The 124,138-nt window shown below is 43.6% G+C and overlaps 1 protein-coding gene and 1 long non-coding RNA gene across 2 annotated transcripts; one reads left to right on the top strand and one right to left on the bottom strand.

The window, feature by feature from the left end:
- Positions 1-12,695: 12,695 nt before the first annotated feature.
- Positions 12,696-19,022, bottom strand: LOC310757508. The gene is made up of 3 exons (XR_014545279.1): positions 18,791-19,022; positions 14,577-14,727; positions 12,696-12,834 (listed from the first exon to the last, which is right to left on the bottom strand). It is a non-coding gene; the product is annotated as an uncharacterized lncRNA (long non-coding RNA).
- A 15,218-nt stretch (positions 19,023-34,240) lies between these two features.
- Positions 34,241-84,103, top strand: RYBP (RING1 and YY1 binding protein). Its single transcript, XM_083602491.1, has 5 exons — positions 34,241-34,950; positions 36,319-36,444; positions 75,383-75,559; positions 76,008-76,106; positions 79,854-84,103. Exons 1-5 carry the CDS (start codon positions 34,919-34,921, stop codon positions 80,104-80,106), a joined length of 687 nt encoding a protein of 228 aa, XP_083458617.1. The 5' UTR covers positions 34,241-34,918; the 3' UTR covers positions 80,107-84,103.
- The last annotated feature ends 40,035 nt before the right edge of the window (positions 84,104-124,138 follow it).

Raw genomic sequence — 124,138 nt, 5'->3', positions numbered from 1 at the left:
AAAACCCCTAGGTGGTTGTCACCAATAGAAGCTAAGGAAGTGAAAAAACTTAATATGGAATCCAAATGGCCAAAGTACTGGGAAATCGTAGAACAGGAGGAGGGAAAAGTGAAACTGCAGAGCTATGAGAAATTGAAGTCAAAAGTAAGAGATTGGCTTCATTATTATCAGATAAATGAAGTTTTGAAACAGGACAGGAAAATTGGCTTCCAGGTGGAGAAGTCAAAACTAGAAACAGAGTTATTGGAACCCAATACTAAGAATTTGTCAAGAATGTATAGCTTGCTGTTGAAATGGAATACACAGGACGAGACGGTTAAATCAGCTATGATTAAATGGGCACAAGACATTGGTCACAACATTATGTTTGCTGACTGGGAACAGTTATGGACCACCGGCATAAAGTTCACGGCATGTAATGCCTTGAGAGAGAACATTATGAAAATGATCTATAGGTGGTACATGACCCCAGTCAAGCTTGCAAAAATTTATCATATGCCCAGTAATAAATGCTGGAAATGTAAGGAAACTGAAGGTACTTTCTACCACCTTTGGTGGACGTGCCCAAGGATTAAGGTATTCTGGGAAATGATTTATAATGAAATGAAAAAGGTGCTTAAATGCACATTCGTGAAGAAACCAGAAGCCTTTCTCCTGGGCATGGCAGGCCAATTGGTGTCAAGGAAAGATAGGACGTTTTTTATGTACGCTACAACAGCAGCAAGAGTACTGTTAGCAAAGTATTGGAAGACACAAGAACTACCCACACTGGAAGAATGGCAGACCAAGGTAATAGACTACATGGGACTGGCGGAGATGACCGGCAGAATCCGAGACCAAGGGAAAGAGACGGTGGAAGAAGATTGGAAGAAATTTAAAATCTATCTTAAGAACTGTTGTAAAATTAATGAATGCTAAAATGTTTTGGGTAATGTAAAATAGAATTGCAGCGATTAACAATTGGATATGAGAAATAAGATCTAAAGAAAGTGTTATATTGAAATTAGGGGATGCTGAAAAGATTGATAACAGGGATGCAGAAAGGGGAGGTATGGGGAAGTCGCTGAAAGAAGGTTCAAGAAAAGAAAGGTTAAGAAAGTATACGTGTTTATATGTTTGTATGTCTATGTATTGTGTTGTATTGTTTTGTATTATGTGTGGAAAAACCAATAAAAATTTATTAAAAAAAAAAAATAAACTGTCTTGACCCAGTATACCTGAAGGAGTGTCTCCACCCCCATCATTCAGCACTGAGGTCCAGCGCCGAGGGCCTTCTGGCAGTTCCCTCACTGCGAGAAGTTAGGTTACAGGGAACCAGACAGAAGGCCTTCTCAGTGGTCACGCCTGCCCTGTGGAACACCCTCCCATCAAATGTCAAGGAGATAAACAACCATATAACTTTTAGAAGACATTTAAAGCCAAGCCCTGTATCAGGAAGTTTTTAATGTTTGATGTTTTGGTGTGCATTTTTATATTTTGCTGGAAGCTACACAGAGTGGCTCGGGCAATCCAGTCAGATGTGTGGCATAACAACAACAACCTGCAGGACCCAGGCTTGCTGGTATCTAGAGGAGGTTAGTACAGGCGGCAGGGGACCCAAACGGCACTCACTCAACCTCCATCTTGCCAACTAAAAATGGCTGTCCGAGTTGTGACCTTTAGATCCCCGAAGAGCACAAAAACATGCCTAACATAACCAATGGCTGATACACACAATCTTTTGGCAGGTGTTCTGCCCCACAAGGGCCAGTTGTTTAGTGATAGCAAACCTGTGTATTGCAAGATGCCCACGGTCGAGGCAGCATGCCTCTAAATTCTAGCTGGTGGGAATCACAAGTGCAAGAGTGCTGTTGTGCTCAGGTCCTTTTTGCGGGCTTCCCATGAGCATCTGGGGTTGGCCAGCCTGAAAGCAGGATGCTGAACGAGATGGGCCTTTGGCCTCATCCTGCAGGGCTTAGCATACCCTTATGTTCTACTCTTCTTCAATAGTGGCTGCTGGGCTACAGTCATATCCATTGGCATGCAATGTGTTGGTTAGCCCTGAGGACATTGGCCTGGTGCTCTAAGACTGCCATAGACATTTGGGGTTAATTGTTGTGATTCTGCATCCTGCCAGGAGAAACAGAACAGATATTAATTGCTTTTCATATAACATACTCTGCACATATCTTTACTATTTTATTCTTCGACAAGATACAGCAGTGCTTCTTCTTTCCCACTTTCTCTGAATGTTTGCAATAAATCCACTGGCTTTGGTAAGGTTTCTATGGACACAAGGCTTTTTAGAAGAATTTGTTACACTCAAATAATTATGTTTTATATCACATTATCCATTAGCTGTAACCTGGCAGTTGCATCCATCATAATATGCTGTTCCAGAGAAACGGATGAATGACTTATCCCCCTTTGAGAGGCCTGGCACAATTTCTTGCTACTGAGCTGGGGTTTTTTTTTAAAAAAAAATTATTATGTAGGACAAGTACAAAATAGTACTTGAGGTCACATTTATGATACAGACGAGTAGAATGTCTCCAGTATGTTTTAATCTGGTTTTTAGCTTATTGTTGATTTTAATTATTTTTGAATGTTTTAAATAAATTGAATTGTTTTTAACAGGGTTTTTTAAAAAAAAATACTGATAATTTTATTTTTTGTAAACCACTTTGAGGTGTTATTACAATCAAGCGGCATATAAAGGTTGCTAAACAAACAAACAAAACTGGTCCCCAAACCAGTTTCTCTGACCTAGCTGCCTCCACAGAACCCTGGAATTGTTGCTGCTGTTGTTTTCAAGGGCGCTGAGGATGCTTTGCTTCAGATGCTTTTCAGAAAACCATAATTCCAAGTCCCTAAGCAGGAACATGTGAAATGCAAACCAGTTTGCGTCCGGTTTAATTTTATGGAGTTGGGGAAACAGCAAGCGCAGATGAGTGAGCAGGCTTGTAGTTACATCCCATTCTTGGGTTTGGCCCTGGGAAGAAATCCCCATGGACACAAGTGAGATTCCCACCCCCTTCCCACTGCAAATAGCCACTTTGAAAGAAAGATTTTCATCTGGACCACAGGCGGGGAGGAAAAGGTTAAACTCTTCCTCTTTGGCTGCGGTGCAATTATCAGCACCCTCCAGCAGCTGCTACTTGCATTTTAGTAAATGTGCATGCTGAATGCACATTGCCCTCAACCCCTTAGCCTTTATGCTACACCCCCAGCCTGCTTTCTCCACTTTCCTGCAGCCTACTGTTTGGTGCGCTTGCCAGAGTCTCCTTGGAGCTCATTTCTTGGTGTGCTTATTCCCCGCTCTGTGATTGTGGCTTTAGTTTAGCGGCAGAGCACGCAGTTTGCATGCAAACGGTTCCAGGTTCAATGCCTGGGAAAGACTCCTGTCTGAAGCCCTAGAGAGGTCCTGCCCGTCCGTGGGTAGGCAATTTTGAACTAAATGGACCACTGTTGTGAGGCAGCTCTTTGTGTACCTGTTGTATGGATTGGTCTCCAGGAGGTGGCTGGCTGGGCAGATTAACCTGCTTTGCAGCAGAGTTCTGGCCTTGGTGGCCTTATGCTTCTTTCCCTTTCTGTTGTTTTATTTATCTATCTGAAGCATGTTTACCGTGCTCTTCAGCCTAAGTGGTGCACAAATGTCATGGAAAGACAGGCCCAGCCCTCAGGCCTTCAGTTTAAAAGTCATGACACAAAAGGAAAACGGAGGGAGGGAGGGCAGGGCAAACTATTTCTCATTTCCAGAGTTATTGTAATAAGCAGCCAGCATGGAAAGATTTCAAGAAGAGGATAAGTTAAAAGTTGCTGGTCTTTCAGCAGAACAGATGGAGAGACCTTTGGTGGTTTGGCTCCTTGGAGGAGAGGGAGGATATAAATCTAATAAGTAAGTGAAATTAAATTTGCAAGTTGGCCATGCAGACCACACAGTCTATATATGCACTGTAGTGTAGATTTCTGGGGATATATGTGAAGAACCAGCATTTCCACACAACTGTGCAGAAAAGTTTAGAAGTACATTAACAGCATTGCTGAACCTTCTCAGAATCTATGTGCGGGTTTGCCTTTAGCGATACAACAAGGCAGCAATTTTACTTATTTATTGCATTCGCATAGGTGGCTGCACTTAATTATTCCCTTTCTGTTAATGAAAAGAACACGCAAGGTGGCATTATTTATCAGCTATTTCTGTGACACTTTTACTGTGCAGAGTACTTTACAGCCCTTATTCGCAGAGCATCATGCTGCAACGAGATGAATTAAAAAAGATTTATAAGCATAATGCTGCCTGTGCTGCAATAATGATAATCTAGGAAGCCAGGGAGATGGAACAGTGAAAGGAGGATGCCATTTGAGCAAAGAAACAGCACAAAATGGGGGGGGGGGACAAAAGGAATGCGGAATCCATCCTCATCTATGTAAACGCAGGGATCTGGAATAACCTGAGTGCGCTCACGAGACTCCCGTAGAGAGCAGAGGTGACAGGATTCGTCCTGCAGGGATATATCGGGGAAAATAGTTTACAGATAGCAGCTGTGATTTCATTTAATGAGCAGCTCCTCCTCCTCCAATGAACTAATGAATAGATGGGATCTATGTGTAATCTTTTCTTACTGTGTCAACCCTGATTATCCCTGGTGAGACACCGCAGCTCAGCCCCAATTGTCAATCAACCCCCACCCCACCCCCATATTACTGTTGCCAACTCTATTATGCGGGGCGCAGAGTGAGGCACTGCTAGAAACAGGCACCTGCTATATAGCTTCTTGGGCGAGCTCGGGAAAGCAAATCAGTAAGGATCTGTTCCATATGCGGCGGCTGAGAGTGACAGCACATCCACCGCTTCTCCTCCCCAGCTGAGCCACCTCACAATTACCTCACGCGACCCTGTCAGTTTCCTGCTCTGCTGAGATGCAACAAGGTTATTAAGCAAATATGATTAATGAAGGGGGATAAAAATAAAATAAAAAACTCCGGCGTGCTAGAAATTAGGTTTCAAGGCCAGCAGGGAACTAGAGAAATTCTCTACGTGTACCTTTGGAAGTTGTGGCAGGCGTTTGTGGTGAACAGGATTTGTATATGCCACCCGAGGGGTCAAAATAATTCCAGGCGCTCTTGCTCAGAAGAAAAAAAAACACCCCACACACAGTAGGATGGATCTGGCCCATTAAAATATGATCGCGTTATTAATACAGCCTTTGAAAAATGGAAATAAGTGAACGCAACTGCTGCTGAATGTATTGCTGCGGTAATTTCAGAGTAACCTGGTTCACAATCTCCCCCCCCACCTTATCCACATGCAGCGTTCCAGTGACTTACTTTGATTTGCTCTGTTTTAATAGCATTACGTATGCAAACGGGGGCTATTCCAGTAGAAGCGAAAATGATCTGGCTACCTCATACTTCATTTTGCTGTTTTTATCTAGGTTTATGTGTCTTTATTTTCAGGTCCGTTCAGGTTTATTAATAGTCTACAGACCTGCATGTTCCAAAACAATTCTTTTTATTCCATACAGTGGAAACATAAAAATTCAGGAAGGCTCACTGTAACAATGTGTTTTTCACTGATTTAAAAATGCTGATAAAAAACCCCAGCACCTGTTAACAATTCTGTGAAAGTTGCTTACAGATGTTACAGAGGTGAGAACACCAAGTTTGCAAGTCAGTGACCAGGAAGGCTATCACATACTATTCTGGAGAACTTCCTAGAAAGGACAGTGCTTCTGCGGGTGCCCCACTTGCTCACGGAAGCAGTGCTGGAATCAGCGCTGATTTCCGCCAAGATCTTGCAGCAGAGCCAATGCGGCAGAGTGGAGTGACACTTCCAGTTTCATGCTGCCCCTTGCAAGGGTGTTGCCTTTGCTGAATCTCCCCCTTCCCAACTCGCAGCAAGGCTTCTGGCAAAAATGGGTGGAATTTGCAGGCACTGGGCCCCCTGCAGAGTGGGTTAAGCCTGCCAGATTGGAGACAAATAGGTCCAGAGGCTCTTATGGGGAAAGTAAGAAGGATTCACTCTCATCCCTAATCCATATTAGGCCAATACCTTTATTAGGCCAACTCAAACTCCAAAAAGTCCATATTCGTATCTTATTTCAAGAAGGAGAAGAGAGTGGGAATATGTCTCTTTCTTACCTTAAAACAATTTAGAGGTGGACAACTAGTGTGTATTCTTTTTTGTATTTTTTTAAAATACACCAGCCAGTTTAGCTTCTCAGCACTTGTTTGCGTTGGGAGGGCATGTCCTTCAACAGGCATTACAAGGCATTCCTGTCCTGGATGTTGCCTGCAGAGTGCTGAAGAGCTCAGGTGGGGTGGAGTTTGAAGCACAGCAGTAGATACTTTAAAAAAATCAAAAATCAAAGGAAGCTTTTTTTGGAGTGTGTGTGTGTGTATGGAATCCTGCACTGTTCTGCTTTAAGAATAACAAAACCACCCTAACTCTTGTGTGTTCCTCAGTCATCATTTAAAAAGCCTCACTTCTTGTTTTTGATTTTTTGTTTTTTAAAAAACACATGAACCCAGATACATGCGGAAAAACATAGGGTTCCAGTGGACAGAAATGAAGACCCGGCAGGAAAACCGCAAGACGTTGTGAGAGTCCTGATCTGATTTGAGGTGCTTAGCTGCCTTCACATTTCGACTCAAAGAGGGATAAAATCACCATCCTTTCTGATAGGCAGTAAAAGTTTGGAACAGGAGCAGATGGAGTAAGGGGCTCCAGGAGCTGGCACAAGGATTGAGCTCAGTATGCAGAAGAGAGAAAGGAGTTAGATAAGGGGAAGAACAAAGAGTCCCAGAAGGAGAGAGAGAGAGAGAGAGAGAGAGAGAGAGAGATTGTTGACAGTGGCAGCATCTCAGGCGGCAGACGCAATATGGACAATGAGAATCAAGTAGGAGTCTTGGCAAAAGTAACCAGAAGCTTTGCTGAGAGCACTTTTAGTAAAAGGGAACCAGCAATTGCTAGTTTGTGGTGAACAGGGAAAGACAAAGACAAAAAGAAAGAGCAAGGGGCATAGAATACAGGTAAGAAGGCAAGAAATGAGAAGAAGGGCAACCTAAGCCATTTAAAAGCACAAATTAAGTACTGATCACTCTGGTGCAACCCATACATAGGATTCTACTGGTTTTCAAAAGGTCTCGGGCAACCGGGCACTTCTGAAAGTGAGTCCTTGAACACAAAGGCACACACTGACCAAATCGAAGAAACGTTCTTGGCCACAGCAACTCAACAGTTCAGCTGAAATGGCACTGATTTCAGGGGCTTAACCCTACTGCCCCTGTATGGGGTTGTGGCCAGTATCTGCAGGACAATGATACAAACACTAGGCTGCTATTCTGCATGTCAGTAAAGGGCAATTGCTGACAATTTCTGCAAAATGCAGAAGTTTAAAAGGTAGGTGTGTTTGTGGGAGAGAGAGAGAGAGAGAGAGAGAGAGAGAGAGAGAGAGAGAGAGAGAGAGATTTTCTAGCTGGCAGGGACCAAGTAGCTACATTCAGAGGGTGCCTTTCCTCAGCCCAGAGGCTCCAGCTACATCCTTGCCTTCTCCTAATGTAGTTGTGAATCTGCTCCAGCTGGGAGGAGGGGAAAAAGTGTCTGTAAAGCAGATCTGAGAACACATTGCACCCATTTGGGAGAGGGTGGGGTGCTTAGGAGTCAGCCTGTCTGACTCCTCTAGCCCTGAGAACGAACATAAAGGATTTTCATGGTTTGGGAAGAGACGACCACGACGCACTTCCTCACAAGAAAGGGCTTGGTGGGGGGACACATGGCCGATAAATTTGTCACATGGATCATTATTCATAGTTCGTTTTTAGAGAATCTTTAAGGAAATAGCTTTTTATCATTTTCATTTCAATAGCGCTCTCACAAGAGCTCAGGAAAGATTGATTTGGACATGCCTGCCTGTTTAAGGGCAATAAATTTCATCCCTGCAGATTGAGCAGACTTCCTTAGCATTTATTTTTACAGGAATAAGGAGCGTGGGCTGTGGGGAGAATATTGCGCAGCTCATTGCCTTGTAGTGTGGCTTGGGGTGCAAAGCACCAGACACTCTACTGCTGACACAGAAAGCCTCTGTGATGTTTTTTCCCCCCAAGGGGGCAGAGTTTCTCACACAAGACCTATTTAAATGAAGGAGGGCTGCGCGGCATTAGCACTTGGTGGGTTGCCGGTGGTAATCTTAACAGAGTGGCACTTGCGTCCCAACTGAAATTACACACAGGCAGATGAGCAGACGCGTGGCTTCAACCAGCCCAGCAGAGGTTGTTCATGGTCTCACACAGGAGCCTTTCTCAGGCTTTTGAAGTGAAGGGTGCTGGGGACCGGACCCGGAACCTGAATGCAAGCTAAGGACTCTCTCCTTTCTGCGTCCCATAATCAGTGGTGTAGCGTGGGTTGCCAGCACCCAGAGCCACGCAGAAGGGGTGGGTGGGAGGGAGGGAAAGAGAGTACGCATGCACACTAAATTGTCTAACAGTGTCTGCATCACCCAGGAGATAGCAGCTGCAGAGAAAAGAAAAGAAGAGTCATCCCATTGTCTGGAGACAAGGTCATTTCCTGGTTTGCATGGAGAAGCTGTTTTCAACAGAGCCCAGTGACGGAAGTGCGCATCTGTATTGAGACAGAACCTGGTGTTGAAATTTTGCGCTCCTCACAAATTTGTGCCTGGGGCAACCACCCTTGTGCTCCCCCTACGCTACACCACTGCCCATAATCTCAAGGGCCAAACTAGGCTAGCCATCATTGGCTCTCTTGACATGTCTCCTTTCCCCCCTTGAAAACACCCATAAGCTGGCGCTTCACACACATGCACCTCTGGATCAGGGCTATGGAAGAAGGGCTTAATTCTTTCTCTTGACTCCAAGTCCCACCCCATAAAGCTGCTCTTCAAACCACACCATCACAGGAACAAGGGTTTGCAGCCACTGACTGGTGGTGCCTGCAAATCCTACTCCCTTTGCCAGGGTGGTTTGAAATCAAACTACATAGGCAAAGGCACAGGGGTTTTTTAAGGACCCTTGACTGTCCTACAAACTTCTGGCACGGAGCTGTGTCTTCACCTGCAGGTGGGTGTGGCTTAAGGAAATATGCCACGGTGGCCAAATTAGGACAGTCCTAAATTAGGCCTGCAGGCTGGTGGTTCCTCAACACTGCATTACACTGAGGCATTGTGGGAAATGTAAAACACTGGGTGGCTTGTAACCACCGGCTACAAATCACAGCATGGTGCCATTCTCTGCCATTGTGAGTATTAGGAAGATTGCTGTCCCCACTCCATCCAGCAGACATTCAGCGGGGACTCACAAGATGGTATGGGCCCCCTCCAACCTAACTGGACCATGTTCTCCTTTCTTGCTCTGTCTACTCTGCATAAGCTAGCCTTGTTGCACTCCCTTGTTTTTTATACCTTTTGCACACTTAGGGCACTTTTGGGCAGCCACAATTAAAAAGGACCACATTATCTAAAATAATAAACAAACTTGCTCATAAAAAAACCAGTGTCAAAAGCTTTATATAAATCAAGCAGGGAGTTGGACTTGATGACCTTTGGGATCTCTTCCAGCTCTACAACTCTATGATTCTATGAAGAACCAGTAAGATGCAGAGAGGCCATGCTGGAGGGGAGGGATGGAAATTCCAGTCCAAGACCAAGTTGAGGAAGTCAGTAGTACTCTGATGGCAGAGGTGAGTGGAGAGACCACTCTGAGGTGGGAGTTCTTTGCCTGGAGTATATAAAAAAAGAACCCTTGAGGAAGAGGACATAAGTGAAAAGTTACAGAAGGGCCTGGGACTTCAGGTGCGTTAAAACAGAAGTAGCATCTTTCCCATCACCTTCGAGCCACCACCTGCTTTTGTCTAACAACAATCTCCGTTAATTGGGTAGTTAATCTAATTATCTAATTAGGCAGAATTGCTATTAGCAATTAAGGCTCAGCACTGTGCCTGAGCGCGGATGGCACCTTCCCTTCTGGGCCTTCAGAGGAGAAACAAGGCAGCGATACAACCCCATTCTTCTTCATTACTTTTTTGGATTTGTAAATGGAAACACCTGTAAACTGCACATGCATCCATGCAGTCTGCTTGAATGAAGTGGAAGCAGCCAATAGCGAACAGGGAAGAGTTTTCATTCAGAAGATCAACTGGAAATCTGCTTTCTATTAGCATCCTATGAATGGAAGCTTTCGTCCATCCTAGCTGCTTTCCAACACAGCCAGGGGAAGTGGGCTCTTAGCGGTGCACTGCAGCCTTTGCACAATGCGCCTAGTGCTGTATCAAAACCTGACTGAAAAGCACAAACCAATTGAAAACAGTGATGACCTGAGAGTTTTGCTGGACCTTGGCTGAGAGCCAGGGTGACTGGCTGCAGTCCTGGGTGCATGGATTGTGTACTGTAAAAAAAAAAAAAAAAAAGAGGAAAAAAGCCACACAAACCCCTCTGGTCGTGAGGAAAGGACCTCAGAAGACACACTATTACCCTAGACAAATTTCAAAGGCAACTGGAGGTATGACAGGCTTTTCTTGGAAGGAAGATCCAAAGCCCAGGCAGAGCCCATGGAGAGACCTTCTCCCTGATCCCAACTAAGGTTGTTTCTAGGGGAGGTTAGGACACACAGGAGGCCTCTGAAGATGGTCACAATAGATGGGTAGGCTTAACGAGAAATGGCAGTCCTTCCCAGGCCAGAGGTTCCCTGCTACTCAATTACAAGAGCAGCTTTTCTCTCCTAAAATGGGTTCTCCAAGTTCTAACAGAATGTATCTTTACTGTTCCCACATGTGCTTAGATTAAGGTTTGGGGTTAAAATAAGGATGGGATTCAAATGTAAATGCCCAAGCCCATAGAACAGTGAGAGAACTACGCTGAATGTCACCTTCCATGTCAGAGTTTATGACATGTAAATGCTCCTGCAAGGCACTCTCGTTGTCTGACATATCTTATTGGGAAGCTTATTAGGTGCAATTAAGCCTAAGTCAGACATATGCACTGTCAGGCCAGAGCCACTTTGGGAGCCCGGCAGCATCAATGTTTTAGAGAGCAGAGCTGCTGAAACTCTTAATTAACCAGCCCATAAGACGAATCTAACCTTTCTCTAATTCCTGAATTTATAGCTAGGACTGACTGGGCCTAAATGGTAATTAAAAATGAGTTTATGAAGCTAACTTCGGTGGCTCCAGGTAGATCCTGAAACTTTGCAAACAAAGCAAATTTGGGGCATCTGGCAAGTGTGTGACGAAGGCAGAGGGGCCGGAGCCTGACCCTGGAGAAGGGGCCAGTGATTTATGGGGTTTGGGGCCATCTGCAAGGCAGGAGTCAGGGAAGGGGAAGAGGAAGGGTCTAAGTAGTGATCTGTGGGAGCACAGAATGTGTCGGAGACAGAGGAAGAAGCTGCTCAGTCAATTGGTTGAATTCCCGCCGTCCCCTGCCCTGCTGCGTCCTAGAACCAGGAAGGACTTGAAGAGGGAAGCAAAGTGACAACTTCCATACAGAAGAAGTCTAAGGTTGTGTATGCACATAACACCAGGTGAGGGTACATAAGCCTGGAGGCAGGGGGGGGTGCTGGGTGGCAGCTGGTCCCACTGTTGCTTCAATTGCTCCACCAGGCACAAACCTGGAAAAGTTAATGCCGTCTCCATAGAAGCTAGAAGCATGTGTATCCGGTGCATCTCAGGGGCTGCTGTAAATGTGTGCTTTTGTCAATAAAAAATTAACTATCAGCTGTTTGCCTTACTTGGCTAGGTGTGGACAGGGCAGCAGACATGGCGATGTCCAGGCACAAAGCGATGCACAGTGTGGTGATGCAAAGGGTAGGTGGGAGGGCTGAAGGTGAAGATGCAATGGCTGAAAAAGATTATAGAATTGTAGAGTTGGATGGGACCCAAAGGGTCATCCAGCCCAACCACCACAGCGAAAGAATCCTGACAGATGGTCATCCAGCTTCTGTTTTTAAAACAACAGTTTTGAAGCAGAAAAACCTGAGCTCGCCATTCATTCTCTTCACACTGTACTACAGAAGCTCTTGGGTCGTAGTGCTAACCACCGGAAGCATAACACTTCATCTTTTAAAAACATGTGTCTGGAATAGGTGGCTGATAAGAGAACACGCCAGAGGAAATTTCTGACTGGCCGACGATCTTTGTAGCTTGTGGACTTTTGAGGAAATCATGCTTTGCTCCTTGGAGCAGTGAACACGGCCCTTAGCTTGTAACTGTGCCAAAGGTTTTCGTTTGCTTACACTTGCCCGCTGTTCCTTGTTATCCACGCACAGCATGCCTTGTGAGCTTTAAAGTCTGTAACTTTGCTTACAGTATATACATATTTCCCTCTGTCCTGATTACCGTGCCATTTCTTCAGATGGGAAGGTGACTGGGCTTAATCAACTCCAGAATCCAGAACTGCAGTATAATGCTATTGTCCTAGGGAGAAAAAGAAGAAGACATACGAATGGGCTTGGAAGTTAAGGGGGGGGGTGCTGGAGAAATTGGCACCTTGGCCATAACTTGAGCAGGCCCTTAGCCTACAGTGGGCCCCGGAGCGATGTAAAAGCCTTTCTTTTTCTTCTCCTGGCTTGCTTGACAACACTTCATATATATATATATATGCATGCAGTATTATGCTGCAAAAATATTTTTGCAGTATTATATTTGGGCTTTGTCTATGTTCTCATCTTAAATCTCATATTAAGGTGTTTATTACCCTGTTGTGAATATTCCTGTCTGGCTGAAACTTGGCAAGCGCCTGCAGGCTTGGCACGGCACTTGTTAATACGAAAATTCAGTTAGACAAGCTGGAAAGGGATCTAGGAAGTGTGTGCCAAATCTTCAACTTCTGCAGCTTCTTCGGTCAACTACGGAAAATAGGAGAAGAGGGATATTTCCCTGTGAGGAATGGGAAATAGCAGCAGGAGACATAAAAGAGGAGGGGTTGGAAATTAATAAAGCCAAACCATGTTTCAGTTAAGCTGTGTGTATATGTGCTTTAAAGCATATCTCGAGCAAGGACATTCTAACCAAGTACTATTGGTATCAGTCTTGACCTGTAATAACACCCACCCTGCCCACCCCAGCACAAGTTTTGCCAGACTTTTTAACACCTTGCATTTAGTCATTGTTGAATTTCCTTTGAAACGGGTAGCGATCTTCCTTTGCAAGGGGTGAACAGGAACCTACAACCTCCCACAGCATACCTATTCCAGTCACTCGTGATGTACAGACAGAAGGCTGCTTTGCTGGAACTGAATCAGTGCTAGCTGGTACATTAAAGGGGGAGGTGCAGATGGAGTGATCTTTGGCTGTGGGAGATGCCTTTCGGAAGGCTAGCTGTGATCCAATGAGTCTTGCTGATTTCCATGGGTTAAACTAATCATTACAGTGTCAGTCATGCATCTGGCTGGCCAGTTATAAACAGAATGGCCAGTCACGCATTGCCAAAAAAGAGAATTTGCATCACCAAAAAGAGAGAGGATGAGTTGACACCAATTTGCATACAATATGTGCAAATTTAGAAACCATTGCTGCAGTTTAAATAGAAATACAAGATATAGCTCGCCGTAATAGAAAAGACACCAAATGAGTCGTCTGCTTGCTCAGTCTGGCGGTGGAGTGTTGCTAACAGCTGGTGGGCACTTCAAGGCTCCTGCTTTTTTTTTTAGTGTTCCTGATTTTCAAACAGGACTTGATTATTATCAATCCTCAATCAATCAATCAATCAATCAATCCTTAAGCAGAAGAAGCCTTCAAAATGGAAGGCTGTCCTCTAAAGTGGGACACACAGCCACCCTAATTATAAAAGCAGTGAGTAGATCTGACTTCAATATCTAAAGGCAGCACATTTAGAGGAGCGGAAATATAGCCGGCCACTATTTTGTTTTGCTGGAGGACAATTTAGCAACTGCTGTCTGAGGCATGGCCCACACCAGGGGTCAGCAACCTAAGGCCCATGGGCTGGAAGTGGCCCGCAGAGGTCTTTTGACCAGCCCACGAGTCACCCCTGAAATGAGCTGCCCGCTCACGCGCTGCGCGGTGCAGGGACTCGCTTCTGCAGTCCCGAAAATTGCATCTGCGCAGACACAGAAAATCTTGTCTGCGCATGTGCAGATGCCGAAAGTTGCAGGTGTGAGCGCTCATGTGCACTCACAATCCAGCCCACAGAGGGATCTCCATGGAACCGATCTGCCCCAGGCAAGAGAAACCTTGCTGACCCCTGGCCCACACCAATAAGATGAAGCAGAATACCAGGGGGTTCATCCTGCAAGGAGCTGCTGAAAGCATTTGCTGAAATTTAGAACTGCAAGTTTGGGCACAGCTACTGACATTTCAAAACCGTTTTAGGAGAGTGCTTCGGCAAGGAGCACTTTACATTGTGAGTAACATCAAAGTTTCATTGAGAGAGCTGAGCGAAGAGCCTCTGCGATTGTGTTCCTGTCTGGTTTTCAGCCGGCTGAACTGTGTGGTGGAGTCCCACAAGGCTCTACCTCGCTCTCCTTTAGTACTGTACTTTATCCAACATTTATTCTGTTTTAGCATTTTTGCTCCCAGGTATCATTGCTATGGAGATATTTCTCAGACCCATTTATCATTTCCCACTTACCCAGTTGCAGTAATCTATACGCTGTCTTGGTGTCGATCTACACTGAGAGGTTGACTGTCCTACAAATTGTTCAGAGCTCAAAGGCCAAGGTAGTTTTTCTTGGTTGCCGGCATCTGCTGGGAGAGGGAGGAGTCAGAGCTCTTTGTTGTTTCTGTGGATAATAATCAATAAGACCCATTAGTGAGACAACTACATACATCACTAAACTTTGACCTATGATCCCCAGAGCAGTCCCAAGGTACCTATTCATATACTGGCGACATCCAGCCTGCACTATTGCAAATCCAGTAAAAAAGAGATCACAAATTTGCATTACTGTGCCTTTAGCATCCACAGAACAGCACAGTCCAAAGTGTATGTGCTTGTATGCTTCTGAGTGCAAAAGATTCATATTTTAACTTATGGAAGTATAACTTAGGCCAAGCCTAAAAACAAGCCATAAAACGTAAGAATTGCCTTGTTGGGTCAGATCAAGGGTCACCTCGTCGGATATTCTATTTCCAGCAATGGCTAGTCAGACGCCTCTGAAGCCCCCAGGCCAAATTATGATGGCAATGGCTTGCTTCTTACTCATCTTCAACACCTGGCATGGAGGTATACTGCCTCCGAACATGGAGTTCTTCTGTCAAATAGCCATCGAAAGACCACTTTCCCATAAACTTGTCTATATCATTCCTTGCAACATAACCCTGTCCTCGGATTACTCCCTGCTGTTCAACACCTGCCTTAAGATGCCAAATGATGTCATCCAGACTCTTGGGATGAGATGTCATAAGTAAGCTGATAGTCTCCAGTATGCTAATGAATAGACACAATGAGAGGTTCCTTTGGGTGTGGCAAGGTGAGAGCAGTAAAGCAAATCTTCCAGTCAAAAGATTAGATGTGCACAGAGGCTGCTGAACAACCTGGAAAAAATCAGCTCACTGCAGCTCTGTTTAATCAGCTGGCTTTATCAATTGTCAAAAACACTTTGCAACGACCCTGTTAATTATAGTTTGTTCACTGCTTCTGCATTTAAATGGGGGCTATGGCACACTGTGATTCTGTAAGAGTTCCTTTGGAGCATGACTCCCTCAAAGGGCACTGCCACCAAGCACACTTACAATTCTGTGAATGGAGAACTTCACCACATGCCTATATTACCGATAAAAAACATTTGGGGTGGAGGTGAGTGCTGGTTGGCTTCGGTCCTGTGACACATACTAAGAATGCACTGCTGGGTGGAGTGAAATTGCCTCTAAACAATGAATTGGGCATTCAGAAGAAGCAATTAAAACTACTGGTCAAGAAGGTAGTGCATCCTGAAGAATACCAAGCTTAGCAGCATACACAGGCTTAACTTCAAATTCAAGTTGAAGTGGTTTTATTTAAAATGTGTTCCATAGTTGCTTATACTTCTATTATTAATACTATTAACAGTGATTGCTATTAATAATGGCAAAACTTCCCACTTGAATCATGAACCATTCTTTGCTGGCAAAAAACAAATAAATCATCACTATAATGTCAGGTTTTGCATTTTAAGGCCTACAGCTGTCAGGAAACGGGCCATTACTCATCAAAATACAAAAATAAATATAGGTTATTTAAAGTTGCTTAGAAATTTTAAGTTGGCCTCGGATAACAGGATAGTGGACATTTTTTGCATCGTTCATCTTTCATTATTAATCATAGCTACCATTTTAAACAAGGGACGCGGGTGGCGCTGTGGGTTAAACCACAGAGCCTAGGACTGCCAATCAGAAGGTCGGCGGTTCGAATCCCCACAACGGGGTGAGCTCCTGTTGCTCGGTCCCTGCTCCTGCCAACCTAGCAGTTCAAAAGCATGTCAAAGTGCAAGTAGATAAATAGGTACCGCTCCGGCGGGAAGGTAAACGGCGTTTCTGTGTGCTGCTGGTTTGCCAGAAGCGGCTTAGTCATGCTGGCCACATGACCCGGAAACTGTACGCCGGCTCCCTCGGCCAATAAAGCGAGATGAGCGCCACAACCCCAGAGTCGGTCACGGCTGGACCTAATGGTCAGGGGTCCCTTTACCTTTACTTTACCATTTTAAACGATGGAGTCGAACCCTAAGGCCCCCACCCCCTGACTAAATGTCATGCTTATCATGTTTTCTAATCATTAAAAAAGTTTTCCTTAAACCCATGACTGTTGGATATCTGCCTAGGCTACATGTAGCTGTGTGTGGCAAACCTTGGCTGCCAGGTTTCTACTAGAATGGTATGAAGGCATGAGCTAGTGATGCCTAATTTTACCTGTCTGATGTTTTCCCTGAACGTCTGACAATAACTCCGAGCCATCTTTCCTTAGCTTTGCCTCAGAATTGTGTGCTATGGTTTCTGGGAAACCTTTAATATATCTTGCTTTGGAGATAGCGATTTGTATCAAGGAACAGTCTGTCACATTATTCTCTCCCCACCCCCCAACAAATGAAAATTATTTGAAGCAATCCAGCATATCTGGGGGGGGGGGTGTTCTGACTCTGAGGGGGCCACAGGATTTGACAGAAGCTATGCCAGCAGAGTGAGACACACAGATGACACAACAGAAAACCCCATGGGGTGTAATTGTGGACAACAGAATGTGGTACGAGGAGGAGAGTGCAGATTGTACACTAGGCCACTCCGGACCACAGTCACACTCCTGTTGAAAACACAATTTTATACCAGCCCTGGACTGAGCTGAAGAAATTCCCTTCCATTGACTTCAATTGGGAGGGGGCGGAACTTAAAAACAGTTGATAACTGTCCTGTCCATGCTGCCATGACAGAGCATAAACATAGCTGTCAACTTTTCCCTTTTCTTGTGAGGAATCCTATTCGGAATAAGGGAATTTCCCTTAAAAAAAGGGAAACGTTGACAGCTATGGCATAAAATATGGTGCAATGCAGCACCAAATCATTCACAGGACACCATTACCATTATAAAAAGCCCACACAGAGAGACTGTGACTCAGATAACAGGGCGTGTGACACACACTCTCTGTCCCCGCTCTCTCACTTTTGAAATCCCAAGGGAAAACGGAATTAAGGAGAAAGGCTATTTTTTGCAAAGTGCTCCACCTCCAAGAACGCACAGGAAAAGCTTGCTAACACTTCTCTGCCTAGAACCCTATGAGGTACTTTGCCTTGGGATTCCAGGCAAAAACCCACAACAACCCCCACTCCCTTCTTACAACGGGGGCTGCCAGGACAGACCACCCCATGCAGATAAACAAGGTAAGGGGGGACGGGGACGACACGTGCTGTAATGGATAACTGCTGAAACTGTCTTTGCTATATGTTAATATTCTTCCTTATCGGAATTGTATTGCAAGTAGGGCCTAGATGTTGCTCAGGCCTTACGCAAACAATAGGGCTTCCTCTGAGCAGCTAGCCTGACTGGCTGGAAAGGCGCTGGGATCATGGGCTCCTCCGGCGCTGGGACTCCTGAGGAAGAAGGGATGTCAAGGCTGGCTCTGAGGGCAAATCCTTCTCCCAGTCCAATATGTCATCTGAATCCGCAGCCTTTTCCCCTGAGGATGGGGAGTCAGAGCCCAGGGTCATGGCAAGTAGTGTGCCTTCACTGGTGGAGGCTGGTTCATTAGGCTGGGTGGGGCACTGCCCCGCCAACTTCAGTCTGCCCTGAACTGGCTCCCAGCAGCCTGCCTGCTTACGCACAACCAGTCCAGGGGCTGGGATCACTGTTTGTCAGCTTCCGCCTCCTTAGGTCTGATGTTCCCCTTAGAAAACTCAACAGGGAGGAGGATGGGGACAAAACTAGGATTAATTGACTCTGCCTGTCATTGGTTCTGGCTTCACCTACTGTTCGTCTCCCTGCCTTCTGCCCTGCCAGTCTCAGTGAGCCTCAGGGCCCTTCTTTAGCAAAAAGACCTTTTCCTTTCTAGGTGGGCCTTGAACCTTTATCCCCGGAAAGCTTTCTCTGTGTGTATGTGTGTATGTGCATGCATGCACACACACACTTTGCAGAGCTCCTGCTCAGAGAATGACGTGAGTCCTATGTCATGTGGGATGCTCTTCCTTCCCTTTGTCCGTTGTGTTCCAAAACAATGGCTGTGTGAGCAACATAAGGCAGGCCCGGCTCAAGGCATTTTGGCACCTGAGGTGAACCACCAAATGGAGTCCTCAACACCACACACCATCACCACCCCCTGGTTAGGGAAGAAGGGGTGAGTGAAGATCTACATCAGCAAGAAGAGAGGAATAAAGATCTACATTTAGATCTGATGCCCCTGTGGACCTTGGTGCCTGAGGCAATTGCATCACCAGGCCTCATGGGTAGGCCGGCCCTGACATAAGGGGATTTCAAACCCCTGCCCCCATATGCTTGGGGACCAACTGTAGAAGCGTTGTTGCTGGCAGTGCCACTAGAGCTAATGGGGTGCCGTCATGTGATCTTGTGTGGTGGTGATGTTGGAAGGTTGCCCCTCCTAGCGGTGAATTCGTTAGCTGCCTCTGTGGGTGGGTGGCATTTGAACCTTCTTGCCAGTGCAGTTCCAACAATTGTAGCAATGTTTCCAGGGGCACTGGGGGAATGTCTACCCCCCCCCCCCCGTTTTTGTATTTTATGTTTATCCTCTTCCTATTCCAGCTGAGCTTGCATTAGATGTGGCAGTTCCACCAGCATAGCAGTGGCATAATCTCCTACCCCAGCGTAATGAAAACATAGGATTGCTCTACCTGTTATTGGGATTGCTTTACATGTAGGAAAACTAAATGCAATTTATGTTCCTATATTCCACTTCCAAAATATTGGATTAGCCTCTACAAGTTCATGAATATAGTCACTTGTTTGTTTTCTACATGGAAGTTAATATAAATCGATGTAAAACCATCTAAAAACACACATAGTTAAAAATGAAATACAGCCACTTTCACTTGCCAAAGTTCCAGCAGAAATTCAGTGCAATGAATGCAGACGTAAAAGCAAAGATATGGTTTTAGGTTGCAATCCTAATCCTATGCACAGTCACATGAGAGTAAATCCCATTGGACACATACATGTCTGAGTAGATATGTATAGGATTGTGCGGCTAGTTGCAATTAACCTTAGCTAGATCAGGGCTTTTAATATTTGTTGCTAATTAAAAAGCACAATGATATTGATCTCCTATCTTCTAAAATTTCAGCAGCACATTATGTCATCTTAATAATGTTCCTATTTTCAGTCATTATTATCCACATTTTAGACATGGGTAGCCAAGGCTGTGAAATGCTTGCTAGGAACATAGGAAGCTACTTTATACTGAGTCAGACCACTGGTCTATCTAGCTCAGTATTGTCTAAACTGAACGGCAGCAGCTCCCCAGGGTTCCAGGCAGCTCAACCTGGAGATGCCAAGGATTGAATTTGAGACCTTCCGTATTCATTCATTCATCCATTCATTTTATTGGTATGCTGCTTTTACATACACACCCGCCCCTCATACTCAAAGCAGCTCACAACAAAGAAACAGGGATGCATTTCAAGCAGACATTACAAAAACAGCTTCATAATAACATAGCAAAACAATAACATAGCAAAAAAGTGATAACAAAGCTAAACAATAATAACAATGATTTCATAATAACAGAGCAGAACAGTAGCAAATATAACAACACACCAAAAAACCACATTCCAATACTGTAAGAAGATTACTTAAACAAGACGCAGCATCCAATAGCAAAAATAACAGCGGAGCATCACGCTTTCACCTTATATGCAAAGCAGATGTTCTACCACCAAACTACTTGGGCCCTTCTGCAGTGTGAGACCAACCTATTAAGGAGATGACATGCCTGATATTTGCTTGCCTGAGGTTCCAATTTCCAGACACTGCTTAGCAGCCTGCTCTCTTGCTTTTTTTTTTTATTGCTGGATATGCAGGGTCAGTCTTTGAAGAAAGGATCACAATCATTAAGGAGGGCTCTGTGATGCAAGATCTGAACACCCGAAAGGTAGAAGTAGCATAATATCGAGGGAACATCTGGAGCTCAGTGGCAGAGCTTCTATGCAGAAGGTCCCTGTTTTGGGATGGGAAGAGAATCGTTTCTCCTGGGTTGGAGACAATACTGAGCTCAGCGGACCAACGGTCTGGCTCAGTATGAGGCAGCTTCCCACGTTCCTAATTGGTGTGATGCCCCTTCCCACTGCTATTTTTATGGAAGATTCCATTCGTATTTTTTAAAAATAATTGTTATTCATTTTACAAAAGAAATCTCAGATTAAACACACTGATATTCCGAAATTAAACAAGATTCTTCTGACTCCTAGGACTTTCTTCCTCCCCTCCGTGGGTCCTTAGTAAATCTAAGTCAACTGCATATTATAATTTCTCTACATACAAAATTCCTCCCAAATATCCAAAAACTCTGTAACACTGCAGGAGTTATTAAAAGCCTGCCAAAGGGCTCAAGTGATTACAGTGTTCCTTTAAATACATTTTGTATTTGTCCCATTCCCTACTGAAGTTTGATCCTCCTGTTTTCTGATTTTCCTGGTCAATCTCACCATCTCTGCATAGTCTAATAGTTTCATCTGCCAGTCCTCTTCTGTCGGCATCTTCTCCTCTTTCCATCGCTGGGCAAGTAACATCCTTGCAGCTGTAGTCGTGTAAATGAATAGTCTTTTCATTTCCTTTGGTATGTCTGCACCTAAAATTCCTAAAAGGAAAACTCCTAGTCTTTTGACAAATGTTATTTTAAATTTTTTTTTTTAGTTCATTATATATCATTTCCCAGAATTCCTTAATCTTTGTACAATTCCACCACATATGGTAAAAAGTGCTCTCTTTTTCCTTACATTTCCAACATACATTCGAATTAGTCCTATACGTTTTCACTAAACTACTGGGTGTTAGATACCAGCGGTACGTCATCTTCATATAGTTTTCTTTCAGCATGTGTTGTTGTTGTTTAGTCGTTTAGTCGTGTCCGACTCTTCATGACCCCATGGACCAGAGCACGCCAGGCACTTCTGTCTTCCACTGCCTCCCACAGTTTGGTCAGACACATGTTTGTAGCTTCGAGAACACTATCCAACCATCTCATCCTCTGTCGTCCCCTTCTCCCTTCCCAACATCAGGGTCTTTTCCAGGGAGTCTTCTCTTCTCATGAGGTGGCCAAAGTATTGGAGCCTCAGCTTCACGATCTGCCCTTCCAGTGAGCACTCAGGGCTGATTTTCTTCAGAATGGATAGGTTTGATCTTCTTGAAGTCCATGGGACTCTCGAGAGTCTCAGCATATAGCACTCTGTAAATTTTAGATCGTCTTTCCATAATTTTTCCCATGCTGCTAACTGTATATGGAAGATTACATTCATATCCCACCTTTCCCCCAAGGACCTTATGGCAGTGTACTAGCCATTATGGCTATGCTCTGCCTCCATAGCTGGAGGCAGTAAGGCTTCCAAATACCAGTTCCTGGAAACTGCAGGGGTGGGTGGGAGAATGTTCTTGTGATCAGATCCAGCTTCTGGCTTTCCCACAGGCATCTAGTTGGTCACTGAGAGAACAGGATGTGGGCTAGATAGACTGTTGGCCTGATCCCTCAGGCTCCTCTCACGCTCTTACATTCTTTATATTGTAAATTGCCCTGTGATTATCAGATGAAGGGTGCTATGGAAATTTAATCATTAAGATAAATAAAAATAAATAAATGCTCTTGTGTCTTTATGCAATGTACTTGATTCTCCCTCTCGTTTTATCCTCGCTGCAATCCTATGAAGATGATTAGGCTCATAGACGGTGTCAGACCCCAAGGTTATCCAAGCCGTTTCACAGCTGAATGGGGAACTGAACCCAGGTCTCACTGGGCTTAGTCCAGCACTTTGCCACGCTGGCTGTCCAGTGATGAGGAAAACCAAGTTCCTGGATAGATCCTCAAATTTCATTTAAGCAAACGTTTAGTGAGAATACTCACCTGCCAAATCCCTCATTAGCAGTTAGAAAGATGGTGTTTCTAAGAACGCGTGACAGTCTAAGGCAAACATGGAAGCGGGGCTTATATTAACCACATTGGCCAATGAAGCAAAGTGTTCCAAGCTAACATTTATCGTTGGCATCAAACTGCTTGCACAAATACTGGCATTGATTCCTTATATTTCATAGGAGTTTAAAATAGCCTGTGTGGGCAGTCCAGGTGCAGGTAAATAATCCTCGGATCTCTGCAGTCCTGTGCTGGTGAGAATCCAGACACAACACAGAAGCAATTAGCTTGATGTTTGCTTTGAGGAAAGCATGTTTTGAAGGCAAAGAGAAGCCCCCAGCCAGCTGCATTTTCCAGAGCCACATACATTAGACTTGGGTTTTATTCCATCTACTTAGAAGCTGTAGCAAGTGCTATTAGGTGAAGGGACATGAAAACCATGCATTAAATTTTGAGGTGGTGGTGAGGGAGAATCTCAGTGGTCACTATCCTCTCATGCTCATTTCCATAATACTGTCCACATGGATCATTACTAAATACTAAATTATAAATGTGTCAGATGCTACCCTTCTAGTTTGTCTGGAAGGTTGTTATGGCATAAGTAATAACAATATATAATCACAATGATCTGAAGAGAAGTGAGATTTATTAAAGCGACCCCTGACCGTTAGGTCCAGTTGCAGATGACTCTGGGGTTGTGGTGCTCATCTCGCTTTATTGGCCGAGGGAGCCGGCGTACAGCTTCCAGGTCATGTGGCCAGCATGACTAAGCCGCTTCTGGCGAACCAGAGCAGCGCACGGAAATGCCGTTTACCTTCCTGCTGGAGCAGTACCTCTTTATCTACTTGCACTGGTGTGCTTTTGAACTGCTAGGTTGGCAGGAGCAGGGACCGAGCAACGGGAGCTCACCCCGTCGCGGGGATTCAAACCGCTGACCTTCTGATTGGCAAGCCCTAGGCTCTGTGGTTTAACCCACAGCAACACCCGCGCCCCATTACAAACTGTTAAACTCCTAAGCCTAGCAAACATGCTCCTGCCAGTAGAAATTTGACTGATGAAACACATCACCTGCTCACTTATTTTGTAGGACTAACAACACGTTACATAGATAAATTTCAGTTCTGGTGTGTGCTTAATGTTCCTACTTCTTTGCCTTTGTGGAGAAATCATTTTTTTAAAAAATATCTTTATTAGAGCTGGGTTTTGTTTCGACACAATGTGTGGAAATGAGGGTGGGGGCATTGTAAGAATCAAATTATCAATTGGTGCCTGACATTTGGCTGCTAATTACACAGAAGTCTGGTCTGAAAAAACTGGGTTCTTTTAAATACGTACTGAGATAGTGGGTTGCAAAATCACACTTTTGATTGGTTTCCGGGTAGAAATTGTTGGTCATTCATTGGATGGGGAAAGTGGTCTGTGGGGGGGAATTCTATACCACTCAACTCTGATTGGTTGAAGGATAGTCTGGCTGGGATATAAATAAGCCTCTTCTGCTACTGTTAGGAGAGACCAGGGGATAGAGGGAGCCAGAGTTGACAAAGTAGAGTGAGCATGGCTAGGAATAAGGTGAGGGAGAAGATTGGTGCTGGAGAAAAAGCAAGATGGGCAAAAGGCTATTTGAGGCTAGGGAAAAACCTTTCAGTATAGTCTTCCCAAAAGAGCTAAATTGCTGTTTTAAGCTCCAGATTAGTAGTGAAGCCATATAAGGGTGTTGAGCAGTGAGGAGAATTCACTAAGAAGCTTCTGGAGCTGACATGAGTGAGAATTGCCTGGAGGTTTAGCTACAAGAAAACCAGCTGAGCTCCACAGAACTTGGTAGTGAGATTATCATAGAATCATAGAATTGTAGAGTTAGAAGAGACCCTAAGGGTTGTCTAGTCCAACCCTCTGCAATGCAGGAATCTCAACTAAAGCATCCATGACAGATGGCCATCCAATCTCTGCTTAAAAACCTCCATGGAAGGAGAGTCCACAACACCCTGAGCGAGACCTTTCCACTGGGAAGAAGGACTAAGGATAACTGGCATATAAATCAAATAAGGTTAGGGACTAAGTTTTATCAGCCAGCCTTTGTGACTACCGTTTAAAGTTACAGTAACCTTATTATAGTAAATCCAAGTAAGGCTCAAATAATCAGTAAAAAATAGAAGTATAGTATTCCCCTTATCGTACCCTTATTGTTTATAATTAAGAATATATTGTTAACTTTAATTATATAGAAGCCTTGCTGGCTGCCTAAATTGCAGCAGCTACTCGGATATAGCTAAATACATTGGTAAACAAAAAATACTTTTATTTGGTGGTGGTAGTTAGAATGTGAATCAGCTGTGGTAAATAAATGCTGGCTCTCCATGTATAAAATAAAAGGTGGACTTGCTGCAGCCCTAGATGTGGCAGAAATCTTACAAGCAGTGACCAGGGTGTCTAGATTTCAAAAATAATCTTTGATTTTTGGTAGCCCAGTGAGTAAGAAAAATATGAGACTCCTGTACCTTTAATACACGTGCAAATAGGAAATTTCAGCATGTATAGCTTATGTGATAAGCAACACTTGCTGAAATTACCTCTTCTACACATATATTAAAGGTGCGGGAACTCTGTCATTTTTCATCTGGTCATTCTACTTGGGGCAGTATTCACTAATTGATTGATTTATAACCTATCTCATCTCCATATGTTAATTGTTGAAATTAACTATATCTGAATGTTAAAACCTTCCGTTACACTGATTATGCCCAATTTCCCCTATAGTGCTGTATCTCTGGCCACTGAAAGCCAATTTAAATATATATTACACTGCTTTCAGAGTAAGGGTTGGAGGGTAGCGATTAAGAATGCCACTCTGTTGCCCACTTGTCCTGACTAGGTACAAAAATAATAAACTTAAGCAACTGTTCCATATCAGTCATAACAGATGTGCATTGATCAGCTGTGCATTGAACAATACATGCTGAAACAGGAGGTTCCTCTTTGGTTAGGAAGACAAGAAAGGAGATTCCGACTAAACATCAGGAAGAACTTTCTGATGGAAAGAGCTGTTCAACAGTGAAACAGACTCCCTCGGAAAATGGTGGGCTCTCCTTCATGGGAAGTTTTTAAGCAGAGTTTGGATGGCCAACTTTCATGGGTGCTTTAGTTGAGATACCCATATTTCAGGGGGTTGGACTAGATGACCCTGGGGGTCCCTTCAAACTCTACAATTTTATAAAGAAGCAGGGATGAGGATTTTTTTTCCCAACTCTCCCATCTTCTTGCGCTGTGAGAGTTTTTGCCCAAATCTTTATGGAGCACATTTGCCCGATAATAAATGTTGGAAATGTAAAGAAAATGAAGATACATTTTTTCACCTTTGGTGGACGTGCCCTAGGATTAAGGCTTTCTGGGAAATGATTTATAATGAATTGAAAAAGGTATTTAAATATACCTTTGTGAAGAAACCAGAGGCCTTTCTCCTGGGCATGGTCGGCTAATTGGTGTTAAAAAAGGATAGAACTTTCTTTATGTATGCTACAACAGCAGCAAGAATACTCATTGCAAAGTATTGGAAGACGCAAGACCTACCCACTCTGGAAGAATGGCAGACGAAATTGATTGACTTTATGGGACTGGCAGAATTGACTGGCAGAATCCGTGACCAGGGAGAAGAATCGGCAGAAGAAGAATGGAAGAAATTCAAAGACTATTTGCAAAAATATTGTAACATTAAGGAACACTGAGTGATGTTGGATTGAAATTAAGGGGTTATTAGCTGTAATGATACAAAAGAATATGAAAAAATAGTTCTTTTTTGTACATAAGTAAAAGTATAAGTTACAATAATTTAAGAAGATGGATTGAAAATAAGGTTTATAGCTGTAATGCTATGAGATAAGGATTTGCTGGATGAACAATTTGAACTGGAATACAAGAAGGGGAGGTATGAGGAGGTCAAGGAAATATGTTATTGGAAAATATGATATGAAATTTATGTGTTTTTAATATTTTTTCTTTTTAATCTTTTTTTCTCTTTTTTCTTTTTCTTTTTGGTTTGTATAAAATGGAAAATCTCAATAAATATCTTTTTTTTAAAAAACCAAACTCTACAATTTTATGATCATTGTGTCAGTGGTGTTGTGAACTGACCCAGAAGTGCAGGTGCAAGGTCAGCGCTGCTCGTGGGCAACCGTCATCTCTTCCAGAAATAATATTGCATAAAGCTGTCGCACAATTTGAAATGGGACAGAAAAAAAAAGAAGCTGTTGTAGAGGTAAGCCTGCAGATAGCTCACTTCTGATACATACTGAAAGCATTTTGGTGACTGCCAGGAATCTGCTAGGAGGGCGCAATCTATGCGCCCAATACTGCAACATCTGACATCATGTATGGATGGATTCGCGCTAAACATAGATGCTAGTATCCATATCAGTGCAAGCTATTCCATTAAGCATATCTTTAGGATTTAGGTGCCCAACCAAGATCTTGTCGGTCCTTTTTCATGCTTGTATGATTCCATCACACCCTGTTAGTATCCTTGTATTTATTTTTTACATTAATATTGCCCTCAGCGAGTAAGGAAAAGCACTTGCATGAACTTTGGCAGAATAGGGGAAGGGTTTAAAAGGTCAGCATAAATCAGCAGGAATGGCAGCACTTTATAGTATCCTGTAGTAACTGAAAACCACTGATGCAGAAGTGTGACCTTTGATAACAGCCACATGAGATCACAACAGACCACCTTATACCAGTCTAAGGTCTGTTCTACGATTGCTGGACTTAAACTTACCTGATCAAGCTACCAGTTAAGAAAACAATACCCAGATGGAATGTGCTAATTACACATTTAAAAAGAGCATTTCATAAACAGGAAAATTGCCTTGTTCTGTGCATGTTTTAACATTACACGAAATCAGACTGGTGGGGTGGCTTGGCAAGCTTTCTGTGTGCGACATTATAGTATTTGCTAAGAAACCAAGAGGTCCAGGGAAACTACATCATTCATCTTGCAGATTCAGGGGAGGAAAGAGAAAACTGTGAATTTTGTAGGAGAAAACACCAACTTTTGAGAGAATAAATTTTTCTTCAAAGCATCTTTCCAGGCATCTTAGAGCTTATTGCAGTTGCATTGTTTTTGTACAGACTGTTACTGAATATAAAGGAGAGTGTGAATTACATTTTTAGCTAGCTTCCACCCCCTCATTTGAACAAACAACTTGACATTTTTATTGTTAGAGTGATTCTGTCCAGATCAATTACTGGCTGTGCATTTTCATTGGTGTTTTTCTCTGTACTATTTAGGGAATTTCTTCCTTCTGGTAAGAAAGTCAGTGGACCTTATCGGAGGTCAGAGGACAGACCTGTGGTGTCTTGTGAAAATATGTTTGTTTTTTACATCTTTATGGGCCACTGAAAATAACATTGGGGTAGCAGCCAAAGTGCTATCTCCAAAGCAGAATCAGTACATGCTTTGGATCGTTCCAAGGTCCGTTTATTTCAAACTCCAAATTCTGTTTCGTACAGTGGCTTGGCCACCCAGATGTCCATGAAAATCTTATAAGCAGGACACGATCAACCGTCTCCTGTTATCGGTTGCAAGTACTGGCTGGCTGAAGTGTCCTGTCTCTAAATGTGGCTTGAATAGTTTGCTAGAAGTTCTGCATGTTTATTCTAATGCACTATTAGTCCGAACTCCAGAATTTGTATGGGGGTGGGGGTGGAAATAGAAGTGCTAGACTCGGTGCAAATCATATTGCAAGTGATGCCTTTTATTTGCTCATTTATGGCAACCACTGCTTCAATACTATCCAGGTAGAAGATCTCTTTCAAGGTTCATCTTCATATTTTCCACTTCTAGCACTGTTCTCTGCTTCGCCTTCCCGACTGCTCTGGCAAACAACCCTCACCAAACCCCACTCAAAGCAGCTTGAAAAAGATAATTAGCTGCATAGATACAATTAATAACTTAGCTTCATACACATAGCAGGAACATTGTGCTTCCAAATGATTTAAAACATTTGATTTACAGTGCAAACTACTTGCAGTGTTTCTAGTTGAGGTCTCCAATGACTTTTTACTGCTGGGCCAATCCACCAGAATTGTTCCAGGCACTGTTCTCCATAGCTGTCAACTTACAGATTTGAAAATAAGGGGCCAGCAGCCTCGAAAATAAGGGATCAGCAGCCAAAATAAGGGATTTTAGTCAACCAGCTGAAATACGAAGTTAAAAGGGACCAGATAATTTTGGAAAGCAGCGCCGGTTTTTAGCCCTTCGTTTCCAGAGGTTGCTGCTCGAGACACCAGCTGATGAAACACTGCAATTAAATAACTACAAGCAGCAACCAATTTTCGCGCAAAACAAAGTCCAAGCTACGAAGATGCTGCTGCAGTTCTGTATCTTTTCTCTCGTGCTCCATCTGCAGCTCTCAGTTCCCTCAGGCGGGGTGGGAGGAAGAGAGGGGGGAGGGAAATAGCGTCCGAAGTAAACCCGCAGATCAGACCATCTATGCTAGTCTACCACTACAAATCCATGGGAGAAGCACTTGCGGTCCTTCCTCCGCTTTCCCCCTCTATGGTTAGCCCTAGGAACACCTGCCCGTGCCTCTGCCGCTGCCTCCTCCCCCTCCCTCTGAACTGCTTTCTCTATGGTTGCCCTCACTCTCCTCTCAAGGCTCCTCAGTCCCCGCGGGGAGGGGCTCCCGGGGGCCAAGGCTGGTGAGAGGAGGCCAAGGGGGGGCGGGGGGGCAGCCAAGCAACACAGTTGGAGCCTCCCTCCTCCCTGGCTGGCAGGGAGGGAGGGAGAGGAGCTGCTTCCTTTGAAACCCGGGAAATTTAAGTGACATCATCAATAAGGGACAGCAGCGGGACATGGTGCTCGGATAAGGGAGTTTCCCGCCAAATAAGGGATGGTTGACAGCTATGCTGTTCTCCCATCTTGGCTCCGTCTCTTGTCTTGGATGACCCAACCCCTCTCTTACCCTGTCTTCCTTTTTCTTGCCCCACACCATCTCCTCTTTGATAGGTCTTCTACCTTTATTTTTTCTTTCATCACTATGATGACGCTGTTCCAAGACTCTGGGAGCCCACGTGAGAAACCAGGTCCTCTGAGGATCAGTCAGAAGAACGAGCTATATTTAGCCTGGAGAAAAGAAGATAAAGGGCTCTTTGTTGCCCCAGAGGAGCAGAATTAAAACCAATGGGTAGAAATCACAAGGGGAAAGCTTTCGGGTTGAATTTTAAGAGAAACTTTCTAACTTCCCAAGAAATGCCTGACAGGGAAACAGAGTGCTTTGGGAGGTGGTGGGCTTTCCTTTGCTGTAGGTACTTAAACAGAAACTGGATGTCCATCTGCCAGGAATGCTGCAGTTGCAAGATTCCTGCACTGAGAGCAGGTGAATGGACCAGATGACCTCCAGTGTCCCTTCCAACTCTAAAATGGTGTGAATCTAGGACTTTGACTTGCCTGCACTCGTCTGCAGCATAAGTGAGCAAGCAGGCCAAGGGCTGCCTGGAATGTTTCTTACAAGCAGGTGCAGTGAATGAGTAAACAGGTTTTGCTCTTCCTCATGCTCACTTTCTCTCTCCCCCCCCCCCCATCTTACTATACCTCTCTTCTCTTGTTCCTCCTTACTCATCACTATGAAGACACTTGAGTTATTGCATGCCAGGGCTGTGGCAAGCCAAGCAGCCTCCAGAACTTTGCTAGAAACCAAATAAAATTTTATCATGGGAGACTCTGAAGAGAGGCTTTGTTTTGTACTCAGGATCTAGTTGGTTCTTATTTTTGTGGGTAGGAATAAAATTTCTCACAGATCAGATAGGTTAGTGTGTGGTTTGTTCCATTTCTTTGCATCACGAGGCCTATTATTAAATTTGAATCAGGAAAGTACTTCTAATATGAGGCATAATTGTTTACTCTTTCTCTGTGCTAGGAAAGTGCATGCGGCTTTTGAGAAATGTAAGTGCACAAACTGAGTCATTTCAGATTCAGATGCAAGCTTGTTTTCGAAGGCAGGTATAGAGCTTGTTAGCCAGCAACTGCCCTATACTTATTTATTACATTTCTGAGTCACATTTTTCAAATATTTTCCAAGAGTGCTCAAGGCAACCTGGGCATCTTAGGATGGAAAGGGATAAATGCAATGAAGCTAACTACCTTATTTCTTTCATACATTCATTTTAAAAATTAGGAAAAGCAAGATAGTACAGCTGTTTGGGTCTGCCTTTCTTCCTGACTGGTTACATTAACTATTGCAAGAGGTTCAGGAAGGGGAGGAAACGATTCAAGCTTCTTCTTAAAGAAGTTATTGAAACATCCTTTGAAAAATGGGATCATCCAGTTTTGGGACAAAAGTGGCACCTGTCCTGTTAGCACTTCAGATGGGATGCCTTTTTCCCATATTTGAGCTCCTCCCCCTCAAAATTCTGCAGGTAGAGGGTGGGTCCAGTGGAGAGTGAGAGCGAGAGTTCATTGGTAGGTGTCACCTGCCTCCCTTCCCCTCGCTCCCTGTCACTGTCCACATCACTACTGTATTATCCTCCCCAACCCCAGGAGCAACCCCTCCATTCCTTGACACTATCGGACGTGAGAAGTAGGCAGTCAGCCCAAAATGGTGGCTGGGTTACTGTTGGTGTGACTGACGAGGAGTCCAGTCCAGTGTGAGTGACAATAGAGAGAAAGGGGAAGAAGCAACTCCCTCTCCTTCCCTCACCATCTTCTTCCTTCTCTCTTCTCGCTGGTGCTCCTCCTCAGTCGCCGCTGGTGCTGGTCTAGCATGGTGCGGGTCCAGCACTGCTTGAGCCCCTCCGCCACCCTGACCAAACCTCTCCTCCCTCCTCCTCCACGCTTGAGTCTCTTCTGCCGCCAGCATGGGCAACCTGGCCCATCTATGTGAGTCAAGGGGAAGAGTAGGGCTGGGGTGGTGAGGGAGGCTGAATGTGGGGACCCCCCCTCCACAAACGGGGGGTGAAGATTTGCTGTCATGGGAGTGTGTGTGCCCTACAATCTCCACCGCTTCCGACCTGTCCTGTATTTTGCCCGACCAAACGTGGCAACCCTAATTCACTTCTCTTCTTTTGACCTGGTTGAGAAGCCCAGTTTAGGCATCTTTCATAAATTAAGTTTCTTAGTTTGGAGTCCTACACACAACTATTCTGTAGCAAGTCCCAGTGAATTCTGTGAGATCAGGTTTAGCATTGGGGTGCATTGAGTTTTTTTGGGAGGGAGGGAGATTCAATTGCATTTTTGTTTTACTTGAGGGGCGTAGGTGGAAGGTATAGATAGACCTGTAAAAATAATAAAATGATTATTTCTCCCTTGGTCATCCAAGTAGCCATTTTTCTTTTTCTTTCCAAAAGATGTGAGTCAGTGAGGGAGACATGTCTGCCTGTACATGTCTGCTACTGAATCCCATTTAAAGCAACATTTGGCTGTGGATCTGTGGTCTCAGCCTGCAGCAGAAGCAGACTGAAACCTGAACTAGCCACTCAAACCAAAGCCAAAGGGTTCTTTGGCAACCTCAGAAGGTTACCATGGTGTAGGCCAAATCAGATATGCACAGAAGCCACATATACTGGAATGATGTTGCGCTGGCACAGGAGGCTGTGGGCAGCCTACAGCAATGAGAAGTGTCCAGAGCTCCTGCAACACAGTGGGATCTGGCAATTTCTGGATATGTTGCTGGTGAAACTCTGACATTTGGTGGGCTTACAGGTGCCCTTTGGATTAATCAAGACTTTGTGCAGCAGGGGTATGGAGCCATGTGGTTCCTCCCACCTCCTACTGATTTGTGGCAGAGTGTCAACCATTGCTTTGTGTAAGTTGTGTACGGACAAGACATATTTTCTTCTCCACAGGAAGAGGATTGTCTCCAGGGTGCTTCAATATGCCTCTAGTGGGCCTGTGCTTCTCTTCTTCTAGAGGGGAATAATGAAAACTGTATTAACATTGGAATGGGAAGCGTATTCCTCAGTCACTGGGACTTTCAGAGGATGAATGCACTCTGCTGCCATTTTCCGTAGTGTCTACTTTCTCCCTCTGCTTGTGATGGGTTTATTTTTGGGGTGGTGGTGGTCACAACTTCTCTGAATAGTTTATTTTCAAAATGTGAAATGAGCAGTGATGTTCATTATTTCAACTTCTGGTGATTGAATCAACCTACACATCTAAAAGGAACACAGGCTAGCAGAGCAATCATGTGCTACACCTTTCACTGTCTTTTGCTAAAGGGAAAAACAATTTTAGGATGTAAAAAGGAAGTGCGCTGGGGGAGTGGGTATGCGCACGGGGAGAATGTCTGGAATAGTATTTTCTTCTGGGGATGTGTAGCTCGCTAAGAAAACATGACACCTGGTGATAATGCTCATTTCCTGTTAGGTATGAAATATACCCAGTGAGTATATCACATTCTCCACTTGCATGTACTAGCAGAAAGGCAGTATATAAATGTGGTAAATAAATACCCATGTATATATTTAAGAGAAGTGGCCCAAATGCTCTGGGAAACTGAGAAGCATGCTGTTCATATGAGACGCTAGCTTGATGACACACTTTTTATTTCATGTGTGATTTTATGAGGGTTAATTAAGTAATGCCTGTAAGTGGCACATTCCTCCCGCAGTAGGTGACAGACTGAAGGGGTTCTACAAGATTATATTTTGGGCATGGGGCAAGTCTCTCACTTACACCTACTTGGTGTAAAGAGACATTTCCTATGTCCAAAGTGTTAACAAATCTATAATAATTACTGCAGCCTGGTACCATCTTCAAAATCACTAGTCATGGTTAGAATCCACTCTTCACCTATAGGCATTAGTCTGAGTGATCTCCTTGCTTGGGGCAATCCTATTTTGGGGGCCCAAAATAGCTCCCTCGTCATGACAAGGTTGTTTGACGTGTTTGTCCAGAATAGGGCTTGTAATTTTGAACGCCACCACACAATCTTCATTTGAAGCAGCTTGCAGTAGTGTGTAAAAGTGCAGGTTTTGCTCAGGATGATGTCCACAGGTTTTGCAGGCAGAAAGAATACTCCTGTTAAGCAAACTGAAGTTGGGAAGGGTGGAGATTTATAACCCTTTAACCACTTTGGGAATGCCCCAGTGGTAATTATTTCACATGTCTGGCACACAATCCTGGGACGGTTTATTTAGAAGCGAGTTCCGCGGTATTCAATAAGAGTTTGCTCCCAAAGTGTGTTCAGGATTGCAGCCCAAGTAACCTTGAGTGTGCGGCCTCCTGAGAGTGACACACGGAAGGGCAAATGTTGACACGTTCTTCTTGCACTTGATAAGTGGCTGAAGGGACATAGGCTGCCCCTGTGGGTGGCTAATAGACTCCCCTACACCTGAGCATCGCTACCTCTCTCTCACTTCTTTGTGGGCGACTGTCTGAGGGGAGGAAGCAAGAGGCCTGCAGGCGGACCCAAGTTTCACATCGCACACCCTCCCCGTAGCCTGTGTTCGCCTTCCCTCTCCGAAGGGGAGCTGGGAGAGGGAGGCACTTAAATGTACACGGGCCATTTCCTACTGCAGTGTGGGTGACGTTATTCTCTTTATTGGACCCCCCCGCCGCCGCCTCGCTGTTCAGGGGGCGACATTGTTCCCGCAGAAAAACAACCAGGGGGTGAAACACTGCGGTTGACAAGGGCGAAGCAGCCACGGGGCCACCCTGACACACATTTCGCACTCCACGCGAGTGGGCGAGCGGCAACTCGGGCGGCGCGTCATGCTTCTCGCGCGCCCACCGCACCCCACCCCCGCGTGACTAATCCACTTATATGCGTGTGTACACGCACACGTCTGAAAGGGGGGCCGCGCTCGACGCGAGCGGCTACGAGCGAGGCGGGGTCACACGCTGGCCTTGTGGGTGGCCAGGCGCCGCCCAGCGACGGCGACACGCTTCCCTCGCTCGCTGGCTTCTTCCACCGCCAAGCCTTGGGAGGGAGCGGCGTCCCCGCAGCCTTGCCCTCGTCGCCGAGGGAGCCGTTCCTCCTCCCGGGACGGAGCGGGGTGTGCGTGCGCTGTGTGCACCGAGGGGCTCGGTGGGTGGTGGGTGCTTGGAGGGAGTGTGTGCGTGTTTTGGTTGTGGGGTGTGTGGGGGGGGGGGGAGAGAAGCTGCACGTTCCCCTTCCCTCGCCCCAGCGGAGCCCAAGGCCGGGCTGCCCGGATTGGCCGCGGAGGGCCGCCAGCTCCGCCCGCTGTAGCCGTGCTCGCCTTGGCTGGGAGGAGGAGGAGCAGCGGCGGCGGGGGGAAGAGGAGCCGAGGCTGCGCTCCGTGCGCTGCCTAGTCTGGAGCGGGGGAGCCTGGCAGCGGCAGGAGCGGCGGCGGCTCAGGAGCAGCAGCGGCGGCAGCAGGAGCAGCCCGGATCCTGCTGGTCTTGAGGAGGAGCCAGCCCTGCGAACCCTCCGCTCCTTGCGCGCGAGGCCGAAGAGGGGGCCGCCACCCCCGCCGGCGCCCCAACCGATCCATGACCATGGGCGACAAGAAGAGCCCGACCAGGTAGGAGAAAGCGGGGCCAGCGAAGGGGGGGGGGGAGTCGGCAGAGGAGCCGAGAGGAGGTCGCGGGGGGGGGGGGAGAGGCTCCCTTCCCTAAGATGGAGACGAGGGTGGCGGTGGGGACAGGAAGGAGCGCGCCGCGCGGGTGCCAGCCGAAAGCACCCACCACCACCCACCCCGCTTTCTTAGGCTCAGGGGAGGGGGGGTGGGGACGGCTAGGCCCCGGGGTGGCGGAGGAGGTGGTGGTTGTAGTAGTGGTGGGAGTCGTGGTGGAGGGAGGGGGCTTTTTAAGATGGAGGAAGTAGGTAAAGAAGGGGAGAGAGAGAGAGCTTGTTTGCCTTGCCTTCCTCCCAGCCAGGTACAGAAAACTCCTTGTTTTTCCAATTGTGCTGGGAGGCGAAGCTATAGGGGCAGGAAAGCCAGAGAGAGCTCCTTGTGTGGCTAACTGCTGAAAGGAAGGGGGGGACGGGAGGTTTGTGTGTGTGTGTTTTTGTGTGTGTGTGTTTGGAGGGGCTTGCTCTGTTTTGTGCCCAGGCTGGCTCTTAAGATGGAGGGAGTGTGTAGAAGCAAAGGAGGAGGAGGAGGGCGAAGTGTTTGTGTTTCTCTCTCTGTTGGTGCCAGGGCTAATCTGGTGTTAGAGCAGCTATGGCGGCTGCTTCTCTCTCTCTCTCTCTCTCTCTCTCTCTCTCTCTCTCTCACACACACACACACACACACACACACACACAGAGAGAGCTCCTCGTCTCCTCACACTGACTTCTTCCAGACAAAGGGAGATTTAACAAGGTAAAGGAGACAGACAGACAGACGAAGGGGGCGCATGGAGGGACACGCCTACAATCCTTTAAAGTACAATCAAGCGCACACACACACACACCCCTCACTCACACAAGCACACCCCAAGAGGGAGGGTAACAGGCTCGGATACCTTCCACCATCGCCTTTTCCCTGCCCTTCCAGATTCAGTGGGTAGTCGTTGTTGTGTGAAAATTGATTGCCTTGAGATTGAAGGTTGGAGGGGGAAATGTTCCCCTTTCCTCTCTTGCTACTACGGGGGTATGGCATGGTATGGTGTTGGGGGAAGGTTGTGGGGTAAGGCATGAGAAACGTGTGTGGTGAGAAGAGAGAACAAAGTCGGATTTTTGGCTTGATGGGTGCTTTGTACGGTTTCCTCACTGCTCCATCGAAAATTTGATTACTTTTTAGGCAAGGAGCAAAATAAATAAATAAATAAATAAAGGCAGGCAGAGCAAAGCAGAGCATAGTATGAAACAGCTTTGCTTTATGATCTCGTTTCTAACATGTTTTATTGTTTCTTTTCCTCCTCCTTCTCTCCCCCCCTCCCCTTTCTTCCTACACATACTTCTCAAGGCCAAAAAGGCAAGCAAAACCTGCAGCCGACGAAGGTTTTTGGGATTGTAGTGTCTGCACCTTTAGGAACAGTGCTGAAGCCTTTAAATGCAGCATATGTGATGTCAGGAAAGGCACCTCTACAAGGTACATTGTTCATATTCTAATGTGCTAGTCGTCCCTTTTCCTCCTGTAACTAACTGTAATGCTGCTGACTTGTTGATTTACCATGGCGGTGGGAACGAGAAATGACTCCCTTTGAAAGAATGTTTAAACCTGTTTTGTGTTACAAGTGTTCATGTACACATTAAAAACAAGTGTTTGCAGGTACTGTATACTGTATAATAATTATTTGATGCTATTTGCTGTATGTCATGTTTGTAGGTAAAAGGAGGCCTCTGGGACTTTCAGATCAGTCAGGTTTGATTGGAAGCTGGGTATTTTTCTATGTCATAGCCTTTTGGCTATAGTCTGAGGAGTGCCTTTTTTGTTTTCTGAAGGTTGATAAAGAGGCACAACAGAAGCGCAACTTCAAAGTCCTGCTTTGTTCTAATAATAATGACTTATTTTATGTAAAATAAAGGAACTTTGGAAAACCAGTTTCCTGAAGAATACTATGGGTTATGCATACTTGCAGAGATGTTCAAGTTATGTGTAGGAGTGCTGCCATATGACATCTAACACATGGATTTATGTCACAGAAACATAGCAATAATGCAGATTTATGAGATCCTGAGATAGCTTTTTTGATTAACTTGTATGTATTAGTGATGGATTCCCCCCCCCCAAAATGTTTAAAGTGTTAAGTATGAGTTAGGTAATTCTTTCAAAGTTTTAGGTTGACAAGTTGTCTTAACTGAATTGGGTGTTCTCTTTTGTATGCTCTCCTTAGTACTTTTGGAAAGTTAATAAGCTTTGTCATATGTTGCATGCTTTTTATGTTCGAAAAATCACAGAATTTTACCATGAATAGACTTTCTAATGTGAAGACTCTGCAGAATGGCAGACAGCAGGTTGTGTTGTTGATTGGGAGCAGTTGGTAATGTATTCGTTAAGTATTTTGAGCATGGCAGAGTGAAAGCTGAAAATGCATGCTTCCAATGAGAAAAACTTTCTGGATCATTGAGGCTTCTTGTGACATGAGCGAGTTAAGTAGGTGTCAAATGTCCACTCGTGTACATAGCGTGCATGTCTTTTGAGTATTTCTACACTTTGTACTGTTTTGGAGGACACTGATTTTAAGTCTGATATATGTCACGGTCTAGAACATGTGTGTGTGTGTGTGTGTGTGTGTAGACTTCAGTCATGTTCATTTAGGCTTTAGTATTGTCAGTGAATCCACCTGTGGCTCTTGCATACAAACCTGTTGATTTCTTTTGGGGTTGTATTGTTCTATACCTACTTGCAGCATCAGCATATTGTAGATTGTGTTTAATAAGGATGGGCAGCTGGAAGCTTGTGGGCTAGATGTACTTCCTGTGTCAAATTTAATTTAAGGTGTAGTAAAAAGTTTCCCACCAGTTTCATTCTTACAGATTAGAACAATGTTTTTAAGTTGCATGAAGTAAGCTTTGAACTTCAATATTTGATCTCTTTCTGATTTGTGTATATATAACATTTTTGTTGTATATAATGCTTAAGATCTGTAATTGGGAAGGCCTGACTGTTAAGAGTAAACTTTATTGGGGAGCTGTTGTAGTGCTCATGAGGGACTCAGTTTTGTGAGGCAAAATTTACTCCAAACCTTCATTGTACAGTTTGCAGAACAGTCCTCACAATGGATACAGACGTTGTGCATCCCCTTTGTGTAGCGTAATTTGATTTGTATCCTTATTTGTTAAAAAGCATATTTTTGTCTCTTAAGAAAAAACAACCTGTCCTGTAACATGGGTTCTTGGGGAGGGGAAGAGACAATAATCTTAATATGGAAACCTTCTCCCGTTTAATTACATATTAAATTAAATTATTCAATTAATAAGGAAAACTTTCAACTTAGGCGTAGTTGTCAAGTGAGCATTAAAATGTTTCGTTACTTTCTCATTATGTGTTCCCTGCAGCAGAAAGCTTATGTTGACCTCTTGTTAGGTTTCTAGCTATATTTCTGCCTCTATGAGTGCAGTTTCACCAAGGTCAGTATGATTGCATTCACTTAAGATATAAATGGGAAACTTGTTGCTCTTCAGTATGTTGGAGTTGGACCATCAAGGCCAGCCAGGGACACGGGAGTTTAAATTCAACAACATATGGAGGGCTACTAGTTCCCCACCCCATACTTAAAGTACGCTTTCAGTATGTCACTATATGCTTTTAAAGTAAGTTCTTATCAATGAGATTTCATAATAAATATATAATAAAAATGCATATTTAAGTATTATTTATAAACCAACTCACTATTGGACATAAATTTGTAAATAACTCAAATGATAGTAACTGAACACTATCTAAACTCTGCAGTGAGTTTTGGTTGTGGCTTGGGAGTTACTGTATATGACGCATGTTGGTGTTTCAGGAAACCTGCATTTTTTTCATTGACACTTAATGTACAACAATGCTATGGTTTATGGTTTGCTATTACTCAGAATATTTGTATCTGATGATACGATCTGTGTGCATGCTTGTATTGTAGAAAATCTCAGTTGCGAATATCTACTAGGATTGCTTAAGGACCAGTAAGTCAGTCCTCCAGAGTATCAGCAGCAAGATACCTGTTTTTGAGTGATACTGCTAGGGATAGAGACATGAGCTGGAATGTCCAACAACGGAAATCATTTATTATTTATCTAAATACTTGAATAGGGAAGGTAAGCTCCCTGAAAAGAAGATGATTTGCACCACCTTCTATATTCCCCCGTCTTACCTGCTCAGTCCAGGGCATCAAAATATTCTAAGAGTATTGAAGGATTTAAGCACTCATTCTGCATTATGTTCTAAGCTAACCATATGAAATTGTTAGGATAGGATGGTAGCAGTAGTCTTGGTGGCTAGGTTTATTTTTGATCTGGGGTTCAGAATATGTCTTCTGTGCACCAGCTAATAGATTTTGGGTTCAGTTATAAAGGTTAATGTGGATTGTGAGCTGATTAATCTTTGAGATATTGTGTTTTGGGGAAGGAGGTAGGTGGTCATGACCAAAAGTGAAAGTCTCACTTGGTTTTCTCACTCAAGAAATGATTCTGCTGTTTCTGAGTTATTTTCACATGAAATAGTGAATGATGTGGCAGAGGAATAAAATTTACTTGAAGCTGCACCTGGAAATAGTTTACTGAATGTACCTGATGCACTTTAAATTTCAGAAGCATGGCTTGGCATGTGAAAAGGATCTTGGGATTGTAGTCAAGCACAACCTGAACATGAGTCAGCAGTGTGGTGCAGCTGCAATAAAAGCTAATGCAATTTTAGTCTGCATTAATAGACTCAGTTTTCAAGTCATGGGAAGAAATAGTTCAATTTTGTTTATTAATGACACTTATATGCTATCCCATAACATAAAGGTATCTGGGCTGTTTAAAATAATTAAGAACAAAAACAAATTATATACAAAACCCCCATAAAATCAAAAGTAAAGTTATTTTGCACTAGTCAGATCTCATATGGAGTGCTTCCCAGTTCTGCACACTGTCTAGGTAAATAGGAATGAGTAAAGAGGAAATCAAGATGGTAAGTGATATGTAAAGTAAGTCCGATGAGGCAAACTAAAAGGAACTGAAGGGTGATGCAAAGAACTTTTCAAATACCTAATGGTCTGTCCCACAGAACAGGGCAAAAACTATTTTTCTGCTGTTCCAGAGGGCAGGACTGTATCTTAACAGGCTGAAGTTGCAGGGGGGTAGATTTTGGTTCAACATTGGGAGAAACTTTGTGATGGTAAGAGCATTTCGAACAATAAAACCAGTTACAGTGGTACCTCGGGTTACATACGCTTCAGGTTACAGACTCTGCTAACCCAGAAATAGTACTTCGGGTTAAGAACTTTGCTTCAGGATGGGAACAGAAATCATGCTCCGGCGGCAGCAGAAGGCCCCATTAGCTAAAGTGGTGCTTCAGGTTAAGAACAGTTTCAGGTTAAGAACGGACCTCCGGAACGAATTAAGTACTTAACCCGAGTGGTGTGGTAGGCTCTGAATAGCTGAGTCAAAGAGCAAATTCTTAAAAAACTAAAACAAGCAACCTTAAAGGTGTGACTTGCGTAAACTCAACAACTCAGTCAGTTTTAACAACAGTTCACATCATTCAAGGAAAAGTAGGCTCTCTATGGAGTTACCCCAATATTTTTTATTGTTTTTCATGTATTTTGTTTTGCCTTTTCATATATCGTTTTCTATACAGCTACATACAGTTCAGAAAAGTTATACTCCAGTTCTGTACCACAGATTTGGAAAGAAGCTCCACTGATCTCAGCGGAACTTATTTCTGAGTAAACGCATACACAGGAGTGCTATTTGTGACTAAACTTTTGCTTCTATCTTTTCAGCATTCAGTTCTTGTTTTCTTTAAACTCCTTTATTGGCCACATTCCTATTGTTAACGAGAACTGCAAATTGTTTTCTGTGATTAGTTTTAATAGCGTCGGCTTGCTTTTTGTGCAGTGTGCATGTTCTTGCTTTTTGTGTGATGTGCATGTTCTTGCTGTCATATTGTCTTTTTCCTTGCAATCTTATCTTTTGAGCTATCTTGTTTGTAAATTCAGCTCGGTGGTTCTCTGTTGACACCATCAGTGTAAAACTGAATAGGATTCTTGTGTTCATAATTAGTTTTGTATTGCTATAACTATACGTACTGGGAAAAGTGGCACTTTAAAGTTGTTTTTAACTCTGTAGTCCAAACCAGATGCAACATCAGTGGACATGTTTATTTAAATCAGGGGTGGGCAAAGTTTAGCTCGCCTGGGCTGGTTCACTACCCCTGATTTAAATCCAAGTCTGCCCCAGCCATATAAAAAAACAAGGGGCAAGAGCCAAAATACCTTGAAAAATCGTGTGTTTGAGAGAGAGACAGCATGTGTGTTTATCCATCTGCTGTCTGCAGCTTGCCTTTCCATACTCTTCTCTTTCTCACCACACTTTCCCCCCCCAATACCAAAACTGAACTTCAATTCCAAGTGTGAATTCAGGTCAGACAAAAGTGCTTGGGAGAAGAGAGGTGGCTGTGAATAGGTGAACAGTGTACTTTCGAAGGGGTCACCTCCACTCATCTGTGTCATAGTTTTGCTCTAGAAGTCGGATTTCCCACCCCCTTGCATTGCCCATGATTGAGGCAGATAATTTAACTAAAGCAGGAGTAAGGGACCTCTAGTCTGCTGGCAGATTGCCTCCTAGGTCTAACTGTTTGTTCCTTAGGATTCTCCCCAGGCAGTGCCCCTCATCATTCTTCACTCGCCTGAAGTGCTTTTGCCTAGCCTGCAAAACTGGGCAGAGTGACAGATGTGATTCTTACCTTTTACATTCCAGCCATGCAGAAGCTACAAGTTTCTATACATCCCCCTCCATTTTTCCATCTTTCTTAAAGAGAAGCAAAGAGACAGGATAAAAATTCGAGGGCACATTCCAGTTTGTAACAAATGAGACCTATTTCCCATTCCCATTGACCTGGAATGGTTAGGCATTAATTTCCATTGAGTGAATTAAGATTTTTTTGGAAGCTGATTGAATATGCTGAGGGACCTGTCCTTAAAATGGTTGTGACCAACTTCCTGGGTAAGCACAATGTAAGTAAAAGTAAAGTACAGTGCTACTTTAACAATCCTTTCTATATAATACTACAGTGGTACCTCGGGTTAAGTACTTAATTGTTTCCGGAGGTCCCGTTCTTAACCTGAAACTGTTCTTAACCTAAAGCACCATTTTAGCTAATGGGGCCTTCTGCTGCTGCCGCACCGCCGGAGCACGATTTCTGTTCTCATCCTGAAGCAAAGTTCTTAACCCGAGGTACTATTTCTGGTTTAGCGGAATCTGTAACCTGAAGCGTATGTAACCTGAAGCATATGTAACCCGAGGTACCACTGTATAATTGATTGCGGAACAGTTTGCCAATACAGTTGAAAGCACAGAACTCAAGTTATTCCCATGTTCTTGGTGTGTCTTGCATTTTTTATCTTTATAACCAAGACTTCCAGATTATTTTATGTGCACATAAGATAGTTATGTGAACAACTATCTTGGAAATAAAAAGTCGAAGGTGGAAAAGCATGAAAAAGCAAAGAATTGGATTTTTAAGCGTGTGGATTCCCCCCCCCCCCCGGAATAATCCTTCTATATTCTTAATAATCAGTAGGCAAGAATGTCCTTTTTGTTTACAGCCTATCTCTGCAAACCTTGCATGCTCCCCCCCCCCCATAGTAAAATTTAAGAGCATTCCTCTGTGGAAAAAAAAAACTTTTTAGAATTGGGCCATAACTTAACTTAGGGAAAATAGGCTGAAAACCTTTTGCCTGTTTCTAGAATCCTTATGCCTCTTTTATGGGTTTCTTTTTCTAATGAATTTCCCTACACCTTAGATCAGTGTTAGAAACTTCCATTGTTCTATGGGCATTTTGCGACAGAATTTAATAAGCGCGAGCAGTTTTTGAGCTCTGGGCGCAGTATTGAGCTTAAGATTTCAGGTTAAAACTGCAAAGTGGAAGGAAAAAGGAGACCACCTTCTGCCTCCCCACTTCCAGCTACTGTCTGAAGACTGGAGAATAGACTTTCTGAAGAATATTATGGGGGTGGGCAGGGGAAGGACTAGACCATGTAAAAAATGAACATAATATTTTAGCTGCCGTTCATTCATTTTCAGCTTTGTATTCTATTCTTGTTATTAATCCATCGTTTGCGCCTGTAACCTAGGTTTAATTTAGCTCCTAGCTTTCATATCCCATTTTCTAACACTGCCTTAGATGTGGCAGTGTTGGAAAGGGGAGGGGGAACTACCTCAAACAACGCCTTGGTGTCCAACGAGGCTGCACTGTCTTGCACAGGAGGTTGGCAGAATGAGTATCCAGAACTACATAGCTCTGTTGGAAGTTATAAAGGGGTGTGTGCTTGACATTTTGCCCCTTCAGGTAGCTTTGGAAATAAACCCCAAATGCCTTGGCTGAAAGCTGTCGTGGATGAAATAAAGGATTTCAAAGTTGGAAAGTCTTGAGTGCTGTAGGAGTAGTGTTTTCTTTTATGGACATAAAGTACGGGCAGTTCATCCTTTTTGCTGGTAGTCCTTGTTGGTAGGCCCCTAAATGAAAACAAACTCCTGTGTGTATCTTCCTTTCACTGTTCTGACAGTTTCATTGTACAGTAGGCTAGTCAGAAAGCCATAAAATTCACCTGTGGAGAACTTAGGTCTAAATAGTCTTTCACTTCAATCCTTTTTAAAAAAAAGGAAAAAGAAAAATGGAAGCCGGTCATGTGACTTAAAAGCTTTTTGTTATGCAATTTGGTTAAAAAATTGCAAAAATAGCTTTTTGTTATGCAATTTGGTTAAAAAACTGCTATATCACTGCATGTGGAGATCCCCTGTGATGTGCGTTTGTCTTTAGATTTAGTCACTGTGTGTCTCTTTCAAAGTGTAATGCTTAAAAACAGTGAAACCCAGTGACCTACTTTATGAGCTTTCATATGGTTCTGTAGGTCAGTGGGTCTCTTTGCAGAATGTAGGTCATTTGGAAAGGTGTGCGTTTCTTCCATAACAAGTAGCTTTTGACCTGCCGTTGAATTACACAGGTTAGATGTGCAGCTTCAGGGTTCTCTCCCCCTCCCCCCATAGAGATATTTTTGACTGTCTGGTCCTGACATGTTACTCTGCTGTATGGCAAATAGTTTGGATGTAATCGGATGTATTTTTAAAAGGTGACATGTTCTAGACAGACCAAGAGAACCTTTATGTGTCTATGTTTTGCTCAATAATAAACAGAAAATATATAGTGTCTGCTATACAATATCCTAAGCAAATGCCCAATGTATCTGAGAAGGGGGGGGGGAATCAATGATTTTTGTATTGTTAGGTTTTCAAACTTCCTGAACAAATAAACATTGAATCAAATTTATTATAATCTTCAAAGCTGTTTTCAAGAAAGCATAAAAATGTTAATTCAGTTTAAACAAAACCTGATCGGTAAAACAGCAATAAAAACTAACAATTAAACCTCAGAGCAGTAAAAATATCAACAATCAAGGAATAGATGATCAACCTCTAACAAGATTTAGGAATGCCTGAAAAAAATGTTTTCCTTGGTGCTGAAAAGATGCAGAATGGGCCTCACTGAAAGGGATTTTCCAAAAACAGAGCACCACATCGGAAAAAGGTTTCTTCCTTCAAGTCTCATGTCTAATATCTGAAGGAGGGCACCAAAATCTTGGCATATAGGCAGGCTCTTTATTTCAGCTTCTTGATAAGCTTATTTTGCATTGGAAAAATTATCACCTACCAACCTTTCTAGTGGTTTAAAGAAGTTGAAGAAACATGATCTTGTTTCTTTATGATTATTTGGTGTCTTCATCCTTCATGGATCTGGAATTATACCATGAAAGGAAGTCAGGTGAAGAAAGACAGGACATGAGTGCAAGCATAGTATAGTTTAGTTATCAAAGAAAAGCTTCCATTGAACTTTGCTGCAGTTCCTATTTGACTGGAACCCCCACCCCCAGTATATTTGTGTCCTGTGTTTCTGGGCTAAGTTTCATAAGTTCCTTTATAATATTTGATAAGACCTGGAGAAGTCTAGTCAGTAGGCCTTAATTTTGCTTACTACAGTCACAGGTTTCATGTAAGAGACACCAGGACTTAAACTGGAAAACCTAACATTGGCAGTGTTTGGTAACTCCATTGCATGTTAGGTTTGACTCTAGCAAGAGGGTCTGACGTGGTGACTTTTATAATTTGCATGGCTCTGCCGCCAAAGCAAGCAACCAGACCTTGCTATCACTCTTGCTAGATATAAACTTCAGCAACAGCAGTTTGGAGATCCTTGCCTAAACAGTACAGTAACTTGGCTTCTGGCTGCCACTGTTCCTTGCCTTTTTGCACCAATCTCAGTCCATCTTCTGATTGTGTTTTTGGCTTATCTATGCCTGCCTCCCAATTCCTTGTTTCATCCTGCTTTTTGACAGATTCTATATCTATGCTTTCATTTTTTCATTCTTGCTTCACCTCCCAAATGAACCTATGGCTATTGGTTTTGGTTCACCCCAACAGCCTTCTAATCTGTTGTTAACAGACCGTTTGGCATCTGACTCCTAACTGCATGGATCACATCTTGCTCCTCTCCTCAGGTGTTCTAGAACAGCTCAGTTCTCAGATTTTTGTTGACAAGCATGTAATAGGTTTTAGTGGCATTTAGTGCCATGTATTCAGTCTGAGAAATTCAATGGGACAGACTGATGTCACCTTTTAAAGATATATCTGCATTGCCCCCTCCCAAATACTTTGAATTATATTCAGCATAGTGCTAACCATGTAATTCTGCTTGCCCAACAGAGCTTCCCCTCTTCCCCTTGCAGGTCTTCTGAATCTGTTCCAGGGACTCCTCCAAGTTATGCTGTTAACTTGGAATATAGTACAGTATAGATTGAATAGTTTGAGTGATAGCCATTGGTGGTCATATCGAGATTTCAGTGAGTAAATGTGATGAAACATTGGATGTCACCCTTTGTGTTGTTCGTTTGAGGGCTGCTTGTAATTCTGTAAAGCTCAGGGGTCCAAAAACGTAGACGCATTGTTCTTGGCTCCTGAATGCCTTGGGAGTAAAACATTCCGGCTCCCAAACGATCGAAAACTGGAAGTGAGTGTTCCTGTTTTCGAACGTTCTTTTGGAAGCCAAATGTCCGGCGGGGCTTCTGCGGCCTCCGATTGGCTGCAGGAGTTTCCTGCAGTCAATCAGAAGCCACACTTTGGTTTCTGAATGTTTTGGAAGTCGAACGGATTCCGTTCAGCTTCTGAGGTACAACTGTATATGACTTCTGTGCATGGCTGCCAAAGGTAAGTTTTCTGTTCATTCACTTATTCTGTTTATTCTGCTTATGTTGTTTGACCAGCTGCATTGTGACATTATTAATTTTGAAAGTGCTTGCCTAGCTGAGGACTTTCTCTTCCTAAGATTTCAATAGAAGAGGCAATACATTGATGGACGATGGCCCTGTGATGGAGTCAATCAGCCGGCACAGTCTCTTGTCCCTTGGGCATACTTGTATGGAGTACATCATTAGCTGAAGAAGGGGAGGCTTTCCTCTGTAATGTTAATGCTGTGTATTAGCTCTCTTGTCCCTGTGCTACTATTACAGAGCCATTGCAGCTCCATTGGGGACAGGGAGGGAGAGCAAGTACATAACTTCATCTGGTGTCATGATTATTTTTAGTGTTTTATTTAGCTGTACACCAGCAAACCTTATATAAGTTGCTGTTATCTTCCAGACTCCTAAGCAGAACGGAACAAAGTGAAAAACTTAAATTAATATTAATCAGAGATGTTGCTGTGTGGTAGGCAACATTTGCACGTTTCAGCGTGTTTAAGTGGCATTTTGAGCAATATTTTATTTGTCCAAATGTTGCAGGATAAAATAAAAGTGTAAGCCAAGGAAGAGAAATGTTGCCAGCACACTTGTGTGCATTGAATGTTGTCTTGAGAGGCGAGACTGGCAAGCTATTTGCCTGGAAGGACTTGTTATACATTAATTAAGTTGGCAAGGTGCTAGCTAGCTGCAAGACTCAACTGGGCTGTTTTTTAAGAATAACCACTGCCTTTTAATTTTTTATACTCAAAATATCTGTTTCAATGATTTTTTTTTTAAAAGTCTACCTAATTCATTTAAGAGCAAGAGAGTAAAGGTCCTGATTATTTAGAATCAGTTGACAGCTTCATAAGTAAATAGGTTAAAAATTATATGATAACCCCTTCATTGCATAAGATGATAGGTTTTTCTATTATCTAGCTTGCTGTAATGGCTATAGATTAAGGATTCAAATTGACCTGGTATGAATGTATTAAATCAGGTTATCTGCCAAAATGGGTTCACTACCATGTACCCACTACCAGAGTTTGAAATTAGCCAGTTGCCATACATGTTTTGCTACTGGTCTGGTCCAGTTGCACATGGAGGTTTCTGGGCACCAGGTTGGTGACCACAGTTCAAAAATGTCTGCCTTACTCCATAGTTAATAGCATTTCCATTTCCTCTATGTGGGTTTCTCCTTCCTGCATACTGGGACATGTGAATTGTTGTAAGAGCAACTACAGTTAACCAATGTAGTTAAGATCATAGAATTGTAGCTTTGAAATTGGAGCTCCAGGGGGTCATTTAGTCCAACAACTTGAATTCCATTGTGGCAACCTAGAACCAAGGAGCCATTTGGTGCCTAGCATATATACCTGAGTTTCTAACACTGCCCACTACAAAATTTCAGTATACCTTCCAGGTGTGTGTAGACAGCAACAGAATAAACCAGTTTGGTGAGTGGTAACAGCAAGGAAGTTTGGTGGATAGGAATTCAGTCATTCACTTAATGAGGAAACAGTTGCTTGAGAACAAATGCTTCTTAGCCTGTAGCTGTTTGGTTGTGGATGAACTTGCCAGACCAGGCTGATGACAGATTTGGCATTTATTCTGAGGAAAAGTTGGGTTCAGATAATACATGCCAAGTTTTTCCTCATTTTTTTAATTTAAAACCTGGGTTTCTAAAAAGCAAAACATTTAAAACTGGCTTCCCACAAAGAATCCTGGGAACCGCAGTGCATGCATGGAGGGTGCTGGGAGTTGTTAGGAGACACACACAGCAACTATTTTCAGGGTTCCCTGGTAAAATGGAATGACCACCAAACCAGTGTTAGAAATTAGCCAGGCTCATTTTGCTACTAGCACAGGTCCCGTTGCCACCACGTGGAGATCTCTGGAAGCTAGGTTGGCAGCCAACATCTCCATCTGGCTGGCCCCTCCAGGTTTCTTAAGCAGGTAAGGAGAAGAGTTTATTTATTGCATTTCTATCCCACCTTTTTTCGGAAGAGTACATGGAGTTCACCCCCGTCCTCAGTTAATCCCTACAAGCGACCCTGTGAGATAAGTTAAGAGGCTGTGACTGGCCCAAGGTCACCCAGTGGGTTTCATGACGGAGTGGTGGTTTGAACCGTGATCTCCCAGGCCCTACCTAGTCCGACACACTAACCACTACACCACACTGGCTTCTTAGAGTACTTCTTCTGTGAAGCAGCTGTATAAATTAAGTAGGTAAATAAATAGGGGGAAAGCAAAATATCACTTAGAGAAGGATCTGAAATATTTTCCTTGAAGCTTGAATTTGCTTTATTCTGGATTGTTTTATTTGATATTTTAATGTGTTGTAAACAGCTTTGAGATTTCTTCCTTTAAGCTATAAAACAGTATAGAAAGGAAATTGATAATAATAATAATACAGTCGTACCTTGGATCCCGAACACCTTGCAAGTTGAACGTTTTCGCTCCTGAACGTCACAAACCTGAAAGTGAGAACCCGAACGTCCAGCGGGGCTTCCGCTGCTTCTGACTGGCTGCAGGAGCTTCCCACAGCCAATTGGAAGCCGCACCTTGGTTTCGGAACGTTTTGGAAGTCGAACGGACTTCTGGAACAGATTCCGTTCAACTTCTGAAGTACCACTATAGTAATAAATTCCACTGCAAAAATGCGCTTGAATATTTGATTGTAGCGCTCGTAACCTAGGTTTAAGGTGGCATTTGGCGATTAGCTTATACAGTATATCTGAGTTTTTAACACTGCCTTAAACCTCCCTGGTTTAATGTACCTCTGTGGCAGGAACATGAGTCTCCTCTTGAAACTGTACCCAGACAAAATGGAAGGGCTGCAGTTGTGTGGTTATTGCAGGTGGAATTTGGGGAGTCATCCTATTCCAGAAGAGGTTGCACTTGTAGAATCAGGTTCATAGCTTCAGAATACTTCTGGAGTCACTCACTTGAACCCCGTGTCTTCAGTGTATGGGAGAGCTTATTCCCAACTCTGGCTAGTTCACCATCGGCGGGGGCGGGGGGAGCCATTTTGGCTCCTTGGGGTAGATTGCCTTTTGAGTACAGTCTGGAGGCTGCAATTAGTTCAAATTGTGGCTAGGGTGCTTATATATACTGCTTATAACCATTAATCTGAAAGAATTGCACAGATTACCTATTACCTTCCAGCCTCAATTCAAGGTGCTTATAGTGATAGATAAAGCGTTTGGGCTCCAAATGTCTGAAAGAATGCCTCTTCCTGAACAACTTGCCCATGCATTAAGATCTGCTGAAGGGACCCTTTTTGTGGTTGTCCCACTGTAATGGGGGGGGGGGGGTTCTGTGAGAGGGTCTTCTCTGCTATGGCACCAGGCCTGACCTCCCTTCAGATGAGTGACATGCTTTATCCTTACTTTCATTTCAGACAAGCACACTATAGATTGAGACACGTGTGTTGTGTCCTGTCACCATGTTAACTTCATTGACAGTAAATAGGTGTATTCATATGCTCTTAGTTTTGAATATTGTTAAACAGTTGATTTGAATATTTTGGTATTGCCTTCCCTGGGAACTCTGAGGGTGACTGATAATCCCATTTTTATATGTAGGAAGTGGGACTTGAGACAGTGACTTGTTCAGAGCTATGCAGTGAGTCCTTTGAAGAGGTGGGGCTTGAATATGTCTCTCTCACTTTAGTTTGTGCTACTTTCATAATTAGTATATGATGCTTCTAATTTTTCTTGAAAATACTAAGGTCCCAAACTAGGGCTAATTAGCTTTTCCTTTTGGGAAAAGATAATTAATTACTCTAGCTGTGATAGCCAGTTCTGCCTCCATTGTTGTTATCAATATACCTCCAAAAATAAGTTGCTGGAAATCACAAGTGGGGAAAGTGCTGTTGCACTCAGGTTCTGCTTGTGGAATTATTGTTATCTTTATTGTTTTCATTTAAATTTGTATACTGCCATTCATCTGAGGATTGCAGGGTGAGTTACCAATATAAAAACACAAAAATACATAACATAGTAACAAACAGAAACACACACACCCCAGTTTAAAAGGCTGTTGGTTGTTTAATTAGCCAAAGGCCTGGGAGAAGAGGAATGTTTTTGCCTGGCGCCTAAAGGTATGTAACAAAGGAGCTAGGTGAGCCTCCCTGGGGAGAGCATTCCACAATGGGGAGCCACCACAGAAAAGGCCCATTCTCATGTTGCTGTCTTCTGGGCCTCTTGCAGAGGAGGCACATGAAGAAGGCTCTCAAATTATCATTGCAGGGTCTGGGACTGTTCGTATGGGAAGAGGAGGTCCTTGAAGTAATTGGCAGCCAGTGCCAGAATTGGCATTATATGTTCAAACTACCTTCCACCGGTGAGCAACCTGGCCGCTGAATTCTTCTTCACCTGCTGAAGTTTCTTGAGTGGCAGCCCCACGTATATAGTGCACAGCAGTAATTTAACCAAGGGGTGGCTAGAGCTTAGGTGACAGATATAACTTATCCCTTTCCCATAGGCACTTGTTTGGCCACTGTGAGAACAGGATGCTCGACTAGATGGGCCTTTGGCCTGACCCTGTAAGGTTCTTCTTGCGTTCTTAATATAAAGCAAGGGTGGTGAGCCTCCAGCCTGCAGGTAAATTTTGGCCTGCCAGGAGGTGTAGTCTAGCCTGTGATGAAATTTTCCCAAACCCTTCTCACCTGTCCCATCAGCTGTTGTCAGCACAATGGATAAGTTATATTAGCTGATGGGTAGGGTTAATTTTTTTGTTGGCTGTGCCCTCGCTATGGGGAACTGGTACATGCAGCCAAAGTAACAGAATTGAACTCAACAGTTCAGTCCAGCTCAGTGCTGCTTTGTCAGTTACCATTATTAGCCCCTTCCCCACATCTCAAATTTCACAGGTGGGTGGGATTCCCTGCACAGCTATCAGTGTCACAACATTATGATGCCCAAAGGTTGACAGGTGAGTGGCCCTGCCCGTGTATCAGAGTAGGCCTGTGCAGAAGGGGGAGTGCCATGCCAATGCAGTGATGCTTCCTTCATTTCTGCAGCCAGCGGGAGGCTGCTTAGCTGGTGGAGTTGAGTGGAAGGAGACTCCTCTGCTCAAACAAACAGCCCTCCCCAGTGCAGGGGGGTTTTTTTTATTGCTCCATTAGCTTTATTATTTTTTCATTTTATAAAATGTATATTCAGTGCCAATTGGCATTCGTGGGGTAGCTAAAAATATATACAAGAAGGTGGTAAGCGTATTGCTTCAAGCAATTGTTTAATTATTTATTTTGGCACAAACCTTTAGCACATCTGCATTCATTGTCTGTGGAAACTTCTTAAAAGTATTAGGACAATTGTTCTGTGAGAAATGATGCAGTCAGCTGGTGTTGATTTATATTATAATTGCTACTCAAGTCTAACAGTTGAGCGGTAGAGAAACTTACAGTGACAGATTGTGGCGTAGCGTAAATCATTGGTCCCCTTCCCCCGACAAATGCTGGAGAAAATCATGCACAGAATTACTGTTCTTCATGTGGTTGGTTCTCAGAGTTGCAGCCAAGTCACTATTGCAGTTGTGATGCATTCTGTAACCATTATGTCAGGATAGGTGTAGGGTTGTCAGTTCTTGTCAAAAGCCTCTGTTCTTGCTACATGATAGGAAAACATGTCATGTCATATAGTGTGATGTGAAACAATCGTGTCACAGTATGACACCTTCTATAGCTAATCTATTATAGTACAATATCGGCTAAAGCTCTTGACACCAATTTCTTCCTTGTAATACTCATGAGGTGCAAGCCCCCCCCCCCTCAGTACCCATGAAATCCTCTTTTTTGTTTACTTTAGAGAGTGCAAGAGGGTTTCCTATGTCACACTGCACTTTTTGTGCAGGCTTCCTGGCTCATTCTCCTTTTCTCTCCTCCCACCCATTCAAAGAGGGGAATTTCATATTGAACTAGACTTTGAAGCAGGCATGTTCTTGCTTCAAAGTTCAGAGCAACAGGACACACACACTACTAGGTATGCACAAAGGACTAGGGGAAGGAAGGTCTTAACAGCAACCACAAAACTATTACTAGCTAGTAAGCCAAGCCAAATTTTTGTGGACCACTCTTTGCAAATAGTGGTAGAAAGTTAAACGTGTGCTATTTACACAGGTAAGTTGGATGTCTTAAGAATCCTTTGCAAAATAGCTCCCAAGTATGTATGCAGATCCTTTACTGGATAATATAAGTTCATGATACTTGATTACTATATAATTTGCAATTCTAAAAAAAATATTAAAATTTCTGTTAATTACATGCTTTTTAGCTTTTGGGCTGGCTACAAAAAGATAATAAACAGTATTGACCACTGCTATCATGCTTTGTAAGACTAAAGATGGCATTGCATCTAAAAAGCATTGCTTAATGTGTCTGATAGGGTTTTAATATCTACTTTAATCAATGAAACTATAATAATTTTCAAAATTGAATTTGTTTTATTATATTTCTGTATTTTTAAAATTTTTATTGATACAGCAAGAAAAAAGGAAAAAAACCACAAATACCAAATTACACACAGTAATAACCATAGACACATAATTTTCTTAACAAACAATAAAACATATATTGGTTTTAACACTAAAGACCCAACCTCCCGTCTATTCCATATTTCGATTTCATATTACTTATTGCCAATACACACTTTTATCATAATTAAACTTTTTCTTAATATATCTAATTTCTTATATCTACCTTGCAACTATTACTGAAGTTTCTCGAATGCTGCAACAGAATTCTGTATCTTTTAAAATGAAGCCTTATACATGGTGTCTAACAGAGTCTACATTCTGTAAAGTTCAAATCAATGACCTTGCAATTTTGTTTATATTAATCAACATGCAAGCCGTTGGAGCTAAGGCTTCAGTCAGTTGCATTAATATAATGTGTATTTTTTTCTGATGTGTAAATTTACAAGTTTCTCTAGGATTTTGATCTGAACATTTGTTACTGTTAGAAGGCTTGATTACTCAAAATGCTGAAAAGCCAACAAGTACAGTGGTACCTCGGGTTACATACGCTTCAGGTTACAGACTCCACTAACCCAGAAATAGTACTTCAGGTTAAGAACTTTGCTTCAGGATGAGAACAGAGAATCGTGCTCCAGCGGTGCGGCAGCAGCAGGAAGCCCCATTAGCTAAAGTGGTGCTTCAGGTTAAGAACAGTTTCAGGTTAAGTACGGACCTCCGGAACGAATTAAGTACTTAACCCGAGGTACCACTGTACCGGTATAGAACTGAATAAAATCATTTTGAATCTTGAACTATGAGCTATTGCACCATCACTTAGCTTAATTCCAGAGAGAACCATGCTATTTTTAGCCTGCTTATGTCTGTAGGCGAAAATCCTACCAGCTTTCTCTTCTGGCTCCTAGTAATTTTGAACATGAAGTAAATTACTGTCATACTCCCCCCTCCCCCAAAGGTCAATCTCTGTGGTACAATCTAAACAACAACTATTGGATGCCCTTGCAGCTTCTTCTCTGCTGAGCTTGTTTGATTCTACCTTCGGGTGAGATATATAGGCAGTAATGTGCCATGAACAAGCAAGAGGCAAGGCCCAGCTGATGAAGTGTTTCTGCCCCACTGACAAAGAGTCAAGGTAACAAGGAATGGAGTGAGTTCAGTGGGATGCCAGGGCAAACTGCTTTGCCCCTCCCTTTAGTTTATTTTGGACCTTGGAATTTGTTAGGTCACCACTTCAATAAACTACAGAGATGCATGGAGCAAGCTAGAAGGGGTGTGGGCACTATTCAGTGTACTTCCTGGAATGTCACTTGTACAGTTATCTACCAGTCAGACAGAAGTTGTGAGTGTGTGTTCATGGCATTGAGCTCCTGGAACAAGGAAGAAGACCTTAGACTCATAGTGGATAGCTTAATGAAGATGTTGACCCAGTGTGTGGTAGCTGTAAAAAAGATGAATTTCATGTTAGGGAACCTTTAGGGTTGGATTGAAAACAACTGCCAATATCACAATGCCATTATGCATATTGAGTGTGATTCCATGTTTGGAATACTGTATACAGTTCTGGTCACCTCCCTGCGAAAAGGGCATTGTAGAGCTGGGGGAAATTCAGAAATGGGAAACCGTAAACGATCAAGGGATTTGAGCAACTCCCCTTTGAAGGAAAGGTTACATCTAGTTTATAAAGCCCCGAACTTTAATAAATGATAGTCTATTTGGTTTCTGATACCTGAACAGTAGGAATACAGTGAAGATTTAGAGAGCCTTAGATTTAGACATCTGGTTGGCCACTGTGAGTACAGGATGCTGGACTAAAAGGGCCTTTGGCATGATCCGGCAAGGTTTCTCTTGGGTTCTTATCGCTGCAAGAAGACATTTTATGCGTGGCCTGAATGGAAGAAACAGCTGGTTGATCTTTATTTATTTCTTGTATAGCACAGTATGGCCTAGATTTTGTTTATCATGAAAACTTCTACTTTACCTTCCTTTCTTTACGAACAATGAAAACATAATGAGTAATGTGGTATTAAAGCAGTCATGCCAATAAGTCCGCACAGGCTACACCCTTACCTGGGAGTGAGTTTCATTGAACTCAGGGGAACTTAACTTCTTAGTAAACATGGATTGTTCTGCACATAATATTTATGATCACCCCAAAATATTTATTAGTTCATCATTTGTGGTCTGCTATAAAATACCGTATTCTTTTGTAGAACTTGCTTGCCTGCCTGCTTAAAGGCAATTCTCAGCTCACTTCAGGCAAGTGGCTATTTTTCATAACGAGCTCCAGAAAAACTTGTTGTTTGTGCAAAACTAACAGTTGTGCAAATCTAACTATACTTAATCAGCATGTGCATTTGTAGGAAATATAGAGGTGTTAGGATCTAGAAATTCCTCTTTTGTTCATGCCTTTTGGCAGAATCAAGTTGTTTAATAGATTACAGTAGAACCTTGACTTACCACCGCCCCTACTTGTGAACAATCTGACTCGCGACCGCAGCAAACCCGGAAGTAAATACCGGGTTTGCCGCAATTTGAGCATGCGCAGAATGGTGCTGCCCCCGAATGCGCATGCGCAGAATGGCGCTTTTCCCAGAGACCCAGATAGACTTACGAACGGACCTCCGGAACGGATTCCGTATGTGAGGAGAGGTTCCACTGTATTCTATATTATGTATATGTGTGAAATGGACATAGCGTTTCTTTCAGGCTGATGTGTAGAATACCACTTGAATGGAGAAGACTGTTCAGCATTTTAACTAACAGAAATAAGGTGTGTAGGTTTGGGGAGAGGCTAGGGAACATGGAATAAAGGCAGGGCTTTTCTTCAGCTGGAACTCTCCAGAGTTCAACAATTTTGGTTGGTTGTGGTTGCTTCCCCTAAAAAAAGGTCAACAAGTTCTGGCAAAAGGGAAGCAAAAAATAATTTTAGAATTAGAAGTTTTTCTTGCATACATACTATCATTTTTTGGAAGAAAATATTAATTCTTAAATATAAATTGTTTTCCTTGTAATACACAGAGTGAAGTTGCAGTTAACCTAGATATATTTGTAAAAATTTAAAATTTAGGCTGCTTATAAGGACTCGTAATGTTTTAGCCTGCTGAAATAAAATGGGACCAAACAGCTTTCATTTATTTACTTAAGTTATGATTTTGCAGGAGACTGGGAAAAATATTTTGTTTCTCATTGTGTTTTGTGCTAGAGCCACTTTTTAAAAATTCTGACTTGCCCTTCTGACCCCCCCCCCCCAAGGTGCACAGCATGGTTTGCAAGTAACTTTAAAATTGTGCTTCCTCATACCATCATTGCAATAAAAATGTTTCAGCCTCAGTTAAGTGTCCAATAAACAGAATTTTAACAGGACATCAGAAGCTGAGGAGAGCACCCTTCTTATAGGCTGTCTTGGATGGAGAGCAAGGAGCAAGGTCTGATGCTGCTGCACTATTGGTGAACCTTTGAGTGAACATGCTTAGGATTATGCTGCACCAGTCTTTAATTTTAATAGCCAGCCAGATCTGCCTTTTATTTTATTGGTCATTTTTTTTTCTATTAAAAAAACCAAAAATATTGTAGCCCCAAATGCTGTCCAACCCACACCTCTGGTCTGTATGGGCTTGCCCATGTGGGCCATTGTTTCCGTTCCTCCTGGTTTGTTGAACTGTAGCATGGCTAATTTGGCTGTAAGTTAGAGGGGAGGCTTGGTTCAGTGGTAGACCATGTGCAGAAGATCCCAAATTCAGTTACTGGGATCTCCTATTCAAATGATCAGGTACTAGGTCAGGCACCCCCAAACTCTGCCCTCCAGATGTTTTCGGACTACAACTCCCATGATCCCTAGCTTTCAATGCCAGTGGTCAGGGATGATGGGAAGTGTAGTCCCAAAGCATCTGGAGGGCTGAGTTTGCCTATGCCTGTGCTAGGTGTTAGAAAAGATCTGCTGCTTGTGATTTGGGAAAGCCAGTCAGAGTAGACCATGACCTATGCTTACCAGATTATAATTTGTGATCTTCCTTTTTCAGAAAAGTCTACTAAAGTAACCATTGATAGTTTTATCATTTCTGTATTCTCTAGTTAAATGCTGTATCCATTCTTTGTATATAAATAAAAACCTAAAAACCCCTGCATAACATATAAGAAAAAGTCCTGTGAGTAGGAATATTGGAGTATAAGAGGGACTTCAGTTCTTTTGCATTCTTTTTAACCTGCCTTTTGCAAATAGTAAGAAATCATATTCTTCCTGACTTTTCATCTGCTGCATAACACAGGAGGGGAAATTCATGTTTACTCACATTTTTTAAAAAAACCAAACAAACTACTTTTAATGGAACTTACAAAAACTACAAGCCTGGAGCTCTTGCTAAGACGGCAACATTTAGTTACGCTTCCCATCAAAGCTCTCCAGATGACATATTTAGGCTGACAATTCCACACGTGTTGTGGGTCAGGCACACTGCCAAGCGCTTAGCACTTAGCCAGCAGGAGAGGAAAAAATAGGAATCCCAATAATCCACACATCAGCCTGTGTTATATTCCTTGGTCAGTGGAGAGGCAGAGCAAGTGAACTGCGGAGAGATTGTGGGTATTAAGTGGGTTGGATAATGAAAGGCTACACTGGCATTGATGTGAGAGTCTTTAAATAGAAAATGTCTATAACTGATGGTGCCAGGATGGTTGGCATGAATTTACAGTTGGCACAGCCTCACAGCAGAACTGCAAGTTCTTAGCGAGAACTCCTCAACTTGGTTTCTAACACTCATATTGTTAGAATGGAAGAGTTCCTCTAGTATGGTTTTCCATTAGGTTTTTACATATACTGTACAGTACCTTGTTGAAAAAGGTTTTCAAAAAGTGCTAATGTAACAGAAATAAAGCATCTTATGTGCTAAGCTGCTCTGCAGATTCATGATTAGAGGACAGAAACTGAGAAGTTCCAGGTGATATATTCAATTAAGAAGGAAATTCAGTTCATGTTGTGTTAATGGCTTTTTGTGTTCACTTGAGCTCCAAAATGCTGGGAGATTTGCAACTGTTAAGTGCCCATGCCCCTTAAAGGTAAAGGTACCCCTGCCCGTACGGGCCAGTCGTGTCCGACTCTAGGGTTGTGCGCTCATCTCACTTAAGAGGCCGGGAGCCAGCGCTGTCCGAAGACACTTCCGGGTCACGTGGCCAGTGTGACGAAGCTGCTCTGGCGAGCCAGCACCAGCGCAGCACACGGAAACGCCGTTTACCTTCCCGCTATAAAGCGGTACCTATTTATCTACTTGCACTTAGGGGTTCTTTCGAACTGCTAGGTGGGCAGGAGCTGGGACCGAAAGACGGGAGCTCACCCTGCCGCGGGGATTCGAACCGCCGACCATATGATCGGCAAGTCCTAGGCACTGAGGTTTTTACCCACAGCGCCACCCGCGTCCCCTAGCCCATGCCCCTTATAGATGTATTATTTAGGCAGTGTGTGTAAGATATGGTATCTTATGTTGAAGTTAGTTCAGTCTTCACCGTTACCTCAAGAGATTGATGGATGTCACTGGCAGAAGGGTAAATTGGTCTGTCTGCTGGAATAGACATATGGAGTCTATGCAACTGAAACTACCATTCTGCATGACCAGTGCCCAAATGGCAATGAAACCACCCACACAAAATAAGGGGAAATGGAAGGGACCTTGAAGGTCAAATAGTTCAACCCCCTGATAAAGCACTGAACTTCTGGTCTTATTGTTTTAACTATAATGATTTTAAATTGTTTGATTGACTTTTTTTAAAAAAAAAATTAAGGATGTTTTGATGCCTGAATGGAATTGCTGTGTATTTTCTCCTAAATGTGTCACCAGAACACTCAGTGGAGTAAGTTTTCATTTTAAAGCTTTGTACCTCCTTGCAAGGTTCCCAGTCCCCAAAGTCCCTGCTGTTTTTAGAGAGCAGATATGCTAATTAATTATAGAGAATCAATTCTGGTGGACTGCTGTTCATTTCTCATACCTTGTCATATAATTTGTTCCTCTCTGAACTCTATTGCCCCTTCCTCAGGCTTTTTCCTTCTCCCAATGAGGGCAACATTTTGATGGGAGTTCAGATTTACAACAAAAGTTATGGAAAAAGAAATACTACTAATATAAAGTATGTGCAGTTGTTCAGCGTTCTAACCCCAGTCCTTACACATGGCTTGCATTTTACTAAGTTTGCATATAGTTACAGTGCAATTCAGTAACCTAAAACTCAAATCCTTCCTGTGGCATAAACATAGTACTTAAAAGTAACTGGCAGTACAGGATTTTACCCTGTGTGAAATGTACAGATGGAGTTAAGAGGAATGTTTCACTTGTGGCCCTGCACTAGGCAGGGGGTTGTGCTAGGTGACCTTGAAGGCCCTTCCCATTCTTGCCAATCTGTGTGGATAGTATTGTTTGCCAGTTGGGTACTTTTAGTGTGGAATTGTAGTTTCTGTTGTGTAGACTCCATAAGTCTATTCAGACCAATTTAGGACTTAAGTCTAGCTCTCTTTGACGCTGACAGGCATCTACCCCCAAAGTAGTGGTGAAGCTTGAACTAACCACAACGCAGGATGTTGTGTCATATCCATATTGCGTAAACAATTTGTAGAATTTCTGCCTGGATTACCATTACATGTTGCTGTGGTGAAGGAGCACGATGTTCTTCAGATGCATCAGACTGACATTTTTAGCGAAAACTGTGTATTTTATGGGTATGTCAGGCAGAAATCCTTAGTTGTTTACATTTCGTATGTTTCTGAAAGCTGCACCTGTAGAATTATGGGTTTCCTGTTAAATACACACTTTAGTTGTGCGGGTATTCTGATTCAGCTCCTCATTTTAGAAAGAATTTGAGGGCATTTTGTTTTATATTTTTCTCTTACCCTGTGCCTCTCAAACCACTTTTACTCATCTCCTGCCATTTCCCTTACCCATATCATTTTATGCTTATCTCCTTCCCCTCAATTGCAATTTTCTATCATCCCTCCTATTACATTCACTTCAGTTTACTTAAAAAACCCCAACATTTTATTTATCTGTCTAATTCCCTTCAAAACCTCCCCTGGTGACTTTCCCTCAGCGGGAAGGAGCCCCCCTCCCCAACCTCTCTGCCTCTTGGCCACCTTTGCAGAATTGCTGGTCAGAGTACTGGCTCAGAACCAATAGGCTACTGCTTAGCCAGAAAGTTCTATTCATTTACCTCCTTCCCCTACTTAACCTTATCTCAAAACAGGTTCATACTGAGCGTGTGCAGGGGACACCCTCATGAACTGTCACCGATTATCAATCATAAAATCAATTTTCAGTAAAAAAAACTCCAAACATGCTACACTATTAGACAAAAGTGCATACTAGGTATTTCTTTTGACCTAACACAACTTGTTTCTCACAGCATGCAGCACAAATGGAGAAGTCTATCCAGAAAAACCACTCTAACAAAGTCTTATGAAGGCGCACCACCTGTCAGATTCCAAAGTCTCTCATCAAACATAATAGCTCATTCAAAACAAGCCATTTCTTACCCTTTCTGCCCCAAATTTGGCATGACCATGCCATCGTCAAGAGTACTGTCACCTACTCTGCCAAAATTCAGATCAGTCTATTGAACTGATTACTAACTACAGTGGAACCTCGGGTTACATACCGTCCTCCTTAAGAACGCTCCTGGTAGCGAACTTTTCCCCGGGATGCGAGCGAAAGTCGCGCAACAATGGCATGGCAGCAGTGGGAGGCCCCATTAGCGAAAGCGCACCTCAGGTTAAGAACAGTTTCGGGTTAAGAATGGACCCCCTGAACGATTAAATCTGCAAAAAAATTGAGTCAGAAGTCTTCCAGACTTGCAAATTTTGAGAACATATTGCAGCTTTCTGTTCTGTTAACTTTTCCTAGCATGTGCTCTGTAGTTTATGTTCTGTTTTATATTTGAGCCTGTTTGAATATCACTCCCCTTAACTTCTCTCCATTGACATACCCCCAACTGCTGTGGACTACAATTGCATTCCCTTTCTGCTCATTTTCAACCCAATCTCTTAACTGAGGAAAAACATGAGTGCAAGGTCTGTTCCCAGATTTCTCCCTTGAATAATCCATATGAAGTGTGGATTGGGGTTGACAGGTCTTGTTGCTGAAGATATTTATATCAGCATTCTCACAAATTGATTTGAGAATCTTGTTAAAAAGCAATATATAAATTTAAGACTTATTTTTTAAAAACCTACTATAGAAAACTTGAGATGCAAAGAATGCAGGAGAAATTGAATGTTACACTATATGCATAGGAGACCCGCCTTTATACTTGTTTCCCTTCTATTTGGCAATTGTTGAAGCTTTGCTTTTATATTTAAGGATCATGCTACTGATTATAATTGGTCGTGAATTGCATTACCTAAATTGCTTGAAAAGAAATGTCTTCGTAGCATGATTTGCAAGTGGCGTCCCAAGAGATTTAGACATTGTCTTTTCTGAAAAGGTAGACTCCTCAGTCTTTCATCTTAATAATGAATTTAGCCACCAACAATGAAAAACAGAGGAAAGGCAAGCATTGTCTCTGCATATCTCTGCAGGCATTGTCCTCACGTTTTGTAATCACAATAATACTGCTGGGATCCGCCTGTGCATTACAGTATGACTCAATCTGCAGGTTTCATTTATTAGTCAGTTAAAGCAAAGGAGGTGTGCTTGTAGTGACATAACATATTTGCTGTATGTAGCAACACTGGTATGTGAAATGTTCAAGGAGAAGATTTTAGTGGGAGATAAATGGTAATTCAGTAGCCTAGCTTGGCGGGAATTCCCAGAACGTATGTGAAGCAGTAGTGGCCAGTGAGGAGAGCAGCTGTTACACACCTTGTCTTCTGCCAGCAAAGTTTCTACAGTTACCAAGAGACAGAGAGGTGAGCCAGTGGGAAGGTTGGCACAGGCCTTCTGGCCACCTGGCCCCTGCCCTGTCAGTAAGTGGCAGCAGCTCTGCTGACAGGAGGCTGGGTGGGTGGTGTTGCCTCCCCCCCCCCCCAATGCTTTGCAGATACTGACTTTCCTCTTTAAAAGGTAAAGGGACCCCTGACCATTAGGTCCAGTCGCGGACGACTCTGGGGTTGCGACGCTCATCTCGCTTTATTGGCCAAGGGAGCCGGTGTACAGCTTCCGGGTCATGTGGCCAGCATGATTAAGCCACTTCTGGCAAACCAGAGCAGCGCACGGAAACGCCGTTTACCTTCCTGCCGGAGTGGTACCTGTTTATCTACTTGCACTTTGACATGCTTTCGAACTGGTAGGTTGGCAGGAGCATGGACCGAGCAACAGGAGCTCACCCCGTTGCGGGGATTCGAACGTGGGTGGCACTGTGGGTTAAACCACAGAGCCTAGGGCTTGCTGACTTTCATCTTTACTTTGGCTTAATTTTGTTGCTCATACAACAACTGGAGGCTCCTGGATTCTGAGAGGTGACATGCTCTTTCCCCTGCACACCAACTGTTGCTACCCTTGTGACGAAACAGAACTTTTCTGGCAGATCACTTTTAAGAGATTTAGGCTGAAGCACAGGTCTACCACTCTCTCCACAAAGTGGGCCTTCAAGAAAACTAGTTAATGACTATTTTAACCATCTGCATTAGAATGGCATTCTTACGGCATTCTGTGGCATTGCCTTGAGTTATAGCAAAACTGTTGGTAAGAATGATGGGGTATGGAGTGCTGCCAGTTGTTTGCAACCCGATTCATAAATCGATTAAAGGCTATCACCCCCTTCTTGATTTGCTGGTACTGCTTGCGGGGAACAACGGTGGCAGTACTCAGTGAGCGTGTGGATACCTAAGGAAGAGTGAATGAATTTTACTCTATTCTCTCAATGAAAACCTGGCTTTGGAAGACAGCAGCCTGCTTGGGAGTAGGGCTACTGCGCATGAACACACGTCTGTGTAATTGCTGCGTAGGCGACTGGGTGCCCTTTACACTACAGTTTGTTGGCATTTCTTTTGGATCAGTACCCTCTGTTTGCTTTTATGAATTGAGGAGAGTGACTAATTATTGAGCTGGTGGGTCGGGGGAGAGTGAATGTAACATTGTTTAGCTGGCGTTTTGTTAGTATTGTTTTATTGAAGATTTAGGAATTGTGTTGTTTAACCTGCAATTATTATGTGTTATTTTGTCGTCATCGTTTGCAGTGGAGGCAAAACATTTCTAAACATTTTCTCCTCAGAATCTCAAAGCCATACACTCTTTCCTGTCCTACACACTTATAAGCTGTGGATCACTCAACAGATCCTAATGCAGTAGTATAGCTATCGCAAAGAAGCTTGGTTTCTGTGCTTGGCTGAATATGTCTCCACTTCTTTCACCAAACCTGGAAGATAGTCTCCCAAAACTCAGACATAAAGGAGGTTGGCTGTGTTTAGTCTGGTGTAATGAACTCTGCACATGAGCAGAGATTATTATTTCACATTTTCAGGACTGAACCAAGCATTGCAGATATGTTCTGCTGTGCTCTGGTGTACCCTGGCTCAAATGAAAAACAAAACAAAACAAAACATTTTTTGTCTGTTGGTTGGAATACTCAGTTCTTTTAATATAGAGAAAATTTGTTCTGGATAATAATTAAATTGATTTTTTGGGGGAGGAAAATTGTATGTAACTGGAAGCAAGTTTTACTCACATTTTAAAAGTTTTCAGTTTTTTTGCAATGGATGTGTAAACAATACATGAATTCAGAAACTTACGTCATGTGGTATGATTTAATTTCTAAATAAGAGGTATGGAGTCAGTTTTGTCTGAAAATCATACTTAGGCCCTCTCTAAATGGAAGCTTTTCCCCTGCCCACAGATGAGAACAATTGTGTTGTTTGTTCTTTAGAGAGGAGGAGACAGTGACACTTTGGACATGTGCTATGCGAATCATATTGTGATGAAAACAACAAGGTTTTTGTTTTTGTTTATATCCTGCCCATCTGGCTGGGTTTCTCTAGCCACTCTGGGCAGCTTACAACACATCAGACATTAAAAAACAAAATATCCTATACAAGCAACAAACAAACAAACCAATAAACCAATAGAAACCAACAACAACAAACAGTTTACAGTTATACCCAAATTAAAATAACCACCAACCCCCAACTAAACATTGATCCAACACCAACCTGACAAAAACAAAGGAACCAAAATTAGAACCATTTAAAACATTTTAGCCAGTTGCCTCAGCCCAAGAGTTGTTCCAGCAACATCCAAGTGGCCTCCCAGGAGCCTCTTTTAGCTGTTCAAAGTGAGTGTGGGCCCTGCCTCCTAGGCCAGGTAAAAAGGGAGCGGTCTTTCTTCCAACACTCAGGCAGCAGCAGGTTAAAAACCTCTCACCCTACCAAGTCAAATGTTACCAGCTACCACTTCTAAACCACTTTGGGATTCACTTGAATGGAAAATGGCACAGAAATACACTTAATCTGAAATACTAAATAAATGTGAGTGTTGGAAGATTCAGGCCAAAAGTATTTCTTTACACAGTGCACGGTTAAATCATGGGATTAGTTCCTGCAAGAGGTGCTGATGACCACCAACTTGGACGGCTTTAACATAGGATTAGACACATTCATGAAGCATGAAGCTATGTATGGCTGCTGTTCTTACCTCCAAATGTAGTATGCTTCTCAATACCAGTTGCTGGGAATTGCAGGTGGAGAGAGCCCTCTTGCTCTCGGGTTATGCCTGTGGCTGGTTGGCCATTGTGAGAACAGAGTACTGGACTAGAAGGGCTTTTGGTGCCTGATTCAGCAGGGTCTTCCTGTATTTTTGCTCTGCTTGGCAATGAAAAGGGTTTCCCAGAATGATTTGGAACCCGCTAAGCAAAGGAATGAGAGGGCAAGAGATGCGGGATAAAGCAAACTGTTCTCAAGGTTCCCTCTTTTTATGTTCTGGTTTAGTTGCCATTAACTGTTTACTCCTTTCTCTCCTCCTCTCACACCTGCTGCCGCTGCGTCTAGCTAGACATAGACAGCCACTTACTGCTCGGTTGCGGAGAACTGGCAGTGTTCATTGGTGGCAGTTTGGGCAGGGCTGCATGTGCTGTAATGACTGTGATGAATGCTGTGGGAGCAGAGAAGAAAAGCTTGGCAGGCTGCTGTCAGAGCCTGTGGCGCACATGTGAAATTCTCCAGCAGCAGTCTGTATTGGAGCAGCTGTGAAATCATGGAGAGAAGCCAGACAGCTTGGAAACAGCCATTCACCACTTAACCCTCAGCCGTGGGAGCCCATTTACAGAGGGGATAAATAAGGCAACATGCTACTCCTACCCCCTGCAATGTCTCCCTCCTGTTTCTAAGCCTCTCTTTCCTGATCTATCGAAGCCCCTTCAAGCACCCTTGGAACACTTGAGGAACCTAAGGCAAAGTAATCCAGTTAATAAAATGGACTTAGTTTTCTTATAGAAATGGCTAGAATTTCTGTTACATGCCTTCAGAAGACGACTGTTCAAAAGAAAAATATACGACAATCCAGTTAAAACTACTTCTTTTTAACTTGATGTATTTTCAAGCTCCGAATTCTCATCATAGAAATTATTGTCCTAATTGTGGTGATAGAGCTAATTATTTCATTGATTGTGGCATCTACACAGTCTCTGTTTGAATCAGCTCTACCTGTAGCTTTCATTCTGCGTGAGAGCTATAGCTGCAGAGCTAGAATTAGCCTACAGATGGAATTACTTATTTTTCACTAATTTTTAGCTGATAGTAGAAATGTGAGGTGCTATTGAACACATCTGTATTTGCTTGTAGCAATGACGTCTGTGACGGGTTGGCTGAGCTGAAATGTTCATTTGATCAGTTAATAAAGCAGCTCAACATCTGGGAAAGAAGGAAAAGTTCAATTAAAACACATAAGGTGGGGTCTGGAGAGAGAGAATAGGGTTTCTGAGGATCGGAGAGCCCAAAGAAAATGAGGCTTAAAAAATGTGCAGAATAGGCAGTAGATGGAAGAAGCTTGGGGGAAAGAGGTATACAGCTAAGTGGGGCTAGGTACACAATTAACAGCACTCCCAATAACTTTAAAGAAAAAAGTGAGATAAACACAACTACTTTGAGAGTGGGTAATTTAGAGTAGCAAGGGAAAGGGCATTTGATTATTTCCACTGCTGCATCACACTGTTGACTCATGTGGTCCACCAAGACCCCTAGATCCTTTTCATATGTACTGCTAGTAAGCCAGATGTCACCCATCCTGTATTTGTGCACCTGGTTCTTCCTGCCTAAGTGCAGAACCTTACATTTGTCCCTATTGAAATTCATTTTGTTAAGGCCATTTTGAATTCTGATTCCGTCTTCCTCATAAGGTTTTTCTAAATTGTCGTGCAAACTAGACTGTAGGTATAATACTAGCAGCATATAAGTCAGGAATCGTGCATTTTTGAAACTTTTGGTCATCTTCCTTTTTTGAATAGCACAGCTGTGGGGGAAATGTACTTTTTGTACAGGGTATTTGTAATACAAGATGCTTGGCTAATCACAAGCGGGTAAGGGGGTGGCTCACCAGGGCCTAGCGCTACTTTTTGCCACATGCATTTTCTTGGAGCAATCCTGGTTTGTTTCTGGTGGGAGAGGGCGATCGCTGAGGCTCCCATTTTGACCAGTAGGGTAATTTTGAATAAATTACAAAAAAAATATAAATAAAACATGTTCTATGACTACTTTTTTACTGGTAGGACGGGATCATGGATGTAGCCAGGATTTTTGTTAGCGGGAATAGGCTTTTGTCGGGGGGGGGGGCAGAACCTCAAATTTGTATTGATTTGTATTGATTTTTACTTATTTGGGGGATGGCAGCTGCCCCCTGCCCTCCCTTGGCTATGTCCATTGGGGAAGGGCACAGGAAGGAAACAAGGTTGGAAGGGGGCCATGGTTGGAAAAAGGTTGGGAAACACTCGGCTAATATATTTTGTGTCCCAAGATGAGAAGTGAATGTAGAATTTCGGTTTTCAAGATTGGGCTAGAGCTGTAGAATGTACAGTTCTTTACTCATGCTTAAATCAGTGTTTGCTGGAGCTCTGTCCACTATTACTAAGCAGGCTTTGTGTTGTCTCTTTTGTAAAACATATACAAAATAGTATGTGTTTAATTGGCATATATGACAAATGTTAGCCTTTTCTCTATTGTGCAAAATATCCTAACAGTTTTGAGACCACAGTAAGTAAGACCCAAGTGCATGCTTCATAATAACCGCTCTGTAAACTTCTGATGAAAGGTGGTCTACAAGTTTAATAAATAAAATAAAAACTACTACTACTCTGAGTTTGTGACATGTATCTATTTTCTTTTTTTATGGAAAGCTTCAAATATATATGTATCTGCTCCTGAAGTATACAAAATTGATTTTATTTTGTGCATAACAGAGGTGTAGGAAGAGGTAGTATTTTCTTTCAAAGAAGGAAAAGTTGAAAAACTAGGTCAAAGATTCAGTTTGAGAGGCATGAGGCTTCCGTCCCTCCACTCTTCCCCGTTTCCTATCTATGAAACTCTTTCCTCACCCTCACCTGGTTCACTTGATTTTATATACCAGTGAGTGAGAAGCTGCAAATAATAATAATAATAATAATAATAATAATAATAATAATAATTATTATTATTATTATTATTTATACCCCACCCATCTGGCTGAGTTTTCCCAAATAATTCATTTGCTCAAAGGTAAAGGACCCCTGACAGTTAAGTCCAGTTGCAGACGACTCTGGGGTTGTGGCGCTCATCTCGCTTTACAGGCCGAGGGAGCCGGCGTTTGTCCACAGACAGTTTTTCCGGGTCATGCGGCCAGCAGGACTAAGCCGCTTCTGGTGCAACGGAACACTGAAACCAGAGCAGCGCACGGAAACCCTGTTTACCTTCCCGCCGGAGCGGTACCTATTTATCTACTTTCACTTTGGGGCATGCTTTTGAACTGCTAGGTTGGCAGGAGCTGGAACCGAGCAATGGGAGCTCACCCCGGCGCGGGGATTCGAACCGCTGACCTGTTCGGCAAGTCCAAGAGGCTCAGTGGTTTAGACCACAGCACTACTCGCGTCCAGCTCATTTGCCCAGTTTTATCTAAATCACACCTGAGAAGAAAGCAAAGCCCCTTTACACAAGAAGCAATTTCCTATAAAGAATGAACTATTTTTTACTGATATTTTCCTGTATAAGCAGCACTAAGTTTTTCTGCGCTTTTATGATGTACTGGAAAAGGCTGGCTGGGGTCAGAGGACTCGCATAGGAGAATAGCATACTATTTGGTCTGGTGTAATTAAACTCTTTTGAGTGGAATCAGTTTGCTTTTTTAAAAGGTTTCGAATCCTATTTGTTGAATTGACAAGTATTTTTCTGTGTTGAATGTGTATCAATTTAGATTTTGTGAGTTTAGCTCAGTTTTTTCAAGGAGATGACATGATTAATTGGGCTCTAAATAATCTAATACAGATCATTAATTGGGCTTTAAATAATCCAATACAGATCATGTTTATCATTCACACTACTTAATGCAGCTAGTAATTCTGTCAAATTTTCATTGACGTGGGAAGGAAGTTGAAATCTGCAGACTGGTACACATTTAACTGTAGAGATCCTGTGGGGTATGCCTTTCTGTTAGTCTAAAAGCATTAAGAAATAACAGATTCTATCAACTTTTTCTGAGCATTTGAATAATGCTAAATTATTGCTGGTGCTCATTCCATTCTGTCAGATATATGCGAATTTCTGCATATCATGATTTTTCTGGGTTTTGTTTTAAAAACTGGGTTTTGCATGAAATGGCAGATGAAGACAAAATTTTGACAAGAAATGCCCATAGCAGTATTTAAAGTAGCACCTGCTAAGCATTCTTCAGTGGCACTACTTGCATCAAAGATAGAATGAAGTGAAGTTTAGAATCTCATATCAAAGCATGATTGTATCCATAGGTGTTGGAATTAATACTAATTTATATTATCTAATGTGCTGTACAGTTTTTGAAACAAGCAGCATTAAAAAAAAATTACACTGATTTTTTTCTGAGCAACTGATTCATTTTGACTGCAGCAATTGAAAGATAAACAAAATACTGTATTTCTTATGGTAGATGAGTGTCTTTATATTAAGGAGGGGGTGGAACTCTCAAAATTGCTTTGTTTCATTCTGGTTTGGCTTTTACAAAGTATTTTATTGAACATGCTTTGTCTGGTAATTTTTATGAGGCCTTTCATAATTACAAATAATAAATAAAGTTTACTTTTCAAACACATGGCAAAAGTTTATGTGGTTGTGTAGTGCACGATTGCATTGTAACAGAGTTCTTCATGTGGAGCACAAAGTTGGGCGAATGTAGTTCAATTTTCCAAAGTCAATAGGCAAACTTGTGATTTGCTTTGTGCTTTGCGTTACAGGAAGAGAATCACATTCATAAATGTTTAGGGACCCTTCTTACTAAAATATCTTCATAAGTAGCACTTTGGCAGCTCTGTGTTTTCATGTTTTGTTGCTTCATCTCCAAGGAAGGTTATATCTGTAACATTGCCATTCTGTCTGGTTATACCCTGTTTGGTGGCTTTTAACTCTTAGATGAGTGCTGGAATTATCCAGATCTGTGAAAAGAAAAATTTATAACCATACTTTAAAACATACAGAAGTTAAAATACTAAAACAAATCCCTTTTAGATTAAGCTAAGCAGAAGCCAGAGGGTTTTCCTCTGACTCTCAGAAATGGCTCCTAGGGTTCTCTGTGATGTTCTTTATAACATACCTAGGAGATGCTGCTGGACTCCAACCCGTATCAGTCGCAGCCAGAATGGCAAATAGGGATTATGGCAGTTGCAGCCCAACAACACCTGGAAGGTACCAGGTTAACCTTTCCTAGAGGAGATTGAATGATGATGATGATGATGATGATAATTTATTATTTATACCCCGCCCATATGGCTGGGTTTCCCCAGCCACTCTGGGTGGTTTCCAACAAAATATTAAAATACAATGGTCTGTTAAACCTTAAAAGCTTCCCTAAACAGGGCTGCCTTCAGATATCTTCTAAAAGTCTGGTAGTTTTTCTTCTCTTTGACATCTGGTGGGAGGGCGTTCCACAGGGCGGGTGCCACTACCGAGAAGGCCCTCTGCCTGGTTCCCTGTAACTTGGCTTCTCGCAGCAAAGGAACTGCCAGAAGGCCCTCAGCGCTGGACCTCAGTGTCCAGGCAGAACGATGGGGGTGGAATATGGTCTGAAATGAGTTGGGCAGCAGCAGCAGCAGCAATTCCCTTTGCGATCTAATGGGCACTCCAGGAAAGAGGCACCAACAGCCCTCAAACAAAATGCTCTTTATAATTAATTCATTATCATTAATCAGCACTATTATTTATACTGTTCAATGCCAAAACAAACCTCCAAACAGATTTCAAGTAGTAGACATACATTTTTACATAAGGCAACTAAATTGATAAAGCCTACCTGTTTAATGTGAGGGCAGCGTAATGAACTTGGGGAAGTGTGTACATACATTCAAAATATGGCAGGAGTTATTCTAAAATTAAACGTATGGGGAAAGAGGCAAAAGACCTGGTAAATTGTATAGGTTGAAAGTATGCCTGCATTGTATAGGGTGGAATATAATAGAGGGTTATTATGAGATGGTATCCGGCCCCATTATGAGGAGCATCTGGTTTGGAACAAATTATCCCCCGGGGATGCAGGGGAAATGTATATTATTGCTCAAATGAGGAGGATAGAATTTGGCATTGAGAGTTCAGGGACACATAATAGTAATTCAGAGAGGTCATAGCACCATAGGGTAAAACGTGTGCCAAAGACATTTAGAGAGATACAACATGTACAAGTTATCTATATGCTAATGCTAGAAGCTTCTGAGTCAAGATGGATTTTTGGTCTTAGAGGACTGCACAGATACAGTGGGCATAATAGAAACCTGGTAGATGGAGTGGGGATGAAAGCCCTTTGAAGCAGCTCACTATTCTCCTTTCAGCCTCAAGCTAGTGGCACCAGGGTTGGAGAGACAACTCTCCTGTACTCCTCCACTGCCTCTGCCTCTTCACTTAAAGGACAAGTACAAGCTGCTTCAGGGAAGGCTTTTGCAAAGCATATTAACGGAGCCTCCAGCACTAAGCAGGACACAGACACCCCAATTGGCCAATGCAATGGAAGGGGGAGCCAGCTTGTTCAGGGCACGTGCCTGAGCTTACTTCACGGAGGTCTCTGGCACACCCAAACCCAGCACTCAGCTGAATGGACAAGGATCCTGCTATAGGTCATAGAATCATAGAATTGGAAGGGACCCTGAGGATCATCTAGTCCAACCCCCTGCATTGCAGGAATACGCAGATGTCCCATACAGGGATCGAACCTGCAACCTTGGCATTATCAGCACCATACTTTAACCAACTGAGCCAGGTGCAAGTGTACAAAAAAGCTTTCTGCAGGGAGATCTCTCTCACGCACATGAACCCGGCCAGTTTGGAAGAGCATGTAACAGAAAGTAAGGCACTACCAATGGGAAGGTTTCTTCCTTTGAAAGGAAGTGGGGGGGAGTTCCCATTAGTAGCACCTTGCCGCCTGCTACCTGCCTTGAAGTCCTGACTTTGGGACTTCAAAGCACCAAATACGCTGAATTCATTTGTGACCCACTCCTGTCAAATTTGGCCCGTGACAATTTTTTACATTTTGTGGCTAAAACTTGAATTTAAATTTACTTTGGATAATAAGGATTTTTATGCAGTGTATTCACTTGGAATTATTTTCTTCTTTGGAACTTTGCTAGAAATTTGGGTTACGTTTTTAAACCTTTACTTAGTTTTCTAGAGGGGGTCATAGTACTGCCATTTCATTTTAAAATCTACTTTTCTAGTAAAGTGCCCTAGTAGAACCATGATGCACAAAGCAGAAGTAGGGGAGACCATAGCCTGACTCTATCCTGTAAGTATCTCAATTGGTAGACCATGAGACTCTTCATCTCAGGATCATGGGTTTGAGCCTCACGTTGGGCAAAAGATTCCTGCCTTCCAAGGGATTGGACTAGATGGCCCTCATGGTTCCTTCCAACTCTACAATTCTATAATTCCTCAGTCCTGAAGTAGTTTTCAGGTAGTATTTAATGTAGTTTCTTGTGCTAGAAAGTCATGTTTGCAAATAAATCCATAGATGTTATTAGCCCGTGAAAACATTTATCAATAACGGTTTTCCATGCTAAGTAAGTATCTATTTTCGGTGTTTTCTCCAGTAAGCATTGGCCTCATATTGATGTTGCATATTGTTTCTCTCTGTCACATTTTGATGTTTAAAAAGAAAGCACATGTTGTGCTAGGCATTCTGTAGACCTAAGCAGATTAGACTGGTTTCAAATTATATAGCAAAAGCATTGCAAACTGGGTAACACCAGCAAAAGGAAATCAAGGTCCCGTGAAGTGATGAAAATGTTTTGGTCAGCGAGGGAGTGGAAGATTGACACCTTACTTTTCTGCTGATACTTTCACAGTTCATATCTGCATCCTTTACTGGAAGCTCCCATTTTAAATAAGTGCTAAAAATAGCCAAGGCTCTGTAAGTTTGGGTAGGATAATCTAAAAAATGTGGTGTCAGCTCTGCAAGGATATAGTGTTTTGTGGGTGATTTCTCCTTTATTATACAATACTTTATTGTAAAGAACAAGGCTGTGAAAGATCAAACTAGTAATGTCCAGTTATTCCATTTTGCAAAATATGAGGGATATTGCAAATGCTGATAGCAAATGAGATATTTGCATACTGCTATTTCTTTGACGATGGAAATCTATATGCTTTGTATATACATGGCACTTCAGGTGATAAATGTTTAGCAAGGCTCCTAACGCAGTGGCAAGTGAAACCTCATCCAGGACTCAGGAAATCAGTAGCAGTAGTCTTCTCTTAATTGTAATTGACCCTGTCATTTTTGAATATCAAGCAAATGAAGTGGCTTATTATTAGCTCTTGTTCCAACTGAGAGCCAGTGTGGTGTAGTGGTTAAGAGCGGTAGACTTATAATCTGGTGAACCGGGTTCACGTCCCCGCTCCTCCACATGCAGCTGCTGGGTGACCTTGGGCTAGTCACACTTCTCTGAAGTCTCTCAGCCTCACTCACCTCACAGAGTGTTTGTTGTGGGGGAGGAAGGGAAAGGAGATTGTTAGCTGCTTTGAGACTCCTTAGGGTAGTGATAAAGTGGGATATCAAATCCAAACTCTTCTTTTTACTTAGAAGAGTAACTGGGTTTTTTTTTACTGTTTGTTTAAGTGGAATTTACTTATTTAATTTGGGGGGAAGAGGTCACTCCAGGTTTGAGGATACACCCTCCCCAAATGACCATTCCCCTAGTAGACATATCGGAAGAAGAGCAGAAGGAGAAGTGTTGATACAGGTGAGGAAGATGCTACTTCAATTCCCTTAGTGTCCCTCACATGGTGTAGCTCCGCATTAGAAAAGGATTAAACAGAGTGTTATTTTGCTGTGCAGCTTGGAACAACTCAGCACCAAGTGAAGAAGAAGAAAAGCATTCTGAAGGGGGCCCATCCAGTGTAGTGCAGCTGCCTTCATAGTTGGTTGGGCCCTTTAAAATTATTTTTTTTCTTCAGCTTGGCACTTTGAAAAGAGATATGAGGCACTGCTGCAAGCAAGGGAGCCTTCACCAGTGCTCCCACCCTTGTAGTGTTGCTCTTCAGTGAGTCTTCTCAGAGACATTCCTCATTCAGGCGTCTGAGCTTCTCTGGGTGCTTTGCCCTTGCTGCCTGGTGCCTAAGAGGAGTGCTAGATGCAGTGCTGCTCTGGAGAGAGGCTGCACTGAGGAATTTGGGAATGGGTTTGACTGCTTCCTTTGCTGCTGCAAGCTTCTTTGCAGCCCTCTCAACACAACTATAAACTAATTTTTGAGATTTGGTACCCTGTTTTAGTTACTTAATATATTAACTTATGTATAAATCTGATAAATCCCCTAAAGGACATGTGCCAGGTCATGCGATCTTCATTTTCATCCAGGAAAACCAAAAAACTGACAAAGACAGTTCTAGGGTTAGTTTTCTACCCCAAGATACCTTCCAGTGTATCTTGAAGCAGTAGAATGCATCAAACAGAGCTCATGTGTGTTGTGTCACACTAGATCAATTTCAGAGATATTTTTCTACCCAAGCATAATTCAAATGTGTCTCGGGTCTAGTAAATTGTCCCAAAATAAAGCCATGTACTGTATAGAATATCAGAAGAAGGACCTTCTGGTTGGGTTTTGGTTGAAAAAACACATGGGATCATATTTTTTTAACCACATTATGTTACCAATGAGGAAGAATATCTGTTTCTATGTAAATCCTGCAATGAAAAGTGCATCTGAGGTGGATTTTAACCCATTTTTTTTTTTACACACGAAGGCAAAGTTTTATGCCATTCACCAGATCAATTTCCATTCTCTGAATACACACTGCCAGAATGATATCTCACACTGCTTTACCTACTGGAGTCTGTAGATGCCTGTGGCTGCAAATAAAAACCACACCATCACCTCCAAGTACTTTGGCTTGAAAATGTGTTGGATCTATAGACTGAAAGATTGCTAGCTGTTAATGCAGCAGCTACTTATTAGTCAGTACAACAACAGGCTCCTATCAACTTCAGTACATCTTTTATGTGCAGAACTTGCTAAAAATGCCTTTCATATTTGTTGCTTTCTTGTTGGCCATGCAGGTTTATATGTCAATATGTTATAATGATCATGGAAGTTTGCAGGAAATAGTGTTAAGACACAGTGCCAGTTGGAGGCTGGCAGAGACAAGACTGCTAATGGCACACTCAATGTACCATTTGTTTTAGATTTGTTCTGATTGACAATCGCTGTGTTGTAGTTGTCAGGCTTGTAGCTTTAGGGAAGAAGGATTTATTCTGAATAATTACAGTTGAATGAGACATTACTAACTCTGCTTTATATGTTTAACAATTTGCTAGTGTCCATTTAATGAAACAATACAAGCAGTCTGAAAGCTGTCTGTTGGCATAGCACTTCAAAGTGTAGACTGAATGAGTGTGATTTCTTGGCCTTCGGTAATCAGTGTGGCACATCTTCATCCCCAAACTTCTGAAGTGGCAGTTTTTCAGAAACCATGATGGCTAGAAATTTCCTAAAGAAGGAATACAGTGTGGCAGGTTCAAGTTCCAGGGCTGCTTCTGTTTGGGCACATAACGGGCAGGGTTTCATTCATTTATATTCTGTTAAGATCTGTAGAGGGATTTTCACTAAAATCAATGATGACAAGGATCCTCAATTTTATATACCTGTACTGTGGTACCTCGGGTTACATATGCTTCAGGTTACATACACCGCTAACCCAGAAATAGTACCTCGGGTTAGGAACTTTGCTTCAGGATGAGAACAGAAACCATGCTCCAGCGGCGTAGCGGCAGCAGGAGACCCCATTAGCTAAAGTGGTGCTTCAGGTTAAGAACAGTTTCAGGTTAAGAACGGACCTTCGGAACGAATTAAGTACTTAACCCGAGGTACCACTGTACAGGGGATAGTCAGAAAGTTCTTAAGTACTATGAACCATACCTTTAACATGTGAATGTACCACTTAGAAATACTGCTTGTTTTGATATGTTTGTTTTATTGATGTTTGGTTACAGTCTCACACACACCCGTTTTATAAATAAAGTCACTGACTTTTTTCTCCCCATCTCACCTCTTAGGAAACCTAGGATAAATTCTCAGCTTGTTGCACAACAAGTTGCTCAGCAATATGCTACACCACCGCCTCCTAAAAAGGAGAAGAAAGAGAAGGTGGAAAAGCCGGAAGAGAAAAAACCAGACAAAGAAAAAGAAATTAGTCAAAGTGTTATAAAGAAGAGTACCAGCAAGAAGACCAAGTATGTTTCTGGACCTTCCTTTCCCCCCTCTGTATCCTCATGCAAATGATCTCATCAAATATGTTATGCTTAGTTCCTAGAAATGTACACTTTTGTTCTCTCAGCCTTGAAATATCACTCAGATCCAGAATACCTTTAATTTCCAGGCACATTTCCACTGACGCTCAGATGATTTTATTCAGTCATTCTTCCCTTGCCCGTGTCACCACAATCTCTTGATTCACTTGACATGTTTTGTCCTTTTCCAGGGTGGGTGGAGAGGAAAGTATATTATTATCTTCTGTAACTGTAGCCTGTAGCTTTATTGACTAGTGGGAGGGTTGCATGCGTTCATTGCATCGTGGCTGGGTGTGTAAAGGCGCACTCTGGCACAAGTTGTCAAAGTTTCAGAGTTGATATTTTTACAGTATAAAGCCCTTTAGCATTTCTTCTTGCCTCCTTCTTTCAGGCCAAAGTCCGATATTGTGAAAGATCCCCCAAGCGAAGCAAACAGCATACAGTCTGGGAATATGACAACAAAGACCAGTGACTCAAATCATACCTCAAGGTAACTGTTTTAAAGTAAAGAACTGCATGATTATAGGCTTGCTGAATTAGCGTTTCTATTTGGAGTGGGGAAATATTTAGGTTCCATGCTATTGAACGGGGAGTGGGGTGGTAATTTTTCCTTGCAACCCATGCATTAGCTTACTTCCTTAAATCATTGGGTTCAGGGAATGGAGTGTGACAAGGGGTTGTGCCTCAAATTATTATTATTACTTTGCACTGCCATTTTCAGGTAGTTGTGGTGTTATAATTAGGGATAATTTCAGCTCACCAATTCAGATACTGTATACTAGATTGTGGACACTGAATATTGGGTCTTTCTATAACTTGTGTGTGCCGGGACCTGCAGGCTGTCGGGCAGGCTAAAACCTATATAGTGGTTATTGTAGTTTCCCTTTCACAAGATCACCCCCACAGTAGAGGCTGCAGCCTCCTTTGCTAGGTCTGACTCCATTGCTCATCAATAGGCCTCTCATCAAAATGGGAAAGAAAGGATAGTTCCTTTGAGGCTTGGGTGTCAATACCCTAGAACAAAATGTACATGTGGTAAAACAAATAGGAAGCTTAACACCATTCCTTCTTAAAAGAGCTGCCACAGGTGACTCGTATTGTCAATCCTTTTTTCAGTCCTTCCTTTGCCTTCCACCAACCCCCCCCCAACCCACTACTTACTTATTCATTAGCATAATGCTTTTCCCAGAAAAAAAATAAGAAAATTACCACAATGTCTAGTTTTCTTTTAATTGCTCTTGCATGCAGTTGAGAGTGGGGGTGGAGTGGGGGAATCATTGCCAGAGAGAACAAGGAAGCAAATCCAGATTCTATAGCAACTTTTTTTTTCTGGCAGTACTTATGAGTTACCTTGTTAAGATAACATGTGAAATGACCATTAATGCCATCAAAATGCTGTTTCTTTCATTATAAAACATGCAGACAGAATGTCTTCCAGATAGTTGTAGCACCTTAGCCGATGTGATTTGAACCATTTAAAGCTTTATTTCAGTTGGTAAACCAAGTTTTCCTTTCTCTAATTTGTTCTTTGGGTGGAGGGGCAACTATTGGCAAGTTTGGCTTTAATGGAAAGCTACTGTGCTGGCAATTGTAGAGTAATAGGATGAAAATGTTTTTAGTGCTATGCAGCACTGGATATTCCTTCTGTTTTTAATCCTTTTAAAACTGAGTAACTCCCTCAAGTACTTCAAGCTCTACTCAGCTAGAAACGGTATTTGCATTTTTTCCACAATATTTTGATTACTTGTTTTGGATTGTGGCTACTACTTTATGGCATATTTTTAACTTTGACTTTTAAATACCCTATGTGCTTAAAGTAGGTAGCAAGCAAAATTACTGAGAGATGTTAAACCTAGATTTGAGCCATTCAAACCCTGACTTGAAATTCCTTTTCCTCTGCATGAGTAAAAGTAGGGCGCCATGAGGGTGTTCCTCAACGTGGTGCATGATCAAGCGCAAGCACATTGAAATTAGGAAAGAAGGGCTGTGGAAAGATGAGATGTGGCTCTCTGTTTTATTAAAGCATCCCAGCCTGTCTGAAATTACACGGCAGGTTGGGGAACATCCTACCTGCGAGCCAAATTTGGCTCGCCAGGCCTTCTCATTTTGCCTGCTAGGCTGTTCGGGGCAAGCCACACCCACCTACAGGTGGCAGGTAAGAGTGGGTCTTGGCTAAAAGGGACTTAGCAGACACTCCTAATTGGCAGCGTCTGCAAAGCCCCTTTTGCAGCACTTTCCAAGCATCCAACAACTAGCTGATTTCTGGGTGGTTTGCAGATGTTGTGCAAGGGGCTTTACAAGCCCTATGCTTGATGCTTTGGTTTGCCTGGCAACCAGCTGAGTCCAACCAGTGGAAGCCCTGTGCAAGGACTTTCCCCCGGCACCCCATTGGCTTGGGATGGGCAGGTGAGAAGAACCTCCAGAACAGGCCAGTGGAGAGGAGACAGAACTATTTCCCTATGCATTTGCTTTATTGCTGGAGACTGGGGGTCTAGGAGATGGTTTCCTGTAGAGTTGAGAGTTTCAGGGAGGGGGAAGCGACCACTTAGTTACCTTGGCACAAAAAAGCAATCTTTTTGTTCCCTTGGCACTAGGAGATAGGCTTAGTTGAAGAAGACATATTTCTCCCTTCATCTCAGTGACTTCTTTGTATTATTAATTTTATTGTATAATAAGATACTCATTTTTGAATCGCTTCCTATGAAGCATCTCAAAGCAATTTAGCAGTACAATAAAAAGAATTTTAGAGCAATTGCATATATACAAACAATTTCAAATCCAATACAGATATGAACTGGGAATACTAAGAATTGATAAGGGTGAAATGAGCTTCAGGGTCAATATTCTTATTGTTGCTGGCATGGTTAGATAAGGTACTCAAAACTGCAGGCTATACGTAATATTAATCTTACTTGGAGTAGATCCATTGAAATTCCTGACCATGGCTTAGATCAATTAATTTCAAAGTGTCTACTCTGAGTAGAACTTAGTTGTATACAAAACCTCATTTGAAGAATAAAGTTTGGTGGTACTGACTGTGTTCATATATGTATTAAGGATTGATTAAGGATTATTGTCCACAACCCATACTTCCCAGCAGGAGATTGACCTCATATCTTTAGCTGAAGTGGTCATATATTTAAATTAAGGTATGGGTGTTGCAGAATCGCCAAACTAGGAGAAGTGTCTGCATTGGACTAAATTTGGCATCCCTATAAAAATAACTCCTTTTAAAACTGCTACTGGTTCTAGTTGTATTAACCCTTCTTACCTTGAGTCGGCTATTTAAGATTTGAACTCCTCCCAAATCTCCCCATAGAGTACATTTTTTAGCTGCTGCAAAGCAGCCACTCACAGTTTCTTAAGATCTTAATTACAGTAGTTACAAACACAGGACTGCCTTCAAATGAATCCACTTCTTTGTACTGTGTTGTTGTTACAGGATGAATGCACTGCAGCCACATGTAATATAAGCGGATGCCTTATGAGTTGGCATGTTGATTGCGTGATAGCGTGAACTCTCTTAAGAGGTTCATGAGCTATAAACTGCAACTTTCTATTTCTAGACAGGACAGAACTAACGATTTGCATAATGACTGTGAATTTTTCAAACCTTGTTTTCTCCAGGCATATTCAGAAGGGACTATTGAGCAATTTTCTACATGGCTTATTTGGGTTGCTTCTCTGTATAAATTCCCAGCAGGTGGAAAGGAATGCCAAGTTGTGCTGGTGCCTGTGGTGTTTGTAGTGGCAGAGATCCCCTTTGCAAATGACATCACCACTCGCAGGTGCTTTCTTGTGGTTTTGTATTGCAAAATCACGGCTTTGGGGCACTTGACAAGATAACGAATTCCAAGCACAGAATCCTTGTATTCCGGAAGGGACCCTGAGGCTTTCTTGATACCTAGATTGCTCTTGTCATATTTCTGTTCTTTCTGGCTAAGCTCCCAAAATTGATTCCCCAGCTACGTGTGCTCACTGGGGATTGAGCTTTCTTTGGCAAAGCCTTTCTGGACTCATCATTTAGAGAGAGCAAAAGGTCAGGTGTTGAGTGGGGGGAGGGGCAACAGTTGATTCGTTTAATGCATAGCCATTCATCAGTGCGCTGATACCTCTGCTGTCTTTTGACCTGTTCCTTGTAAGTTAGCCGAGAGAAAAAACACACATTTTAACAGAAGGCTCATCTGTTGTCTGTAATTGGCATTCTTTTTTATGATTCTTCTTTATTATTGTTAAGGCCCAGACTGAAAAATGTGGACAGAAGTACCGCCCAGCAGCTGGCAGTCACAGTGGGAAACGTCACAGTAATTATCACAGACTTTAAAGAAAAGACTCGCTCCTCCTCCACGTCTTCATCGACAGTGACCTCCAGTGCAGGATCAGAACAGCAGAATCAGAGCAGCTCGGGCTCAGAGAGCACAGACAAGGGCTCGTCCCGCTCCTCCACGCCAAAGGGCGACATGTCCGTAGTCAACGATGAATCCTTCTGAGAATTGCACATGGAATTGTGGGGAACTCGATGAAATCAGGGTATGAAATTCAAATATTCCATCTGTCCACTAGGCTGTAGTCCTGGGAAAGCTGCCAGTGCCACTCTTCCTCTTCCTGTGCTTCAACGTACTTTATGGACATCGTCCCCTTGAACTGATGACACCAGGATCGTTTGAGAAGGCTACGGGCATCTGGCCACCGACGAATTTCGCACCCTGACAATTACTTTTTGACACTTACGTATTCCATTGTTTTATATGATTTTCCTAACAATCATTTATAATTGGATGTGCTCCTGACTCTACTTTTTTATAAATCTGCTGTGCACAGTCGTCCGCCCCACCCCCCCTGCCCCCATGAATATTGGAAGCTTTTGTTTTGTTTTGTTTTGGGTGAGGGGATATGATGCGGGTGGGAAGGGAGGGCCGCCGGAGGATTTTTATTTATTGTATTCACAAACTACATCCTCTCATTCTTCTCCCCCACCCCAGCATATCCTGTTGAGTTCAGTTCTCCCTCTTCTTCCAGTTATACTGTGTACTATCAGTTTTGATATAAATTATATATAAATATAAATATAAATAAATAAATATATATATATAAATAAAATATATATATAGGGTTATTTGAAACCAATACATGGAAACGCTGGTGCTTGAAACACTGTGAAGTGAAACAATTTAAGATCTGGGACGGTGAGTGCCCTTTGGAAAGTGCTTAAACAAAACCGGAACCAGTTTTAGATTAACAAGAGTGTTCCTGGAGGTTCAAATGGAGATAGGACCTGGCTTTCTTCTTGTGCTTTGGCTGAAGAGTACTGGACAAAGATAGATGTCTATTTTCTTATTTTCTGTTCCTTTTTTTAAATCCAAAAGGTGCTCCAGGTAACTTGCATTCCCAGTAGGATATCTACAAAACAATAAAATTCCAGCCTTTTCCTACAGTAGTGTACAAATTTTAAAAACTGCAGTCTACACTGTTTTCAGAATACCTAGTATTAATGTACATGATGGCTGCACATTAACGTTGCCTAGCTCTTGCATAACTGATCTCACTTTAACTGTTTCACAACTTTTTATCTAGCCATTTTCCAGCTCTGTATCGGTTATGGGGGGTAACATTGAATATCTACGGGGCAGGGGATATCTGCTAGCATTTGTGATTTAAGGCAGCCAACAGCCTAATATTGAGGGTGCCACCCTTGCCCCTGCTATCATAACTAGGCCACTATGCCACACAGCTTATTCTCAATGCAAATATTTTATGTCTGACTCTGCTCTTTCATTTCTAATTAATTCATTGTGTATCCTGAGAGATCCCTTTTTTAAAAAAAACAGCAGTCCGTCATCGAATGACGATGTCTTTGGGTTTATTGGTGTTTAGACATGTCTAGATAAAAATAAACTGCTATGGGAGCTAAAGTTGAGAAGAACTTGCATACCGGCAAGCTAGGAGCAGAATGGCCAAATAGCTTCTTATTCTTTCTAGAAAGGTTTTTCTGAGTGTAAGCTGCTTTCCAGTTTCAAATTGTGTTGCAGTTTTTTCCTAGCTCACATGTTACCCTACTTAAAACACTAGAATGAAGTGATGGAACACTGTTTTAGAAAATTCATTGTGTGTGTGCTTTTTTAGGCGACCCAGAGTGCTTCGCTGTAATTTCAGTAGCCCCTTCCCCAATTATCAAAATGGATACCCGGTGGGCCACTTGGCAGAACTCGGTGCTAGAAAAGTTACTGTACTAATTTCTTGCTTGAAATATATAAATTATTTCTGTTGTATAGAGTTGCATTTTTATCAGATTAGTTTTAAGTAGCAACAAACACAAGCTCCTCTCATATCAATCTTAAATTTTAACCTATGCTTAACTGAATAAAAGCCGCTCTGCTCAAAGAGGTAAGATTAGCAGAGCAGTGCCTTGGCAGCTGCAGTTCAATTCTGAACATGGTGGGTTTCTCACTGTTCATATATCGAATTATTCTTTTTTGAACTCTTATTCTTAAAAGTATTTATTAAAAAGAAAAAAAGAAACAAGAACCAAAGGAAAACCAGATGATTCTCGTAAGCTCTGAAATACAATAGGTGTAGTTTTTAATAGTCCACATCAATCCACATTTTTTAGCATTGGTATGATATTGTAAAGACATTCCTTTTCCAAGTTTTCCTATTCCTTTAAAGGATCTCAGGGAGGTAAATTGGTCAGCCATAATTTATTTTTGGAGAGAGAAAAAAAATAATTTTTAAAGAGATGTTTTGAACTTAAGTCCCAGATGTGTGTATTTTGCACAGCTTTTTTTAAATGAATGAACCAGAAAGAATTAGGCCTATATGCATTTGGCCCCTTCCCAGCAAAAACCTGATCTATGGACATGGGCAATAGGAGTGTATCTTCAGTGGCTTCCTAGAATAAGGCCTTTGGAGTAGGAAAAAAACTGTGTGTGTTGAATAAAATTGCTCAATATGGTGAGCACCACCCACCAAGTGCTGCTGCTCCAGTCATTTTAGTGCGGCTTTTTGTGGGCCGTCATTCAAATAATGCATAGCAGCAGTGGTTGGCGGGTTCTGCCTGGTGGAATATGCCCTTTAGGTTAGGTAACAAAAGCTTTAACAGTAACAAACTGCTCACTGGCTTACCAATTCAATGAAATCCTCTTTGGGTTTTCTTTAGTTTTCTCCCTTTTTTAAAAAAAATATATATGTGCCTCTGGCATATTAGCCTGTTAGAATAAAGTATGCAAATCTGTCTTTGGCACAAGTGGTGTGACTGAACTGCATTTGGCTGAAATTGTCAGCTAAGCATTCAAACTTCTTTTGGGCCGCATTTTTAGCTGTTGCGTTGCGAACTCTGCAATCGATAACAACAACCCCTCCCTTTTCTTTTAAAGAAAAGCATGTTTAAAAATGGAATTTCCTTCACTTTTCTGCATTTCAGTTAGCCATACAGTAGTTTTGAGAGCATGTTTTTAAAATACTAGTGTAGAAGAAGGGCCAGAAATGCTTCGTAGCAAGTGGCACAGAAAGCAGGCGAGGACAAAGCACAGTGTTAACATTTGCAAGTTTCAATTTTTACACTTTATATATACACACAGACAAACACACACACACACACACGTGCACACCATATGCACAACAGCTTGCTTGACTTGCTCAGTTTGAAATAGTCATGCAAAGGGAACAATAAGAATAAGAAGAAAACCAATTGGATAGGCAGTTTTAATTGAAAATCTTTTGCTTGTTAAAAATCAGTTAGATTTAAAAATTGGGCAGTAGTTGTACTCATTGAGACACTTCCATCTGCCTTATCAGTACCATTTTCAGTCTACTTTTTTAAAAACGACAACAACCGTAAACGTAAATTATTGAAAATTTATTACTTGCTGACTATAATAACCTTTGCTTGTATGTAACCGAAAAAAATGGTTTTAAGAGCCAACATTTAGAATATGACAATGGAGCTGAACAGTTTTTAATGCGCAAGCAGTTCTGTTCTTGTGTATGACTTGTAACCTTAATTTACTGTGTAAAGATGGTTACATTATTTCTTTAGCTTTGTTTGTTTGGAGACAAATAGAGAATGCTTGTTTAAGTATGTCAAGACATAATTTTATCTTGTGGATTTTTACGTTAATGTATTATACGAGCTATATTTTTCATTTGCCCAGAAAGACAGCTTGTATAACGCTTTTGAAAGTTTTCTGCTCTGTAAAGTCTTTAGAGCTGACAGTCCTGTTAAGTTTGTTTAATCTTCATGCTAAAAGTGTCAATGGTGGTTTTGTGAACTGGTCAGAAAAATTCACAGGTCTTAAATGTTTTCGGAAAATTTATATTGGACACTGCTCTTTGTCTAGCAAATAAAAGATGTTAATATATTCCTGTTACCGGCATGTGCACGACTGTTATTAGAAGCCACTTTATCATTTTCCTGCTTTAAATAGAAATGTCTATTTATGAATTCTGCTTGTAGTTTTTTCACAAATAAAATAGTAACATTTAATTAAACCTGAATTTCTATTCTTTGGTGTTGAGGAAAGGACTAGTCAGTTTGCTGTGCTAGCATTTTTCTAGACCATGTTTGATTTTGGTATTGCTTAATTTACTTTGTTTGCAAGAAAAAGTGTATACTTGTTGATATTTCAATTAAGCAAATCTGTGTAGACAGCTGATCTTGTTAGATTGGATCGTGTGCCAAGCTTAGTGAAACTATGTTTTAGTGTGAACACATAAGCTTGTGAACTACTAGTATGTAGGTTTCCTGCACTGTACTGAATTAAGCCACAGCTTGGCTTAGTTTGCTGGATGATGGCTGTTATGCCAACCAAGGCTCATGGTTTTGCGCTCTCCAGACTTATCACAAGTTGTGATGAAGGATTATTTTTGGTTCTGGGCTCATTCTTAGTCTGGAAAGAGCTAAACCATGAGCCCCGGTTCAGTCTATGTGCTAAACCAAGTGTGGCTTAGTATGATTCAACAGCAAATTGACCCAGGAGAAGAGAAGCAAGATGGTTGTGTTCTCTGTCCTGTGAGCTCACATGTTTGTCCTAAGCCTTGGTGTAGCTTAGCCTGATGTCCAAATCAGGTGACCTTGTTTCCTGTACTTAATCCTACGAGTGACAGTCTGTACTCAGAATCCCAAAGACCTTGAGACAGTTAGATAGCTGATCATTTGAAACGTGTTAAGGTGGCGTATTGAAGTGATATGCTGACAGTTTCGTTCTCTGAAATACTGCTTTGTGGCCATGTAGTACATCAGTTTTTGTTTTTTGTTTTTGTTTTTTAAATTCTTTGTGCTTTTCTGGCTCTTTCAGTAGTGGAAACAGGTTTAAACAGCAGCAGTAAAAGCTAGCTTTAAACACTTGTAACTGGAAGAGCAAAGCCACATATTGGTTAGGCAATTTTTTCCTGCCCATTAGTACCTATCAAAGGTGGCAATTCAACCTTTCTGTTGAAAGGGAATTGCTATGTCTCCATTATTCAGTAGTAGAGTCGTGTTATCTTTTCAGCAACCAGAGTTTGAGTGTGGGTATAGAGTACTATTATACGACATATCTGCATCTGGCATGCGATACAACTCTCCATGCCATGTGGCAAGTTTATGAAAGTGACCAGCAGCACAATCCTATTCAAGTGTATCATAGAATTGTAGAGCTGGAAGGGATTACAAGAGCCATCTAGCCGAACTCCCTGCAGTGCAGCAATCTTTTGCCCAACATGGGGATCGAACCCACAGCACTGAGATTAAGGAGTCTCATGCTCTACTGACTGAGCTATCCCATTGAGGAACTTACTCCTATTTAAGAGAAATCACCCATAGTTTGGTCTTTCTATATGGGCTAAGGCAGGCAAACTCGGCCCTCTGGATGTTTTGAGACTACAATTCCCATCATCTCTGACCACTGGTCCTGTTAGCTAGGGATCATGGGAGTTGTAGTCCCAAAGCATCTGGAGGGCCGAGTTTGCCTATGCCTGGGCGAAGGTAACCAGTATCAAGTAGTTACATGTAAATTACTGTTGGGTAAAATGGTTTTCTGAATCCAACCTGAACCTGCTTTTTTTTTTTAATTGAGGAAAGCCACAGAACCAGGACTGCTCTCCCAGGCTACATAACCCAGGCAGACTTTAATCATTACAACTGGGTGAAGTTTCTATGAACAGCCTTTTCTTAAAAAGTAGCAAGAGCTGGTTATCGAGTGTGACTTTGAGTCAGGAGCAAGGAGGCAATGTTAACTAGTTTAAGTCTTTGCCTCATTTATAGGAAAGGACAGTTTATAATACTTGTCAAAAAGTTCACAATCTGTTATAAAGCTTCAGCTGATAATATCCATAAAACTATTAACTCAAGATCCTCCAGTGGGTGAGAACCAGCGTACATAGAAATTGCTTCAAAGAGCTGTAGAGGCAATGCTTAAAGGAGCAATGTAAGCCATTACACGCTTTAATCTCAGTTGGAAGCTTGTCAAAATTTGTGCCAAGAATAAGGAGCTAGCTTTTCCTCTAGGGAGCCCAAAGCACATGTTAGACACATCCTGGAACACACCTTACACAGTTGACAGGCAAGAAAGGGAACAATTTGTATTAAATGAGCAAGATCTTAGCAATACGTTTTTTTCTTGAGATCATACTTTTACTACCGAAATGTTCAGGTTCTCGCAAACTTTTGTTGCACACATGGTAAAAAGGTAAAGGGACCCCTGACCATTAGGTCCAGTCGTGGCTGACTCTGGGGTTGTGGCGCTCATCTCGCTTTATACTCCCACCTAACTTAGTTACATATATATTTTAGCTGGGAAGCAATGGCAGGCAAAGTGACTTCTAGGTGAAAGTTATTGCTCCCATCGCAGCAAATGTGAGTCCCTATTTGTGTGTCCCATGGACTGCCTAGAAAGGGATAGGAAACCTATGGCCCTCCAGATGTTACAATTCCCATCATCCCTCACAGTTCACCTTGCTGACTGGGACTGATGGGAGTTGGGGTCCAGCCGCATCCAGAGAGCCACAGGTTCTCCACTCCCAGTCTAGCTTCTTAGTGGGAGACTGGTTTCTGTAGAAACTGCAGGCTTTGGAATTGCTCCCCAAGCTAATAGTGAAGAGGGTCACAAGACCAGTTATTCTCTGCGACTTCATACAGTGTGTATGTGCAGTGTTTTGCCTTTCCAACCCTACAGAAATATTTTTTGGGTAGGGCACTAAAATAGCCAGTTTTCTAAAATTATTGCCCTTCGAAATGGAACAATTCTAACTATTCCTACAATCACTTCAAAAATGAGCAGCTACATTTTGGATGAACTTGGTGATTTTGATTATCTGTTGATATTTACAGGTCGCCTATATGTGCATTAAAGTTAGTTATTGAAAATTGTGTGGATGAGCTGTGACCCCCAGAGTCACAATAGATTTTCAGTTTAGCTTCTTGCTGTGAACAACTTGCTCGTCTATTCATTCAGAGGATTATAAATGCAGCCCCCAACTGTATTTTGAAGAAACATCCCCATAGATTTCCTGAAAATGAAAACACTCCCGAGAGATGCTTAACAAAATGATCCGGTCAGCATAGCCAGGGAACGGAAAATCCTGATCATTCTGCAAGCGCCGTGCTTGCTTGGCCTTCATTTCCTCCTGCAGGCAGGTGAGTCACAAATATCTGAAGCGTGTAATGTGACAGATTTCACTAAAGTACTATGAAATTCCCTGTGTAATACACATTTGTGTGCCACATAACCGGTAGCATTTAGGAAGTATTAATTGGCTGCAGCTACCGGAGCTGGCTGGGATGTTGAGACAGGAAAGCTGCAAACTAGTGGAATCCCAAGTTTACGCCAGAGAAAGCTAGAAGGCAAAAAAGTGGTTAGTTTTTTTATTTGGCTTTGAAAATGCAGTTCATTCTGAAGAAAAGTTCCTGTTACAGAGCTGAAAATGGCCATACCCTTATTGAAGGGTGGAGTTAATTTGAAATGTGTTGTTGCTGCTGTTCCATGTTCTTCACCTTGCCTACTGAGAGAGATGGTTGTGCGGTCAACCATTTTAATTCCTTTAGATGAGTGCACTCAATTGGCTCCATGTAAACGTGGCTGAAACGCCTTCCCTTCTTTATTTTTACAACTGTCCAATGCCGGGGGTGGGGGAAATATCTGTATTGCGCTGCACATAACTGAAGTTTGTAACCTCTGTTCGCTGAGCTGGGGTGATGGCGGAAGGATGTTCACAAACATTTCAATGACTCGGATAAGGAATGTTCGACAACGGCTCCTTCACAGAAGCTAGATTGCCATTTATCTTAGCCCTAGGGAAACTGCGGGAGGCAGTGGAAGACAGAAGTGCCTGGCGTGCTTTGGTCCATGGGGTCACGAAGAGTCGGACACGACTAAACGACTAAACAACAACAACAAGGGACAGAAGTAGCATTGTGGGGAGGGGATAACAAGGAAGAAAGAGAGAGAGAGAGAGAGAGAGAGAGAGAGAGAACACGTTGATATATTGATGCTAGAAGCCTCAGAACCAAGATGGGGGAGCAGGAGTGCCTTCCAGATACCTTGGGATTTCAGGAAACAAATACTCTGGAGAGTCACGAAGAAAAGCAAGATAAGTAAATCACTCCAAAAGTTTGCAAGAGTTACAGGAATAGGCTTATGAAGAAAGTAGAAAGGTACAAGAGGTTTTCAGGACTGAGACTCTGTGCCAGTGGAGCTATCAAGTTTAAACTGACTCTGCTGGTGTGCCCTAAAAGTTATATAGCATTTGATGGGGTTCTGACCATTGTGGCACCTGCTGTCTCTCCAACACAGGAATCCAACACTAAAGAAACCATGAGTAAAGAAGTTGTGTTTAGCTGCGTTTAGGCACCTGTAAGCAATCCCAGTGTTCTTTTTCTATAGCTGTTTTTAGCACTTTGTTTCCACTTACCCCACTCTAAGTATTATTTTGCCTTACTTGTTTTCATGGGCAAATTGAATAACTTAAGGTGAATGGTGTTCTGCCGTTTTTCCGTTTTCTACTGGTGTTGTTTCCTGTAAAGAGGTGTGTAGCCAGCCTCTGCTGCTGTTTTATTCCTAAACACCAAGGGAAGAACATAAGGAGAGCCTGCTGAATCAAGCTAGTGACCCATCTAGTCCTGCACCCTGAGCTCACAAGGCACTGTGGAAGTCAAGACAGCTGAACTATGCTAAAAGGGCGCAGACAACTGAGGGTCTTTACAAACTCTGTTCAGGTGGCCATGCCAAATGTCTGTTCATTTCAGGGATGTTTGCACAAAACATAACCTCACAGGACTGTGCTTGGATGTTGTAATCCAAAAACTGGTTATCTGACTTGCAGAACTTGAAAGAGGCATCACTATCAAGATGGCAACATGCAACCCGCCCCCCCCAAAAAAATCCTCTTTGGATTTCAGAATAATTGGGAGCAGATAAGATTTCATCCCACTCTTGGCTGAATGAGAGAATGTGGGAGTCTTAGAGATGGTTGGCCCCCATGATAGGGAAAGGGAAGCTGTGAAAAGGCCATGGGGGAAGTTACATTGTTCCTTATTTCACAATTATGTACCTGAACTGCAAGACAAGACCAAAAAAATAAATAAATGCAATTTCCTGGCAAGTGCAACTCTTTAAATCAGGGGTCTGCAAATTTTTTTAGCGGTGGGCCGGAGAAGCAGGGAGGGGGGGAGCTGGAATAAGAGGCGAGGGGGGCAAGTAGTCCTCCCCTCCCCCCACCCCCAGCCGCTGTGCTTACCTTCCCAGGGGATGTCGCTGCTGCTTCTCATGGGTAGGCAGAGTGAGCTTGTCCACTCTGCTCTCTGGCCCACAGGAGCACCAGGGCAGGGATGAGGACAGGAGGAAGAGGCCGAGTGACGAGGGGAGGAAGAGGCTGAGTAGCGACGGCTCTGCCGGTGATGGGAGGCAGTGGCCGAGCGGCGGCGGCTCTACCAATCAAATGCCGCACCTGGTTTACCTCAGCGCAGCGCAGGGACGTCTCTGCCAATCAAACGCCGCTGAGGTAAACTAGGTGTGGCGTTTGAGTGGCAGAGCCGCCGTCGCTCGGCCTCTTCCTCCTCTCACCATTGCCGGGAGTCTTGGCTTCGTGGCGGGTTCTGGCTTCGTGGTACAGGCCAGATTTAGGGCCCAGGTGGGTCTGATTCGGCCCGGGGGCCGTAGTTTGCCAACCCGTGCTTTAAATGGTGGTAAGAGATTGCCAGAACCTCTCTAGATGGGGTTGGTTATGCTCAATCTGGAGGCATAAAGCTGACATTTTGTGAGCTGCAGCTCTGAAAGAAGGTTGTGAGGCCTAGTTTCTTTTTCACCTGGGCTTTTTCGCCTTCTGCAGCCATAGCACTGGTGTGCTCATTGTTCCAGTTCCGCATGCTCTGCCAAAGGCCTCTTCTGATGTTACTCAGTTGACATCAATGCTGCTGCAGTGTGGTCTCCTCACATGCCACTCATGTAATGTGTGAAGCCTAATGCTAGTACAGGAAAGGCTTCTGACTTGGCTACTCACGCAAGCATAATCCCAGATCCCACTGAGTGAATAATTTGTGGGTTGGTTGGATTCAGAACTTCCTTCAGAAGAGAGAACTTAGGCACTTGTTTGCATGAAAAGGTTACACTTCATTATTTGCCCTTTCCAGACACACGGGTATTCTTATTTCAGCAAGCTTTTTCGGCTAGATGACAAGGGGTTCACTTTGTATTATTTTTTTGAAACCTACATATCTTCAGTTGTGTTGTACCTTTTTAAAAACTACTTTAGCTGTTCAAATGGCTTGTTTGTAAATCCCCTTGAGATATAAGTAAAAGGTCTTTCATGAATCAATAGTAACACACATTGTGCTCCTGTCCTTGTCTACTGAGAAGCAAGTCCCACTGCGTTTAAGGGGGTTTATTTTTAGGTAAGTGGGTTATGAGAATGCTGCTCAAATCGCCTGCTTTATGAATGCAGCTGGTGGGACATGCCATTAGCCAAGGTCTAAAGAGCTGTCACACATGCTCACAGCTGGGTGTGTGGATGAGGATGTTTGTTTGTTAACAGAGCCTGGAGCTGTGTTTGTACCAGCTCCTTGTTGCAATATTTCTTTCATCAGCTCTTCCTCAGGTGAGGCCCTCACGTAGCATGGGGTGTTGCCATATTGAAGCATTGCTGAAACAAACAAAAAGTCACGTGTTTTCAAAGTTCACTGAACAGCTGTTTCTGTTCCTGATCTCTATCAGGAAGAGAGTACAAGGCCTTTGCATTTTAGTAAACTGCATTTGCAAATAGACTTCTGCTCCAGGGAGTGACAATTGCCACATTTTGTATTAGGCTGTCAGCAGTGCTGTCCCCCCCCCCAAAAAAGCTTTAAAAGCTCAACAATTTTGGCCAAAAAAATAGAGAAAAGCTCAACTTTTCTGTCTGGATCTTCACTTTGAAATATGGCAACCCTATTTAAGAAGGGATCATAGAGGCCAACTCCTAGGGGCTGAAATCCTTTTGTGGGGCCCCCTAAAATATTTGAGGGGGTCAGGGCTTCCTAAAGTTGATGGGCACTGCCATTCAAATGGTTTCCATATGTCTTGTGGTCGATTATGTGTGATGGCGCTTACACGAGCTCCCCCAATATTTTATCTAATTTGGCATCCCTGGAAGGAATGGTCCCATTTTGTACTTTCAACACTTTAAATCTGGCAGGACTGAATTATATTAAACTGCCCAAGGTCACATACTGAGCATTATGGCTGCGGAGAGATTTGGACTCATACTCTTCAGTTCCAATACTGATCTACTGGTTATACACAGGGCTAGTCATATTTGTTCATTCCATACATGTAAAATTCAATGTGCAGCCCTGTACAAAAAAAAAAAAAGAATTTGGGTTTCTTGCAGTTATGGAAGATTGTGTCCAAATTGTGCAAAACCTCACACACGGGGCTCCGCAGAAAGCAGGAGAATAGTGCATATATTTGCAGGTGTGCACCATTTATTGGGATTGTGGGATCTGTGTTTTTCTTGGCGAAGAGTTCAGGTTTGGAAGGTTTGTTTTGCGCAGAGTATTATGGCTGCTGCCTTACCATTCCTTTGCTGGCAACCGGCCCAGGGGGTATTGATTGATGTTTCGCCAGTGGGAGATAATGAGAAGGAGGTTGCCCCTTGATAAGTGGGGAATCTCTCTCTCAAGTGTTTGGAATGAGAGACCCTTCAGAGCCTTGAAAGGATAACACTCCTCCAGCTGAGAGGAGGAAGCTAGAGAGAAACAGCAAAGAGGGAGTTGTGAGAAGGAGGGAGGGAGGGAGAGAGTGAGAGAAAGAGAGAGAGCGTGCACTAAGGCTGCACACACACACACCATGCATTTAGAGCACATGACTTCCCCCCCAATAATCCTGTAGCCGACCCCTCACAAAGCTGCAGTTCCCAGCATCCTAACAAACTAATTTCGAGGATTCTTTAGAAGACATGTGCTTTTAATGTATGTTGTATATTCAGCCTCAGGGTTTATGGCTGCAATGAAGCAGAACTTGGGGTGTAGTCCAATAGTATGGCTAGGTTCTTACAAGACTCAGGGCACAGATCCATGACACAAATTTTTTGGGGGGGAGGAGGGAACCCTGCATAAGTTGTAAATTTAGGCAGACTTCCAGAGAGAAGGCTGTCCTGTAAACGAAGTATGTTTAAAAAATAGAAGGGATGGGAGATCTGGGGGCCGGTGCAAAATACCTAGTGCTCAGGTATAGCTTGACAAAGGTGTGCTTTTTTGCTTCCTTTGCTGGGATATTTGTTAACCAAGCACATACTGCAGTGAGTATGTGCTACATGGCTCAAGTGTGCCCTCGTCCAAAGGAAATGAAACCTGATAATGCAGGCTTTGAAACTTATCACCGCTTGCAGATCTGGAGGATGGACAAAATGAAGAAAACTGGTCATAGGACAAGGGGCAATAGGACAAGAGGAGAAAGGAGATGTGCCAGAGGGGCTTGAAGAACGAGGAATAACTAGAATACACCCTGATGAGAGAACTCCATCGTGGTAATTTCAGGCTAAGGCTTGGCTGCCATACTGAAGATCTGGTGCCTTTATCACAGTGTGATTCCTCCTGTTATGGTGGGATGGTGGATTAGTGGCCATGGAGGGACTGTTTGCGGCAGCACCTTCATGGCAGGCACAGTGCATTCTCAGGTTTAAAGTCAGTTGATCTAAACACATTCAGAATTGCAATATACTATTGACCTCCAGCACCTGGACCAATTCGGACTGTGTGAACAGTGTGAAAATTGACTTGTGAATAGAAAACGACCAACCCACCTGCAAGAAGGCTATAGCAGATAACTTTTATTCTAAATGTGCTAGTATTTTACTTGCATGGTATTTTTAATATTAGGGGTGGAGGACAGACCCTTCAGGGGTTTGATTCCTGTTCTTGGTCTGATACAGTCTCTGCACATTATTATTCCAAAGTCTAAGTCTGGAGCAGATAGGAATTCATAGGTGTGCTGTATAAAATGCAGATCTCCCCTTTCTTTTACAAATTTGACAAGTGGGTTAGCTTCTTGCAGTGGTTTTTTGTTTTTTGGCGTGTTTTTTTTTGAAGCCTCATATCATGGGAGAAGAGGATTGGGGGGTCCACAAAAGCTTTGGCAGGAGGGTACTCCTCCAGCTGAGAGGGGCCAGCAAAGAGACAGCCTAGGCCAGGAATGGGACCTTGTCAGCTTCCCAGATGTTGGTCCAACAGCTGGGGCTGATGGAAGTTGGAGTTCAACAACATTCAGAGGGTCCCTAATCTAGGCCATTGCCTCCACTGTTTGGCTCTGAAGTTGCCACCCTGGTGCCTGTGGGTACCATGTTGTCCATAAAGGGTAAAGGTAAAGGGACCCCTGAAAGTTAAGTCCAGTCGCAAACGACTCGAGGGTTGCAGCACTCCTCTCACTTTACAGGCCGAGGGAGCTGACGTTTGTCTGCTCCACAGACAGTTTTTCCAGGTTATGTGGCTAGCATGACTAAGCCGCTTCTGGCGCAACAGAACACCGACACCAGAGCAGCGCATGGAAACACTGTTTAACTTCCCGCCAGAGCGGTACCTATTTATCTACTTGCACTTTGATGTGCTTTCGAACTGCTAGGTTGGCAGGAGCTGGGACCGAGCAACGGGAGCTCACCCTATCACGGGGATTCGAACTGCCACCCTTGTGGTCGGCAAGCCCAAGAGGCTCAGTGGTTTAGACCGCAGCGCCACCCGCGTCATAAAGGTCTCCAGTTGTGCCCCCAGCAGATGCTTCAGGCTCTGGGTTTTCATTTATAAAAAGCAAGTCTCTAGCTCTCCTAGAAAGAAAGTTATGCGTTGGAGTCAAAATGTCTCTAAATGTCCAGACTGGTGCTGCTCAATCTTTTCATGGGAAGTAATACTAACTTACAGCTCAAACCTCTATTGAGTTCTCTTTTGTTAACGAGGCTCGTAGTAATGAGATAGTAGAAGAACTTAGAGGGTGCTTGCTTCTCTGACAAATTGGTCCTATAAAATAGTATATGTCCCCCCCCCCAAAAAAAGACTAATAAATTGGAATTGGCACAAAGTTTGAAGCACAAAGACTCTTTTGTAACTGATTGACAAAGCTTTATTATGTATACAACTAAATATGAAAACAGGACTTTGGGTTAACAAACTGTTTTATCACTTTCTATACATATTGGTTGTCTGGGATAAGAACTTACTATGATATTTGGATGTTATTGTGGACCTGTTGCCTTAAACACCATCATCTGGGTTAGGGTAGTATATTTTATTACTGTACAATGTTATTATAGGTTATAAGAACATAATAGATAAATAAATAAATTTTTCAAAGTACGTCACGAAGCAAAATATGCAGGTATCTTTCTAAAAGATTTCTTTGCAATGAGCCAGCCTAGCTGCTCTCACCATTCAGTGTTTTCAACCGATAAGTGAAGTGAGGGCTGTGATTGATAAGTGATAGCAATAAGAACCCCTGGTGTATATATAACTTTGGCGAACACAATAATATTGATGGCGCTCACTGCAGAAAGTCATGTTCTGATGCCTCATTCATTATTTGCTGCTGGATTCCATTCATTCCATGGAAAACCCACATGTTACTATGAATTTGCAAGCAAGAAGCAGAGCTGGAATCTAAAATGTGCTTTGTGTGAAACAAGGATAGGCTTTAGAAATAACTGCTGTGCTGTGCTTGCCAATCCAAAGGGAGGGTTTCATAGTCATAGAGATGTCAAGTGTGATGGGTGCCTGACATGCATGCTGTGACAATAATGTAATTTGCAGACATTGGAGTACAATAGCAAGGAAAGTGGGGAATTACTGATGTGAAATGTTCATGATAGCAAATGATCCTGAAATTGTGGCATTTGGGGAAAGAAAAAGATAGGCAGGCAAGACACAGATGGCAAGATTACGATCGGCAAAGCATGCTCTTTTCTGGATGCCTAAAAAAAAAACATTTCTATGTTTCTATGGCTGTATGCAGAGCATCAATCTTAGTTTTATTATAACTGAGTGTGGATGGGATCGTTACAGCATGGAAGTGAACCACAGTGGTGCCACATTGACCGACTGGTAGTAGAGAAAACCCTGGGCACCTAGGCTTGTTTCTTTCCTACCTAGAACAAAATATTAACATGTTTAGCCAAAAAATCACAATCCACAAATGTAGATCTTTTAAATATGAAAGCAGGCTCAGAAACAGTTCTAACAACACAGGTGTTCTTTCCCCACAGGTTTGCCTGCTAACCCACAAACTTCCACACTCATTAAGTGACTGTTAAAACACAAATACCAAATGGCAGTAATTACTATATCATTTGGAAGATCTGGGTTCTATTTTCATCAGCTGTTGCTCTGAACTATTTTTTGCCATTCCAAAAAAAGATCCAAGCACCCCACATTGATACCTCTGATATCAAACAAAAAGGAAAAGGAGTTTGGGGTCCTTAAATTGTTGCATTTCTTGTGTCCGAAAATAAAATGAAAATTCTTCACGTACTAGAATGTGCATCCAGTTCAGAATGGTTCTCTTCTGGATTCTGGCTGTCGTGGAAAAACATCCAGACATTCTTATGAGGAAAAAAAGATCTGGTTCAGCCTCAGCAGGAAACAGGAGCCTCAGGACCGGTTGAAGTATATTATAATGGTGAGTGTTGTCAGTAGCCTACAGCACTACATAGCACTATCAGCTTCTCTGTGATAATGTGTTTTGTGTGCATTACTTTGCCAAAGGGGGGGGGGGGCTGGAGTGAGCCTATCTTTTATGTTCAGGCCACAGAAGAAAACAGGAAATCATCTTAACCAGCAAAAGTGAGTTCTCTTGTGCTGGAGGGCTTTTTCGATGGCGCATTTAGCACTCCTCTGGTGCTAGATAAGCATTAAGCAATAGGGGGATTCTTCACTTCTGTTATGCATGGGAGGTTTCAAAGCCCCACTCTAACTGACACATGCTGTTGTGTGAAGAACATGCTTCCAAGACCCCCTCCTTAGAAACCATGCTTTAATGAGTCGGTTCTCTTGAAATGTATTTCACTTTCCATCTTTGGGACAAGGTTGAGTGGAGGGACAGAGCTGTTCTCTTGAGTTGAGCAAACTGCAAACTGTGGTCTGGCTCCTAAATATTAAGAGTTAGACTGCTTTATTATTTTTGCATGGTTGATGCTGGCCTTTAACGGTATTTTGAAGGAAATGGATGCTTTAAATGGGTTTAGTGTTACAGTGGTACCTCACAAGACGAATGCCTCGCAAGACGAAAAACGCGCAAGACGAAAGAGTTTTCCGTTTTTTGAGTCGTTCCGCAAGACGAATTTCCCTATGGGCTTGCTTCACAAAACGAAACGTTTTGCGAGTTCTTGCGAGTTTGTTTCCTTTTTCTTAAAGCCGCTAAGCCGTTAATAGCCGCTAAGCTGCTAATAGCCGCTAAGCCGCTAAGCCGCTAATAGCCGTGCTTCGCAAGACGAAAAAACCGCAAGACGAAGAGACTCGCAGAATGGATTAATTTCGTCTTGCGAGGCACCACTGTACGTTTATCGTGTATGTCTCAAAGCAACAGACAAGGTCGCAGGAACCAAAAACAACAAAAACTCATAATAAAATGAGTATAAATGGTGACTTATGTATAGGCGGAACAAGACTACATGCAAAATGGATGGATATCTATCATCTATCTATCTACATACACATGAGTGATAGCCATGGTTGTGTGACAAAACAATTTCTCCAAATTTCTCAGTTTTTTTCACTCCTGTACCAGCAGCATGTTTTGCACCAGCTTGGCTGCAGGAGTTGCCAGAAGGAGGCATTCAAGGCACCAGCCAACAGTCTTAGGGACTCCACTGTGGATTTGTGCAGGCTTTTCTTAATGAAGATATCATGGAATGCTGAGAAGGTTTAGGATCAGAGCTTTCCTTCTTCTAGATGGGCTACTTTCCCAAGTTGAGGAGCCCCATCTTCCCCTCATCTCCCTCTACAGCACATGCAGAAACCACCTTCTTGACCATTGGACCCACTATTGGTCTTATCTGATCAATCCACTGGAGCTTGTCTTCACTAAGGGTTTGAGACCCATCAGCTACCCTCACTTGGTTTAGCCAGCCAGTCAAAGCCATTCCCAGGGTGCGGCTGCCGTTGCATGCTGACAGCTTCTAGGAACCACAGGTGAGAGCTGAGTGCAGGGTGATGACCAATGGTTGGTCATCATTGGCTCCCAGTACGTTTCCAAGCACAATTCAAAGTGTTTGTGCTGACCTTTAAAGCCCTAAATGGCCTCGGTCCAGTATACCTGAAGGAGTGTCTCCGCCCCCATCATTCAACCCGGACACTGAGGTCCAGCGCCGAGGGCCTTCTGGCGGTTCCCTCACTGCAAGAAGAGAAGTTACAGGGAACCAGGCAGATGGCCTTCTCGGTAGTGGCTCCCGCACTGTGGAACACCCTCCCATCAGATGTCAAGAAAATCTGACGTTTAGAAGACATCTGAAGGCAGCCCTATTTAGGAAAGTTTTTAATGACTGATGTTTTAATGTATTTTTAAGATTCTGTTGGAAGCTACCCAGCCAGATGTGTGGGGTATAAATAAATAAATTATTATTATTATTATTATTATTATTATTATTATTATTATTATTTAGAAATCAATGTGGGACTGGACTTTGCTGCTGCCTGCAAACTTATCTTTCCAAGTATTGATGCTACTTGCTTTGGTAGACATTTGTAGCACCATGACAGGAATAAAATCCCAGCTGCCTCTTGCAGATGTCAGCAGATGTCCACAACAGCCATCCTACACAGCTGTCGATCAGCCTGGGGCTGCCTTATTCTTACAAGGGATCATAGTTTCCAAGAATGCCACTGCATTTTGGTCGTCTTGCTCCAGCAAACTAAAGGTGTGATCCTTTACACCACAGGTGGCAAACTGCAATGTAGGGATGGATCCACTCCCCAACACAATTTTTTTTCACTGGCTTCCTGAAGTTTGGGGAGTTGTGACAAAAGTGGGAGGGTGGGAAAGTAAACACGATGCTGGGATGAGTGCCCCATCCTTAGTAATTAGACAAATGGTCTGATGAGTGGGGAAAGAGGTCATAAGTCCTCGCCTCAGCTGATCAGATGAAGAGGTGTGTGTGTGTGAGAGAGAGAGAGAGAGAGGGGGGGGTAAAGGGACCCCTGACCTTAGGACCTTAGGTCCAGTCGCAGACAACTTTGGGCTTGCGGCGCTCATCTCGCTTTACTGGCCGAGGGAGCCTGCATACAGCTTCCGGGTCACGTGGCCAGCATGACTAAGCCGCTTCTGGCGAACCAGAGCAGCACACGGAAACACCTTTTACCTTCCTGCTGGAAGGTATCTACTTGCACTTTGACATGCTTTGGAACTGCTAGGTTGGCAGGAGCAGGGACCGAGCAACGGGAGCTCACCCCATCGTGAGGATTCGAACCACCGACCTTCCGACTGGCTAGCCCTAGGCCCTGTGGTGTAGACCACAGCACCAGAGAGAGAGAGAGAGAGAGAGAGAGAGAGAGAGAGGGAGAGAGAGAGAGAGAGATGCTTATACCAACCACTGGCGTACTTCACTGGGAGGATTGGTGAAGGAGTGACTGCATCCCTTGGGTCAAAAAAAGTGAGTCATCCCTGCTATACACACTTTACCTGGGGAGTAAGTCCTGGGGAGCTTAATAGGACTTCTCTGAATTGACCTGTGTAGGCTCATGCTGAGTATCAGCAGCTTCTCAGGAAGATGCAAGAGCAGCTTTCTGTCCATCCTCAAGTTGACAAAATGTCGCAAGCAGCAAGGGGCAGCTCCCTCCCTCGCATAGCTAAACGACAGTCCATTAAGATTAATGGCGTGACTCAGACTGAGCACCAATAAACTGGAAGAGAAAGGAAAGCCGATTCCTTAGTGAAATGGAATTCAATTCTGTGTGGATCGGTTTTCAAGTAATATGCCCCTGAGAATGTTACAAAGCAAATGAGAGACTGTCAGAGTGACGCTAGTGGGGGGGGGGTCAGCTCAGCATCTGGAGCCATCAAGGAGGGGTTGCTAAACAGACCTAGCACATCTGGCATTGCTGAAGCCAAATCAGGACCAAGGACTCCTAACTGTATGTCCAGCACTCTCGTTTCATTTCCATTTTATTCATGTCCCTCCCCCACCCCCACTGCTAGTATAAAGAAAGAAGGAGGAAGGGGAGACGGTGGCTGCAATGGTGTAAGATTTCTGCCTTACCCCTCTTTAATATGGTTAAAGCTTAGTCACATTATTCTGCCCATTCCCTCACATACTTTTGGATTTTATGAAAAACAAGGAATAAAATGCTGCTTAGTATTTTAACTATTTGCAAGTTGCTCTGGAGCCTTTGTTTTGGTAGAAAATGATGAAATAATAATAATAATAATAATAATAATAATAATTATTATTATTATTATTATTATTATTATTATTATTAAAGGAATTTTCTCCCACCCTATCTCTGATACCAGACGTCACTCCAGGTTGGGAGAAAAATGTTTAAAAGGGCCAAGCACAGCAAAGTAAGATGGAGGAGAGGGACAGGAATTGCTCCCCTTCCCCACAGACTCAATTTCATGAGAAGGGTAGAGCACCCCTAGTTGTGTCGAGGCTGAGCCAAGAAACACACCAGAGTCAGGAAGACTTTGTTGCTCAGGCAAGGTCCCATCCCAAACACGAAGCCATTTGGCTGGCCTCTCTGTCCAAGAGGACCCAATGTTTGCTGTTGGCATCCATCTGTCTCAGGAGACTTCAGGAATGAGGTCAAACCATTGGAGAGTTACAGCGCCTGCTGTGGCTGTAGAGACCGATACAAGAGAGACATATTTTGTTGCAGCTGGGACATATAAAGGCATCCAGTTGTGCTACTACAGATGCACCATGGAGTTTCTTCTCACTGCACTCCTCCCAGCAGTCATTCCTCCACTAGTCACTGCTGTGGATGCACAACCTGACTGTCTGTCTCCAGGCACTGCAGTCATCTGCAAGGGATTCCCACTCAGCAGGGTTAATCTTCCACATCTGTGGATATGTATCTTTGTAACACAGAGTTGGTCTGCCCATGGGTCTGGTGCCTGAAGCCAGCTCCCTGCAGAGCACGTCCTGGGGGATCCTGCCCCTTTCCATTCTACATACATGATGAAGCCAGCATAGATGTCGCTGAGACAGAACTGCAAACATGCTGGGAATGTGGGCATGGGAGAGCGCATCTTAGTTTGCGATTCTGTCCTGCCACGTGATGCCCAAAACCTTCCTGATGCAGCACATATAGAAGGCATTGAGGCGTCAGTCCTAGCAGGTGTAAGTTGCCCATGACCCACTTCCATAAAACAGCGTGCTAAACATTAGTCTGCATTAACGTGGCCAGTCCTGACCCAAGGAGCTATCCCAACCTTGACATAGCTTATCACCTGGGGCAGCTGTATGGTTCTGGCCTCGGCGGCTCCTGATAGGCTGCTCCATCATATCTATTTTGGCCATGTGCAAATGAAGGAAGTGCATTTTGCCATCAGTTTGCTTAGGTAAAAGCCCAACTTTCCGTCCATGGGATGATGCTGGTGTACAGCTCCTAACCTAGCTTTTCACCTGTTCACTGGTCATTAGGGGACAGGAATGGCACTGGAATGGAAAGCAGTGGGAGCTGGGAGAAAGGAATAGAATGGAACGGGATTTGAGAGAGAGAGAAAGGGGTAAGAATCCTCAAGACTGGGGGGATAAATTGTAAACCCCCTCAACCATCTTTGCTTCTGGCCCCGCCCACCACTGGCATGTGATGGGTACAACCCCAGAAGTTAGTCTAGAAGAGAATGTAGCCACTAGGCTGGAAAAAGTCCCCTGCCTCTTTTCAAGAATGAGAAACCTTGATCCATGAATTATTATTTTTTTCAAAAGCCCAGTGGACCATCTCTCCTGAACTAAGCTTGCATAGGGCAAGGGGGCAGTTCACATGTGGTTTGCCCCAGTGAGCCAACCTCTCCTGCAGTGCTGCAAAAATTCAGGAGATGGCAATTCAGCAAGAGCCCCCACTACTCTTAAAAAAGTCATGCAGGGGAGTCTTATTGATTTCCCATTGAAATACTTAAGAGGTTTCACTCTCCAGTGGAAACCTTTGGTCTAGAAGGGAGGCAGCATCTTTTTTGAGCAATGCAGACTGACAGGCCCTTTCAGATGTGTGCTTTAGCCTGCCATAACTGCCAGCTCTGCCAGCAGCTTATCCTGCAGCTGTTACTGTCTGAATCTTTTTCTTTTCCCCCTCTGAAAAATAGAAATTCCACAGAGGCCTTGAGTCAGCACGGGAGTGCCACACATTAACCTCTCTTTTCAATAGGCTTTTAGGAGAGGAGGCAGAGGGAAGTCTAGTCACACTGGCAAAGTGTCTGGGACAGACGCCGAGAACTCGCAGAGTTGTTTATGAGGGGAAATCAACAGATTTGGCAAGCCCTGCTTAATAAGATGAAAGAGTGAAAACACTGGCGGAGAGGATTATTCTCCGATCTGGGGTGGCATAGTGGCCAAAGGCTGCAACCTTTGTTTGCACTTTTCTGGAATTGAGCTACTTTTCTCAAAAAAGGCACAAGATTATGCTGAGCTAGAGAGTCTCCAATTCAAGTTTTACCTTAGCCATTAACTCACTGGGTGGACTTAGGGTACCACCCTTGGTTTACTTTCTCCCTGCCCCTCATAATTGAGGGGTAATACTTTATTGTGCATTACAAAGGTTGGTTATAAGAGTTATATGCATTTAAAGTCCTTTGAATGTGCTGACCACAAGTCAACTGAAGTCAATTATGACCAAGTCTTCACAGGAAGCAAGGTGACTTGATATAGTTCATGTTGTTGTTTTGTCGTTTAGTTGTGTCCGACTCTTTGTGACCCCATGGACCAGAGCACGCCAGGCACTCCTGTCTTCCACTGCCTCCCGCAGTTTGGTCAAAATCATGCTGGTAGCTTCGAGAACACTGTCCAGCCATCTCGTCCTCTGTTGTTCCCTTCTCCTTGTGCCCTCCATCTTTCCCAACATCAGGGTCTTTTCCAGGGAGTTTTCTCTTCTCATGAAGTGGCCAAAGTATTGGAGTCTCAGCTTCAGGATCTGTCCTTCCAGTGAGCACTCAGGGCTGATTTCGTTCAGAATGGATAGGTTTGATCTTCTTGCAGTCCATGGGACTCTCACGATATTTCATATTTAAATCTAAATTAATGTTTTATGTTTTTTAAAAAAGGCGAAAGGGAGGATAAGCCACAACGGGACTTGGGCAGACTTGTTCCATTCATTTGTTTCAGTGAGACTTATAGGACATGCTGTACCTTTAAAGCACATTTCTCTCTCAAAGAATTATGGCCACTGTAGTTTACCCCTCACAGAATTACAATTCCCAGCAGCCCTTAACAAACTACAGAGCCCAGAATTCTTTGAGGGGGAAATGTGCTTTGAATGTGCTTTAAAGGCATAGTGTATCTGTACCCTGATTGGATTATAGATGTAAGTAGTAGAAGTAGTAAGAATAATAATATTATTTAGTAAATTGAAATATAATACATTTATTTCTACTAGGCTTCCTCACCACTAGCTCTCCCTCTTCTGCCCACCCACAAGTCAGCCGCCACCTCATTTGTGCATAGCCTCAACATGAATGGGAACATGTGGAGACCAAATGCTAGAGTTTCCACTGCAGTAGTAATATTAAAAAGAGAGGGAGAACCTCTCCTGAATTTCCTCCTTCACAGGACTTCACAGACAGCCCAGGTAAGTGGAAGGGCAGAAGCTGAGGAAAAACCGGTAAGCATCTGATTTGAATTATTGCGACTGATAGCAATCAGGCGAGAGAGAGAGCTCCAGCTGGAGAGCCTGTGCGTCATTCATTCAGTTATTTATTTATTTAGATTGGCTTGATTTATGGCACTCCAATTGCCTAGGTGGCGGCTGGAGCAATCGCTCACTTCTGCTTTCTGATTTACATCCTGCCGCTGGAATGAAGCTTGGAAAGGGCTCTGAGGCTAAAAGGGAGGCAATATTGTTCTCTGTGTGGTTAAAATGAAAAAGCCGAAGATCAAAGGGTGCAGCCCATTTGCTCGCCCAGAGGCTCTGATCCTCGAGTTTGGGCAGGGTCTCAAAAGGCAGAGCGAACTCCCACAAGACATCTGCATAGCTTCCGTTGAGCTCTAATAATTCCTGGTTTAGAATCTCGCCCCTTGAGGCTCCCAGTTGTGAGCCCTCAAATGTTGCAGGCTCCCATTTACAACCAGAATAATTACATACGGACACTTTTCTTACATTCTAGTGTCTGCAGAAGACAGAGAGCATAGCATCACCTTTCTGTCTTTCCTCTGTGTGTGAGCATTACTCATTTCATGACATGCCTTGCAGCATGACCTCTCCATTCTGTAGCTCTGTGTACCCTTTTAAATCTTGCTCTTCAGCTGTGTCAACCCATGGCAAGACTATGGTATGGACCTGCATACGTATACAGGAATCTCCCAGGCTTTGACACTTGGCATGCTGCCATTACAAATATTATAGAAGGAAGGGGTACGAAGGTTTGCAAAGGCAACCTTTGCAGTAACAGGCCAAAAGTCCAAAGCTGGGTTGATTTCTGCACATGCCAAGAGTTTCAACAAGCAGCACCACCTTGTATTTCTACACCCGAAAGTCAGCCTGAATTGGCCAGATTCCATAGCCTGATAGACTGAAGTGAAGGATTCTTAAGATGGTCTGGTGGTTGGCTCCCCACACACAGAGAGACTGATCTATGGCTTCCTTGATGCTAACTGCTTTGGACTACTGCAATGCACTCTACGTGGGGCTACCTTTGAAGGTGACCTGGAAACTACAACTAATCCAGAATGTGGCAGCTAGACTGGTGACTGGGAGTGGCTGCCAAGACCATGTAACACCGGTCTTGAAAGACCTACATTGGCTCCCAGTACGTTTCCAAGCACAATTCAAAGTGTTGGTGCTGACCTTTAAAGCCCTAAACAGCCTTGGTTCAGTATACCTGAAGGAGCATCTCCACCCCCATTGTTCAGCCCAGACACTGAGGTCCAGCTCCGAGGGCCTTCTGGTGGTTCCCTCACTGTGAGAAATGAGGTTACAGGGAACCAGGCAGAGGGCCTTCTCAGTAGTGGCGCCCACCCTGTGAGCAGCCCTCTCATCAGATGTCAAGAAAATAAATAACTATCGGACCTTTAGAAGACATCTGAAGGTAGCCCTGTTTAGGGAAGTTTTTAATGTTTGATGTTTTATCGCATTTTTAATATTCTGTTGGGAGCCACCCAGAGCGGCTGGGGAAACCCAGCCAGATGGGCGGGGTATAAATAATAAATTATTATTATTACTATTATTTGGACTTAGGACCACCTGATCCTTGTTCAGAGATCCATCCTACCTGCTAGTTTTTAAATGCTGTTATGCAAGCATGGCATGTGAAGCTGTTGCTACTTCTGCCCAGTGCTGCTCTTCCAACTGTTGTGGCCAAGAGGGCTGTTTATGGAAATTAAATGGCTGCCCAAGGGGACTAGTGGAAAAGTGGAGCAGAAGGTATAGTAACTCATTTACTCATTTACTCATTTACTCATTTAACTCATTCTCTCAATCAGTTGCCTCATTCCTAGACTTAAAATAATAATAATAATGTATCAGTGCTGATTTGAATGGGAAATCATTTTATTCTGTTCAGATTTAAGATTGGCCATTGGCTAACAGCAAGGCTGAGTTTGAAAAACATGGTTGAATGGTGAAAACACAAAATATAGGGCTTTTTCCAAGGCAAATGTGGCCAGCTGGCACCTAAGTCGTCTTCCAGGGTATGTTTAATCATCACAACCATTCTTTAAAGTTGGTTCCTTCCCAAAGTACTTTCGTTCTGTTTGTGATTTGAAGGCTTTAATTCAAGCCTTTTATTCAGTCCTCCGTTCAGTTTTCAGATATTCTTTTGTAGACATGCCAAATCCATCTCTCTCTCTCCCTCTCTCCCTCCTTCTGTCTCTCTCCTCTCTCCTCTCTCTGAGTCTATCTGTCATCTGTCATCTATCTGTCTATCTGTCTGTCTATCTGTCTATCTATCTATCTATCATCTATCTATCTATCTATCTATCTATCATCTATCTAATCTATCTATCTATCTATCTATCTATCTCATCTATCATCCATCTATCTATCTATCTATCTATCTATCTATCTATCTATCTATCATCTATCTATCATCTATCTATCTATCTATCTATCTATCTATCTATCTCTATCTCTATCATCTATCTATCTATCATCTATCATCTATCTATCATCTATCTATCACATGGGTAGGCAAACTAAAGCCTGGGGGCCGGATCTGGCCCAATCGCCTTCTCAATCCGGTCCGCAGACTGTCCGGGAATCGGCATGTTTTTACATGGGTAGAATGTGTCCTTTTATTTAAGATGCATCTCTGGGTTATTTGTGGGGCATAGGAATTTGTTCATTCCCCCCCCCAATATAGTCTGCCCCCCCACAAGGTCTAAGGGACCAGCCCCCTGCTGAAAAAGTCTGCTGTCCCCTGATCTATCTATCTGGAATATAAAACAATGTGGGATGCTGTAGTATTCAAGCAGGACACAGTTTCATGTACAATATTTCAACTTTGCTTTTTTCAGGCCAAAACAGAAGTGATGTGTATCATCTCTGTGATCTCCCACTTTTTAAAAGAAAACAACAGTAACTTTTTTAAAAAAAGTGGCCATTGACACAATTGCACCTGAGTGGAAACTTGAGTGGTGACATTGATACAGTGTCTGTTGAGGTGTCCCAATATACTGTCCTGACTGATTTTATGGGATCAATTTCAGTTCTTGATAGGGCTTCCTCTTCTTTTCAGCTGGAGCTCACCAGAACTCAACTGTGACATCTCTTAGGTGGGCATCCTTGCCATTCTAAGAGAACATGGGAGAAGTTCACGGTGAGCTCAGGCACCTCTTTTTCCAGAAAAATAGTGCTGGTTATTGACGATGTGAAGTAGATGTGAAGTTGTCTACTGCATGCTCTCTCCCTCCATCTGGAGGGCCACAGCTTTGTTCCCCAAGAACAATACCAAATTTGCATGGTTCTGTAAGGTGCCATCCTGCATGCCTATGTTCTGGCCATTTTCCAGCGCAAGGGTAAGTAAAATTCTGCCTTGAGTATATGATTCTGTCTTGCGCTAATGATTCTGACTTGACGTTATGACATGTAAGAGCCAGAAGATATATCTGAAAATGTGGGACCTTAAGGTAGCAAAACATGTAGATCAGCCAACAGATCTTAATGACTAGTTCTGTGGTAAGTAGGCTGGGCACTTTTCTTTCCAGATTGGCTCCATAGGGCCATGCAGACTACAGTCTAGGCTTATCAAAGCCAGGCATCCCATCAGACCCAGGCGGTATGTGCAGGGAAGGTGGGGATTTTAACCCAAAAGAATCTAGAAGGCCACAGGTTCCCCACCTTGGGTCTAAGCCAATGGACGTGTAGCTCCATAATAGGTGGAGTTGAAGACCTCCAGGAGAATGTGGAAAGAGCTGGGAATTCACTCATTAGTGACTGTGATGGGTTGCTGTGTCCATCTTTTCTTAACCCTAATTATTTCTGAAATTTTCTTCAAAGGAACCCAGCTAGGCCTTAGGCGTTGAGTAATGTAGAAAGTTATTACTGCTATTATAATATATGGCAGAGCGGTAACTCTTTGCTTCTCTGGTGCTGGGAGTGTGTCACAATTAACCTTAACAACTGGGTTTGGCTGTTTTGTAGTGGAGCTGATACGGTGTGGGAATGTCATCTCATTAAGAGCTGTGTTGGAGACAAGCGCCTTCCTGTTCTTCAGTGCATGAGAGGAGGGCGTTTGCAGTTGCCCTCCTACTTGCAATTAGAGAAAAACCCCTGCTGTTTGCTGGGATGCTTGTGGGTTTAAGGCAGACTATTAACATTCCTTAATCATTGCATTATATTTAGCAGCTTTTAAAGCAAGGGCAGCGCGGAGAAGGGCTCCGAGTTGTAGGTGAAGCATTCCATGATGAATGACTGCACACGTGAACGTTTAATTGAGACACTGCCAGAACGCAAATGATTGTCACCCTGGAAAGGCCAGACATGAGGCATGTGTTTTGTAGCCAAAAGATAAAATGTACCAGCCTTGGATCTGACCTGCACAACATCACAGTGAAGACGTAAGAAGAGTCCTGCTACATCAGACCAAAGGCTCATCTAGCATCGCATTCCCCATTTCCCACAGTGGCTAAAAGAACAGATGCCTCTGGGAAGCCCATATTTCGAGCAGCTTGTGAAAGAAGCGCATAGATAAATGGTGAAATTTGCTCCCACAGGAGGCAGTGACGGCCACCGACTTTGATGATGATGATGAAAATGGTAAAAACAATTTTTATTATTATTTACATGCCGTCCATGTTCCCACTCTGGGAAGCTCCCAACAAAATATTTAAAACACAGTAAAACATCAAACATTAAAGACTTCCCTATCAGATGTTTTCTAAAAGCCAAACAGATGTTTACTTCCTTGACATCTGATGGGAGGGCAAGGTTGCCTTAAAAGAGGATTGGATAAATTCATGGAGGATAACGCTGCCAATGTCTTCTAGCCACCATGGCTGTGCTCTGCCTCCATGAACAGAGGCAGCAATGCTTCTGAATACCAGTTGCTGGAAGCCACAGGAGAGCAGCAGAGCATTCTTTTGCTCAGTTCCTGCTTGTGGATCCCCCACAGGCATATGGATGGTCACTTTGAGAACAGGATGCTAGACTGAATGCATTGGCCTGATCCAGCAGAGTGTGACGGCCTGGGACTCGGGCTCGGACTCGGAACCAGAGGTGTCTCAGTCTGCACTGGGTCCTTTGCCTCAGGCGGCAGCTGAACCAAGTCTGGGGTCTGATTCTGAGGAGCCGCAGTCTGCCCAGGTTCCCCTGCAACAAGCACCAGCTGGGCCAAGTCAGGGGCCTGAGCCAGCCCTGGCTCCAGATGCGGGGATTACCACATTGCCTTCAGCTGGGCAATCACTGACAGCTGCTCCACTACCTGTTGGGTTAGGAGAGGCTGAGGCGGCCTCTGGGACTAGTAACCCACCGACATCTCCCGAGCTGCAGAGACTAAGGGCTGAGAGAAGGAGAGAACCGAGTACTCGCAGGAGGAGTGCTCGCCTTCGGGCGAGACAGGGAGGTGAGTCACCGGGGGATCAGGACTGGCCGTTACCCCGACAAAGATAAAAGGCTGTCGGACCCCGCCCCAGGTTGTGGGAGCAATGTTGCTGTTTGCCAGAACCTGCCTGAGATCCAGTGCCTGACCTTGCCTGGTTTTCTGCCTTGTGTCCTGCCCTGGCCCTGCCGGACTGACTCCTCGCAGAACCCTTGAATTTGGGACTGGACCTGGACCGCGTTACCCGGGTTACCCCTGGCCCAGCACACAGAGCTCTTCTTATGTTCAATAGCCCTCACCTATAGTTCCCCCATCAAGTGGTATTCAGTTACACACTGCTTCTGAATAACCAGTTGAATAACCAGAATAGCCTTCATAACCAGTTGCCATAGCTAAGATGACCCTCCAAAGATATGCCACTTTCAAAGGCATCACTAACAATTACATGTTGGGTGTCCTGAATCTGCTGCGATTCAGCTTCAGTCCATTCGCCCATCACGATAAACCATGGCTAATGGTTTACCAACCACACAGATCACTCCTGCTTCCCTTCTTCCTACTTGTGAACAGGAGAAACAAAGCACAGTATTGGCTTTGTATTACATTCGTTCTGGGAACCGTGCTTGGTTTCACTCCAAACTAACCACAGTCCAAAGTCAAGGTTTGTTCTTCTCCTGCCAGTTTCGGTTCCCCATTTTGTGCATGATGTTAAGCCAAGGATTGGTCCTGTTCACTCATGGGAGAGATCTGCCTGTTCATGGTAAAGCATTAATCATGGTTTACTGTGATGTGCAAAGGCAGCCATGGGATGACCTCAAGCAGGAATGGGGGAGTCCTTCAGAGCTCCTGTGTGAGGTGGTCAGAAGAGAGCCCGAGTCACTGCAGTTTGCCACAGTGGCTAAAAAAGCTGTTTTAAACTTATATTAAAACACACACACATGTTAAAGCCTTAAAAAAAAAACCCACTAAGTTGAAAACAGCCTTTCTAGCCATTGTGGCAAACTGCTGTGGCAATCCCTTAGCCAGAAGACGATGCTCTGAAGGCCCCTCCTTCAGTGTGGTGTAGTGGTTAAGAGTGGTAGATTCGTAATCTGGGGAACCGGGTTCGCGTCTCCGCTCCTCCACATGCAGCTGCTGGGTGACCTTGAGCTAGTCACACTTCTTTGAAGTCTCTCAGAACCCACTCACCTCACAGAGTGTTTGTTGTGGGGGAGGAAGAGAAAGGAGAATGTTACCCGCTTTGAGACTCCTGAAGGGGAGTGATAAAGCGGGATATCAAATCCAAACTCCTTCTTCTTCCTTGACCTGAGGCAAGACCAGAGAGGGGAGAGGGTGGGCAATTGAGCAGTGCCTTGCTTCCCTTGGTGGGCAATTGGCTGGCCAAGCTAATGAAGAGGCCTAGGGAGGGCTGCTGATCCTTGGCTCCCAGCTCATGAGACAATTGTCCCAGCCTGCCTCATTGGCACTGATCCGACCCATATCCACGTGACCTTAGCAGGGGTGCTGTATCATGTGCCTTCAGGCCTTTTTCAGGAGCCCCGTGAGGTGATCTCTGCCCCATCTCACAGCGCTAAACTCGGGTGTTTGGTGGCGGCAAGGTTATGCCCTGTGATTATTCTCTATATTAATTTTATGCTAATTGCCTCACTGCCTCTTAAATAGTTGCTTGCCGCTTTCATTATTTACAGGTCTCTGGTTTTAATATTATATATCGGAATCAAAGAAAGTGTCACCTGTTTCCTCCCCTTCACATTTCATAGTGCTTAGCCGTAACAAGTTAGCTTTATTACCCTGGCCCGCTCCATCTTTCAAATAAGCATTGCATTGGGGAGGGGGTGGTATTTAAATCCCCCCTGGTGAATTAGAAACAAGCTGGTCCTAACTTCCTATTCTAAAGTAGACCAAAAGCACACAACGCTGTTGCTAACCAATACGCTGACTTTCTCTGAGCAGCTGCGCATCCACAGAGACTTAGAGCATCTAATCGCACCTCCATCACAAAGGAGAATTTCTGTGCCCACTTAGGATGCTTCCAAAAAACATTCTGCTCTAGAGCTGGCATTTACACATTGCCTCCCGAGGCTCTGGCTGCTTGCTTTGCATCACTCGGTGTGGTCTCGCTACTTTATATGGCTGGTTTAAATGCAGGCAGGTGGTAATCTTGATTGACCTGATTGCGGTGGGTTATTGTTGCCCTCTTAGCTCCACAGTCGTGTATTTTCCCCTAGCCTAATTCTACCCGTGAGCTGCTGTCAATTCTCACAGTCGGGTAAATCATAAGAATAAAGCACACTGTGCCATAAAAGCTTACGAGCCAGGGAGTATGTCAAATGTTTCCTCCATATTAAAGGATCTTCTACCTTTAAGCTTCTTTTATGTTGTTTGTGTGTGTGTATGTGTGGCAGATTCGTGGCCATATGTGGTGGGTGGTATTAAAACAGATGCAGAGGATTTTGTCCTGCAAATGCTTTGTTTTGCTCTTGAATGATATGTTGGTGACATTCTTATTGTGAACTTTTAAATGGAAAGAGGCAAATGCCTGCTTCTTCCATTAGAAATAACAGCTCTGCATGAAACAGCAGCCTGTACGTGCATGCATTTGCTTCTTTGGGCGTCTCAGTGGGATCTTCATGAACTCTGCTGCTCGCAACAGACATTCTCTCCCAAAGTGTCCTTTGCATTTTTGATGCTCCCAAGCTCTCGCCAACTGTGCATTTATTTCTTTGAAACAGTTCTATTTTGTGTGAGAGAATGGAGGGAGGCCGCATTCGAACCAGACATTTAAAGGACTATGATGCCACCTTAATCAGCCGTGGTGCCCCACAAATAATTCTGGGATCTGCTGTTTGTTAAGGGTGCTGAGAATTGTTAGGAGACCACTGTTCCCTTCCCAGAGCTGCAATTCCCACACTGGTTTAACAACCAATCTCTCTTCACAGGGAACTCTGGGAATGCATAACTTTGCCTTCGATTGTCTTAAATCAGAGTCCTGCATAAGGTAGCTCAGGAGCAAAATGCCTTGGAACCTTTCCTGCATTCTGAGCTCTCTAATTTTGCAATCCTGCTCTGAGCTGTCAAAAGGGGAAGACTTGAACCGCATGGCGATGATGTGAGCAGCGTACTGAAAATGGTGAGCTGTGTTCTGAAGGTTTGCCATACATACCTGAGAATAAACCAAGGTGCATTTGGAACACTCCAGCATATAACAAGTCAGTGTCCAAGGAAATCAGCCTTTTGGCCTGCAGGAATATGGCTGCTTTATATATTAATTTTTGTGGGGGTTAAAATAACATCCATGAAGGGTGACATTAGACTTTGACTCATCACAGATCAGGCAATCAATGCTTAGCCTGAAAATTAGTGGCTTGAGAATTTGTGTTGCCACTTTTTTATGCACAACAATGTAAATATTGGTTCTACTTCCCTGTTTACACACCCACCCACCCCCCACCCACCCCTGTTACCTAAATATATATATATATTGGAGAATATTACACACACCTCCTGTGTCAGGAAGGACTAGCGTGATGGTGTGTCTGTCTGCTCCAGGACAAAGCTGTGGGGCATTTTTTATCAGCTATAGGACAGCTATAACTTCATATTTTAACGTTTGCACTTCCTGAGCTAATCTGCAAACTGCAGTTCACCTATCCTTCAAAATCTGCAATGCATTTCTCCAACCAAAAGATGTGTACAAAAAGGCAAATATTAGGGGAGTGTGGCAAAAAATGCATGTATTAGTGAAAACGACATGCATCGCTTTATTGTGTTAGGAAACGTCTGCTGTAAGCAATATGTATATCAGGACAAAATTATGTATAAAAATGTGCGAATCTAGAGAAATGTGTGCTAAAATACTGGTTAATTTTCAGGGGACCTTTTTATAAAATAAAAATCTCAAACTGAGGACTGCAGGAGTGTTTGTGTGCACCAAATTTTGGCCTTGCACAGTATGCCATATTACCAAGGTCCATTCCAGATGGGATGCTGGACTAGATGGGCCATTGGCCTGATACAGCAAGTTCTTCTTCTGTTCTTAATAGAGCCAGGTCCAGGGTAAAAGGTCCTTCAGGTCGATTGCTGTTCTTGGAGCATGGGAACTGAGCTGGATCTGAGCTGGATTCCATTTGCCAGATGAGGATAAAATTCTGGGCTTCCATCTAGCCACCACAATCCAGAGGTGTCGGATACCTGCCAGTCACAGGCCTGGTGTTGCACATGCCTATTTCTCTTCCATGCTTCCAGGGGATGAAGTAACATAGTCCGCAGGGACACATTAGTCTAAGTTCCAACCTTCAACCATAAGCAATTGGCTTTCTGCATGCAAAGCGTGTCTCCAGAAAGCTCCTGAATTCATTTCAATCTCTGATTTTGTGTCAGTGAACTTTTCAGGGAGTAAAACAGGAGTTGGAAATGAGCTGCAGGACACTAGTCGTCATCCCTTCCTGTATACGTGACAGGTTGTTTTAATGATTAACTGTGTACTTTGACAACTTGCATCTTGCTTATCTGATCATGGTTCTTGACCTGCAGTTTTGTAAGGACAAGTCTTCTGTTCAGCTTTGTGCCTCTTTCACTTCTGTTATGGCTCGTGAACAAATAAAACTGGCTTACTAGCAAGATTATTAATTTGTGCTTCTTGCATCCCGGGATACGAAATCATGTTAACAGGATCAGAGCTTTTGTTGGCTGCAGTGGGTGCCATGTTCAGTTTTATATCAGAACGAGCTAACATTTGTGAATGATCCGAAAGCACATGAATGAGGGTGAAACCTTTCAGAAGTCCTTCCTCTTCTTGATGACTAAAGTATAAGAATCTAGAGATGAAACAGGAGATAACTCAATCTTGATTATTAGGCCTGCCTTCTACTGAGTCAAATCGCTGCTCCATCTTGCCCAGGGGTGTGGAACCTTTTTGTTGTTGTTGTTGTTAGCTTGAGGGCCACATTCTCCTCTGAGTAATCTTCTGAGAGCCATATGCCAGTGAGCAGGACCAGAGGCAAATGTGGGTAGAACAACCAATTTACATGTTTACCTTTATTACAGTGGGCTAGTTTCTACAAACACTCGTACACTGCTCTCAATTCTTCGTCCAGAGAAGTAAGAGGCATTGTTAGAGTAAAAAGTCTAAATACCTGATTTTATTTTTTTAAAAAAAGGTATTTGCATGTGGTTAGAAAGAGACCAGAGCGGGTACCAGGCGAGCCTCTCTGGAGAAAGCCAGTGTAAGAAACTCAGGTATATTATCTAATTGCCAAACGGCACCTTAAACCTAGGTTATTGTCACCACAATGGAAAGTCTAGGCACTGCTTTTGTTGTTGTTCTTTGTGATTATTATTCATTTTGTTTCCAAACCGCTTTATATTTCAAGGAACAAATCTCAAAGCATTTTGCAACACATTAAAACATCGAATAAAACAACCCAGAATAAAACAAATTCAAGCTTCGAGGGAAATATTTCAGATGCTTCTTTAAGTGGCATTTTGCTTTCCGCAGTCGCCAGTCTGGCACCCAATCTCCACATGTTGCCACTTGCAAAAATGCGCCTGGTGCCTGGCTAATTTGTAACACTGGAGAGAGCCTTCCTAAGCCAGGATACCACCACTGAAATGTCTATTCCCCCAGTAACCACTCATTGTACCTGAGATGGCAAGGGAACCCAGAGGATCTGAAAAATTACTCCTTGCAAGGGGTGTAGCCTCCCAGGGGCCCTAGCTCTCTGGGCTGATGGCAGAAGCCAGAGTGTACTTCTCTTCTCCTCTCCACTGCTGGGGCAACTGTCAACTCAACCACTTACTGGGCAGTTGTTGCTTTACACCAGGCATGGGGAGTCTTTTTTAGCCTGGGCAACCTGGCATGCCAGCGGGGGGCACAGCCACAGGCAAAAAGGGGGCAGAGGGATGGATGGGACTCCCTATGTAATGCAGTACTCTACATTCCAGCCATGCCGAAGCCAGAGTTTTCTGCATCCCCATCTCTCCATCTTCTATTCAGGAAAGCAAGAGGCATGATCAGGAAAGTGAGAGTCACATTCCAGCAGGGCAAAATCACTTAAGGAGTGTTCAGAGCATGTCTGGGGAGGGAAATCACCTGGGAAGGAGGCACGGCTTGGGGAAGAGTCCCAAGAGCCAGAGACAAAAATCTGGAGGGGACTACATTTGACTCCGGGCCTGAGATTCCCCCTACCCCTGCTTTATACAACTGAGTGAAGAGAAAAGGGGAGAAAACCTTCGCCTTTGGGCTGGTGGTTATGTCCCAAGACAGATGTCTGTTTTGTGCCAATTAATTACTCCAAACAACGGGGAAACTTCTCATTCAGCTTTCCATGTTGCAGCCAAGGCTCCGCTTTGAGGACAGCATGAGAAATCTGGTGCGAATCCACACCCGTGGGGAACAGAACAGTTAACAGCAGAGCTGAACCGTCGTCTCTCTGCACTGCCGGCGGCGATATCAGAAGTGAAGCGAAGCATCGTCTGCGAGCAAAGCCCACAAATGCTGCTGCGAGGAAGAAGATGGGGGAAGGGCGGTTGTCGATTTGCTAATGAAGATTAATGTGATAGCTGATAAGGAAGGTTCCGCTCCAAATTTCTATTATCCTGCAAAATCCCTCCTGTAAAACAGCCAGAAAGCGTTTTCATTGTGGCACTGGAGAGAGAGAGAGAGAGAGTGTGTGTGTGTGTGAATGTGCGCATGTGTGTGCGCAAATAGCGCTTTACAAAGAATGATGACAGGTCCCTGCTCTGAGAGGCTTACAATCCAGCCAAAGATATAAGTGGGGTAATGCAGAGAGAACAAGGTAAATAGAGGCAGGGAGGATATGCAATTATTTATATCCATATGTACCTTGGCACAGTTGACAGAGGGGTATTGAAACTAGAGAGTTTCCATGTTTGATGCTTGGCCACTGGTTAGATATTTAATAATGGAATGTGCCATTCTTTTCAAGTCTGATTGCCTTTTCCATTGGTGGTTAGTCTCTACTGGTATGCAAGCATCAAATTGTCCCCACTAAAATATGGCGATAGAGCTATTGTCAGGGTGCTGTCAGCGGCTCCTGATTGGTTGCCCAGGAAAGGAAAAGTTTCTTACAGTTCTTTCTTATTTCAAACTTTACAGATAGAGGCTATAAAACTCAACCTCTAGGATAATGGCATTGTCCCAAGTGAATCTCCACCCCCCTTTCTCTCCCACTTCCTAATTCTTCTTCATCATCATCATTATCATCATCTCCTCTATGGATACTGGCTAAGTGCCCTCTGTCTTTGAGCTCTTTGCTCTCCTACTTTTAAGGCTTGCCAGGTTCTGGGAGATGGTGGGTCTGGAATGCTTTCTAGTGACAACATGTCGGCCAGCTGCTGCTCTGGCTCTGCCTGCTCCTCCTCTCCTATTATTTCCCAACTTTCCCCCTCATCTGCCTCTGAGCTGTGACCTCCTGCAAACCACTGTTGTAAATCTATACTGTCTCCCTCTTCCTCCTCCCTGGAAGGGTCAGGATGGGGAGGTGGTCTCCACCACTCTTCCTCCTCCTCTGCCCAATCCCAGCTATTGAGAATAAGTCTCTCTTGAGGAAGGATGCAAATCTTCAAAACATGTGGAGAATTCTGTAGCATCTTTGAAAGTGATAGTTTTCTGTGGGCGGAAATCTAGAGAGGGGGAATTTAAATCAGCGTGTGGCCCGTGGCTTCTGTGTCAAAGTACTCTTATGGCCCACTTGATCTGAGAGGTTGGACTGCCTTACTCTAGGTGTTGTTGGACTCCAACTCCCATCAGCCCCAGCTGGCACAGCCAGTGGCTAGGGGTGATGGGAGTTATAGTCTAACAGTGCCTGGAGGGCCTCCACTCCTGCTTTTTAGAACATACGGGGCAGAGAGCCTGGTGGGGAAACAGCTGTAACCTTCAGGTAGTCTGTTATTCAGGTAGTCTACCTGGGTAGATGGGAAGTCAAAATGAGGAAGTGAGAGGCTAGGACCTGAACCAGTGGCTTCAAGTTACAATAAAGGACTACTAAACATCAGGAATAACTTCCTGACAGTAAGAGCTGTTCGACAGCGGAACAGACGCCCTCGGGAGGCTGTGGACTCTCCTTCCTTGGAAGTTTTAAAGCAGAGGTTGGATGGCCAAATCTGTTATGGATGAGATTTCCGCATCACAGAGGGTTCAACTAGATAACCCTTGGGGCCCTTTCCATTTCTATGAGAGAACCTTGCGTCAAGAAGGTAGTTTAGGGTCATTTACCGTGTCTGGAATGGATTTCAGACAGGAGAGGAGATGTGGGCCTGTAAACGCCAGCACCAAACCGGCTCAGTTGTACAAGCTGTCCAGATATCTGGGGAACACTTATTGCTTCTGAACTTAATTCTATAGCAGACAGTGCTGAAGTCACTGGGGATCTGGAAACAGATGAGTTGCTCTGTTCGGCAGCAAAGCACAGTGGTGACAAATGACTGTGGAGGATAAACGGGGCATGTGGCGAAAGGAAAGCTCTCTGTTGAGTTCCGACTGAAGCAGATGCAATTTGACAGGGCATAGGTGTGATATGTATAGGGGCTTGACTGTATCCTTAATGCACGCTCCCTCGAAGGGCCATAAATCCTTCCCCCGAATCAACTGTGTTCAGCGTGAGAAACGAGAGCAATTTACAGGTGGCTGCAGGGAGCTGCCCCCCTCCCCATACACAAGTGAATGCAGTTAGTCAATAAGGATATCAAGGCCCTGCATGGAACATAGGTCAGGCTGCATCTCCCCCAGTGTTGTCTACTTTGACTGGCAGTGGTCCTCCAAGGAAGGGGTTTTTCACAGCACATGCTACCTGATTCCAGGGCAGCTGAGCCCCTACCTGCCTGTGCACTGTCTCTCCAGAGTGGTACATGCCCTGGTTATCTCCCCCTTGGACTACTGCAATGCACTCTACATGGGGCTACCTTTGAAGGTGGCCTATCAGATAGGATGGACCTAAGCCATATAGGGCTTTATAGCTCATAACCGGCACTTTGACTTGTGCCCAGAAATAGACAAGTGCAGCTGGCACAACTGATATGTGCCCCTTGCATGATGCTCAGCTGGGATGAAGTAGTCCTTACCTGTCACATTCAAAATCAGTCTACATTAAAGATGTTCATGGTCTGCCCATCTACATGTTACCTCCAGCATGCAGGGCCAACAACACCTGCTAAAGCACAGCTTCTTCTGCCTCATTCCATCCTTTTCCTTTCTATTTCCTTTTAGAGCCACCTCATTTTACTTGTGCATCCTAAATTCAAGCAGATTATGTGTGCCTGAATTCTCTCTTTCTCTTTCTCTTTCTCCCTCTCTCTCATTTTTCCTCCTATCAACAAGTTGGCCCAATAAAAGCAATCCTTTCTGGCTGCGTTGTATTCCTGTTAACACTAAACCAGCTCATGGGGAACTAAAGCAGTTTGTTTTTTCTTTGTAGCCAATTTTTATGCTGCCCATGGATATTCCTGGAATGTTTTGGAGAACAATGGGCCATTTTTAGATCTTGCCAATTTTACAGCATCACATTCAAGAATTACTACTACTATTATTTCCAAGGAAACCAGGGCTGAGACATCGTACCTTTTTATGCACTTTCTCCCACCCTGACGATGGTCACGTGGCACATTCTGCCTATTTTTAGTTCCACAAACATATCAGCAGGACGGAGCCATTAAAAGAAAAGGGTGGGATAACAAAATAGGGATGTTATGTTGCTGCTTCAAATCAGGCTTGCCTCAATAAAAAGTCATTTGGAAAACAGGCAGCCAAAGCCATGGCAATCTCTTCGGAATAATGCATAAACCAATGGGACGCGGCGATACATACATTTTGTCGCTTTGCATTTTCCTATCATTCCATAAAACATGGGAAAGCAGTGCTGAAAATATTTGCATTTTACAATGGTGTCCATCTATCATCCATTTGCAAGCCTTTTCTCTGTACGTTCCTGAAGTAATAAAAGTCTTACATTTTAGAGAAGTCCCCCTCCTTGTCAGCTTCACGTACACCATTTCATCGATGCACACAGAAGTAGAGAATGCAGATCAGAAAAGCGGGTAGAGCATTGATGTGCTGCTGTGTATGTTCCCTGGGTGCAGAGACCTACATCTTCCAGGGCTTGCAAGAAAGGTTAGTGCAGAACAGCCAGTGAGTCTCAGTGCAACAGGAGGCCTCTCTGTTCTAGGGCTGCGTCTCACGCTAACATGGCGGCTGCATTTTCCACCACAGTGTCTGCGGCAGTACAAAAAGTCAGTGTGGTGGGGAGACCCGAGTTCAAATGCCAGCTCCGCTATAAAGCTCACTGGATAATCTGGACTGGCCACACACACACACTCAGCAGAGCCTACATCACAGGGTTGTTGTGGATGTTTAAAAATACAAGGAGGGCGAGATCCCTGTACAACACTACCATAAACTCCTTGGAGGAAAGGTGGGATTTTTTTTTATTAAAAAACCCCCACAAATAACATAATACAAATACAGATGACCTTCAAATTATCTTCTGATGTTCATCCTTGATTTGGCTGTGATTTTGCATTTCAGGGGCTTGGACCCTTTGGGTCCCTTCCAACTCTACAGTTCTGAACAGAGACATTTGTACCCTGATTTGTTTTTCTGGAAACATGAGGAAGGCAGAAGAAACACATCCAGCTCCAGGGCCATCTTTACCCAGGGGTGCAAGGGGTGTGGTGCACCCCGGCACCTAATTCTGGGGTGCGCCAGATGGCTGGAGGGCATGCAGCTTCCCTCCCAAGCCTCTCCGGGAAACACTCTCCTCCTGCAGCGACATGGAAGAGAATCATGCGCCTGCCACCCATATGGCTGGGGGGGGGCAGCTTCCCTCCCATGCCTCTGTGGGGGTTGCGCTGCATATGCTAAAGATGGCCCTGCCCAGCACCACCCCCATCGGTCTGCCCGGACACTGAGGTCCAGCACCGAGGGCCTTCTGGCGGTTCCCTCACTGCGAGAAGCCAAGTTATAGGGAACCAGGCAGAGGGCCTTCTCGGTAGTGGCACCCGCCCTGTGGAACACCCTCCCATCCAATGTCAAAGCGAACAACAACTACCAGACTTTTAGAAGACAGCTGAAGGCAGCCCTGTTTAGGGAAGCTTTTAATGTTTGATGTATTACAGTATTTTAATTTTATTTGGAAGCCACCCATAGTGGCTGCGGAAGCCCAGCCAGATGATGATGATGATGATGATGATGATGATTTGTCCATGAAGTCGGGGAGGGGGGCATAGTTTGTCCAGAATCCAGCTGGTGAGGGCGTCGGGTCTGCCTGCTGCCCATCCCAACTTGCTCAATACTGTCATTCACAGCATCCTCTCCGAGATTCAGAACTAGGCCTTTCTAAGCTCTGGAAGCTTCATTCCGAACATGTGTCATCTTAAATGGTTATTGTTTTTGCACAATATTGTTATTGGCCCTCAGGCCTTCATGGAGCTAAGTCTGGCAGGGTATAAATTGTAAAGTAAACAAAGCCTTGACAACTGAGCAATATCTTCCCTCATTAAACATCTAGGGTTCTGTGATCAGTGACCTCTTGCACTGCAAGAAAGGCTTCTTTCCAGTAACCATCCGTGCTGGCCAGCTGCCACTCTGAAAACACTTTTTTAAAAGGCTCTTCAGAAATAAAGTGAAAATCAGCATCTGCTTGCCATACATAACACCTGCAGCAGAGTTATCTCCGGGTCACCTAACAACACACTGTTGCTCATCTGCAGTTCTGCTTAATTGCCTCACGATCTGCGCAACTTGTGCATGTTAAGGTCCATGTGCTATTCATTCGTTTAAGATATTTTCAGGCTGCCCTTCACCCTCACAGATACCAGGGTGGTGTACAATAAGCATGGTTTTAATTAACTGCACCACAACATATAAACAGTAAAACAGCAAGACGAAACCTTCAGGAAAAAAGCAACCCACGGCTAATTTAGAGGCAGCTAAAACGATAGAGTAGATCAAGGGAGCTTGTGGGATCTGCTTTGTTCCTAGAACCCCAAAGTCCACCAGCTGGAGCCAAAGTGGCTTAGAAAGAGAGGTGGACATAGAATGAAGGAACAGGACTCCCCTGAGTACATCTCAGCCCAGGAATTTGTTTTCAGTGTGAGAATTGAGCATACAGTCATTTCATGCAAAAATCAATTCCTAGTTTCTCCTTAGGCTTGCTTCATTTCAGCAGTCTATTTTTTTGGGGGGGGAGGTGGTGTTGCTATGGTTAAACATTTGGGGGTCAGAAATCCTTGGTGATCCACTGCAAATTACACATAGATCTACCAGTAGATCTTAATCTAACTTCCGCCTGCCCCAGGAGTTAAGTTAAGACTCCATCTGCCCTATACATTTAAAGCAGTATCTCAATACTTTAAACAGTCATGGATCACTCCCGACCCCACCCCACAAGAATCCTGGCAACTGTAGTTTGTTAAGGGTGCTGAGAGATGCTAGGAGCCCTCTATTCCCTCACAGAGATACAATTCCCATAGCGCTTTAACACTCAACTCCTCTTCCCAAGGAGCTCTGAGAATTGTGGCTTTGTGAGGGGGATGGGGGTCTCTCTCAGCATCCTTAACACAGCTCTTTAAAGTGGTATGGTGCAGTGTTAAATGTATTGTGCAGTTGGGGCCAAACCTACAAAACAATCTGTACAAATAGAAATGAATTGACGAGGTGCTGAAAAGCTTATGAAGTCCAGCACCAGTCATACCACTATACCTCCCATGGAGAAGACTCAGAGATCTGAAGACATGAACAAGTTACCCCCCAACCCTGATATTTGGTCCTGACCCCTTTAGGGCTTTAAGGGCAAACCTCAGTTGTCAGGAAGCAGAGTACATGACTCCACCTGTTTAGAGAGGTTCAAAGACTGGTAGTTCAGCACTCGCTGAAGCTTCTAATTCTTCAAGGGCAGCTCCATGTATACAGTAATTCACTAAAGCAATCCAGTTGGAAAGGGGGCTACTAATGCAGACATCATCATGACCAGAATGTCCCTGTCCAGGAGCATTTGTAGCTCATGAACTAGCTGAAGCTGGTAAAAACCCCCACATTTTTTGTGCTTGCATTTTCATGAAACAAGGGAAATGGCATTAGGTACTTGTGCAAATATATTACTTCAGTAGTGTGTGTGTGTGTGAGTGTACATGCACACACTCACTATTCCTCCCCCCCTCCCACTCATTCATGAACTGAAATTTGTTCCCACCAAATTTGAGGATGCTGCAGGCTTCTGCATTAGAGACACTAAAAATACTTTGCTATAGGGAGGAGAAGATAGTAATAGGAGTAAGCGTTGCTCTCAGTCTATGCTCCTGCACATTTTCATTAACTCCACAACCAGAAGAGGAGCAAAGACAGATTAGCCATTTGTTAACCTGAAACTACTAGTCCTGTGAACAGGGCCTCTGTCAGAATTGGGCGAGTTTCAATATGCTTTTGGGAATGTTGTATGAATCTTGCTCTCTCATTTTCCAGACGGCAACCTGATTATGAGACAACAGAGCACTTGTTGTCCATGCTGCAGTCTCTTTAAAGAAGCATATAAGACATGCCTCCCTCCAAGTTGGCCAGAAGACGGCCTTGCTGTAAAGTTGTGTTGCCTTTTAGCAGCAGTGAAGAGAACTGGGCCGGCTACTTCCCTGGAGATTAAAACACGTCACTGATTGGTTGTATAATAAAGTGTAGTCAAGCAGCTGTTTTAAGTCTGTGCCGTATAAGTTTTTTAAGATCCCTCCTGCTCTTCAAGAACAAGTGGGGGCCCATGACAAAATGATGATGACAATGGTGATTATTTCTGCAGACATTGAGTTTATATTGAGCAGAAGGGCTGCAGCTTAGTAGAAGAACACCTGCTTTGCTGCCAGTCAGTGTTTTCACTACTGAGCTAGACGGACCAACGGTAGAAGGCAGCTTCCTATGTTGCTATGCACATTGCATCCGCTGACACCTGTCTCTTGTGTGTGGCTGTTGTTGTCCTTTTGGCTACTTAAGCAATGGCACAAAGAGAAAGGAATCAGAATACCGGATTGTGATTCCTTCAACCAGAGTGATGCACCCTTTTACTACAGAAAGGCAGGGCTGCTGCCTTCATGCCCTGCTTTCAGCTTCCTGAAAGCAACTTACCACCGCAGTGGTAAGTTTCTGACTTCACCCAGCAGGGCTTGCCTCACGTCTCTTCCTGCTTTTGTCTTCCCTCTCTCCTTCCCTTTGTAGACCCCCGGAAGACTTTGATTCTGTGCAGTGCCATCTTGTGCTTTAGGGGTTTAATATATAATTACAATTCTTTCCAAGCAGGGTTGCCCAGTTGCAATCCAAACATCTGCCAGGTTTGGCAGGCACAGGGGTGGCTCTCTGGCTGCTCCCACCCAGTGGCGGAGGAAGCTGCTCGGGTGGCTGGGGCAGCGCTCAGGGTTGGGGTGAGCCGCCCATAGGAGTGGGGCGCTTTGTGAGGCCTCCAGAGTCTGCTTGCCTCCTCCCACTCAGCCACCCTCCAGCTGGTGGGGAGGCAGCGGGTGAACCGTTTCGGCAGTGTAGAGCCTTGGCGCGCCCAAGCCACCGCGTCTCTCCCAGGAGAGACGTGTGGCTCGGGTGCACTGCAGGCCCCATGTTGAGTGCCACCTGGCATTTTGTCACCCCCCTCAGTGGTGACACCCGGGGCGGCCCGCACCCACTGCACCCCCTTACCTCCACCCCTGCTCCCACCCTTTCCTTCTAGAGTCTTGTCACCCATCTCCTACAGTGGTCAGTGGGGTACTTGGAGGCTAGGCTGCCTCTTCTTCCATTGTAGCAGAGGATTTAAAGGTACACAACAGGTCCAATGTATTTCTGAATCCATGGGTGACCTTTATTTTGCTCACCCATATAGCCAATTTACAGCTGGAAACATCACGGCAAAGAGGGGGGAAATGTTATATGATTCCCCACTTGCTGCCTGATTATATATTTCTTATCTTTGGACACTAATCCTTGACCATTTATTCTATTTCCTACACATAAATAGTGCAAGGAACCACTCACAGATAACACTTTTGTAGCCCATGGCTGGCTGCCAGATGAACGTGGTGTTTGGGATCACTTTTCCTGTTAGCCAAAAAGTGTAATAATGGTGAAGGGGGAAGCCTGGAAGGGGGAGCACCAGTTCAGAGCAGCCCTAGCTCCTCACCACTGTTCACGCTGGCCAGCACTCAGGTTTAAACCGCCTGCCAGTCACTTGCACATTTGAGCACCCTATTCAAGCTTATGTCAAATATTTGCCTTTCTTCAAAAGTGACACAACTCGTCTCAGACAAATGCGACTCCTGTTGCTGCCAGCACTTACTCCCAGATGCTTTCATTACAGCTGCTGCAGGTCGGCTGCTGGTTCAATCAGCATCAGTTCGGCACTGACCTCTGCTAAATGCATAATGGCGACAAGCATTAGGGTAGAAGCCAGATAACTACTTTAGCTTGCTGCTCCCCAGAGGGACGCTTTTAACTTTTCCCTCCCTTGAAGCCATAGAATGGAAGAAGCAGGAAGCTAGTTTCACAAATCTCCAGATTGTGGCCCAGATTCCTCCTGCAGCAAAGAGCAGCTGGAAAGGGGACTGAGGGGGTCTGCCCTTGACCAGACCCCACTTGCCGCCTTAGTTATAACCACTTGGGGGCGGGTGAGGCTGCACTGCCTGTCAACTTCCTGACCCAGCCTCTGTGTTGCCCTTGTAGAAGTTAGCAGGGAGGAGGAAGTGGACTAAACTAGAATTAGTTGCCTCTGCCTATCATTGGCTCTGGCGCCACCTACTGTTGGGCTCCCCGCCTTCCATCCTATCAGTCACAATGGGCACCAGCCGCCACTGGGGAGGAGAGGAGTGGGGGGCTTCTTGGGCAAGGCTGCAGCCAGGAGGGAGAGGATTAAACCCCAGCTCCCTCTGCACCACACAG

The sequence above is a fragment of the Podarcis filfolensis genome, assembly GCF_964270895.1.
Source record: "Podarcis filfolensis genome assembly, chromosome: 2".
NCBI classification, from domain to species: Eukaryota; Metazoa; Chordata; class Lepidosauria; order Squamata; family Lacertidae; genus Podarcis; species Podarcis filfolensis.
This window is presented reverse-complemented; position numbering and strand designations above follow the sequence as displayed.

Coding starts and splice junctions, on each gene's coding strand:
- RYBP (XM_083602491.1), top strand. CDS start 34,919: ATGACCATGGGCGACAAGAAGAGCCCGACCAG. Junction 34,951..36,318: donor GACAAGAAGAGCCCGACCAG/GTAGGAGAAAGC, acceptor ATACTTCTCAAG/GCCAAAAAGGCAAGCAAAAC. Junction 75,560..76,007: donor AGTACCAGCAAGAAGACCAA/GTATGTTTCTGG, acceptor TCCTTCTTTCAG/GCCAAAGTCCGATATTGTGA.